This window comes from Strix uralensis, chromosome 2 (assembly GCF_047716275.1).
Source record: "Strix uralensis isolate ZFMK-TIS-50842 chromosome 2, bStrUra1, whole genome shotgun sequence".
In the NCBI taxonomy this organism is placed as follows: Eukaryota; Metazoa; Chordata; class Aves; order Strigiformes; family Strigidae; genus Strix; species Strix uralensis.
In genome coordinates, this window is record NC_133973.1 from 125,822,534 (window position 1) to 125,966,712 (window position 144,179).

Sequence of the window (144,179 nt, forward strand, 5' to 3'; positions counted from 1 at the left end):
CAGAAGCCACCCCTGTAGACCTCTGCTACCAAAACATTGCCATGCAAACCCAATGCAGTGTCAGAAACTGTTTCAAGGACTGTCAAATTTACCAGTGGAAAATAGAAAGGAATGAACAAGATTTTGTCTGACTTCATGTTTTGGTTTCACCCATGACCTATATACTAATAGGAATATTTATGCCATTACTAAAGGACAGAAAGTTCTGGAAACACAAAGTTCTGAAAAAATTTATGTCAGTTAAAAACCCACCAAGAAAGTGCAGCTTGCTCTTAGTTTCAGATCTGAGGTCACTAACATTTCCTGAAATCAGTGCTTTTGGAAGAAGAATATCTGGATATTGTCCTACTGGCAGATAGGAGGTTGGATCAGATGACAAAAATTAAAGTGAACATGACAGGTTGGTTGCAACACATAGGGTGATGAACCCAGAGGAAAGCAGAGAAGTCTTTCTACTTCCTGGAAATGTAGCAAGTGAGATAGATGCTTTGCCGTGTGTGGCATGTTGGCTGCCTTGTCCAGAGGTATCCACATTTGTAGACATCCATGAAGCAAGAAAGACATGTGTAGACATCCATGAAGAAAGCCAAGGATGTGCTGAGTTTGGCAAACATACAGTAAACTTAACTGTGGAAAAACTGAGTGAGGACTTGAGAACAAGGAAAACAGTAAAAAAACCCAAAAATCCTCATAAAATCTACGAGTACACCGACACTGTTAAAACACAGGTCAAAGCATGTCTTTCAGCTTTAGATCTGCTTTGAATGAGGAAGTTTGAGGCTGTGATCACTTCGACTTCTAATGATACATCCACTTAAATACAAAGGTTTCATCAGCAGAATTACATCTCTGAACGTGATGAGTCAGCTGAAAATTGTAATTCAACCTCTACTGCTATTTCAGAGGTAATTCAAACACAGTCTGATGATTCTTAAAAGAAGAAAAAGACATTGATGAGCTGATTATTAGATTTCTTGGGATCTCTGTGCATTCAAAAGAAGTAGACTTTCTGAAAAATTTAGGGCACAATTCATCTAACCAAATGTAGAATCAGTAATGCACTTAGATCTAACCTAGTCATCTAAATTTCTTTTATAGGCAGAAAAGAGAAATAAGTTCCTTTAAGTCACTACCACCTCAACTGAAATAGATATTTAAAGGAGATGACCAAACAGTGCCAATTTCTTCTGGAATGACTCCATCGTAAATGAATAAAATTAAGCAGCATCAGTCTTGCCCTTTCTCACCAAATACCTAAAAGGTGAGTGGTAATTGAGCTTTTGAGACTTTCCAGCCACTGAAGCTGAGGATCACCAGCCACTGTGCTCTGAAACACTATCCCTTGCCTAGACTGTGCCTGTCCATAGCTGTTTTTTCCCAGCATCACACCTCTGACATGAACAGCCCCCTGGTTCAGAGGGATCATTTCCACGGCAGGACAGTAAAGTATGTCGGTTTCACAAAAGGCATCCTCTTGAACACCATCTACAGGTACATCATTTACCAATTAACGATTTGTTTTAACACTAACACAGATAACTAACCTAAGGATATAGACCTAAGGATAAGCTGAGGACCATGTTTTTGTGCCAAGGGGCTGTAGTTTCCCTAGAAATATTTTGTCAATACCTATCGTAATCTATTGCTTCCTACAAACTGGGGCAGCTCTGGGATGGGAGTGAGGAAAAGGTTGCAGCCTTTATATATAACTGCACATAGAGACAAGGTATTAAACAACCAGGATTTTTTCCAAATCTACCCTGAGTTAAAAAAAACCCCAACACATTAATGTCAGCAGGGTTTGCAATATCATATACAAACACTGTGCAGAATAGCAGGGGACTACTAATCATTACTCACTGAGAGTGGGCAAACCTTGCCTCTCAGGCACAGAATAGTCTGACAAGCACAAATAGGGCCTATTCTTTTGATTTAACTTTATCAAAATGTAAGGAAACATCTCCCTTTTATTCTCATTTTCCTATCCTCCCTTGATCTTCCTATCACCTTGAGCACATCACCCTAAAGCCATTCAGTTTTATCTAAGGCAGCACAGTTTTTAGATGGAATTAGGATGATGGAAAAGACTTGGTAAGCATTATAGTTTTGAAAATGTCATTTGCTTTTTTTCAGGGGTGAGAAGACAGGAAATAATGGTGACTTTTTATGTCTTTCTCATATTCTCTAGATAAGCATATCCATTCTTTTTATAACATCTGCTTACATGATTTCTACATGGTTTTGCATATAATAAAATATTCTAATAGAGGTCCTTCACTTCCTTGATTAAAATAAATGAGGATGGACATGCTCCTTGAAAACTTGAGGAATAATTGAAAAAGGGTTGTTTGGAATAGTGCTTAACATCCGAAACTCCCTCATATTGCCATGCAAAAGTCAACTGATTATTTCCGAGTGATGTATGCTATACTGTTAGTCTAATTGCTAGCAGTGGCATTGCTCAGCCATAAAGAAGTTCACTGCATCAACAAAATTTAATTGGGGCATCTCAATATACTGCCATTTTCTTGCAGAGCTAGTTAAAATGAATACAGAAACTGCTATGCACAAAGATTGAAGTGTACATTCTTCACTTGAATCAGAGAAATTCACAGAAAAACTCATTTTACAACAGCACGCTGTGATTCTGCTTCCTGCTCTTTACTCCAGCAATCATTAGCTGAACAAACAAAAAAAAAAAAAGTCTCATTTACTTTTTCACATGACACTTTGGGACTATTCAACCAACCAGGTCATTGACTTTACTCTCATGAAAAAATTTTAGACAAGAAAAGAAAGAAACAAAAAACAAAATGGAAAAAAGAAATTAAAAATTGGTATAGCTATTTTTAATTGCATCACGTCCCAGAAGTAATCAGTCTCGCATTGTTGATGACATCTGTATTAACATGCTGTTGGTTTCCTAAGAAACTTTAACAAAAATGATGAAAAAATACTGATTTGATATTAAAGTATAAAACTCCAGCAATACAAAGAACTGAAAATGTTCTATTTTTATTACTCACATCATTTTGGGAGGCAGATTCATTAAGATAAGGGAGAAGCCTAAACTATCCACTGAAATTAAAGTGACCGACAGGCAAAAAAGTAAATAGCAATGTTAAAAAAGGAGAAAATTTAATTCTCTCTCTGTGAGTCTGTGGGAGAAAATGAGTGTACCACAGTTTAAACGGGTAATAGGGCATGTTTCAAAAGTGGCGTATGAAAGCATTTGTTGAAATGCTGAACTTTACCTTCTCTCATTAAGTTGATTCATTGAGTAGGTAACAAGGGAATAACTGGCAAGTGCTGACTGCTGTGCAAGCCTCCACACTGTACACATTGATCATTCAAAACTGAAGCAAGCATGCCCACCCAGCCTTGTCTTTCAGAGCTCATCTCTCTTTCCTCCCGCCATTATGCTAAAATTATTTTTTTGCCATCAGAGTTTAGGAAAGCCACTGCCTCCTGCCAGAACTATTTCAAGTAGACACTTGTACAAATAAAGCAAGATAGATTATAGAATCATGGAATGGTCTGGGTTGGAAGGAGCCTTTAAAGATCATCTAGTCCAACCCCTCTGTCATGGGCAGGGACATCTTATACTATATCAGGTTGCTCAAAGCCCTGTCCAACCTGGCCATGAATGTAATGATGAGGAATCCACAACTTCTCCAGAAAACCTGTTCCAGTGCTTCACCACCTCCATTGTAAAAAATTTCTTACTTATACCTAATCTAAATCTACCCTCTTTTAGATTAAAACTATTACCCCTTGCCCTGTCACTATATGTCCTGGCAAAAAGTCTCACTCCAGCTTTCTTACAAGCTCCCTTTAAGTACTGCGAGGCCGCTATAAGGTCTCCCTGGAGCCTTCTCTTCTCAGGCTGAACAACCCCAACTCTCTCAGCCTGTCTTCTGGATATGCTCCAGCCCCCTGATCATCTTCATGGCCCTCCTCTGGACCCACTTGAGCAGGTCCACATCTTTCTTGTACTGGGGACCCCAGAGATGGACACAGCACTCCACGTGGGGTCTCACAAGAGCAGATTAGAGGGGCAGAATCACCTCCCTCGATCTGCTGGCCACATTTCTTTTGATGCAGCCCAGGATACTGTTGTCTTTCTGGGCTGCAAGCACACATTCCAGCTCATGTCCTATTTTTCATTCACCAGTATCGCCAACCCCTTCTTCCCAGGGCTGTTCTCAATCCATTCATCACCCAGTCTGTACTGAGACTGGTGATTGCATCAACCCAGATGCAAGGTCCTGCATTGCTAATGCAAAGTTGATGCAATCACCAGTCTCAGTACAGACTGGGAGATGAATGGATTGAGAGCAGATCCTTGAAGGGACAGACCCACATATCATTGGACACAATAGAAATACTCTCCTGGGCTTCAAGACTCCCAAATACTTAAAAAGAACTTCCTTGGTTAGAAACTCTCCCAAGTGGCATGCAAATCAGGCCCTAAATCTGCTTAGTATAACTATTTCTCAGATGGACTTAATTCAGAAATGGATATTTGGCACAGATTAATCAAAAATAGAGGTGATGTCTTTTCGCTTGAGTGGGATGCGTTTAGGGCCAAGGGACTATTGATTGTTCTGATTAATACACTGAACTTCCACAGCTGGGAAATGGCAACTCACAATGAAAGGGCCTTATTCTGCCCTGCTTTCATGGACACAAGTCCCCACTGAAATCAGTATCTCAGAGAAAAAAGAGAATCAATGGTCCCAGGCATTAGTGAAGGTCAGAGTGCAAGACATACAGGGCAAATCATTGGCCATTGTAAATCATGCCACTCTCTCAACTCAGTGGATCTATTGCACTTTAGTCAGTGATTTGACCCTGAGAGCAATCAGTATTTTTCCTTCATATCTATTTCTTCCTTATACAATTTTGATTGTTCTTTGGTTTTACAGGTGGTGTTATTCAAAATGGATTACAGTCAGTGTTCTGTTAATTTCTAATATTTGCAAATACTTTGATAACAAAGTTTGATATTTTCTATGCCTTTAATCTTTTTATGCTGCATAGGTATATATTCCCTACCTTTCACTACTCAAAGAATATCTCTGATCTAGAAAGATGCTGGGAAGCTAAAATAAGGTGTGAGTACCATAATCTCACTTACTATAATTAAAATGTGGAGGATACTCAGCATCCTGTAAATATGCACTTCATTCATTTATTCCTCTTGGATTTTTATTTTTCTTCTTTTTGTATTTACTTCCCATTTTTTAAAAATTTCATATGTTTCATGTCCTAAGAAATTTAATCTTTACCTGAATTCCGCTATCCAAAATCCAGCAAGTTCTCTACAAAAAAATCATATATTTTTCTCTTTGATATCTCAGATGAAAAGTATTCTTTATTATTTGTACAAGGAGAAACACTCTCCAAGGAGAAAAACATAGTTCTTAAACAAATATATTTAAGTACTTTTCTTTTTTTAAGGTATGAACTTACAAACATACCCTAGGCCTGAACTTTAAGTATAAGGAAAAAAGAAATTGTTTGATATGTTCATCCTGAATTTGCAGAATCAGAAAACTGGAATAGTTATAAAAACTTAATTCTGATAGTCAGAGGTTCACTTCTAGAGTAAGATGGCTTTTTAAGCAATTCCAGTGCTGTCTTTTAACATGAAGACTGGAGGAAGCCTCCGTTAGATATTTCTCAGAAACAAATCTAACTTCTGTCACTGAAATTTGCAAAGGATTCTGAAAAGCCTGTTTACTCATCTCCCACTAAAAGACAATGCAAGTATGGTCACAAGTAATACTTATAGTTGCCTTTGGAAATCCCAACAAAAACTCCCCTAGCTTCATTGTCTGTTACCCCTGTATAAGGAATAAGATAGAGAATGAAATACAAATAGATGTGGATGAATGAGAGTCTAATTTAATAACTACTCAATATAACTGCCCACTGTCTGATGCATTTCTGCATAATGTGCTATTGATTTGGGGAAAAAAGATTATATGGTAGCTGGGAGCAAATGCCTGGCTCTCTTCCTCACAAGATTTATTGTTTTTGATAATGAGTAAATATATTTTATGCATGAAAAGGTAGCAAGGCCTTTTCTAACTGTCTTAATTTTGTTGGTTCCTAGGACAAGACCCCTTATAACTTCATGGACACTGCGCATAAAAAATCTGCATATACTTCAGTCAGCTAGTGAAGGCTCCCATGAAGTTCGAGTAACTCCAACATATTGGAAAGACTGACAGAGGATCCCTTCATATACTTACTTTCTCATGATACAAATTCTCTGATTTTTCTATAAGCAGCACAGAAGTTTTTGGGCTTCCCTTTGAGTCAGTATTAAATCCCGTGTTAAACAAGACACTAATTTTCTGGTTAGGCCAGGTAGCAGGTACTTCTGGGCTAGGTATTCCTCAAAGGAAAATGTGCTCTGTTTCAGGACTTGTAGCTGGTAGTTATGACTTATCATAAGTTGTCATATGTTATCATAAGTTTTTCTTATGACTTATCATAAGTATTTCATCAGTTCATACTTCTAAGGGCTGTCAGGACCAAAAAAATCTCATTTATGGCAGTGACGGGTAACTCATCAGAGTTACTCTCAGAGAGAGATTAGGCCTGCCAAAACCCTTCATCTTCACCTTCATTGTCCTATTTGAGGTTCCTCTCTATCTACACTGAAGATCATCCTGGGTAACATCCTGAGCCATAATATAGTTGAATATGACATTGCTTCCAGCTCTTTGGGCATTTCTGTAATAAGATGGCTAGTGAAAAAGCTCCTAATTCATTGTTTATCCTAAGAAAGATTCCCCTTGGGATGGCCCCATCAGATAGAAGACTTTACTGTTCTTTATTTTGTTAATCTTAAATTGCTGCCATCTCTTAGCTGATCTTCTTGTCCACGTAAGTAACACAGTTTTAGCTCCTTGGATCTGAAAGATACTGAGTTAATGATTTTGTCTGACACAGCATTTGACTGGAATCATTTAGAAGCATATGTCACTGCATTAGCAGGTTTCCATCACTGGTTCCTACATACTTTAACTGGATTAGGATGGGTGGGAAGTGGAAAAACAGCTGAGATTTAGCCTTCATTCCCATGATATTCCAGACACCCATATGGAGCAGTACAACTATAAAAGGCACAGCTTTTAAGAGTTGTGTTAAAATTATACCTACAATAATCAGGGAAGTGTGCCCACTGCTGGGAAAATGCAAAGATGCTTCAATTCTTATGCAATGCCTTTCTTTGGAAGACATCTTATCTTTTATATGAATATATATCTATGTAGATATAGATATAAATAGATGTAGATGTAGATAGATATATGTACGTATATGTTTAAGGATAAGAATAGGCTGAGCCCCAAATTTCATAAAGCTCAAAATCTTTATAAAATATCTTCACTTGTAATTCACTGAAATTGGAAAGCCTGTTGAAATTAATAAGAGGGTACTTAAAAACTGGGTAAAGCAATCTGAGAGTCACTAGCAATTATTCTGGAACACTTGTGGAGAACAAATGAAGTGGCAAAAGAAAAAGGGAAAATATGGCTCTTTAAAAAGGGAGAGTAGAAGAGGATGCGATAGCTGCAGCTCAACAGCTTAACTTGGATTCCTAGAAAAACACTGAAAAAATAAAATATCTGTAAATATCAAGAAGATAATAAAGTACTGACCAACAGCTCCACACAGATCAGTCAAGATCAACTTTATTTCCTTCTGTCATAGAACAGCAGATCCAGTGAATAGAGACTAAGAGTTGATATTCTGTTCCAATGTTGGCATGGCTTTTGCCACTGTTTCGGATTGAAGTTCTGAGGTAACCTGAGGAAATACGGACAAGCAAAAATTCTAGGGAAATTAAAAGCCGGTTGGATATGATAATCAGAGAGTAGCTCTCAATTATTTACCATCAAAATGGAAAGATACAATGGGATAATTAGGGGTCTGCAACCACTAATATTACATATTTTCATTGTGACTTGGATGACAATACCAATTTACTGAGGACCATGCAGACAAGATTAGAATTCATGGTTATCTTGAGATTTTGGAGGTATGATCTAAGTCAAATGGGGCAATTCAGTGTGAATAAGTACAAAGTTCTACACTTAACTAAAAATAATCACCTCCACAAACATGGGATGATGCTTAACCTAGATGGCAGTGCTGCAGGAAAGAATCTGGAAAGAATACAAGAAATATTTTCTGAAAGACACATGATGTAATCTTTCCAATCTATTTATCATTCACCTGCCACCTACAGTAGTATATCTATTTTGGGACATTGCTCTCTGAGAAAGGTGTGGGCAAGGAAAACAAGGAGAACACTCTGAAATCTAGAAAATATGATCGGTAGGGAAAGATTAAAACATTGGGTGCTGTTTCAGCTGAAGAACACATGACTGGAGGGATAAATGATACAGTATTCATCAACTGCATAGCAACAAAGATGAAAGAAAATGACTGAAGAGTTTATGGTTTAATAGGCTAAAACTCATCAAGAATATTTAAGGTAATTTTGGGGAAAACTTGGCTAGTGGAACAGATTGCTTAGGGTGGGAAGGTGGAAGCTGGTTTTGAAATCTCCTTTGTAGAAGGCTTTTAAGAATGAGTTAGACAAGTATCTGTCAAGTTTACCTATAGTTGGTCATTCTTTGAGGTAAGGGAGTGAATTTGAAGACTGTCTTAGCCCTACTTTCTATTATCACTCTGTCCATTCACACCAATTGTATGTTAATGTGTCTGTTTTCAGAATGGGTGAAAGTCATTTCACCTATGTTTCCTTAGTATTTCTATAACTTACTCACCATATGGTACTCAGAATAGTACTTCTCGTTAGGTTTCTGTCATTGTTGCTCATTTTCATAAGTTTTTGAGATTCTGTGGGATCCTTGAAGTTGATCCACCTCAGAATGAATGTGACTGGAATTACCCATTACCCTCAGTGACAGCTTTGTGTTGCTTTGCACGTATAAAAGATGCCGGAAAATTGCAGCTTCCACTGACTGGATTAGGATGTCCAGTGAGCCCTTGTTTTTCTTGTAGGCAAGAAGACACCAACAAGGTGCTTATTGGTATCTGTCATCTTGCAAGATGACAAGATGCAAGATACAAGATTGTCTTCAGTGTGTTCATTTCAGCTCTCTTAGTCAGAAAAGCAAAATAATGTCCATTTTTTCTAAATAGAAGACTGTTGCCCTTATGGCCCTGCCCCCCCACACCCCCCCACCCCACTCTATTTAGAAACCAAAACATACATTACTGGTACGTCTTTAAATTCAACCCAAACACTGCTTGAAACAGTTTTGCCACTATTTTTACTGCTTTTTGAGAGACAAAACATGAAGTCAATTAGTTTTTGCAGAACTCTCTTTAATACAACACTGATTATTTCAGATTTTGTGTCAAGTTTAGTTCCACGTACCAAGTGGATTCAGTTATTGTTGTTGTTTAACACATGTGCAGTTTGATCTTGTCTTCAAGTCAATAACATCCTCATGAAACCCTCCAGGAATTATTCAGTCATTTCTACTAGTCACCAGGTTATGAAGTCTAAGAATGATTATTAATGTGTGTGTAGCAAATATTTTATAAGGATGATGTTTTCCAGATGATGAATGCTTTGACAGTTCTAACTGCATAATGGTTTTAGCAAACTGAGGGAGATTTCTAATTTTGTATGGATGAAAATCAATATATATTTCTCTAGATTTAATGTGCATAATGGTTATATTTCTCACAAGCATTTTGTCAACTATTGCTATAGGTCAGTCTGAATTAATTCCTAATGTAAGACAAACACTGGAATGCTCCCTGTGGAAACTGATTTCATTTGGCATTAGATGGGATGCACCTGTCCCAGAGGGGGAAGAGGATCTTGGGGCAGGAGTTAGCTGGGCTCACTGACAGAGCTTTAAACTAGATTCAAAGCGGAAAGGGGGCAAAACACCAGCCCATCTGAAGTGCATGTATACCAATACACACAGCATGGGTAACAAACAGGAGGAGCTTGAAGCCATGATGAAACAGGAAAATTATGATGTCATGGCTATTACAGAAACATGGTGGGATGTCTCCCATGACAGGAGTGTGCCAACTGATGGCTACAGCTCTTTAGGAGGGATAGACAAGGAAGGAGAGGTGGTGGGGTGGCGCTGTATGTTAGGGACTGTTATGATTGCTTTGAGTACAAGTGTAGTGAAGACAGGGTGGAGTGTCTTTGCATTAGAATCAGGGGGAAGGCCAACAGGGCAGATGTTGTAGTAGGAGTCTACTATAGGCCACCCAACCAGGACAGAGAGGTGGATGAAATATTCTATAGGCATTTAGGAGAAATCTCACAATTGCTTGTCCTTGTTCTTGGGGGAGACATTAACTTCCCAGACACCTGCTGGAAATACAACACAGCAGAGCGGGACCAGTCCCAGAGATTCCTGGAATGTGTGGCAGAGAACTTCCTGACACAGCTGGTGAGTGAACCAACCAAAGAAGGTGCCCTGCTGGATCTCCTCTTTGTGAACAGAGAAGGACTGGTGGATGGTGTGGCAGTTGGAGGCCGACTAGTGCACAGCGATCATGAAATAATAGAGTTCTCTATTCTTAGAGAGGCCAGGAGAGGGGGCAGCAGAACTGACATCCTGGACTTCCAAAGGGCTGACTTTGTCTTGTTTTCGCACGTGCTTGACAGGGTCCCTTGGGAGATGGTCCTGAAGGGTATAGGGGTCCAGGAAGGCTGGACACTCTTTAAGAAGGAAGTGTTAATGGCTCAGGAGCAGGCGGTCTCCAGGTGCTCTAAGAGAAGCCAGCGCCAGAGAAGACCACCCTGGCTGAACAGGGAGCTTTGGCTGCAACTCAGGGAGAAAAGGAGAGTTTACAGCCTTTGGAAGAAAGGACTAGCCACTCACAGTGATTACAAAGAGGCTGTGAGGCTATGCAGGGAGGAAATCAGGAGGTCTAAAGCCCAGCTGGAAATTAATCTGGCTTCAGCAGTCAAGGACAACAAGAAATTTTTCTATAAATATGTGAGCAGCAAAAGAAAGACCAGAGAGAGCCTTCATCCCCTGCTAGACACAGGAGGAAACATGGCAACGAGTGATGAGGAAAAGGCTGAGGTGCTTAATGCCTTCTTTGCCTCAGTCTTTAATAACAAGACTGGTTGTACTGAGGGAATCCAGCCTCCTCAGCCAGAAGACAGAGACTGGGAGAATGACCCCCCCACATTCCAGGAGGAGATAGTCAGTGACCTACTGCATCACATAGACATACACAGGTCTATGGGACCACATGGGATACATCCAAGGGTGCTGAAGGAGCTGGCTGGGGTGCTCGCCAAGACGCTTTCCATCATTTACCAGCAGTCCTGGCTGACCGGGGAGGTCCCGACAGATTGGAAATCAGCCAATGTGATGCCCATATATAAGAAGGGTCGGAAGGATGATCTGGGAGATTACAGGCCTGTCAGCTTGTCTTCGGTGCCCGGGAAGCTGATGGAGCAGCTCATCCTGAGTACCATCATACAACACATGCGGGACAGTCAGCATGGGTTTATGAAAGGCAGGTCCTGCTTGACAAACCTGATCTTCTTCTACAACAGGGCGACCTGCTTCTTGGATGAGGGGAAAGGCTGTGGATGTTGTTTACCTTGACTTTAGTAAGGCCTTTGGCACCGTTTCCCACAGCATTCTCCTGGCGAAACTGGCTGCTCGTGGCTTGGATGAGCACACGCTTTGCTGGGTAAACAACTGGCTGGATGGCCGGGCCCAAAGAGTTGTGGTGAATGGAGTTAAATCCAGTTGGCGGCTGGTCACGAGTGGTGTCCCCCAGGGCTCGGTTTTGGGACCACTCCTGTTTAACATCTTTATTGATGATCTAGACAAGGAGATCGAGTGCACCCTCAGTAAGTTTGCAGATGACACCAAGTTGGGTGGGAGTGTTGATCTGCTTGAGGGTAGGGAGGCTCTGCAGAGAGATCTGGCCAGGCTGGAGCGATGGGTTCAGGCCAACTGCATGAGTTTGAATAAGGCCAAATGCCGGGTGCTGCACTTTGGCCACAACAACCCCCAGCAGCACTACAGGCTTGGGGAGGAGTGGCTGGAGAGCTGCCAGTCAGAGAGGGACCTGGGGGTGTTGATTGACAGCCGGCTGAACAGGAGCCAGCAGTGTGCCCAGGTGGCCAAGAAAGCCAATGGCATGCTGGCTTGTATCAGCAAAAGCGTGGCCAGCAGGGACAGGGAAGTGATCTTACCCCTGTACTCGGCACTGGTGAGGCCGCACCTCAATTACTGTGTTCAGTTTTGGGCCCCTCACTACAAAAAGGACATTGAATTACTCGAGCGTGTCCAGAGAAGGGCAACGAAGCTGGTGAAGGGTCTGGAGCACATGTCGTACGAGGAGCGGCTGAGGGAACTGGGGTTGTTTAGTTTTGAGAAGAGGAGGCTGAGGGGAGATCTCATCGCCCTCTACAACTACCTGAAAGGAGGTTGCAGAGAACTGGGGATGAGTCTTTTTAACCAAGTAACAAGCGATAGAACAAGAGATAATAAGCGATAGAACAAGAGATAAGAGGGAAGGTTTAAACTAGATATCAGGAAGCACTTCTTTACAGAATGGGTTGGTGTTGGAATGGGCTTCCCAGGGCAGTTGTGGAGTCCCCATCCCTGGAGGTGTTTAAGAGTCGGGTTGACATAGCGCTGAGGGATATGGTGTAGTTGGGAACTGTCAGTGTTAGGTTAATGGCTGGACTAGATGATCTTCAAGGTCTTTTCCAACCTAGACAATTCTGTGATTTTGTGATTTCATCTGCAACATTGTCCCAGGTAGAATTGTCCTTATCAATGTAATTAGGCCAGTGAAAGTTACATTTCTTTATTTTCCTTGTATATGGTATGTATCACCAGCAATAATTACTAAGTGCAGGCTACAGGTATCCTGTCCTGCGCTCTGTCAAGAGGCTCTGATGCTGAAGCATTGCATTTTGAGGAGATGGGAACTGATGTGGTTCTCAGCAGCATCAGATCTGTCACATCCAGATGCCACAGGTTCTGTAGTCATAGTACGTGTGCAGGCACAATATTCACATCTCCAGCTCTGGACCATAGTGAAAGTGTTCATGTGATAATGACAGATGACAGTAGACTTAGATAGTCTTTTAATGCCTCTTTAGATGGCAACAAGATTTGTGACTAGACCATCTCAGTGAATCATTTAAACATTCCTTTCCTAAAACCTGAGATTAAATGCTATGGTATATCTGTTGTTGCTCCAGACACAATTACCAGTTAAGCAGATTCATCAGAGTTGTAATATAATTTTAAGTGATTGACTGCTGAAAACACGATCAACCCAAGATGCTGTGTGATCCTGTTAATGTGCTGAATGTGTTCCACAAGGACGGGTAACAAAACTAAGCTTCAAAAGGGTTTTTTGTCTCTTGGGATTTCACTTGCATCTTTCTGTGGCCTCTCTCTTCACTGGTTTGAACCCCTCTGGAGTTGTCTCTCATTTGCCATAATGCTTCCACCTACTTCTGTCTTACCTCTTGGTGCAGATGAGTTATAACAACCAGGGTATAAGAAAGCTAGGATTGCAGGAACACTTGATACAACCAAAAAAGCAAAACAAATCAAAGAAAAAAAATTTAAAAAGACTAGACAAGCTCTGAATCTCAGAATCCCATTATCACTGTAAAGATGTTATCTACATTTCTCTGTATCTTAAGTATTCTGCCACACCTAGGTAACATCTGGCACATCATCAGTGATATACCTCATTCAAAACACTTTTTATTTCTTCTCTGGCTCAGCTCAGCACCCATTGCATATTTTAATACTTCTGTTTCATCAGCACTTAGACTTCTTCACTCCAACTACCTCAGAGACTGGTGGAGATGTGTTAAGCACCTTTTCATAGGTGTAGCAATACAGACACAACTACTAATTAGTATCCCATTAATTTTTAGCTATGTACTTACATCTTTTTTTTAGAAAAAAATAAAATCTGTATTTGCTTGTCTTCACTGCTGAGAAGTGGTTATCATTCTCATGTGGTAAATAAAAGCACTGTATTCTGCCAAATCACTTGAAATAACAAATAAAACACTGATGATAAATCCTCACTCCTTGAAATTACCCTGTATATGACTATTTCGCAAATAACATCACCAAATCTGGTGATGTAGCATATGCAAAGACATATACTTTGCAAGTAGATCAGGTTAACTGCGCTGCTGTCCTCATTGTCCAAAGATTAATTTTCTATTTGCGTGTATTGGGAAACAGATTTCAAAGGCCCAGGAGACAAAACTAGAATAATTTTTCTGACATATCTTTCACCTTAGTCTAAAAAGGAAGGAGAAACTGAAGCAGAGTAGATTCACCACTTCTTTAACAACAGAAGAGAGCATATTGGAGAGTGGTTATTTTTCAGAAGGGAAACCTTATGAAAATTATTTCAGGGTCAAGGAGTATTTTATGGACCTAGAGGGAATGCTGAGAACAGAAATCCTTGTCACTCTTAACAGATAACAGACTATGAAAATCACATTATGCGTCCACTGGTTATCTTTAATTGAGAATCTGTTTTACCGAAGTTAGTGACAAACAGAAGCAGAAATCAACGATATGAAGATGTGCCAATCCCTCGGGTGATACAGTTAAATCATTTAGAAAACAAAAATGTCAAGAGTAAATGGAAAACTCACTGACATCAAGGAATCATTCATGTTATATGCTGAGTTTGTATGATTTCATCTGCAACCAAGATTTTCCTCATTAGCCAGAATGACTTGGCTATTTGAATTTTCTTTTTTCTAACAGTCTTGACATGAGTTGAGAAGTGCAGCCATGCTCATTGTTGTTCTTTGTTCTATGTGAAGGCTTCCCTTGCTTACTTGCACATGTTTCATTTTATATGTATGAGGAAAAGCCAGAACATAAACACTATGCTGACAGTTATATGTCAACATTTTAATATATCTTTCTATTATACCATGAATATGTATTTTATGTAAATATATAGTATCTCTCCAAAGCTTTAGGAGGTATACAACAATTACAAGTCAGAATATAAATGCATATAAAAAAACAGAAAATAACTGCTTTTCTGGGCCATACATCCACAGTAATCACTCTGATAGATCATAAAAATAACTCCTCTCAATAAGTTTAGACTAAAACCAGTCCTGTACATTTAAATTCAAAGAGACTCAGAGTATTTCCTTCAGAATTTCTATTATGGTATTAATGTGATCAAATACCATGGTCCTGATCTGGACAACCTTCTAGACGTGCTCAGAAGGAGCTACAGGGTCATACCACATCTGCTCAGATTTTTTGACCTCTCATCAGTGGGCACCTAGTTAGGAATTATGCCAGCAGGTTAAGATTTACACAGCTTTAAAAAGAGCAAGAAACAACCCAGGAGCAGACACTGAAGAGAGATTGAATATGGGTACATTTCCTCTCTCCACATGCCCAAGTAGTGCTCTCCTTCTTGGCTCCTCTCCATGGAATAACAAAATTGCCCTTTGTCATGTGATCGGACACTCCAGGATGATCTTTATCTTCATGTTCTGATATAGACACAGTTTTCAGAAATGTATTCAGTGGTTGTGTCACAATTGGAAAATGTGTTTGAGCTATCTGCATGATTTAGGCCTTGGAGAACCAAAAGCCAAAATAACAGTGGCTGGACGCTAATCTCTGTGCCTGGTTTCCATCCTCTTGCAGCAGTCTATGGCACTTCCCCAGCACAGAGGGTCACAGAAAGGATATCAAGTTTGCAACACGCTCTGTAAGGAAGATGATAAAACTACCTTAGACTGCTAAAATATCCTCTCTTTTTTAAAAAAAATCTTGAAAAAGTTAGTGTTCCCTATATTATAATCCATGGCAATTAACCTAGACACAGGGTGTATCTCCAATTGTAAGGTAATGTAACATTCCTTCAAAGAGGTGTCAAAAACGATCATAGGCTAATAAGATTTTACAAGAACCACTCGCTGGTTGCTTTCAATCAGATAAATGCCTTTGCTGGAAGTGAGGAAACCCTTTTCATCATTTGCAAACTATTTACACAACAGTAAGTGATAACAGGAAAAGAAATGAGAAACTAATACAACAGTCTGAGCTTCCCAGCTCTACTCCCATGCCCGTAATTTCTGTCTGGGAAAAAAACCCAAACCAAACCAAAATACAAATAAAACCCCAAAACTAATGATGGCAATACCGAGTGTCCAAAGACACTGAGCAAAAACACAGAGGAAAGCTGCATGAATAACTGACCTGTCAGAAAAATGTTAAAATAAGTTGCTTTGGGTCAGATCAAACATTTTGTTCAATTCAAGGAGAAATGTTTTGTTTTGCTTTTCAGTTTGCAATTTTTTTAGAAGAAAAATAGATCGCTAAAAAAAATAAAATGTCTATTTTAAATAATACAGTTATTGTGTTTAAAATATTTTAATAATTTCATATTTCAGAATATCTCTTGGGAAGAAGGAGGTGATCAGGAAGAACACTTTGACAAAGCCTGACATAAATTTGCAAAATGTCACAGTTTAGCCAGATCTACATTTTATACATTTGTTTAGTCAAGAAACCTTGGGCCAAAACATACTCTTCTGTCCCACTGAGATTTGGACTTTCCAGTATAAGATCAGAAATCACTTTGGATAAGTCTACATTTAGGGGAAGACTGATGTAAATCAGAAGGCATAACATCCAACACAGACCCCTTTCGAATGGAGGAAGAGGAGTGTGGGGCAGAAGCATGACAGATTCCTCTTCTTGTATGTTTATTTTATAGACGTTTCATACTTGCAATTTCCAGAGAAAAAATGAGACAGCACAGAACTAAAGGGCTTATACTCTACATTTCCACCTGCCTCATATCAGGGTGTAATGGACATTAACAACAGAATTTGTGACACTAAGAGGCTATTTATATGGACATAAGACCTTCAGACTGGCAAGATACCTTCAAGTTAGATTTTTTTTTTCTCACATCATGCATAAAAGTTTCACTTGTAATATTACAGCACTGGATTTTTTGAAGCATTGTGTGGGATTTAAGGACCAGCCTATAGCACCATGGAAGATGCCTCCTGCAAACTGCTTTGGAAGCCTGTACTCTGGATGTGGATTTCCAGGGAGTTTGTGTGCTAATACACTTCTATTACCTTTGTTAACAATATGATTTTTGGATAGTTTGTCTCTTTCTTCCTACACATTCCTCCTGTCATCTAAATTCTAACCTTTATTTTGTTCCCCAGCCCATCTTTTCACTATTGAAACATATATAAAATATTTCCACTGATTCTTGTTCTACATCAATAAATGTACTTTTAATAAATAAAAAAAAAAAAAAATCAGTAGATGATTCCCAATGCTATGAAAGAAGCAGATTCCTTTCAGAAGAAGGCAGAAAACAAAAAGCAAATACCTTCCCTACTGGGTGACATTTGGGATGGGAAAGGGAAAACCAAAGTGGAAGGAAAAGCACAAATCCCATAACAATGAAAGACCTACCTTTCAGGGGGGAAAAAAAAAAAAAAAAAAAAAAAGGAGCACTTTTGCCTTCCTAGGTATTTGTGATGAAGGGTCTCTGGATCCCACCAAAAGCCAAAGAGCCTTGGGGGGGAAGAAGACTTATCCCTTTGAGATGTGGAAAACTGCTTACAAAAGGATTCTTACTTCAGTCAACTGAAAAAAGGTCAGATCCATCAGTGACTGATAGAAGCTGAATGCACTGTCACACTTCTTGAAGTTTCAACAGCTGTATACCCTGAAGATATTATTCAAAAAGATGCATTTGGAACCTGAGTCACAGGCAGAATACAATTTGAGAATCTGCTGTGGCATTAAAAAAAAAAAAATAATCTCACACTTTAGAGGTTTCATCATCCAGAACCATGGCTTTAATACAGACTGCTGTGGCAACCAGTCCTTGCCTGCAGAGTCTGACAGGGATGAGAGAGAGATAATGTATCACTTAGAGGCTGAAACACTGCACAGATTTCCAAGCTAATTCAAATAAGACAAGCAGACCACTGGGGGGAAAAAAAAAAAAAAAAAAAAAAAAAAAAGTGTTTATGCAAAAACAGGCTGAAAATCAGAGGGTGACTAAACTTGCTTTTTCATAATGTATCATGGCAAATTAATTTAAAAATTAAGGAAATGAAGCTGTGGGTGAGTTTGATTTTTCAATATTTAAAAGCAAAAAAGGATTAGTTTAAATTATAAGGCAGCAAAAGGACTTATTTATCATCATTTGTCGGTAAAGGTCAGATTATGTCTCAAAGACACAAATTTACTCAGGGTCACACCAGTCTCAGATCAATCCATAGAGAGGACCAGGGTGCATTAAAGCTCACTTCCCCTTGCTTTGTAGCATAATAATTTTCTTCTGACTCAGCTCAGAAGCATATAAACAACCTCTCCCTCCATGTCCCTTAGCTTCCCAGACTGGCAAGAAGGCTAGATCATCAGTGCTCCTTTGGCCATGATCCCCCGTTACTGCTGAGTCTTCCCTACAGCTGCAACTTTTGAAGCCTATATATATATTTTTTAAAAAGGTACCACCTTCTGCATGAGTGGTGTGGTTTGGGCAGAGACAATTATTCCAAAACAACTAAATTCACATTAGACATAAGTCATTTGTAAAACAGTTTCTTCCAGGGAGGAAGAAAACTGCAACTTCTCCCCCTTGCCCTTTTTGTCCAATCATACCCACAGTTAAAATTCAGAAAGTCAAATCAAATTTTTTTCCCACTTATACTTTTCCAGAGATGCTTAATCCAAGCTGCAGTTCAGCCCTAAAGAAGAAAGAACAGTATTTTATTTGTGACAAGGCTGACCAACGTGTCTAGCTTTTAAATCTCATATTTAAACTATTTCTACATTAAGTTTTCCTAATGAATCATATTACTGATGTGTTACCTTCCACCACTGCCTACCAGGGCATGAGCAGGTAGTGTAACCAGAGCTGCTACAGGAGACTGATTGAGAATCATTAGTGAAACAAAAGAGTAGATGACAGACATTAATGTGAGGGAAGGAAAAATTACCTCATGGCCCAAGAAGAGTTAAAATTGAGTTGTAACCAAATGGAAAATGAGAAGCCACTTGCAGAAGGGAGGCCTACTGATATCTTCATATTAGTTGCCAGGAGGACTGGAACATCATTTTGCATCCTAGCCCCTACCGTGAAATAGTGCTTCTTGCTTTGCCTCTGGAAGACCATTACTTTGTCATGACTGGTCCCCAGGGCCACCACAACATCTGCAAAGAGTCATCTCTCACCCTCTAATGTTCATTCTTGGCTACACAGACCAGCAGTGGATGGTGGCGGTCACCATGCTCCACAGGCTCTAAATGGATTTGTGCCCTCTATGACTTTGAGCATCTTGATCTGACAAGCGTACAAACCTACTGTGTCCCTAGGATCTGAATGGAAGGTCCTTACAACACACTCAAGTCACCCTCTGTGAGAGACAACAGCTACCTCAAGGAGAAACAGCTTTGGAGAGTGTGAGAGAAGAGGTTCCTTCATCTTGCCAAAGTTGCAAATACCTTGGAAAACAGGCACACTTCTGACAGGTCTGAGATCTTCTCAAACCTGTTTTGTCACCTGTGGACACACCTGCAAAAGAAAGGGGCAACACATTGGTTGCAACTGTATGCAGCAACCTCACCACTTATCCATAAAAATTCTGTGTGGACTGAAGAACAGCCACAGCACAGTCTCTGCTCCCAGATGTCCCAAGACAGGGAGAAACCAGGACTAGTATTTATGTTCTTGCTCTGCAGTCATGGCAGAACAAAGCAACCTCAGTGCTGTCATAAGAATCTGGGGAGAAAGGAAATCCTTTCATCCTGCCAGTGACTGCACCTACCATTCTGTGCTGCCTTATTGAGGACAAAGCTAGTAGACTAAAAAATTAGTCTCTGTAAGATATGGTGCTTGTCTTGTTCAGCAAAGGTTATCGTTGTTGATCAGGATTCGCATTTTTTTTTTATTTCTGTTGATCTTCTCAGATCTGTTGAATGAGAGCTTATAAAAAGGTGTGTGTCTCTATTTATGCTTTTTTTCTACATATTTCTAACCCATCAGCTGTTTATTTTACCTTGATAGATCTTGATTCTTTCATTCCTTGTATCATATATGTTGTGCTTTCATCTGCCATATTGTATCCTCAGAGCTGTCAGAAGATGCATGTCAATCCTTAAATCTAGGCCTGAGTGGTGTATATAGAGATCAAGTTGAAAGACGCCAAGCATACATACCCAAATTAATTTCCGGTTTTTTGTTTGGACAGAATCAATGATATAGGCTACCACAGTTCCCATGCAAGGATCACTTATTCATCTTGAAAACATGTTTCAAGCAGTGCATTAAGTAAAAGTGGCAAAACATTCAGTGATAAGTAAAGGAGTGAGCAAACTCACAGTGTTGGTTCAAAGGATGTAAACTTCTTGTTTGTCCTTCAGCTGCAGCAATGAGAAGCAGTAATCCTGAAAGAATATAATATTCCACTTGGATCCAAGGATGACAATTGTTTTATACAACCAGCTATAGTAATGAATTAGTTAATATCATAAATTATAACCCTGAATATTCAAATCAAGTACCTGAAAGGGCAAAAGCTAGGAAAATACATCCTTCTGGTACGTTAGTGGAAACCATTTTCTCCATGTTCAGCATAGTATGACCTTGAACAAGCCCACCAAACTCTTGCACTCTAGCTCTGATTACAAGTGTCTGTATATATTAGACCCATATTGTCAGGATCATTTCACATGTCACTAAAATGCAGACACCGCTGAAGAAAAGCAAGCACTTAAAAAAGCAATATATTAGCTGTAAACAGGCAAGTGTGAGACTCCAGGGAGCCAAAAGCAAAAGGTGAGACCATGACCCTGAAGCTGAAGCTCTGCTTAAATGGATTCACAGCAAACTGCCTCATTTCCCCCTTTCTCCATAACATGAATGCAGCAAGTTGCAGTGTTATCCATGGTGCAGTTCTCCAGTTTGAATATGCAGACAGACAGCTCACACAGCCAGGGCCAGAGCCAGCATCCCTGGTCTGGCCATGCTCCAGGGAAAAGCACATGGATTAAACACCAGGGCAGAAACATGCCACAATAAATCACTCAGTTCAAGTCGGACAGCTCTCAAGAAAAGGACTCTCCCTTTAGTTTCCTGTAAATTTGCACCTCAAATGAAGCGTTTGTGAGTACTGAATCCTCCGCACAAGCAGCTACCCTTTGCTCCACAGTCTGAGCCAGGTGGTGTTGAGCTATCCACAGTACAGTGGATCCCGTTGTGCTAGGGGATGGTCTTCCCTTCATCCTCTCCACTAAAGCTACAAATAGCAATAATCCATAGTAGCAATCAACCACTATTCAGCAGTACTGGTGCCAGTCCCAGTATATCTAGATTAGGATTATGTCATTCTTTTTTCATAATGCAATGTCTCTCTCCTAACCTCTTTTATACCTGCTGTAGAAGAGATTTCAAAGACTTACATATGTGACAATAATACACTGAGGAAAAGAAAACTAATATGAAAAGCCATACTTAGATTTTAATTATTTCAGAAACTTTCTGAAGTCTGTAATTTCAGCAACAGGGAAAGAATCTGACAGTCAAAGGTAATCACTTCTCCAATCAGCTGCCTTATTTACCAGGCTACTAGATGTGCAATTATTCCATCTGCATAAAGATTGCTTTAATCTTTAATTTACATATAAGACTGTAAAAGGTACAAGATTGACAGCACTGGAAATGGAAGGCCTCTAATTTATCCAAAAAAAGGCAAACTGTTTTTCCTGAAGGCAAGAGTGATGCAAGGCTCCTACTTCACAATTGTGATGTGCCTCAGCTTTAGTAACAGAGGGACCACGTCTAAGATGAGTACTTGCAGAATAATAAAAAATACAAGAGAACTTGAAAATTGAAGTTTTGCAAGTGTCTATGATTTTTTAAATAGATCCTTTCTGAAACCTACTGTTACTAAGATAGTCAAATTACTCTAAGAATATCTGGTTAATTTACCAGTGAGAATCACCTTTGTGAAAAGTTATTTTAATGAAAAGGATTTGGACTCCTCATCTTTGACTGTTTCTGAATACAACCACTTTCTGCAAACAAAGAGAACACACGAACAGAATGGACAGAAATGGACAAAATGGAGCAGACATTGGAAGCAAAGCAGACTAACAATGCATGTCAGATGTGAGAATGTACCTGATGGGAGTTTCCACTTTAAACAAGCAAGTTAAGAAATGCACAGAAAAGCCAAAATAGCTCAACTCTGAACTTCTTTGTGCAGCTTTCAAATCCCACCAGAACTCACACAGTATTTCATTCTGACTGGGCAGACCAACTAAGGTCACCCACCTATCATGAGAAATGCCTGATCAAAAGTCCCAGTCAGTAACATATGTATTCTGTCTGTAATACGTTCCTCAATTCCCTGTGGCATCTCCTGGGACTCCTAGTCCTCCGTACAGAGAAAGAAAAATCTGTTATTCTAAACCATATTTGTGTATTTTCAGGCTAGAGAATACTATTTTGATGCATGTATTACTTCCCCAGCTGCTTAATCTTTCCTGCACACTGTTAATTGAATTAGGATAACCCTTCAGGTTTAAAATAGGGCTAGAGAAGTATTTTTTTGCTGAACTCTGATCCTTTCCAATACATAAAATTCTCCAGCAGAATGGCACATGGGACTTCAAGCAGCTCCAAAAACGTACAGAAATGTCTTTTCAGTGTAGCACTGCAAATTGTAATAGCAAATGCATCTTTATGAAGTCACATTATCTAGCAATTTATTAATAAGGAATCATGTGCAAGGCAAAAGAACAGAGAAAAGAACCAAAAGTCTAATCTTAAGAAATAGATACCAACTGTGAGAGCCGACGGTAAATAGATAAAAAGTAATAGTGAGCAGTACGTGGATATAAGCAAAGGTAGTTTACAGCTACCAGTTTAAATCCAGAGGCTCTTTGAAGCAGAATAGCAGAGACATAACTTCTTTCCCCTTCCTTTCCTCTGAAAAGCAAAGGTAAACTTGATGATTTTGGAAATTTGTGATATTGAGACAGGCCTAGAGTTTCTCAGGCCATCTGCTGAGCAGGGAGGGGACACAGCATGTAGCAATCTACCACGTGTTGAGGAAGCTGTGGAGAAAAACATCCACTTTGCAGTGGGTGCAGATTATGAGAGACACAGTGGACACAACAGTTCATTTGCACATCAAAGTTGGTTTGTTGCCAAGAGGGAGGTCTTTTTATTTACACCTTTATTTCAAGTAAGAGGATATGGTAATGCAGGGCTGATGAGTCTTGTAAATGCTAGTGTCCAGGCTCCATGATAGCATGCTAGTTCCATACCAAGCCTCAGAAGAGATTTTCACAAACAGAATCATGAAGTTAGATTCCTAAACTTGCAGTTAGGAAACTTAATTTCCAAAATGCCAAGAACACAATTGCTTCCAGAAATGTCTGCAAATACTAAGTTAGCACAGTCATCCCATTTCTTCCCTATGAGATGTTAAGCACCTTTTATTTATTTGTGTTTTCCCTCAGCAGGACACCAGTATTCCCTTTTCTGCACCTAACCTTGAGGGATTTTGTCAAAGTTACATTTGACCAAAACCTTTGATTTAAAACTCCTCATGCAATTATCACAGCAGGTATAAATCCATCAGTATAACCCAAGAACTCTTAAAAGAATTAATATGAAGGACTATTTAGTTAGAATCGAATAAGAATCATTTCAAAGCCAAGACACAAAAGATTTCTGTAATCTTAAGGTCTTGGAGGAAGTCAATGGCAGTGACAGAATGAAAACAACAACTTTCTTGTCACTGGAGAACAAAGTTCTCCCAGATTCTTCATACAGTCCTCATTTTTAAGTTGAGATGATGTAATAAATCCTACCCTAGTAAACAGGGAAAAAAAAAATAAATCCAAGGAGCTTCTTTCTTTATAGTGAGATAAATCAGGATGAAAATGTTCAGAAGGCAAACACAGTTTTTGTAATTGGACTGCTTTTCTCAGGGTGAGTGTCTCATCCAGCTGGGCTCACCATTCTGCAGCAATCACAGAGGAATACTCTGCTTTCATTCAATATGACATTTCCTCTGTGTATGACTTATTAGTGTGAAGTTGCAGCCTACAGCAAAAATAGAAGCTCAGCCTCTACTAAGCACTCTCTTCCAGCTAAGTAGGAGAAGTAATTTACAGCCTTTTAGCTATAAGTAGATCTGATTTTGACTAAAGAATCAGAGTACAAGAGTATCCAATCTAATTGCAGTAGACTGGGTGACATTACTTGAATCCTTGTTTCCCAGTACATTTCAGTAATGTACTAAGCATTTGCACAATCCCATCAAAATTAAAACAAACAGTAGCGGAAGGAGAAACCTAAACCCATGGCTTCTATAAAAAATAAGTTTTTAAGACTTTTCAGAGTTAAGTGAGATTCCAGTTCTGCCTAAATTTTCTGCCTAAATAAATGGCATAAAATATAACCAAATAACTTCAGAACAACAAATTGTTCATATTTCAAAAAGAAAAGGACAAAACATTTCATTCAAAAATATTAGTTTCAGGGAACTGTAAAACCAACCATGTGAAAAGTACTCCAGCAAAAACTAGCTAATAAAGTTGCTGTGATATATTAACTTATAAGGGGGAATATTTTTATCTTTTTCTGAGATGCTATTGATAAATTGTACAGAAAGATAGTGAAAGAATTGTTGTCTTTGCAAAAACTACAGCAAAAAGGAAGAGTGCCAGAGATAGAAACATTTTACTTATCTGTAAAGGTTAGAAAAATTAGAGCTATTGACATTGCTGCTTATGCTCTCCAAACAAGTTAAATAAGGTGCAGATGTAAAAGGAGCTGACCTCTCATGGCTGGCCAATTTAGTGGTCATGTGCTGTAACCAGCTGGTGCTTCTTGCTGCGTGAAATAAAACCCATGGACCTGCTGGGTACAGGTGCTATGCTGCTGAGCTGTAGTGTCATCCCAGGACACATGGGATTCATTGCCCAGACACAGAACTTCTCTGCCAAGACTTACAACAGGATGGCAAAGGCAGCTGGGAGCAAAGGCAGCTGGGAGCTTGAGCCAACGCCATCAGGTCCCACCACTTTCTTACTGAAATGCAATCAATTTATTCCATGATATTTTTCTACCACTTCACAAAGTCACTGATTAATAGGGATTCCAGCACAGGGATGATCCTTGCTTGGTGCACTGTGAGCCCTTATGCTGAAATGTTACCCCACTCCACTCCTTCATACAATCTGAAGAGATGCTCTGCTTCTACACAGAGTCTATTCTTCAGTGTCTTCGTAAGAGATCCTTTGAGATCTTTATATCCCTATCCTTCCCACAAGACCTTCTCATTTGTTCATAATATAGTACCATGAGAAATAATGCCATCCCAACTCATTTTTCTCCTTTTCAGGTTTGAAAAATCATAGAATCACAGAATAGTTTGTGTTGGAAAGGTCCTTAAAGATCATCTAGATCCAACCCCCCTGCCATGGGCAGGGACACCTTCCACTAGACCAGGTTGCTCAAAGCCCTGTCCAACCTGGCCTCGAACACTTCCAGGGAGGGGGCAGCCACAACTTCTCTGGGCAACCTGTTCCAGTGCCTCATCACCCTCACAGCAAAGAATTTCTTCCTTATACCTAATTTAAATCTACCCTCTTTCAGTTTAAAACCATTACCCCTTGTCCTATCACTACACTCCCTGATAAAGAGTCCCTCCCCATCTTTCCTGTAACCCCCTTTAAGTACTGGAAGGCTGCTATAAGGTTTCCCCAGAGACTTGTCTTCTCTAGGCTGAACAAACCCAGTTCTCTCAGTCTGTCCTCCTGATCGTCTTTGTGGCCCTCCTCTGGACCCACTTGAACAGGTCCATGTCCTTGTTATGTTGGGGGCCCCAGAGCTGGACACAGCACTGCAGGTGGGGCCTCACACCTGCAGTGGAGTGAGTGGAGTGGAGTAGAGGGGTAGAATCACCTCCCTCAACCTGCTGGCCACACTTCTCTTGGTGCAGCCCAGGACGTGGTTGTCTTTCTGGGCTGTGAATGCACATTGCTGGCTTGTAGTCAGTTTTCCATCTGTCGAGGTTTAAGCCCAAAGAAAAACTGAGCACCACACAGCTGCTCTCTCACTCTTTCCCCCTCAGGGATGGGAAGGAAAAAATAAAACAAAAGGCTTGGGAACTGAGATAAGGATGGGGGGAAATGATTCACCCATTATGGTCATAGGTAAAAGACAGACTCAACTGGGGAATTAAAAGAATATCAATTTAATTTGAACAACACCACCACCAACACTAATTTACCAGTCAGAGTAGGACAGTGAGAAATACAACCACTCTTAAAAACACCTTCCCCTACCCCTCCCTTCTTCCCAGGCTCGGTTTTGCTCCCGATTTCTCTACCTCCTCTGCCCCAGTGACACAGTGGGACAGGGGGTGGGAGCTGCTTTCAGTTCATCACCCATTGTTTTTGCCTTTCCTTCCTCCTCATGAGGAGGACTTCTCACACTCTTTCCCTGCTCCAACATGGGGTCCCTTTCACAGGAGACAGTCCTCCATGAACTTCTCCAACATGAGTCCTTCCCATGGACTGCAGCCATTCTCATGCTCTTCCAGCGTGGGTCCCTTCCGCGGGCTGCAGTCCTTCAGCAACAGACTGCTCCAGAGTCAGCTTCCATCAGAGTCCCAGCCTTCTTTCGACACAGCCACCTGGTCTGGCGTGGGATCTTCCACAGGCTGCAGGTGGGCATCCGCTCCACCATGGACCTCCATGTGCTGCAGGGGCACAGCCTGCCCTCTCACCACAGGCTGCAGGGGAGTCTCTGCTCCAGTGCACCTGCCCTCTCCTCCTTTCTTCAGCTGACCTCGGTGTTTTCACAGGTATTTCCCTCAGAACTCCTACTCCTCTCAGGTTCCTCTTCTTGAATGTGTTATCACAGAGGCTCAGCCACTGTCACTAATTGTCTCCACCTTGGCCAGAGGCGGGTCTGACTTGGAGACAGGGGAGCTTTGAGAAGCTTCTCATAGGGGCCACCACTGTAGACCCCTCCCCTGCTACCAAAACCCCCACCACACACAAATCCAACACATTCCACCCTGGCCTCTGTGAATCACATATTCAAGAATTGTCATTGAAATCCACAGTCATCACACAATCTTCACAAACTTCCCTCACATCAAAAAAACAAAAACAAAAAACAAAAAACAAAACAAAACAAACAAACAAACAAACAAACAAACAAAAAAAAAAAAAAAACAAAAACAAAACAAAACAAAAAAGAACTTCCCCACAACAAAATTAGAATAACATCATCACAATACCAAACGGAAGTAGACAATCCACCCTTGTACCTCTACCACAATTACAACGACCAAAATTCCCATGATTATTTTGCTAACATTGTTCAGTCCATGTTTTGCCCGTTACATCTCCCAATTGCCATCCTTAACTCACATTCCTTGTGTCCCACGTTGGTCACAACAAACCAATACCCCCAAGTCCTTCCCTGTATGTCTTATAATGCCCTTCAGTCAATGATGAAACATTTTTTATGGCTTGCAAGCACCTTTTCACAATCTGTTTCTACAGCACATGGTACACTTCAAAATTCACCATGCTACTTATTTCATCTTTACTTTTACACTGATGTTGCCAAATTTACAGATTTTACAGAACCTAAAAAATATTGCTCTACTCTTAACTCTATGAGCTGTTAACTGACACAAGCACTCCTCATCTCTATCACAGAAATTATGGCTTCTAAACCATATATTTTTAAACTAAACCATATATTGTTTCAAGTCCGTAGTTGCAGTTTGCATCTCTAGTTTTATCACTTTGAACTCCTTCTCACTGGCCTTCAATAACCGTTAGGAGCAGCCAACCCTCCAGCCTTCTCTATCTTCTTCTTTAGGTACCTGTCTTTTCAGCAGATACATAACATCAACAGCAAAATCCAGGTGATACATCCTATGTGATATATTCCTTGCCTGCTGTATTTCCATCCTGTTACAGGCAACCAGGTTATTCATTTTCCAGTTCCATGTCTAACTCAAAAAACCAAGATGAGATAATAATTTCCTCTTTTTGCCTTCTTCTAGTAATCAGGCCTGAGTATTTGCTGCTAATGTAAAGATGATACTCCTGCTATTATTTTACATTTTAGCAAGACCATAACTTCATTGTATATTCTGAGGCACAGGCTGTGTTCTTCAAAATCAATACTTTACAGAATTGATTAAATAAGCTTCTATTAGCCTTTGATATTCCAATCACTTTGTTATAATTTCCTTTAGTATGAATTAAATGAAACCACACTGATCCACAAGACCTTTCCTACCTGCTTCTTTGATCCCTATTGATATTCCTGTTGAAACTGGTTCAACTGATATTCAAAAGAAAAGAATAGCCCTGAAGTCCTCAATTCATTGGAAATTATGCATTTAGCTTTGAACATTTTTGAGGGAGCATTTTCCAAAGGATAATACAAGTAAGTCAGGCACCACAGTGTGTTAAGTCAGACACCACAGTGTGTGCTCTCCACCTTCAGCACTTATGCACTTATGTGATCCAATCTGGAGGAGATGTCAATCCTTATTTTCATTATGGCCCTCTTTTTATTTTCAATTACCTGAAGTTATCTAAATAATCTAAGTTTACATTCCTAATAAATTTATCATTACCATCAGTTATGGTGCAGCTAACAGAAGTGAGGAGTGCAGTGACTCTTCTTTTTCATTAAGATTTTTTATCCCTATTTTTAATGCAATTTCCACAAAACATATTTCCTTTATAACTTCATGCACTTTATATGCAGCATTGCTTCTACTGGAATCCTTAAATTCTGAAGGAAGAGCTATCTTCCCTTGTAGCTGGTCTGTATCCAGTTGAGACAAAAGACATTAGAGAAAAGAAGGATGGCTGAAGAGAGAACAGTACAAGGTAGATTTCCCCTTATGGTTTGTTTAGTAATGGTTTGAATTAAATGGTTTTCTTCAAGCCCAAAATGGCCCCATCCCCTTGAAGAAGCTATCCTTCAATTTCAGTGGCACCACTAAGTTCATCTTTTTGATCTTAAATCTGTGGTTTCTAGAAGCTTGGATCATCACATGAAGTTTGACAGGTTTTAGAAAATTTTAGTTACAGTAGACAGGAGAATTGAAACCGTTTCATCTCAGGTGAAAAATGAGGAAGTTTAAATCATAGGCTTTGAAAGTACCACATGGGGAAATCTCCAGATGTACTCGATTTGACATATCAATAAAAGAGAACAAGGCATTGCAATGTAAAATGAAGCACATGAAAGAAGGTCAACACTGTTACATTTCAATTAAACTTTGCTTCAGAAAGGTTCAGGTGAAGGACCTCAAGGCCTCCCGTATCAACTTTTGATGCTGAACTGAGTGTCCATATTGAAGTTTGATCTTAGGAAATAAATAACTGGACATTGTCTTGTAACACATGACTGATACCACAGATTAAAAAATAATAAAGGGTCTGATTCACTATTGATTTTTTGCCTTTTTAGCTATATTCTGAGCTGGTGCAAATCAACTTAGCCTATTGATGTCAGTGGAGCTATGTCATCTTTGAATTGCTGAAAGGCCCATGCTGAGCAATTATTTACATTTGTGAAAAGTAGTTTAAAGAAAAATTAATAGAAATTAAAGCAAATAGAAGTACAGCACCTCTCTTTCCACCAAAAGCAGAGGGAAACATTTCTTTTTCTGGGAGATAAAAGGCTCTCTGTCTTTACTGATGGGTGGAGCAAGGATTGCCTTTTCTGTTACAGAGTAAAGCAAGCAGTCAAACACTCCACAGCTATTTTAATTCAGAAGAATTACCACAGGAGGATATAAGGACTGTAACAGCTTTTTTAGCAGTGCTCAGTACAGCAAATACTCTGTAGCAGAAGGTGCTGAACCACCAGTGGTTTTTATTCTGTACATTTTCCATGAATATCACAGCTTTACCCATCCCTGTATGTGACTATATTATATGTAAAATGCTTCAAACTCTGGCTTCATATTTCATCATACACCAGAAATCTGCACATAAAATTCCAAAGGCTACTTTGTAATTAATTCCTTGGAAAAATAAAGTGGAAAAATGCATCTATAAATAGATATTGCATATATATAAATAGATATTTTCAAAATTTGCTTACATTTATTTGATAACTGACTTTCAGAGCATGCCAGTTGGCTTTCACTCATACATACACACACATTCACACACACATGTGCACCCCACAAATACAAACAGAAATCCCACAGACTTGATTAAAACAATTTATAAATGTTTTACTGTAATTTTTTTAACAAGCACTAAGATACCAAAAATCAGAAGAGGGAATGTTTGTTTTTGTAATAAAAAACTAAGCAAGAACTAACTAACAAATTGGTGAACTGTAGGCAAGAAAAAAAATTATTTTTGACATCTTATGAGAATATGTAAGAAATAAAATAATAAATTTCAGATGGATGGTATTTCTCTACTTGAGAGGAACACATGCCTACAGAAAGGAAGATTATGGAGTACTATTATAATGAAAGTCAGATTTTTAATGAAAGGAGATAATTCCATTTATAGGTGTTAAGTTTTTTTCTATTGAATAATATTTTAATGAAAAAATGTACATTAAAATTTTCTTTAGATAATACTATATTATAATATATACATAATATTATATGTAATTACACAATATAATATTGCCTTTCTTATGGGAAACTGAAGACACCAGGCTAAAAGTTAAATTTCAGACAAAAAGCTGGCATGTGTTTGAACTACAGTGATTTTAAAAGCAAAATGTTGGTTCTGGTGTTTCAACAAGAAAGCTTGCTATTTCCTGCTGACAAGAAGACCCTGTTTTCAGCGGTTTTCCGTGGGGAAAGTCGGGTCTAGGAAAACACATCTCTGAGACTGGCATTTCATATTCTAGTTCACCGTAGATAATCATGAACATTCGTTGTAATCAGAGGTATCACCATCATAACATGACACATCATGACCTACAATGTAATATTTTATAACAGGATGTACGAGAAGCTTGATTTGATAGACATTTTTCATCTGTTAATGACAAATTAGGGGCACTTCTGAATTATTCATCTACAACCCCTGCATATGTTTAAGTCAAATCGACTTTGATGCCATGTAAGTTTCAAACTTACTACAAGTGAGCTTTTTGCTTTTGTCTGTAACTAATGTCAGAGAAATGAAGTAATAAAACTCTACTGAAATACAGAAACGTTTGAATTTCATGACTGTTTGCAACGCTTGCAAAGCAGTAAGTATACCAGATCTAGAGTAGCCAACGATTTACCAGACTTCATTAAAGAAAGTTTAAAAAAATGAAAAAAAACAAAGCAGTGTTTCTCTGTTGTTTGTTTACTCTGCTAGCTTGCATGTAATTAAATTATGTATAGATGCTCCAATGAAAATACATGACTTTCAATGAAGTTGTACAGGTTGCTATTTACTGTATTCATTCACGCTGATATATACAGAATATATAATGGATTTAAGGAGAGACAAATGCCTGTTTAATAAAACCAACTGATTGCAATGAGGGTCAATATATTTTTATATTGATGAGTTCATTAGCACTAGAACATTCTATTTAAAAACCAATAAATGTACCTTCATACTGGGATTAAAAATCAGCTTTGTTAGAGCAGCTCAGCAGTAGGAATCAATACAGCCTCTGGTTCTGTAAATCTTCCATGACAGTCAGACCTTTCCTCCTCTCATGAATGTCTGAATGGTGTAGTTTTCTGCACCAACCTGACTAAAGGGGTTTCTGAGGGCTTCAAGTCATTACCCTCTGTAGGGATGGGATTCATCTCAACCTAGCCAAAAAATTCGTCTGATGAAAATCTATATCCAGGCTAATGAAATCTAGGCTAACTCTGTTAACAATGGAGAAGAACAGAAATCCCCAGAGGGTGCCATGTTTGGCTTACTGTGGACAGCTTAGCAGAGTCTAAATTGCCATCTTAGGGCTTCCACCTTTTATGGACCTGGACTAGATGTGTAGCATCTGCCTTTTGGGTGGCAGTGGGCATATGTTCTATGTGCTGGTTACAGTATTGAGGAGATGAGTTTTGGGGACATAAATTGAAACAAGAGAAGTTCAGGCTGGATACAAGGAAACCCTTCTGATTACAAGGACAGTCAAGAAGTGGAAGAGATTGCCAAGAGATATTATGTAGTCTCCAGCCTTAGAGGCTTTCAAAGTCTGACTATATAAAGCCCAGACTAACCTTGCCTGACCTCATAGCTGATCCTGCTGTGAGAAGGAGGTTGAACTAGAGACCTCCTGGGGTCCCTTCCAACAGGAATTATCCTTTGATTCTATGGCATCTACCCAATATTAACTTTGTACCGAACTGACTCCCCTGATGGCATTTTAGGATGTTCAGAGTGAGCATGAAACTATTAACTCAGTTGGAGTTTTGCCTTTAATTTGTTTAGAAGTGCCAAGGATTTCATACTAGTGCCCGTTGAGCACCTATTGAGGAGGGACATGACCTCTTTGGGACTTTTGGGAAATCAGCAATGAAGCACAAAATTGGATTTAATTCACTTTCTTGCTCAGTCCATCTTCAGGAAGTATCTTCATCTTCAGAAGTCTGCAGATGTTCTGTGATGAACCCTGCAAGAAAATACAGAACTATGAAATCAAATTATAATTTCTCCAAATGACTGTCAATTTTTCGAAAATTCTTTACTTTGCTTATTTTATCTATCTGCTAGATTCTGCTTGACTTACAATAGCTAGGAGAGAGTAGAATACTCGTAAAATACCTCTTGTTCTTCAGTCCAGTGGTCAGAGGCAACTGCAGTCCCTATGTTGCTTTAATGAACGTGAGGTCTTGGGCACCTGGAAGGGAGAGAGCAGAATGTAGGACACAGATGCAGTGGAAAGGTAATGCAGTGGGTGTCTGCATGTGGAAATGATGCTGTACCCTCTCCAGGGATTTCAGTGTCAGCACCCACCAGCAGTGATGACTCTGAGGCCAGGTAGCATGCCTGCTCACGGCATGGCACGGCAGCTCTCTGGAAGCAGGGTGCCCAAGCCAGCTACAATGCGCTGCTGCAGCCCCTTGGAGCAGAGTCAGCAAATCTGCATACTTGAAAAGCCAGAACTTGAAAGAAGATATTAGGATCTAAGAGGCAAAATCAGTTTAGTAAGATTAAAAAACGATTAGACTTTTATATGAATAAGAATATGCCTTATAATTACGCTAACTAGTCTAAAAATTATGGGGCCAACAGCCTTTATTTCAGACGTAAGATGATTACCAGCTGGGGACAGACAGAGATTTCATCTCATGGTATAATATTACACAATCAGGTGCATTATGTGGGTATTTTACCTTCCTGTGAAACATCTGGCATGAGCCACTGTCAGAGACTAGATGGACCATTTATCTGTTCTGGTGCATAATTCTTATGCTACTTTAGCTTACAGACTTAACTGACTGCTTAAGAATATCTATGAAATTGTAAGGAAGGGAAGAGAGATGTTATTTCTTATTGAAGAACTTGCTATCTCTCACCACCTGTTGTTTGTATATAAGATGATAGGGTTCCAATCACAAGATTAATGCCCAATTTAGACTGGGAAAATATCAGCAAATCTGTCTGATTCTCTTATTTAAAACCCTTTCATGATCTTCAGAAATATTTTACAGTGCCAAGAACAATTTCAAAAATAAACCATAGGACTTCAAAAAAAAACTTCAAAAAGCTACATCTGCCATTTGCTTATGCAAAACTTTCCTTGCAGATGAATAACTTTGGTTATGTAATTGCTTTAAAATTTGTGAGGGTTCTGATTAAATGGATTTTTTATTTTTACTTTATATGACAGAAGCATTTTCAACTGATATGCTGAATAAAAGTGCATAGGTAAAAATCTGGGCCCCACCCTAACTTTCTCCAACATAATATTTTGCTTTATACTAATCGCCGCATTCCTTTTTCTTTCCTTTACTGATTCCCTGATTCCCACTCAGAATGCCCACCAGAAAATATTTACTTTCTTTTAGAGAATAACAACCTAAAAACATATTCAATTAGAATTGAAGAAATTCCATAGCTATTACCTCCTCTTCCATAAAAATGGATGTAGCTTAAAACCAATTTTTCCATCAAAAAAACATTTCTTATGAAATTTCAACTGCCTGAATGAATACTTGCTCTGCTACCATTTGACATCCATTTGTAATGCACTTTCTGGATCAGAAATAGAGCCTACGTCCTCGTTCAGTTCACCCCTCTAAGTTTGTTAAGAATAACAGGATGCTCCCAGATTCTTGACTGGTTTCAGGTTTTGCTGAGAGATCACACTTCTGGGAAACCACTTTTATTCTCTAACCAGCTTCCAGAGAGCATTACTATACCCAACTTTAGCCATTTTAAAGTTAGGTAAAGTAAGTCACCTGTGTTTCTTCATAATCAGTGGGACAAGATAGGCACTTCCAGAGCAGAAATCATGCCATCTTGGCAAGAACATCCAAAATAGTGTGATACATCCAAAAAGGAGATGCTTCACCACCCTTTCCCAATTAAGAAGCCTAGAAAACTAGTCTCGTCTGAACACTTTGTGCTTAATTCAGCTGATCACACACAGGCTTCTAAGGAACATACAGGTATAAAGACTGATCTACAGACCAATGTTTCATCTAGCTAGCTGACATTTTATAAGGCAAATCTCAGTCTGTAATATTAAAACTTCATTAGCTGTCTGGATTTTTTGCTGTAGTCATGGCTGATTATTCCTGTTAGGATATCCAGTTGTATGCCAGAACCTTTCCTCCCAAGATTTTGCAACTGTGCCTGAAGCTGAAGACACATGTAATAGGAAAGTTAATTCTTAGGAAAAATTACATTGGTGGTTTTCCGTAATCACAGCTTTTATGTTACAAGTTTGCTGTTTAGCTTTGTCAATAACATCACTGCTTTCCTCACCTCCCTTTGAAGACTGATGCCCACAACTCCTTATTTTTTCTGGCTTTACCCAGCTCATCTTAACATGAAAACAAGGATGGTGGTCTTGCAAAGCTGTCACCCCCTCAAAAAGGCTTGCTTAGGTTTTTTCCCAGACTTCTTTTGTATTTCATAAATGCAGCTTGGGCAGGGAAAGTTACTCTTGTTAAAAAGAGGCGCACTTTAGTGAAAGGCTCAATCATGATCTGTCAGGATCCTTTTAGGGGCCATCCTTTTAGCAGTCTCACCTAGAACTAATCTTTTCTCCTTGAAAAAATGAAGAAAGAAAGAAGTCCAGCAAGCTACAGTAATGTAAAGGGAACTGCTTATCATTAACCAAAGCCTTGTACCCAAAACCAACTGCTCTTAAGCCCTGAATCATTTAAGCATCCCTAATCAGAAAAATATTTAATTATGTGCTTAGAACTTCACCTTGAAGTCAATGGGACTTAAGTAGATGTTAAGACAAATCAAGTTTTTAAGTGACACCTTACACAGGTTAAAGACAGAAACACTGTTACTTGCTTTCCTGAATTAGGGCTTGGAAAATGAGAAGAAACACCTCTAATCTATGTAGCATACATTTTAGATCTTACAAAAGGAAAGGGTATGGATATCTGAAGACACTTTTGTAACCTTGTAAGTTTGGACTGATCAGGAGCAAAGGCTAGAAAAGTCCTTTGTACAGCTCCCACCTCAGAGACCAGTATTTTTTATAAGCCAGAGCCTTTTCTGGGATCGCCACAGCCCAAAATGCACACGTAATTCACTTAATCCACATGTGGGACCTTAGGAAAAGTGTTCAAGAAGGCAGCCATCTTCCGCAGTTTACAGATTCTTAGATCTCTCCATGGCTAATGACACATGGAGGGTCTTCTTACACCGTGCTGCACTAATGATACAACAAAGCATTAGGGCCATTTCAACCCAGTAAATACTGTCTTTACCCGGTGAATAGCAAAAACACATGACTGCTTGTAATTTAAAAGAAAACTTGAAAGCCTGCTGAAATAAACTCTTTGGTTCAATTGTCATCTAGTCTCTACAGTAGCAGACATTTAAGCTATTGATACATTCATTGGATAGAATTATCTATGTATCATAGATCTACTACCCAGAATAATAACATTTTTTTTCTGTCTTTCTTGCATAGAAGTAATACTGAATTTCTAAATTATTTTAATATTTTGTTGATATCTAACAGTATGTTGAATACTTAATGGCCATCATATTATAGAAAAAAAAAAACCAGCATATTTTATTAGACTTTATCTTCTGTATGAATTTTGACAAGATATGTGTTTTCCAGGTATTAAAAAGCTCCCAGTTTTACTATGATTTAATATAATTAATTTATAATTATTTACACCTCTTTTTCTCTCTTTTAATGATGGTTTCAACCTTAGGAAAGCATTTTTTTTTCCTCCAAATGTACCAAATATAATGGAGAAAAGTTTGTCTTGGGCTTACTATTTTCTTTATCAAACACGCTGAGCAAAAGGAATTTTGATATTTGGCTGAAGGAGAAGAAAGACTGCTCTTCCGAGTATTTACCAGTTTAAGAGACAACTATTGAGGGAAAATAAACACTCTGAAGACTGAACCAAGAAAACAATGAGCCACAGGTAGCTTTCTAAGCTTCTTTCAAAAATAATTTACACAACATATTTAAATAAAGATATAAATACCTACTATAATACCCTGTCCTCATATGTTAATAACACCTTCAGACAGCCAATTTGGGGAAGAGAATACTCTTTTTCTAGTTTATAAACCCCCAATCGCTGATTTTTTTTTAAGCTTAGTGAAAATCTGTTTCTAGTTCATAAAATAATAATTTAAAAAAGATTTTCTAAAGATTCAGTATGAATTATTTCAGTACTACATTTTATCTTCTTCAGTCAGTTTTCCGAGCAGATCAAAAAATCTGATAGTTCCTTCTTCAAGAAAAGGTCTCTACATTAAGCTTCGAGGGAAAATGAATAAAACACAGAGTAGATGGTCTCGCATTTTGGAGTGAGATGAGAAATATTTCAGGTCTCATGGTTGAAAAATAATTTCTGATTATGCCTAGTAAATAATTTAGGAACACAATTTTTACATTAAAAATCATATTCCTTCATTTGATTTATCAACAAGTTAAAGAAAGGCTGTGAGGTTTTGGCTACTGTTAGAAGAATGCACACGATAATGGTAAAACCCTCATGTTTAACATTCAGAAGAGGAAAAAAAGAATTACCAACCTGTAAAAAGTTGTAGAAATGCTTAACGAAATATACCCTGAAATGGCATAAAATATTGAAGCCAACAGAACTGCTGATTTCCATTAACTGAGCACAGAACTGAAGACTAATGTGTTACTCAAAATGCAGCAAAATCTTGCTAAATAGTTCTTGTTTAGAGTCTTATCAATCCAAAAGCCTGTGTAAACTCTCTGCATCAGGCGGAGTTGTATGTTATCGAGCATACATTCATTTAACAGACCTATAAAAATGCATGGATTCAAATATATTCAAACTATTAGCTTTATTCATACACATTCATGTATAAATGCATATATGTATGCACTCAAAAATAAAAAATATTAATTTTGTTGACATCCCTGCATTACTTGTATGTCGGAAACCTTTTTCCTAGCATTTGTTGCCTGACTTTTATTTATGATGTTTGCAGAGATCACTTTTCATCACATCAACTGTAATACTCTTGAAGGCTATCAGATAATGCAAAAACAAAACAGTACAATGTTCTTTAAAAACATATGCATTTAAATTCCTATTTATTTACCATTTAGCTGGAGAGTCCATCAAAAACCCATTTATAACCCTTGCTATTCCTGAGAAAGCTGAATCTTTTCTGATTTCAGTAAGTACATTATACATTCTGGAGTTGAAAGCTCTGTACATTTAGCATCAGCAAGTTTATCCAAGTGCTTAACTAAAGACTTCAGATTTTGCCTTTTACATAATGATTACAAGGTGCCCTGCTTTCTGCTGAGTTCCTGGAACCACATTCTGTGCAAACGAGGTAGCACTAAGGACAATCATTGTTGCATTTAGGGAATTAGAATATAGCCTAGACATTTTGTTCATTATCCTTTTCGTTCACAGAATCACAGAATGGTTCAGGTTAGAAGGACCTGTGGAGGTCACCTGCATCATGCTGATTTCCTCAAGTCCTGTTCCTCTTAAAAGCCCAGCACCTACCTACCTAAAAGTCCAGCTACTCTCATTTTGGAGAAAAGGCTCAGGAATCAAGGATCGCTGTCACCAAAGTCCCCTACCATCTGACAAGCTGCTGGATGGCCTGGGTTATCTTTTCTTTCTGGTGGCAAGCCAGGTTGGGAGGGTTAGCACACAGGAAATCCCACATATGATGTTGCAGGAGTAACTAGGTCATCATAGAATTATAGAATGGTTTGGGTTTGAAGGGATGTTAAAGATCACCTAGTTCCAACACCTCTGCCATGGGCACGGACACCTTCCACTAGACCAGGTTGCTCAAAGACCAGTCCAACCTGGCCCTGAACACTTCCAGGGATGGGCTATCCACAGTTTCTCTGGGCAACCTGTTCCAGTGTCTCACCACCCTCACAGAAAATTTCTTCCTCATATCTAATCTAAATCTACCCTCTTTCAGTTTAAAGTCATTACCCCTTTCCTATCACTGCACTGCCTGATAAAAAGTCCTTCTCCAGCTTTCCTGTAGGTCCCCTTGAGGTTCTAGAAGGCCGCTATAAGGTCTCCCCGGAGCCTTCTCTTCTCCAGGCTCAACAACCCCAACTCTCTCAGTCTGTCTTCATAAGAGAGATGCTCCAACCCTCTGATTATCTTTGTGGCCCTCCTGTGGACTCACTCCAACAGGTCCATGTCCTTCTTATGTTGGGGGCCCAAGAGCTGGACGCAGTACTCTAGGTGAGGTCTCACCAGAGCAGAGTACAGTGGAAGAATCACCTCCCTCAACCTGCTGACCACACTTCTCTTGATGCAGCCCAGGACACGGTTGGCTTTCTGGGCTGTGAGTGCACATTGCTGGCTCATAGTCAGTTTTCCATCCACTAATACCCCCCAGTCCTTCTCCTCAGGGCTGCTTTCAATCCATTCACTGCCCAGACTGGATTTGTGCTTGGGATTGCCTCAACCCATGTGTGCGACCTTGCACTTGGCCTTGTCACCAACAAGATGTTAAACAGCACCAGTCCCAATACTGATCCCTGAGGAATGCCACTCATCACTGCTCTGCATGTGGACATTGAGCCGTTGACCACAACTCTTTGAGTGCAACCACCCAGCCAATTCCTTATCCACCAAGTTGTCCATCCATCAAATCCATGTCTCTCCAATTTGGAGACAAAGTTGTTGTGCAGGACAGTGTCAAATGTTTGCACAATTCCAGGTAGATTATGTCAGTTGCTTTTCCCTTATCCACCAACACTATAACCCCGTTGTAGAAATATGACGGATAGTGGTTTAGGCACTTCATCTGCCAGTTCCCTCAAGACCCACAGACACATCTCATCAAGTCCCATGGACGTGTGCATCTTCAGGTTCCTTAGATGGTCTCAAACCTGATCTTCTACAGTGGATGGTCCTTCACTCTCCCAGTAGCTGCCATTGCTTTCTGCGATTCAGGTGGTGTGGCTGGAGCTCTTGCCCATGAAGACTGAGGCAAGACAGTCGTGAAGTGCTTCAGCCTTCTCCATATCCAGGTAACCAGGTCTCCTGTTTCCTTCCAGAGAGGACCCACATTTTTCCTAGTCTTCCTTATATCACCAAAGTACCTATAGAAGCTTTTCTTGTTTCCCTTGATGTTCCTGGCCAGAATTAATTCTATAAGGGCTTTGGCCTTCCTAACCTGATCCCTGGCTGCTCAGACAGTTTCTCTGTATCCCTCCCAGGCTACCTGTCCTTGCTTCCACCCAATGTAGGCTTCCTTTTTGTGTTTGAGTTGCCCTGGAGCTCCTTGTCCATCCATACAGGCCTCCCGGTATTTTTGCCTCACTCCCTCTTCGTGGGGATGCATCACTCCTGAGCTTGGAGGAGGTGATCCTTGAATATTTACCAGATTTCTTGGGCCCCTCTTCCCTTCAGGGCTTTATCCCATGCTACTCTACCAAGAAGATCCCTGAAGAGGACAAAGTCAGCTCTCCTGAAGTCCAGGGTAGGAAGCTTGCTGTGCACCCTCCTCGCTGCCCTAAGGATCTTGAACTCCACCGTTTCATGGTCACTGCAGCCAAGGCTGTCCTTGAGCTTCACATTCTCCAACAGCCCCTCCGTGTTGGTGAAAACAAGGCCCAGCATAGCACCTCTCCTCATTGGCTCCTCTATCACTTGGAGAAGGAAGTTATCATCAACACTTTCCAGGAATGTCCTGGATTGCTTATGCCCTTCTGTGTTGTCCCTTCAACAGATATTGGGGCAGTTGAAGTACCCCACGAAGACCAGGGATTGTGAACATGTCTGCTCCTATCTGTCTATAGAGGGCCTTATCTTCTTGGTCTTCCTGGTCCGGTGGCTTGTAGCAGATCCCCACTATAATGTCTCCTGCCCGTACCCTCCCTTTAATCCTGACCCATAAACTCTCGATCAGCTCCTCATCCATCCCCAGCTGGAGCTCCATGCACTCCAGCTGGTTATTGACATAGAAGGTGACACCCCCTCCTCTTATCCCCTGCCTGTCCTTCCTAAAGAGACTGTATCCTTCCATTCCAACACTCCAGTCATAGGAGCCATCCCACACATCTCCATGATGCCAATAAGATTGTAGCCCTGCAGGCACACACACATCTCTAGCTCCTTTTTTTATTCTCCATGCTACGTGCATTTGCATAAAGGCATTTAACTTAGGCCCCCAATGAAGCTGACTTACTGGCTGGAGTGTGTGAGAAACAAAAAACTAGGCCTGCAAGAAACATGGACTGAGAAAAACAGCCTGAGAAAGAGATAAAAGTTGAGGCCCTCCGAGCTAAGGAATGCCTCAAACACTCGCAAGACAAAACTATAGTCACGGGGTGGATGGTGTGGAGGTCGAAGTTGATAAGGCTGCCTGAATAACACAGGATGCAGCTGGAGGGGGTGGCCCTGTGAAGACAGGATGGCTCTGCTCTGGTGCACCTGGCCAGATTTCAAGGGCCATCTGCCCAGTGAATGACCTTTGCTTCGTTATCCACAAAATGCATATTAAAGTTAACACCCCTCAATATGCTAGCAAAGACTAACATGATCATGCTAATTACATCATCCCATGAAACACCTTACCCCTCCCCATACATGGGATACGTAGGTATGTGGGTCGACCTAGGGGACGGACCCAAGGACAGTGGGTATAAATCAAGGCAGGGGAAAGAGGGGTGGGGGGGGTGGGGGGGCGGAAAGAGTGCAGTGAAGCGAAGAAGATGGCTGCCCCCTGGAACCCTCGCTGGCAGGATCAACACAGAAACCAAGACCAGTGATCTCTATTCCCCTATTCCCTCTATCTCCCTCCTTTCCTTTTCCCCCTTTTTTCTTCACTACCATTAAGAAATGCAAGACATACTGTATTGCTTGCTACAACTCATTATATACTTAGCCAATTATCATGTGTCTAATTAGTACATTGTGGGTAGTTAATAAATGCTTGGACTTGGAGACTTGTCTCACCATTGTCCGCTCCCTTGGGGATTTACAAATCGGAGTCACTTGTCTCCCTCATCTGAGCGGAACGTGACAGAGTGGTTGGAATTCCTTGGTGCTGCTCTTCAGGTGCTCTCCTGCTGACCTGTGATCCCTCTCCAGGCTCTGGGCATCTATTGCTGGCACTGTCATCAAACTGGTAGGAGTAGAATGAATTGAGGTTTCACCCCTTCCAGCAAGTTTTCCCTCAGTATTGGCCCAATAACTTTGCTGCCTTCACAATACACAACTCCCAGCACAACACCATTCCCCAAGAAGGTTCAGCTCTTCAGCTCAAACAGGGTAGAAAACAGCTGAAACTGTCATCTAATTTAAACACAACTAATGAATAGCTATCAAACAGCAGTGACTTTCTGCCATTATCAACTTTGATTTGAACAAATGAACTAATGCAGAGAGGGTCTATTTCTCGTTGCCAGACGTTTAGGCTTAAGCAATCACTCTTTTAAGGTTGTCTGGAATAACAGTCCTAATTCTGATCTCTGACAAGTGCAAATGAGCAACGACTCCACTGAAGCCCACAGACACACTGGTGCGGAACCGGAATGGAAATGAGAGTGAGCTGGCACAGGCTGTCACTATTTGCCAGCCTGAACAGCTATCAACCAGATAATACAAATGCATGAACAGCCGGGAGCTTGCATTCTTCTAGTGGTTTAACTTGCAGAGTTTTCAAACGACCCTTATAATGCCATGTGCCCTTAGAGGCAGCTGGTGTGCTAGAGGAATTTGTGTCAGCTCAGGCAATGGCCCATTCATTACAAAAGCAGGGGAGAAAATAGTTCACTGCAAGGTGTAGCTGCTCAAACACATGTGCTGTCTGTTGTGTCTGACTTACAAGAATATTAACTAATAAATATACTTCATTTTCTTACCTGGAAAGCCAAAGACTAGCTGCAGCATAGGTGAGTGTTACCTGCATTAAAAAGGTTTCCAAATCTTTCAGCCCTCTGAAGAAGCAATTAACTTGTTTCATTGCTTTTCCCATTAGGGACTGAGGATAGCAAACACTGTACTCTTTCTTGCAACACAACAGCATGGAACCATCCACACAGTTTAAATGGCATTGGAGAAACTCTTTCTAAGTGGAAAAAAATAAGTGTTTCTGCCTCAAAAAAGCAAGCAAGCAAATATGGCAATTTCTGAACAATTCTACTTACTGAATACAGTTGGAGTCATCTGCTTACTCCAGTAACTAAAATTTTTCTTATTGCTTTTTTTCCTGTTATCCTGCTGCTCCAATACAGTTAAGAGAGATGACTCTGAATCCTGCTCCATTTTGTGCAACATAAACAGAATTTATGCTGCAATTACAAAGTCAGATTCTGCCTGCAGTTATACCTTGTAACTCCCATGAAGAAAGCAAGTTGAGTACAGCTGAACCCAGAGTGTGGCCTCTGGAATCTTTATTGCCAACAGTGAAACAAGACCCATGGAGAGCTCAGCTTGACTTCGAAGCATAAGGTTGAGTTTATCTTGGTAGCCCTGCTAGAGCCTCGTGGTGGATGCTTTATAATAAAAAACAAGGGCAGGTGTGTCAGTTGGGATGGCATTACATACAGCTTTGTAGGGTAGGAATTTACTACAGCAGAGAAGGAGGGTTCAAACTCTCTAAAGAGTGTTTTCCAAGAAGTCTGTTTCCCACTGATAAATGGGAACCTTACAGCCACTTCTATTCTCCATTCTGAAAATATAATGTATATTTCCAACTTTTTTGGTTTATGTCTGGCAGTGAGAAACGTATAATTTAGGGCTTGTCAACACAGGGAAATTGTCCTGAATATCTATTGCAGAATAAACTGTCTTAAAATATCTTTGTGAACTTGAAGAAGTTATTTGTTCTCTGACCATCACTGGATCAAGATCATGAACTACATACAGTTTCTTCTTCTCTGTCTGCTCTAGCAAATCACTTTCAGAATAATTACAACAATCCTAAAGGAGAGTAGAACTTTCATTTATTATTAGAGATTCCTATATGTCCTTACATCAGGTATCTAAGTTAGAAGGCTGGTACTGGTAGTCTTCCCAGATAGTTAACATGGAGAGAGAGAAAGCATCCCTCTTTCAGCCTACTCCTGATACAAAATGCTCTCTGGAGAACACAGTTTTTCTGTTAGCTGTAGAAAGCACTTCTAGCTTAAGTGCCTCGGTAAAGCCTAAAGGTAGATGTGATGAAACTGGGTTAGAGCATTCCTGCAAGCAGCTATTCCAGAGGGGTTTGTTTCACCATACCTGGCATCTCTCAAAGACAAAGCCATTGTCCGCAGGTGTGGTTTCAGACCTGTCCACATTTTCATGTTGGTCAATGTGCACATCATGCTCCCTTTTATTCCTGAAAGCCAACACTGGTGATCATGAGACCCTGCAACTGATGGCTCACGAGCTGATCTGAGTGAACAGTAACCCTACAGAAAAAGGAAAAAAGCTAATTTTCCTTTGGGTCAGATCCTTATACAGACTCATCACCCTGTCAAACAAGAGCTGGAGCTGGCACAAAGAAGGAGGGGGGGAGGATCACACTCTCATATGTAGAGGGCAAGACTATATTTCTGGGTGCCAGCCAGACTTGGATCAGCTCAAGCCAACAGTGAAACTTCCTCCAGAAGCTCTGGAAGAGAACCAGGCCAAAAAGCCAAGATTTTGAGAACACTCAATATGTCATTTTAAATTCTTACTAGCTCCTTCTTTACATAGAAAACCTTTCACTTCAATAACATTTTTTTGCTGATGTAAGGAGCTTTAGGAACAAAGTATTGTGCAGAGAGGTGAACAAGAACTTTAGAAGCCTGAGATCGCTCCTACGTGGAAAGCTCTAGCCTGGTGAACCATCCAAGAAGGAGTAAAAAGCAACAGAAGAAATATGTTCATAAACACTAGAACTGATGAGCAAACTGCTTTGTGTCTCTCATGCATGTGGGCTTTTTAGAGCTGACTCCATGGTGGCTGCCTTGGCTGCAGCACATAACTGCAGGGTTGTGCAACCCAGACTGCCACCTTCTCCACATCATACTACACAGGATGAATTCACTTCATGTTCCACAAATCAGTGCAGATGGATTGCAATGACTCTGTGTATCAGCAAATAACTCAAAGAAAGATAAACATCTGATTGCCTGAGCTTTCTCACTGAAGTCTACTGCTCCAAAAGGACCCTCCATGTCTACCTATGTGCTGCTTGGGCAGTCATGTGCATGTTCAAATCACTGTGTGTCCTGGTTTCTGCTGCGATAGAGTTAATTTTTCTTCTTGTTAGCTAGAATAGTGCTCTGGTTTGGATTCAGTATGGGATTTGGTATGAGAAGAATGGTGATAATACAATGATGTTTTCAGCTGTCGCTAAGAAATCAAGGACTTTCCAACTCCCCATATCCTGCTAGTGCACAGGTGTACAAGAAGCTGGGAGGGAGCAGAGACACAGCAATGGACCCAAACTGGCCAATGAAATATTCCATATCATATAATGTCAAGCTCAGTATATAGAGGAGGGTCAGCTGGGAAGAGGGGGCTCTCTCACTTCTGGGATTGTGGTTTTGGGACCTTATCTTCTCCAGGATCACTAGCCAGGAACGGGCTGGGTATCAGTCAGCAGATGGTGAGCAACCACATTGTGCATTACCTGTTTGCACTTTCTACTCTTGTTATTATTAATATATTTTATTTCAATAATTAAAATGTTTCTATCTGTCATAGTTTGAGCTCAGAGGGCAACTGAGCACCACGCAGCCGCTCAATTCCCCCTTCACCCCCAGTGCTGAGAGGGGAAAAATAAGCAAAGACGCCGTTCACTCCCTGCTTCCCCCCCAGCCCTGAGAAGGAGGGAAGCAAAAGACCCAGGAACTTCAGATAAGGACAGAGAGGGATGACCTCATCCTTAAAGGCACAGGCAAAAGAGAGACTTGTTAGGTGAAGAAAAAAAGAATGTAAATTTAATAGAGACACTAACAACAATACTTAACAGACAGAGTAGAAACATAAGAAGCATCTTGAAAACACCTTCCCCCAACCCTCCTTTCTTCATGGGCTCAGCTTTGCTCTCATTATCTCTACCTTCTCCCTCCAAGTGACTCAGGGGGCAGGGAATGGGGGGTGCAGTCAGTCCTGCTGCTTCTTCCACGTCAGGGCACGGGGGAACTTCTGGCATTCCCCACCCTGTTCCAGCGTGGTTCCCCTCTCACAGGAGACAGTCTTCTATAAACTCTCTCCACCATGAGTCACTCCCATGGGCATGTGGGTCACCCCTGCATGTTGCAATCTTCCCAGCACTGAACTACAACAGCAGAGCCTTCTTCCCATGGGGTCCCAGCCTCCTTTGGGCACAGTCACCTGGGTCGGCGTGGGCCCCCCCTCATGCTGCAAATCGGCATCTGCCCCACCAGTGACTTCCATGGGTGGCGGGGGGGTGGCCCTGCCATCTCACCACGGGGTACAGGGGAGTCTCTGCACCGGTGCTCCTCCCCTCCCTTTTCCTCCTTTCTTCCATTGACCTTGGTGTTTGCACAGATGTTCTTCTCACAACTTCTCACCACCAATCCCATAACTCCTTCCAGGTTCCCCTTCTTAAATACATTATCGTAGAGGCGTAGCTAATTGGCCTGGCCTTGGTGCAAGGGTGGGTCTGACTTGGAGCCGGGGGAGCTTGAAGAAGCTTCTCACAGGGGGCCACTGCTGTAGCCCCACCCCTGCTACCAAAAACCCCGCCACTCACTCAAACAACAATCTACAAGTCTCTCCACCTTTACGCCTCCAATTCTCTCCCCCATCCACCAGGCAGAGGAGGGTGAGTGAGCAGCTACGTGGTGTTTGTTGCTGGCCCAGTTAAAACCATGACACCGTGGAAGCAAATGGAGGAGTGGGATCAAAATTCCTGCTAATGGGGTCCATGCACATCCAGCAAAATTATCTGATCCAGAAACTTGATTTCTCTGGACCACCATCAAGTCTGACTGAGCCAGCAGTTCATCCCAATCTGCATCTGTGTCCAGAAAAGTCGACACTGGTAAGTCTGAGTTCCCCCATATGACTCCTTTAAGGACAACCATTGGGCTGGATCCATGGGGTTTTTTTGTCCATCTTTCTGAAGCAGTTTGAGGACTTTTAAAATCATAATTTAAAATAAATAATTGAGAATTAAATGCATAGTTCATATATTAATTATTAATAAAGATTTTTAGTTAAATTAAGAAGAAAAATTTGTTGGTCAAATTTCATTTCTGATTTTTTTTAAATTGTCCACTCTTCTTCAGGCCCTCTGAAGTGATTCAGCAGCACATCTCTTCTGGACTGACCCAGTGCTGACTAGATATCTCACAGCTCAGGCTGAAGGTTTGGGGAGGCTCTCATAACTTTGAAAGAATCAAGTGATTTTTTTTAGGAATGCATAAATCTCTATCAAAGTGTTTGTCTAAATGAATTTATCTGTGTTATCACCCAGAGCCTAACAGTTTGGACCATTATAGCTTCTCTCCAAAATTACTTTGGAAAAATCTTCCTCAGATTTCAGTCTTCTGCTGCTGTCAGGTTTCAAAACTCTTTAACATTTTCTCTTCTTCTCTTGTTCTCTCTCTTCCCATCTTTCTCCTACATTTTTCTTTTATTTTTTCCCCAGTCTTTCTTAGATGTCCAGCTTCAATGACCCCTTTTTCCATTCAGACTGCTGTGTGTCCCCATTTTCCCTTCATTCCACAGCACAAACCCAGGATCTCTGCATTCCTACAGCACACACTATAAAGTGCCACTAACTGCCTCACCACAGTACTTTCTGGCCTAAATCTCTGCTAGGCAAGGCCCCCTTCATTCTGCCTTCAGTATTCCACTTTCTTAAGGCTCCTCTAGTTCTCTCTTTTCCTCTTGTTCTCACTTATTTCTACAGCATTACAATTACTATGGAATTCATGCTGCTGCCAGGGCCCATCAAAAGAACAAGGTGGTCAGACACTGACAGCTCAACATTATTCTTCATTTCCCCACTCCCTGCACAAAGATATCCTCAATGGTATGTGTTAGTCCTCTGCATTTTTAATATCTCTCCCATCCTTGGGTTCTATCATATGAGCCCACCTGTGCACTGGGCATGCCACGGGGTGCCACTTAAAAAAACACAAGCATGATGTTTGCTCTTTGTGGGAAGCTTTCTATACGTAAAAGATCTGATGTCAGTGCTGCAACACAAGCTGTGCTGACAGTTTCATACCTGTGAATTAACACATGGGTCTGCTAAGGAAAAGCAGCTCTGTAATTGGTGAGGTCCCACAGTCTAACTGTTTGGCAGTGTCGAGGCACTTAGGGCACCTATTGTATTTATCATTGCTCCCCATGGATAGCACAGAAACATCACTTTAAATTGACAGAACATGACAGTGAACACAAAATCAATGTCAGATATACCCAGACATTACTAAACACTTTACACTACTTTATAAGGGTGGGGAAGAAGAAGATATTTTTTCCCTTTTTCTTTAGTTTTGTTCTTTTAAAGTGACATGCCCTTGTCAGTAACTCAAGCTGAAATTTTTTAGGTTAGTCTGTGAATGCAAAAGAAGGACACCCAAATTTTCTCAGGTCCAGATCTGGAACCATTTATATAACTCTTACATGTTTTCGTTACATGTATGGACCCATTGCTGTTGTATTAAAATAATCATCAGAAATCCCTGACAATACTCTAAAGGGGGCAAGAAACAACCATTTTCCACTTCTAGAAACAAAACATGGAGATCTGGTCCAACACAGGCAGCTATCTGCACTGACAAAAGGGACTCAGTTGAAAAAAAGTCAATTTTAAATGCCAAACTGGACATTTCCTCAAGCAGTCTGCTTTTCAAAAAAGCTCGACACTCAGTCTGTGAAAAGACAACTTTAAGGAGTCCCCACTTAGTCAACAAAGTGAGGCAACTAGAATCACTAGGCTCTAGTGAAAATCATCTCTGTCTTCCCCTGTTCGTCTAAATAAAACAGAGATGTTTTCCAATAAATAAAGCTCATATCTATTAATCTTTCTGCAGGGGAAGCAGTTTGGCCCTATATTTCTAAACACATTTTACACTGGCTTGCAAACACTTTGCATCATTCTGAAGGAAGGCAGACTATTTCTGAAATAGCTTTTTGCACATGTACTCTGATTGTATTTTGCTTTCTTTGATCATTTTGTTGCTATGCTATTGATTTTTGCATTAAAACAGAGACACAATTTCGAACAACATACATGCTTAAAAATATAAAAATCTTTCCCTTTTGTAATTAGTTCCCCCTTTTCTGCCTCCATTTAATGAAATCTCAAGGACCAATTGCTACAATTCTTATTCAGGCAAAGCCCCCATTAATCCATATATGTTACCATAATAATCTGCTATGAAAATAGCAGACATATCAGGTTATAGTTTTCTAACATCATTACATGGAAAAGGAAGGAGAAGGGGATGGACTGTACAGAAAATAAGCTTTTATCGTAAACCAAAACCATCCATAATAATTAGTCATATCTGGGAAGCATTCATGATTACCAAAAGTAAATTGATTAATTTTAATTAATGTCTCTGTTTTACCATGGTATCATTCAGATGGCAGAAGGGACATTTTCCCTATTTATTTTATTCCATGGGACTGTCTGTCTCCTCCTCCCTCCCATCCCCAACAACTCCAATTGTTTTACTTGTCAGCTTGATCAAAGTATGTCCTTCAGTGATTTCACATCCTAAGCCCATTCATCAGAAAGTCTAATAAAAGTGTTGAACTCTTTTATTGATAGACAGTGGCACAAAATATGGGGCCTGGGAAAGATCAGCCACCTCTGACTTTCCCTCCTCAGCTGTCATTTGAAGGTATTGCTTACCCAGTGACAGAGGGGCCTTGTTTTGTGCCCTCAATAAAATGAATCCTGCTGGAAAATAACACCAAAAATGGCTATTCTTCTTCTCAAAATTATTGTCCATCACAGCCTTCCAGAAATCCTCAAAAGCCAGTTCAGCTTTCAGCTGTGGGGTTGTCCATTGTTTTGTATGTCAGAATGAAGATTATCAAATAAGCAATCAGTGGCATGTCACAGGCCATCATAATATATAGCACTACAAATACATCTCAGGCTGAATCTATATCTTCTACTCCAGATTGAAGGGCTGTCTTGTTTCTGAGGAAGAAGAGGCAGCCTCAGCAAATCCAGCAGCACTGCAGAGGGAGGGCCAGAGAGTAACCAGCAAGCACCAGGGTTAGAATTGGTTAACAGATTCCACCTAACCCTATTGCTGCCTAGAAAACTGTGCTTTTGATTAAAGAGCATCTTTTATTTTTTTTCTCAAGAGTCAACTTTCTGTGTCACATGATTTATTGATTTCTTCATTTTTTATAATTGTAAGCATATTCTGTTGCTCACATGATAGTGAACTGGAACTTCTTAAATAGGAAGCCTGTGGTCCATCACAAGAGATGAAATCAAGTCAGTGACACCAATTTACCACAGAGATTGAGAGCACAAGACTGCACAGTAGTATTTTATATTAAAATTATTTTGATAGAACTGTTTTTTTCAGTATTCTGACTTTTACCAAAGAAATGAAACTTTCCATAGGAAAAAAGTCCCAAAAACTCAGATTCATATTAAATTGCAAATGAGGTGTGATCATTTCACAACACAGACTGGATCATTGAGCATCAGCTGTTCATATGAGTGTCTCATATAGTATTAACAGTAACAAGTCCAGTAGCAACACTTCAGCCTGTTTAGTGCTGTAAACATAATACTTAAAAATACTTTTTAAACATCTATTTAAGAAACAAAAACACAGCTGAAGTATTGCCTTCTAGCAAGGAAATAGTTCTAAGAGTTGGACCAGCTTTAAAGTATAATCATTCTCATTTATCTCTGAAAAAGACTGTGTAAAAGCAGAATAACATCATTATACCAGAGGGAAGAGAGAAATATAGTAAAAAAATATAGCTGCATCAGCTATGTCAGGGGACTTCTAATGACTTGAAAATCTAACAGAAATCATACACTGATAGAAACAAGGACATGACAAAGAGCAGCATAGACCCTCTTGTCTTCAATCTTCACCAAAAATGATTAAGTATGAACAGACATTTAACTAAACTAGTTTAAATGAGGTAGCAGTAGTACAAGCCAAAGGAAGAACAGGTTAATGAATACTAAGATAAATTAGGTGTATCTGAGTCAGCAGGAATTGATGAAATTCACCCTAGACTATTTAGGAATATAGCCAATGTAATCTCTGAGCCATTAATAATTATCTCTAAAAATGCAAGAAAAGTGGGGGTGGTCCTAGAGGACATTAACTATCACAGTACCTATCTGTATAAACAAGAAAGGAGGGAAAAGATCCAGGGAATTACGGCTCAGATAACCTAACATTGATTCTCAGAAAAATATTGCATTAAAATTGTGAAACCATCAATTTATAAACACTTAACACATACAAAGCAGATAAGATGTAATTATGAAGAAAAAATCAGGTACAACCAAATTAAATTCAATTGGTGGCCCAGTGGAATGGGAGAAATGGGAGCTGTGAAACCTCTAGACTGAAGTAAACTTTGGACAATGTACCATAAAATAATCCTAAAAGCAAACTAAGGAAACAAGATCTGAATAAGACAGCCACACATTTAATTGGAAATCTATATTCAGTGAGACACTATTTCACTACTGAATTGGAGAATAAGGGCTCTTGGTGAGTCCTCAGGCACATGAACCTTGTTGGTATTATTAGTAGTATTATTGGAAACTTCACTAGCAGCTTGGATGAATGTGTTTGCTAGTACTATAGAGCTATAGAGAGATGTGAGCAATAAGAAAGACAAGATTAGTCTTGAAAATATCTTGGCAAACAAAAGCTGCCCAGAAAGCATCAAGATTGAACAACGTAAGCACAAATGCAAAATTATTCAAAGCGAAATATGTAAATGTGCAAATAAATAATAGAGAATATCTGTCTGCAGAAAAACTGCAGGAATGTATCAGCATAGCAGACTCAGATAAGTGAGTCAACTTTACAATGCTGCTGCAAAAAAGGATAACCCTAATTCTGAGCATTATTAGCAGGAATTTCCAAAGTAAAAGACAGGAGACAATTACTGGTTCTGAGTGAGACACAAGATGAACTGCTGTGTTCGGTTGGGGGACTTACTCTCAAAGAAATGAAAGGAAAAATTAAAAAAAGAATGAAAAGAGATCATTATGAATTACTTTGGTTAAAAAACAGTAGCAGTGATGAAATGTTGAAGGGCCTGAACTGCAGTCCAGAAACAAGAAGGCTGACAGCAGTCTTCAAAGATTAAAAGCCCATTACAAGGATGATGGCAGTCAGTATTTAAACCTGCTGTAGAACTAGGCATAATCAGATTAATTTATATGCAGCCAATTGAGTTGAGATTTGAGGGGACAGCTAACTAGACATGTAGGGAAATAAACAGTATTTAGAATTTGGAAAAACTTGGAAAAACAAGCCAAGTAGAACATGTCCTGAAGAAGATGCCTTTTCTGACTCCACTGTAAAGAGGGGGAATTTAAGTAAATCTCATTAAAATTTGTTTAACAAGGTTTACAAAGAACTGCTATTCTTTCATGAGTCTATTATTTAAATACCAAAAAAAGCAGGTAAGGCACTCAATACCCTTCTTCCCCTTCCACTGAGCTGCAGAGAAAGCATGCCTGGAAAACTTTTTATTGCACAGTACTTTACATGCAGTAAAAGGTAGCATTTGCAGTTCTGTCTCCTGCCTTTCACTTGCAGCTCTGTGTCTTTCACCTGAGCTGCTGTAGCAGGGTTTTTCCCAGGGCAGGGTTTTTGTCTTGTTCTCATGCTGTTGTTCTCAGGCTGCTATTCTCGTAGTCCCGCATCTGTAAAACCCAATATTCTCATTATATCAGGTTTCTCATGGAAGGCAATGCATGAAACTCACCTTTTCCTTCTCTCCCTTTTCTTACCCTCTTCCTTTATAGGTTTTAGTTTATATTAGAGGATTACTCCAAATGGAAGCATAAGTAGTTCCCTGACAAAGTATATAGTGCGAGAGAAAAGGCACAGTGAAAATTCACTGTGTCATCTTCATCGTCATCACCTGCTGCACTGTAACTTTCGTTGTTAGAATTGATGTCTGTCATCAGCCATGGACACCCTAGTGAAGTTCTGTGCAGGTAAGCCTGTCTCAGCATCCTTTGTCCAAAATTTTAGATTATATAAAAATAGAAATTGCTTAAGGGTAAGCAGAAAGTGCCAGCTGAGATGCTGAAATTGTTATTAGTAGAATCCAGGCCTTTTTTCCTGCAGACAAAACAAGAAAAAAAAAAACATAATGGAAAATGGATAACCAAAGAGCCAGAAATTCTGCTCTTAGTAATGACCCTTATCTGTAACTGCCAGAGAAAAAAACAGGTACAACAGATATGTTACCAGCCCTACTGAAAGCCAGCAAAATTCTGTGAGCTTGGGCTGTTTCAGACATTGCTTGTAGCTACTTCTCTGTTTACGGCAGTACTACAGAATCTGCCACATTCCCAGCTGTGCCAAAACCTGTTTAAAAATACATAAAGAGAGAAAGAGAGTGACCAAGACAGAGAAAAGCTATTTTGAGAGTGGGAAGGAAGACACAACTGAAGGAACTGATGCTTCCATTTCCAGTGTGGTGAAGAAGATCATGATGGGTGCCTTCTTTTCCTTCACTATGATCAGGATGATAAAAACTTGATACAAGCACTGTGGCCTGATGTCTCTGAAGGCAATAAGATTAACAGTCACAAAGGTAAATATTGCTCCCTTCAGCCCAAATATCATGGTATCAGTGTTGTACCAGGAGCCCCAAAAGGGGTTGATGAGTAAAAAAGGCACTATTCTTTCACTATATTTGTTAATGACTTGGACTTCATTTCTGGCACAACTGTATTTGATTATTTGAAGTCCTATCTGCTTATTAGGCAGACATGATCTCAACACAGTCTTTTCATCAAGGAACAGACCTTTATGTCTGGACTAGTTCAATCCTCCTATCTGGTTTTTTGTCTACTTTTATAACCAACTACAAGATGGACTCTTATATTTCCACCATTTTGGAAAATTTCAAGTACAAGGTCTTTTCACAATAAGAGACTTGTCTGCAACCAGTGTAATTTACAAAAAATTACTATTTTAAGGCATATAATTATTCCATTTCTCTAAAAGGCTGATGCAAGTCACAGTAGTTGCAAATAATATTATAACAGAAATCTTTTGTACCCATTGCCTGCACTTAAGTAATTTATATCTGAAATTATTAGGAAGTTTAATATTTATATATAACTGCTTTAAAGTTTGAAGTAGAAAAGTTTACATTCATAAAGCAGTAGTCTGAGCTGCAAAATGACTAATAAAAAAATCATAATTTCTCATTGAACATGGATTTGTGAGTGTGGTAAAAGTTCTCTACTACATTTAAACTGTATACAATAAAATGATCAGTAAAACACATATCACAAAGTACTACGCAAAGATTACAGTTAATTTTAGTTAATGGATTCTTCGTTAATGGATTCTTCGTTAATGGGTTACCTTGCAGTGCTCTAGAAAATGCCACAAACATTGTTGCTTTGAAACCCTGATATATTATGCAAAACTTTTCTACAGACATAGTTGCTTTCTCTTAAATCAATATCTGTAAAATAAGTAATCTAGCAAATGTGTGTCATGTTTCTCGTTATCTATTTTAGGCCAAGCCTTTAAATCATTAATTCAGAGAATATTAAAAAAAAAAATAAAATTGTTCTCTATATGAAAAATGTTACAATAAAAAAGGCATGCAAAATGTGTGCTTTACTTTGGTTTTCAGTGAGAATAATGGGAGGAAATGGAGATGACTGTAAGCAAACAGGAATTACCCCATGGAAAAGGAATCAAGAAGCACTTTGGGAGGAAGATAATCTTCCATTTCACAATTCACAATTTGGAGAGAACTGGCTTCTGCAGCAGGACCATAATGGACCATAAACCCAGTCAGCTGACAATGACCTGCCATTGCAAAAAAGTCTCTTGATCCCAGCAGTATTCAGAAAGTACCTTAAAGAAATGTGGTTATCCCACCAAGTGCTGTTAGACTATGTTCTCTTACAGGTCTCACACTAGGAAAAATAAAGACAATCTGGAACAGTCAGAAGATTTGGTAAACATAGCCACTGGGAGAGAAATAATGCCAAAAAGTTTAGGAAATGTGACCTATAAAGAAAGGTTGAAAGAATCAGCCTTGATTTTGCCAGCAAATAGAAAGTGTAGCTGAAAAATGGTAACAGACTTCCTAGTGTGTAAAACGCTGTTGTGAGGAAGACAATGATAATTTTTCTCTCTGTCTATTGTAGGTTTGGCAAGAAATAAACCTCTGAATTTTCACATGGTGTTTCAGGTTAGATAATAGGAAAACCTTTCTACTGTCTCCTTGTCACTTGAAGCTTTAATGAACACACTACAGAGTCACTTACTAGCCTTGGGGAATGGGTATTGAATCCTGTTGAGCAGGGATGAAGGAGACCTCTTGAGATCTCTTCCTATACCTATACAACTTCTGTGATATAAGTCGGGAGTTGTATCAGAGACAAATAAACATAGTAAACACAGTCCTTTTCTCTTTCTCTTTCACTTTTGTTCCGCTCTAGGTCTTGTTCTTGCTCTTGCTCTAGCTTTACGCCTTTCTCTTGTATAGCATTTCAAATTTTAAAAAAAGGTTATAAATTCATACCAGAATGTTCAAACCATTCAGCAGAGCCCAGGGAAACCTGAAGAGTCCCTTTTATATATCTAGTGTAAGAGCATTCCATACACTTTTAAGAGGATGATTGATATTCTGAAGTTTACCACACTCATGACATGTCTGTGATTTACAGAAAATTAATAACTACATTTTCCATTTATATAAAAGAAACATGTATTTGCTATGAGTTGCTCAGATGCTGAGGAAAAGTGACCAGCTTCCAGCTAATGTGAATCGAAACCTTCTATGAAGTCAACAGTAAGTTTTTTGACAGTAATACAACAGGTTGCCTCATTTAATGTCATTTTTTTTGTTCTGCTGAAAGACTTGAACACTGGTAGAATACTGGTAGAATTTCTTACATATCAGATCATGAAGTGATAAAACTTTATGTCTTTGGCAAACCCTTATTGTCAGTAATTTTCAAGTATTTCTGTACTACAACTACTTCATATCTTGTAGTTGCTGGTAGAGTATGCAACAGTACTTGATGTTGGGAACTAAAGAAGAGTTTAGTGCCCTATTTATCTCTTTCAGAGCACCATTAGCTTTGTATTAGGGCTGTTACACCAGACAAGCAATACTCTGCTGTCAGGGAATCAATGCTTGTGTTGACAGCCTGAGGGGATACTCACCACTCTCCTTGGTAATGCTGGCTTATTAGCAAATTATATTTATATAGACTTCTGTCACTTTTTTTGGTGTTCTCCAGATGCCATTTGTAGCTAACAGTTCTTCATGTGCGTGGTACCTAAGATAATAGTTACTCAGTAATCTAATGAGGAAGACACTCACTGTGTGCACTTTCACTGTAACATCAATTCTTGATTACACAAGTGAAATACATCTATAGCAGCTTTAAACTATTTATTTCAGTCCCCTGTCCTTTGCCTGGACTATTGAAGAGGATGTGTCTGAACTGCAAGTTTAATGTCATTCACCTAAATGAATTTACGAGTGACAGAAGATAGAATACCGCAGGAATAAAGACTGAAATGTATTCTTAAGAGGAGCTCTACTTTTCAATGTTCCTGTGAGGCTGAACTGGTAGTCAGTGTAGACATAGAGCTGGACATACTGTTCAGTACTAGTAATGGATAGAGTAATGATTTATGATGTTTGACAGCTCTCCGACAGGCAGCAACATATGTGGATAGAAATTAAAGAACTTATGTCTTTAATTTCTTTAGGTAGCCAGTTTTCACAGATGTGGGCAGTGCAAAGATTTGATGGCATTAACTAAAGCTAAATTCCACTTTATACAAATAGGTCAGCTAAACCTGTCTTAAGTGACTTGAAAGGAAGAGCCATGCTAGTGACTTGTGCCAAGGAATAAGCGGGGATATCCCGCTTAGAGGTTGAATAAAAGCTGGTCTGTTTGATTGGTTTTGCTCCAAAATAAAGAATACCTTAACATTCACATGAGAGTTTTTACCAGTGGGGTAAATTGTTACAAAACTGTCAGTTATTGTTTTCCTTTTTGGCCTGAATTCTTGAGAAGCTCCGGAAAAATGTTATGAAGTAGAGCAGACTTTCATGGATTCAGTCCTTTGCTCATCTTTTGTACTAGAAGTCCTGAAAACAAGGAAGATATCTGGCAGCTTGGTTTGTTTTGATGGAGCTCTTTGTAGACTTCTTTCAACAGGATTTATTTACCAGCATGTTTGAACTCCTGGCAAGCTGCATGACTATCACATTTTAATTTACTTGCACCAGATATCTGGCATCTTGGTACACAGCACCCATAAGCAAGGAAGCAATCAGCAGCTTGACTTTTTAAGTTAATATGTTTCATGGTGTCTTAACTGTTTTATCCTGGCCAGGCTTGTAGATTTTAGGAATAAGATTTCTGTGCACTGGATCCACCCCAATTCCAGTGTCCCTAGAGTGCTTAAATTTTGGTTAGCCAAGAGGAAGTCCCATACTTTTTTAAAACATTCATTCAAAGCCCTAGGAATTGTCAGGTTCTGCTGATCTCTTCTAAACATTAAAAAGCCCATTTCAGCTAATCAGATCCTAAGGAATTTTATGATGTTTTTGTAAGTATCACAGTCTACTCACTATAGATTCTAACAAGGCTTAAGCACTGATGCCCTAACCTGATAATGTATGTAAAGATATACTGATACCACTTCCCAGTGTGTGTGTGTGTTGTTAAGCCAATTTTATCATGCAATATAATAGAAATATCAGACATTTAGCACACTCTTCAGCAATTTCTTCTTTTTATTGTTCTTGTACGATAGACTAGTTATTGGTCATCCAAAGAACGGTTCTCTCATGTGACTAATATTAGCTCCATAAATGCTGCATCCACACTTAAAGTGGCAGTGGAAGAAAAGAGTGAATGAAAGAGGTACCCAGAGTTCTGATAGTTAGGTATAATAACAAGAAAGGCTTTCAGATGGTTTTCTAAGACAAAATAATTAAGGACACAGTAGTAGAAGGAGAACAGGACACAATACGAGTTTTATCAAAAGTACACTATTCAAGACTGTTCTCTTATGTTTCTTTGATAAAATAACTGACTATCAAGACAAAGAAGTAATATAAATCCCATCTAACTGAAAGTGAGTGAAATATTTCCTATGGTGATACACGGAAAAGGATAAATTGAACTAGGAGTTAGTACAAAACACTGCAGGTAACATGAGAAAACAGCTAGAAAGGAAATAATCCCATGTTGGGTTGAAATGAGTTGCTAATGCAGTTCTTCAAGGATTAGTTTTGGAAAAATATTCTTGAATTTCTTTTCTTATTTATAATAAAGAATAGCCACAACAAACACTTACATAAAGTATTAAGTAATATTTTCATTAATAAATTTGATAGAGATATGTTTATGAAACTTGACAGTGAAGTTGGGAGTTGATGTCAAAATAGAATTATGCTACTCATGAAGTAGCACTGTGTGACCTTGCAAACTGGAATAATATTAATAAGAAGAAATCTAATAATACCAAGAGCAAGGTCATTCCCTTAGGGATTATTCACTTGAACTTTAGCTATATAACTGGTGCTCATCAGTTGTAAAAGAGCAAGGTCTAGGTATATCTGTTCATCACAAGATGTCCATACACCAATGATCTGATGAACTGGAAAATACAAATGTGTTAGCTGTATAAGTCAGGTGAAGTATTTCTAACAGCTAGTAATCTTTTATGCAGCCCCTAGAAGTACTAGAAGGATAGAATTTCCTCTCCATAGCAGTGATATATTCCCAGGGGTAGGTGAATGAAGAGTTAATGAAGAATTCTCATCTGGAAGAGTATGCAAAATCTTGAATAAAGATAAATTCAAATAGGGTCAGGCTTAGACAGGGGTTACCAGGGAACAGAGACACCATCTCTTTAGTGAATACTAGACATGCTTGACATGTTTAGCCTAATGGAATAAGGCCTGAGTACTCTTCATAAATATATCAGGGACATAAATACTAGAAAGGAACTATTTAAGTGAAGGTGCAATGTTAGCACCAAACAAAATAGTATTAATGTGCTCTGGAAGACTTGAACTAGGAGAAAAATGAGACTCTAGAACATGCCTCAAGGAGGAATAGTAGGTGGAAGCAGGCTACCTTAATCAGTTTTTAAAAGACATAATGAAATGTTTATTTGAAATAGCAGGGGACTGTGCCTAGCAGGTCTCTTTCAATTCTATGCTCCAATGTAGTTCACTTTTGTAGTGAAACAGAATAAATCTTTCCCTAATAAATAAGGATCAGAAAAGCTAATACAGATATCAAACTTTCTTTTCAAAACTGAGAGATAAAATTTTGCTATTACCCAGCGGCAGTACATTTTCTCTAATAGAGTTAATTATCCGATTACTATTGGTTATCATTAACATTAATTATTGATACCAAAGTAGCATCAAGAAGTCTCAGCCAAACTCAAGGTTGCACTATTCTGGAGGCCTGTGAGAATCAGAATAGCAGAAGACAGTCTGCTTTTAAAAGAACTGCTGTCTACCAGCTAGTGCCTCAGGCCAACTATGTCATGTGTATGTGATAACTACCCACAGTGAGGAGCCCATTTAATTTAATAGTGCTGCTCACAGTATGGCAAGTCAGGCAGGTATAAGTTCTAGGAGACTGGAGGCAGAACAGGGGAGGTAGCAAAAACTGGCGGGAAGAAAACTGGATTCCTGTCTCTGAAATTTTATTCTCAAAAAAATAACATAGGGACACAAGGACAAGACAGTGTAGGTCAGACTAGAGTGCATTTGACAACGGTCAGAAGAAGCAAAAGAAATTAAGGAGGAAGAAAACATTGAGTGATCACTTTCCTGCTCGTTATCCAGATTTTGTTAATCTGTTGTGAGAGAATGTACTAAGTCTTAAGCCATACCAACAAATCTGAGTTTAATGGGCTCTAATGAACCATGAATTTGTCCGGTCACTTCTGGAACTCATGTGAGGTTTGGCCTTCATAACATTTTGTGGCAATGGTTTCTACAGCTTAACTGAGTGCTTCCTTTTGCTTACTTTTAAATCTGCCGCCTTCTATTTGAACTTGTGATTTTCATATTACAAGAAACCTTCAATGACCATTGCATCCTCATTATCTTCGTATGCCTTAGGCTTTTGTGCTGGGTTTGTGTGGCAGGGTTTTTGGTAGCTGGGGAGGGGGCTACAGTGGTGGCCCCTGTGAGAAGCTTCTCGAAGCTCTCCTGGCTCCAAGTCGGACCCATCTCTGGCCAAGGTCGAGCCAATTAGTGATGGTGGCTGCGCCTCTGCAATAACGTATTTAGGAAGAGGAACCTGGGAGGAGGAGTTGGAGTTGTGAGGAAGAGTTACAAGAAAGACACCTGTGTGAACACCAAGCTCAGTGGAAGAAAGGAGGAGGAAGAGGGGGAGGTGCACCAGAGCAGAGATACCCCCTGTATCCCATGGTGAGATGGCAGGGCCACCCCCCCTGACACCCATGGAGGCTACTGGTGTAACAGAGATCTTCCTGCGGCCTGTGGAGGACTCCACACCAGAGCAGGCAGCTGTGCTCGAAGAAGGACAGGACTCTGTGGAAAGAAGAACCCCCAGTGTTGTAGTTCAGTGCTGGGAGGACTGCAACACACAGGGGTGACCCACACTGGAGCAGCTCAAGGAAAGCTCTAGCCCATGGGAAGGACTCATGCCAGAGAAAGTTCATGGAGGACTGTCTCCATGAAAGGGACACCACGCTGGAGCAGAGGAGAATGCAAGGAGTTCCCCTCTCTCCTAAGGAGGAAAAAGTAGTGGGACTGACTGTAACCCCCATTCCCTGCCCTCTTCACCACTGGGAGGAGGGGTAGAGAAATCAGGAACAAAACTGAGTCCTGGAAGAAGGGAGGGGTGGGGGGAGGTGTTTTTAAGATGTGGTAACACATCTTACAGTCCCACTCTGTCTGTTAAGTGGTGTTGTTGTTACTGTCTGAATTAAACTGATGATCTTTTTCTTCACCTAATTAGTCTGTGTTTTGCTCATGACCATAATGGGTGAGTCATCCTTCTCTGTCCTTACCTTGATTCCTGAGACTTTTATTTTTTCTCCTTCCAATTCCTGAGGACAGAATGGCTGCATGGTGCTCGGTTTCCCTCTGAGCTCAAACAATGACAGATTTACAGATAAACTGAGGTATAGGGAGGCAGTTTGCCCAAGGTCATTGAGAAAGTCTTTAGTAAAGTGATGGACAGGACACAGATATGCTGGGCTCCCAAAAAAATCACCCAAACTTGAGACTGTCCTTCCACACACCACATACAGATGTTCACACACATTGTCTAGAGATAATCACACTTCCTCAAGGATGTTATTAATTGACTACAAGAAACGGGCAACCTCATAGTTCTGCTAGATCAAGTATTTAATAATGTTCCTTTTTAGGATCACAGCCCAACTAAAAATCCAAGTAATTTCTTTGAAATTACTTAAAACAGCACAAAAGCCATACATGAAATTCATGGTCTGAGGTGGAGAGAACAAAATTTGTTTAAAGCAAGGCAATGAATAAAGCTACCTTGTTAGGTAATACACCAAACTCATTTCTTGTTTACACCTAAATTCAGTTAGGCCTGGATGCAACCAGCCTCTGAATTACACCCTTCAGTTCATTCTGATCAGACCTGTGTTTAAATACATATGAAGCTGCAAAGATGTCCTTATGTGCTGTGCTGAATAGGGACAGATGCTGAAAAATCAAAGCAATAAGTAGCATGTCTTGGAAGCGATCAAAAGCTGAGTTTGTCTCCAGGCTTATCAAACAGCTCTATATTTTAAGTACTTTGCCATGTAAAACTATTGAACCCAGTGAAACTTTAGTACTGATCCAGATATGTGGGACTGCCATTATGTGTTGCTAGAATGTGGGATTCTGAAAGGAGATAAAGCTTAATAAGTATGTATAAAAGGCCTCAAATATGTACTGGTGCAATGTCAAAACAACATTGTCTCCTTTGGTCTGTGGCTGGGAATTTCAGCTTTGTTGGCTCAACAACAAAGGGTCTCATTGTCAGCCTTTCACACCCAGATACAGACAAACACCCAGGCTCACATACACTGCATACTACATCACAAGTATAAGAAAACTTCTCTGAACTGCCTGACAGTTGTACTCATGTGCAATGTGGAGTAGCTCTCACTCTCATGTTCATTAAAATGATGAGATGGTTCATCAGGAGAGAACAAACTGGGCACAAAGAATAGGAATAGGCAAGAAATAGCACAAAACACGGAACATCTAACTTCTTTACTGACAACTTCCTAGTAAGCATTTTTCTAGTAATTTTAGATTTGTTTTGAGACATCTGAAAAAAATAGTAACTATTTTTTTCTTGCAGTATGCTTTCCTTTTTTATACTTGGTGAACTTTAGTGTCCAGAAAAATAGACAGAACAGCCATGGCATACTGCACATATTTTACAGGAATGTCTGACAACAGGTTTCTCCTAGCCCAGAATAAATTTCAGATGTGCCTGCCTCGAAGAAACAGGGGGACAAGCACACAGAAATTGTACTTACTGCTTTTATTGATTTAACAAAAGCAATGCTATAGAAGCAGCATTTGGAAGACTTATACAAAACAGACTGTCTGCGAATGTTGATTAATGTCCTTCTATAAAAATAAAACACCTACAGTGATTAGCTGTATCTCAGTGCATTTCACACATGTATTAAGACAAGGTCAGGACACCCTGTTATGGATGGGATAAACTTTTGGAAGTTGCTGCTGGTTGCAGTCACATTCTGTTTAACAATGTTGCTCCTCATAAATATCTTAATGAGTCTCAGGATAGTTTTCTTGGCCTGTGAGATTAGTAATATCCAGAAAGAGCAAGCTCCATGCTCAGCAGGGAAATAAGTTCAAACCTCCATCCAGTTTAATGGGCTGCTTGAAAAGCAGCTCCTTGAATGCTCTCTTGTTCCTGATGTCACCCCAAAACTGAGCTGACTCAAGAGATAAATAGGAGCTTGCAGGGAAGGATGCTCTGTGTGGCAGAGAAGACTGGAATTTCTTAAAAACTAATGCTGAAAGCAAAATTGCATTTTAGACTTGCTTTGCTGTTCAATAAAGACAGTCAGCACAGGTAAATATGCTTTATGAAAACAAACCCACTGAAATTTAAGAAAAATACCATATTTGGAAGAAGGAAATTCACATAATCAATATGTGTTGCATCTGTTAATTTTGTGTCAAGAGGCCCAACAAATTCAGGGGCAGATAATTCTGAAGACTGGTGAAATGCTATATCCCTGAACAGTCTAGCAAGTACAGAAACGCAAGCACTGTGGGAACTTTCTCCAGCTTCCTAGCTCCATTTTATAGATAGGAAACTAAAATAGCTTCTCAGAAATCACCAGCAAAAGCCTAAGGGACAAGATTTTACCCACATCTTCTTAACCCTATACTTTACCTCAACAATATCAATCTTTCTCACATACAGGTTATTCTGGTGCTTTCTTATAAAGAATTTGTACATATGAACATTTAATGCTAGCATCACTAATAGCGCTCCATGCTTTTGAAAGTCCTGACTATGAATATGTGGTAATTTTAACACAAACATTAGGAACAATTCAAGACCAAAGAGAACACATTGATGGATGTGGCTACAGCAAGACTGCTGCAAGAAAAATTATAAAATTAGAGTGCTGCTAGAATCATGATGTATTATAAAAGGATGGCAGAATAACTCCATGGACTGCTCTATTTGCCAACCAAAGCATGGAAAGTGGAAAATTACTTTCTTAATAGAGGAAAACAAAAAGAGAGCTCCTTAAAGAAGTTTCTGCTGGCCAGTATGGGAAACTTTTTACTAACAGGCAGATAGACTTAACTAATCATCATTAGTAAATTGCAAGCAGATATCAGATACAATGCTAAAACTATGATCTTAATACTTATTTAGATTTGTAGTGCTTACAAAAGTGAGTTAGCAAATGGTATTTTAAAATCTACTCTATATATTATTGTAAATCCTCAATAGATGGTGCTATTATCTAAGTTAATATCTTAGCTGATTATGCAAAAGAGCTCAGGACAAGTGTGTCTGGTATTTATCTGTGAGAAGAGTCATTCATCTTCATGATGTCCTTGTTTATGGCAGATGCTTGTGAGAGGACTTCCATTTGCTTTCCACTCCAGGGTAGTGATCACTAACATAGGCAGGTATTCCAGTTACACAACTCCACCAAACAGCAGGCAGATCTCAGGCATTTTCACTAAAAGTAGGGCTACTTGAAATAGAATCGTCTGCAGAAAATGGCATACCTCTCATCATTTTTCTTCCATAGTTTGAATGGTTGATATCTGGAGATAATTAAAAGTATGAAATTCAGTTTCACAGCACAGCAGAGCATTGCAGTCTACTCTTACATGGCTCGGTGTCATGGAGGCAGGATGCATACAACAACAGCAGCCTTCTCACTGACTTGACCTCTTGGAAAGCAACTATATGTTTCCTCCACCTACAGACTAGACTCAGCGATGAGCCCCCTCAAGGCAAATTTTCTAGTCATTCCATAATTTCTGCTTTTGATTACAGTATCCCATCTTTTCAGGGTTGGTCTTCCAAACACCTCCAGGAGAGTAACACAGAAAGGCACTGCAATCTGATCCTTGATCTGTTTTTAGGATTTAAATATCTCAAATGAAATCACCTAATTCTACCATCTAGGTTCCAGAATGGTAAACTTCAAAAAGATAAAGAAATAGCAGTATAGTTCAGGAAGTGAAGCATCAATGCGTAAAGTACCATCAGTTTCCCCATTAAAATATAGTAAATATTTGCTCATTCACTAACAGTTGAAATGTTGTCTCCTTTAATGACAACTACAGAGTATAGATTGAATTAAACCATTAGCTAATTCCTCATTTTATACCCTATTTCAATCACATTTACTACTGTTTGATTGCCTACTCTATGTTATCTGAAATACTATATATATATTGATTTGTGAACATTAATATAAGATGAAGAGTACACTAAAAAAGTAGCTAAAAGAAACCACGGAGAAATAATTAGACTATTAGGACTTCCTAATTGTCCTTTATCTCCTTTGAGTATTTAAGAGAAAAGAAATTTTAAATATATTATCAGTAAGTCACTGAATTTTAGGAAATAGTAATACACAAGTGATTGTAATTGTTAATCAATATGATAAGAAAACACAAACATGGCAACAGCTGTTGATAAGAATAGTAAGGCAAGTTCTGGTCTTGAGTTAGGTTGGGACTCTGGCATCCTGAATCACCCTGAACAACATTTTCTGGGAACAGTCCCACAGCATCATGCCCTGTATCTGTACCAGGCTGGGAAAGTGATGATGAGCATGATGTAGTTGATGTCATGCCTATGATACCTCACAAATTGTCTGTCCAAGAAAATCTGGACATTCCTGACTATCTGGGTGTTTGGGTTGGGCCCCTCACACAGGCTGGGCCTGGACTCTACAGAGTAAGTAACTTGTTTCAGGTAGAGTGATGGATTATATCCTTTATTTTTTACTCAGGTCTACTTCAGACAAATTACCACTGAATAGACATTGGTCAAAAGAAGTCTGTTTAGTATATTACTCCTCTGAAGAGGTATTGGGTACTTAGGCATTTCCAGCTGTTCCTCCCAAAGATTGGTAAGGTGATGTGTGTTTGAATCTACAAAAGCAGAGAAGGGAATTCAGATGGAATATCCCAGCTGAGACAAATAATTTCCAGCATCAAGGCCACCATCATTTGCATTTTCCAGTGATAACAGCCAACACTATTGAGTTTTCTGCTGAAGTTACTCCTGTCAGTTGTTAGGTATGCCCAGAGTTTGCCTCCATTTGCACTACTTAGCCAAAATTATGTGCAGTCCGTAGTTCTTTAATGAATTAAGATGAAAGACAAGCACTGTGATGTTCAGCCCTGACAGTGCAGATTCTGTACTGTTTAGGGAGTTTAACTTATGAAAAATGAACATTTACAATTTTCCAGGTATCTATCTAGAGGGTTAAACAAGAGTTTTGCAGATCATAGTTGCAGACCAAAGCCAAGGTTTTTGGCTGGCTTAAAGCATGCCAAGCAAGATGCAAGAAACTTAAAGCCTGGATAAAACCCTGACAGGTAGATTTTACTGAAAGATTTGGGGTGATCATGTTATGATCTGTAGCAATCCCACTATGACTGAGTGCCCTTTATAACAGATGCTCAATTAAAGAAGTTGTGCACCCATTTGTATTCCCAAACATTTTAAAGTACTGTTTTTATAAGCCTCCATGTGTAAAGTTCCTGATGAAATCAAGAGTTTTATAAGAATAATCCACTCTCAAACGACCAAACAGTGACAGAAGGACTCTTCAGACAATGAATCTGACACTGCTTTGATAGCACAGGAAAAATATTTGTTTTGCCAAAGCCTAAGAAAACACGAATGAAGCACTAAAAAATGAAACGAATGGAATGAACACCAGCTGCTTTGAATGTTCTATTAACAGACAAATCACTAAAGGAATAAAATCCAAACTGGAGAGATATGGGTGGTTTGTGAAAATCACTGCCATAATATAGAGGCTACAAAACTGTATAGGAAATGGCCATTAGGGTTTTTTATTTGGAAATTAAGCAAAGTTTTCTGATCCTCTAGTCATCAGATTTTTAACAGTCAGAACTGCATTTGAGAAGTGACCATTTTGAGCAATATGAGATGATTTTATGAAACCAAATTTAAGCAATGGATTAAGAAGTACACAATTATCTATTCATGGGCTGATGATATTCATTAGAACTGAAAGAAGGTGAGGCAGCAGGAAGCTTTCTTATGCAGACTGCAGCATTTTAAATTACTGCAGCATGCAAACAACTAATACATTAGAAAGAGACATTTCCATCAGGAGGCAAGTTGGGATCTCTCTAGCTTTCCAAGACAGTGTTCTACACCAGTCAATTCAAGGCAACAAAAATTGTTCAAGACAAGGGAAACTGCAATAAAAGTCTTAATGTTGCACTCACATCTCCTCCCTTGTTATCTCCTGTTCAGTATTGATACTAAAGTTTTATGTAAGTTCGATTGATTTTTTAATATTTTATGAAATATCCTTTCCATAGGACTTTAAAATATTATTAGGCTGAACTCTTTTTCACTTCTGACCTTTCACAGACATCGCGCCTTGCATTGATTTTTTAGCTCTTTGATACTCGCTGAGCTACAATAGTTCCAGCAAATAGGAGAGGAGGTGGAATCAAATGCCATTGTATTAAAGAACTGAAAATAAATTATCTAAGTTCGATTACCAACAATTCAACTTGCCTATCTCCTCCCCTCAGCACATGAGACCTTCAGAGATAAGTCACCAAGCAAATGCTTTTTCTCATATTCACCCCAGATACAGCAGCCTTAGGATTGCTTCCAACCCCTTTTATCAATCACTCTTAGCATTAAAAACATGTATTAAATAAATACCTGAGCTGAGTCTTCAGGCAATACTAAATATTCTCTTTCTCAACTAAATGATTTTCTGTCAGCTGCTTGTCAGGCTCCTGAGGGAACAGCAGAGGATCATTTGAAAAGAATTATGTTGCACCAGTGATAAATTAAATCCACTTGAATCAATAGCATTTAGATTTTTTAAAGGATATAGCCAAGACACTATCTATTAAAACAAATCTTGACTCAGTAGACTTAGTTTTCACATCAAGGTCTTAAGCCAGTCTCCTAGAAGATAGCGTGGGCTATTTTTATCTCCAGTTTATACATCTGATTGATGGACACCAATACCTGACCTATTAATTCCTAGCTCTTTTTATGTCAGGCATGAGGTACAGGGTTTGTTTTCACTGTCCACAAATAAAAGTCCAGTGCCACCTGAACTCTCTGAAGATATCTGGGACACCCACAAAGTAATGGGAATCTCTCAAATGACCATCAGATTTGCGGCCTGGCAGGAGACCCCAGTGCATCTCCAGGGGCACTAAGTGCTTATATGTAGGCCACTGATTCAAGTTGTTCATGCCATCCTAAAATTGAATCTCAAATAGATCCAATGAAAGGACCTCAGGGTGAGTAACTCAGACTCAGCCATCAAAATCTTTTGTACCTAAATTCAGCAAAATTCTTTCTACTGGCAAAATTCCCCACTTAAAGCTGTTTTAGCAGTACTGCAGTTTTAGTACTACTTGCATTAAAGAATTTACAGAAGAAGTCATTCAGAAAACCTTCAGTATCATCCATAGGACATGATGTGGAACATCATTGAGATGTGATTAAGGCTCTGAATCTGGTGATCCAAGTTGGTATTTCGTTTTCTTTTTTCTCATGTCTTAATAGACAAATATTAATCATGTCAATGAAGGCACTAAGGGACGATTTGTAGATACTGCAATTTGTTTCTGGGTTAATATTCAGGGGTTTGGTTTTGGTTGGAGAGACATGTTTTATACAGACTCTCAATTCCAACAGCCATATGTTAGAAAAGCCTCCAATCATAAATTCAGGCAGAAATGTTGCCCTGTTGATTTAATTATCTGATTTCATCTGTTGCTTTACAGCTAAGAAATTTTGAGAGAGTGTGAAGGTAGATTAGAATTGTATTACCTTCAGTTTAACCTCCAGAAGACCTGAAGGGTGACCAAGTCACAAGTAACACCTGCTCTGTCCTCCGCTGGTACATTTTGGGAACCCAAGTGGATGCACACCAGCAGGATTGGCATGAACTGCATATCTTGCTAGCAGTAATCCTTCTATTTATGTTTCCAGCTCCCTCATCCTATCCAGTCATGTTAACAGAGGCAAGAAAACACAGCTTTTAATCTCCTAGCTCGTATGCCACACTTGTATGAGTAAGCAAGCAGCTAAAATCTCTAAGGTTGAACTAATCATGTATTTTGAAACTCTTCATAGGCTCAGTTCAGGCTGTTTCCAGGAGCATGAGATTATTCTGACAATATTATCTCTTAAAGGATAAAGGTCAGTAGCACTTGCTTCTTTCAAGAGGAATTTTGCCCCAGGGACAAGTTCAGACTCATCATGACCATGGCAGGATGGGTACAGAACTTGAATAACATGGTGCCAACAGGGTTTTCCTTGTAACAGTATTCACCATCCTCAACCAGAGATATACTTTACAAAGCAAACCTAGTCAGTCAAGCCTACCAGCTGCTCATAAATTCTTAAACTACAAATTTTAAAATGCTTTAGTTGAAAGATGACATTGTAAAGAGATCATCTGAGAGGACCAGTTTGAATTGCATTTTAAAACTTAATTTTGAATTTCTCAATCCTTATAAGTCTTATTAGAACCATAGAAAAATTTAGCTTGGAAGGGACCTTATGAAGTCACTTGGTCCAATCCCCTGCTCAGAACAGAGACAGCATCAAAAATAGATCAGACTTATCAAGGTCAACCCTCCACAGTATTTTAATAATATTTGGGGTCAGTTTTTCAGACAGGACACGTACTTCAGTAGGTATCAATAATAGACCAGAAATGAATTCACATCTACACGCTTATTGTAAAATTTATTTGGCCTGTTTTAGTTTATGTATTTGACCAGTATACTTAATGATGAATTGGAATGTGTTCAGAAGTGTCTCTTTCTTTGCAATGACTATAAAGGCAGCCTTGTCCAGATGCAGCCATCTCCAATTAGGCGGATGAATACCACCCCAAGAACCAAATGCAACTTTTCGGTTACGTCATCATCAGTCGCATCATCTGTGTACAAAGCGAAAATCTAGATGGCAGAGTGACACCATCAGCATTTTTCTACAATGGATTCCCAACTGTTTCCCCAAGGATTTGTTTTAACATGCCAAGTCTCTGAGGATCTTTTAAAAATCAAATTTGCTTATGTGTTTCTTACACTCCTAAATACACTGTTACTCACTTAAGAACAAGGACCTGAATTATTAGTGTTTAATTTCACATTTTTTTATCAAATAGAAAAAAGGCCATAAGATACTCCTAGCGCTTATACTTCTCATTGAGCCCTGTACAGATGGACTCAATGTAGCCAAATATTTATCCAAGGGTACAAAAGCATCAACTAAATTAAACAAACAAACAAACAAACAAACAAAACAAAACAAACAAACAAAAAACCACGAACAGAATGACCATATATAGTTTGTTTCTGAGAGCAGATATCAATTCCAGAATATCCTGTGTCTTAACATACTGTAATGGCATTAATCTAAAATCCATTAGAGCTGAATTCACTCAGCATCTTACAGGATTGAACTATTTGTAAATTAGCTTACCAAACTGACTACAATTAAATCACATGCATGTAACTCCAGCTCACAGGAGGAAGGAGGACATTTTACTAAATGTTTTTGCATTTCATATAGCATACTTGCTGAAAAAAGAAAACAGTATTCCTCTCAGGAAATGTGTTTTGATGTGTTTAGGAAAAGATAAAGGCACTTCAGAATAGCTGGTATGATGAATTCATTGGGACGCAGTTTTATAACATCATACGCGCTACATGACTTCCAAAAAGATGTGTGGGTGATCAGTTTAAGTCATTGATATGTTGAAGTAGTCAGTGGAGCTAGGCTAGGTGATACCGGTTATACATCTGACCTACTGACTGTTTTCTTCGTTTCAGTTAGGAAAGTGGAGCTTGGAGATGAAGAATAATTTTGTCTACTGCCCTGGAAATACTTCTGAGGAATCCATTTTCCCATACTCCATTGCTTAGAGCAAAGACTGAGTTTCACACAAATCCATCATATCACTGAACAGGACAAAGAAGGCTTTAGGAGTTTCCATGTAGCATCCACTTTGTAAGTGATCTTTTGACTATAAGCCTATATCCTTTTGCAGGTGATATACACTCACAGAAAAATGAGAAAGGAATGATGCTGACACTTTAAAGAATGCAATAATTGCAAATAGTTTTGACTGTTGGGCACAAAGGAGGAAGGGTGTCTTGCCTTCTTATTTTGTACACCCACTCAGCAGACAGGCACCAGAAAATCTCCAGTCCCACTGAATCTCTATGTATTTCTCCTTCTGATCAGACTCCAAGAGCTGTAATTCTGATCAAATTCAGTGCAGAGTGGAACTGATTCACAGTCAACCAGACCTACTATCTATATGCTTTAGCTCCAATTGCATGAAGGAGGCAAATGAATGCCACACACTCATGCTGTCAGAATAGAGTGAAACCAATTGAATGTATTGCCTTGTACTTCCATTTAAAATCCCTCTCACACAATCAGTAAAAACCCTTAACAGGTCTGAATCCTTACATAAAGACCATTCAGAATGACCAATTTCAACACATTACAAACCAGCAAAATCGAAAGATGACCTTGACTCATGATTTTTTTCTTCTTAGAAGTTTCCAAGGTAATTATAACACTCATAATAACAAAATATAAAGTCCTTAGAGAAAAATGTGGAAAGTAAACATTCTCTGCTCTCTTTGTGTGTTTCATTCCAGGTTTTGACAGTGAAAGATAGCAAAGTGCAGTCAACTTTCTGCAGCGTTACTATGATTTAAACATTAAGCACATTCATCTAAATAAATAAACTGGGAGTGACCTCAAACAATCTGATTCATTGGTTTATATAAGATGGTCTAAATATCTTTGAATTTGGAAGCAAAAAACCATATATTTTGCTCTGCAAAATTATTTTAATGCTCCATTAACTTGCAATCTTATATTTTTTCTGTTACCACTATTACCAAAAAAAAAGAAGAAAACAGAGTGTGCAATCCATGGTTATCAGTACCACAAGGTTTCACTGTGTTTTGTGCTATATTAAGAGTTGTGCATATGGTCCTACAGGACTTGGATCCCTCTGCCCATATAATTCACTGTGATACAGTGGAAAGCATTACATGCTTACATGTTCTTATCACTGATTTAAAAAAGAGATAGGGACCTGCAAAGAAAGCTATCAGTCAGAGGCAGAACATAGACTCCTACATAGTACATAAACCTTAAAATCCCCTCTTCTCTAGGGTTTGCAAGAGGGACAATATTCCTGTTCACTTATTCTTGCACAGCCAGAATTGTCCCAGGGCTGCACGTCCCCTGCACTGCCAAGCAGATACAAGTCTTATCTATGCAGGACCTGGGATGCTCCTGTGAGATGATCAGGGTCTTCAGTGTCCAGCCAAAGGCCTATATCTGCAAGACTCACTACCTCCTAATCCTCACCAAGGTAAAAATCATAATGACTGGAAAATACTTGGCCTAAGGGGTGCTGTCATCACTCAGCAAGGGTTTGGTAAAACGTTTTGCACACAATGTTTTTCCCCACTCCTCCTAAGAAATTCTACCAAAAAAATTGTGATATTTTTATGTAGTAGAAATAAACCATCTTTGAGCTTTTGTTTGTGTAAGGCAAAGGAGATTATGGGAAGAGGTAGGAGAGAGCGTTCTTTTCTCAGTTTGTAAAAAATTGAGGCAGTTTTTTTCCTCAGTTCCCACAGAATTAATTTCATGACTATCTCAAATTGAAGTCTTCTGATATTTAAACTTATATCAGCTGAAGCTGCCAATATGTGGCATCACTGAGAAAAGAGTCCTGAGGGTACTGTTGAATAACTCAGTTTCATGCCAGCAAAAACATTTCATTTAGGGAGTACCTACCTCTCCTATAAACTACTGGAAGTATCATTAGCTTTCCAAGTGGCAATTGTGGAAATTACTGTAATCAGGATGTCTTAACCTGAAATCTTGGAATGGAAGTATGCAAACATATTCGGTGTCACTGAGGACAATCTGTTTGATTAGTCCCAAGTATTTAATGAAAATAATTTATTTCTGTCCACACATTAAACTATGTACATACCAATTGCAGTCTCTGTCATGGACTGGTGAACAAAATCAAATTTAATGATAAAGGACAGGGTATTCATTATTGTTCAAAATAGCTAATCCTCTATCAGTGCTAGATTATACCCACAGCTCATCTTCAAGGACCTTTTGAATCAAAGTTGATGCAGCATAATTTCTAACCCATCTGAGCTCCATGAGCTGCAAATAGTATGAATATAAAATACTCATTTCCCTACAATATGTTTTTTAAAAAAATACAAAGAAGACTTCTTTTGCCACAGAAAATAAAACACTAGGTCATTTTTATTGTTTCCTGCTTCAAAAATATCAGGTGGCTGATAGAAAACTACAATGAGTTCCGTTTCTGCCCATCCATCTGCAGCTCATAGTCTATTGTACAGCTCTTATTTATTGGCATTGTATGTCAATGTCAAATATGTTTGCAGGCTATTTAAGCTTTTATTATACTATGCTTCTATAGGATTAAAAAACAATCTTTGTTTTAACAATGTCTCTATGATTAGTTGATATGCCAACACTGAGCAGCTTCACTGTATGTCCCTAGGCTGTAACAGATGTTTTGTCTTCTGGTTTCTTTTAGTGTTTATCCAGGAAAAATTGAATATTACAAATATTGAAGTGTCACTGTTCATGTCTGCCTTGTAACAATAAGGGTCTCTCAGCATTTCAACTTCAGACCTTCACTCGGTCTTAAAAAAAATTGTAAATTTAAGTACTTTTTTTTCATTTAGATAAACAAAAGGGAAAGTTAGATTACAAAGATGGGCATGTTCTTTTAAGAATAGAATAGAATAGAATAGAATAGAATAGAATAGAATAGAATAGAATAGAATAGAATAGAATAGAATAGAATAGAATAGAATAGAATAGAATAGAATAGAATAGAATAGAATAGAATAGAATAGAATATTTCTGTTGGAAAGGACCTACAACTATCATCTAGTCCAACTGCCTGACCAATTGAGGGCTGAGCAAATGTTAAAGCATGTTATTAAGGGCACTGTCCAAATGTCTCTTAACCACTGACAGGCTTGGGGCATTGACCACCTCTCTAGGAAGCCTGTTCCAGGGTCTGACCACCCTCTCGGTAAAGAAATGCTTCCTAACGTCCAGTCTCTAATGTTTCCATTGTATGAACACACAATTAGTACTGTAAGAACTTTTAACTCTATACAATATATAATTAGTGGCTAAAAGCTTTTTGAGAAAGAAAGGTTCAGCTTTGTCCCTCCATTTCATTTAAAGGAAGAGTCAGTTAAGCTCCTGTTTCCATCCAAATCAATAGCAAAAGGAAAGTTTCTAAGGAATTTGAAAACTGTGTTTAGTAATGTTTGGGGTACACAAGAGAGAAAATCAAAGTTACATCCCACATTGTTTCTCACTCGCATTTTCTGTAGGTCAGATCTGTTTCATAAGTCACAGCTTAAGTCCTTCAAGTCAAAAAACCACACATTCACATGCCTGTGAATAAATAGCACAAATAAGAGCATGATAATCTGCCTTAGGTTTAAAGACAAAAATACATATTTCAGCATCTAAAAGCATTCTGAAAAACAGTAGCAGTTATTATTCAAGGTATTGATTTTAATGAGAGCCGAAAGTCTCAGCATCTCCGAAAATCAGGACACTTATTTAGGTCATATGGATATTAGCCAACATTTTCAAAAATGGCTGTCTAAATTTAGGAACAGAAATTCATATTTAGGCATCAGCCTCAGCAGTTCATTTTTTTCAGAGGTATTAGCCACTTGCAAGTGCTAGTAACTTTATTTCTCTGAATCTATAGGCCAAACTTTTTCAGAAGTGTCAGATTTGATTTTGGATGTCCAACTTCTGTGACATGTTCAAGGGCCAGATTTCCCAAGAACAAGTCTTAGCCATTTCTTATCAGGCATACCTAAGTGGTATGGGACTGGGCATCCAAAATCTCTATTTTCTTAAAATCTTGGGGGTTTGAAGTAAAGCTTAGGATTTTTTAAATATTTTGGCCTTACAGTTGTGGTTCTTTTCCTTACTTTCTATGAACGCTGATTTTACATCGCACCCACTTATGAATGTGTTTTGGAAACCTAAGATAGGTGTACAGGAGCAACTGTGGGGCAAAGGCAGTCAAGCCAGGGGCCAAGGGTGATGGCCTTTCCCAACACAGCATCATCCCACAGCACTCAGCCAGAAGAGCAAGAGGGAGCAGGGATGGTGAACAGGGCCAGCCACAGCCCAGGGATGGCCAGACAAGCCTGCAGCTATGGGCAGGTCCGAGGCGATGCCATGGAGGGCCAGGGTGGGGATGGAACATGGCCAGACACTGGAATTGCTGCAACATGGTGTGGGCAGAGACAGCAGCCGGATGCCAGGTTTTGCTGCACCATGTCAGGGCTTGCCTTGAGCACAGCCACCAACCCTTGAGTAGAGAGAAGAGGTTGTGGAACCTGTCAATGCCCTCAGGGACCTGTTTGTATCTCCATCTCACACCACTTCAGAAGTCTACGTGTTAGATATCTAAAATGGAGCTAGATGCCCCAGATATTGCATAGTCAGGCAATGGCAAAAAACACCTCCATGAGGCGATACTGGTCTATTTTAAATGTTTATCTTTAGATTAGATGAGTCATGAAGACACTGATTTCTCTACCCAGACAAATGAAGAGTCTTGTATAAATCTAACTTCTAGGTATCTAAATCATGAGATATTAATCCCTTCCCCTATTTGCTTTCAGTGGAAGAAGAGATCAAACTGATAATATTTTGTGCTGAAATTTTCTTGCTGTCACCCATATGTGACAGCAGCTACACCTTCTTTTAAATCTTTTAAGAAAAAGTTATTTCTCCATCAAAACTGACTTAGATTATCCTCTTGACCATTATCAAGAAGAAGGTGTGCCTTGCCTCCAAAGTTGGACTACTAATCCATAAGTTTTTCTTTTAGAAAAACATATGAATATGCAGTAAAATTTGGTGCTATGTGAATGTAGGCAGAAATGACAGGCTATAATTCAGATCATATAGTTACTAAAACCGGTATGAAAAAAAAGGCTATAATTCAGCACATACTTGTAACTTGACTTTTTTTTGCAATGTCAGAATTTGAAAAGAGAAGAAGAAAATTACTGTTTTATTTTGATTGTGTAAACCTTCTCAGATATGAAATTTGAAAGGTTCATTCTCATACTATTATGCATGCTTGCTATCTCAGCACCAGAGAGATACCAAGCCAATAAAAGAAGCTTTTAAAAAGACTATTAGGATGCATGGTAAAAACTACCTGTTCCAGCTGCTTTTTTAATATCAGAACAGCTACATTGTTTGGGAGATAGTGAACAGGTAGCTCAAGAAAGAAGAAGCAATTTATTGTAACACTTGTCTAACCCATGTTCTAAACAATCTGATTTCCCTTTGAGTAGCAATGTGCGGGGCTGATAACTAAACGAACTGCAATGCAAGGTGTCAAAATTGTCCCTGGGAAACTTTAGGGTTAAGCTAAAGGTGGATTTGACCTGTGGGACTTTTCCAGCACCTGAGATTACAATGATCAGCACTTCTATTAGATGATTGTGTCAGCACTGGAAGTGCTATGGGTAATGTAGCCACAGGCTGAAACAGACAATAAGGAAGAAAACCTCACAATTAATGAAGAACTAATTTAATGAAGGATGTGAAAAGAAAGAGTGATGCATGTTTAAAGGGCAGGGAGAAGAAGAGACTGCAAAGGGTCACTGCAGTCCTCTGCTCTTTGTATTTATCTCCTTGATGACTTATTTAATATATTCATCAACACAGATTATCTACTGAACTGCCTAGATTAATATTTAATAGTAATATTTAATGCAAACTGATTCTGCATCTCTTGTCTTGTTTCATGACACCAAGTCTAAAGTCTACCTATATATCTATACATATATATGTCCTGTCAGAAGATGCACATGTTTCAAAGACAAGAACCGAGTGTCAAGATGTTAGGCAATAATTCTGAATCAAAGATGTTCACAACAGCCTGAGATTAAGGGTGTTGAGCATCCATGAACACAAGGTAAATAAATGAAGGCTTATACTGCTGATGACCAGAAAGCTTTTGTTTTCTAGGATACATGAAAAATTTGAACGTAAGTGCTGGGATCCATACAACGAGTACCATAGCCCCAACCCTGAGCAGGTGTCACACATGTAGTAACAGAACAGATGATTAAGCACAGAAAATAGAGGAGAGTGATTAGGAAGCTCTGGAGAGCAGTTTTTCTTGGGAAAGGCAGGAGGAGGAAGAGCAGTTGGGGACAGGGGACTGAGAAGCAAGAAGCTTAGGGAGCTTTGGGTTGTATGATTAGGGCTGTTCTTCAAGTGGTACCCCAGAACTTTGGACACATTTGCGAGTGCAGCCTGGCACAGCTGAGGATGTTTTGAGGATTTGCTGTGTGTCTGTTATACAAAGGAAGGTTAGCAGAGTGCAAATGGGAGTGGCATGACACCCTTTTTGATCCTGAGGAGGAGGCAACCTTTGCCCAGACCCAGGCAAAGTTAATAGGTAGTGGCTGAGTGACCAAAGGAATGCAGTGAACAGCAGTTTGCTCTTAGGACCCGTACTGTAGTGAGCACAAGAAACATATCACCTTGCCACTTATTTTGTGGGGTTTTAGTTGTTTTCTTTCTTGTTCTTGGGTATTTCTAACATACTGCTAACTAGCTTCACTAAAATAAGAGGAAGAGCAATATTAATCACTCCTTCAAAGGAGAAGCTAAACTAATACATGCTTCCAAAAAAAACCCCATTCCCCCTTCCTAGCATAGACAAACAGGGATTATCTGCCCAAGTTTTGTTCACACAGTGTGAGCAAGTAATTTGTCCTGACAAGTCTGTTATCTTGAGGTGAGGAGGGTTGAGGTGGAGCAAGATGCAGAACAAAGGCTTCTGTGTGAAGCCTGTGGAGTGGTCATACCATTCCCACCTTGGCTGTGTCACCCCTTGTGCTGACATGTTCGCATGGGAGTGCAACTTTAGCAGATCCCATGAGATTTCCACATGTACTTGGGGTGCACAAAATGAACTGTCATGATCCATGTTGTTAACATTAATGCAGGGGGGGGGTTGACGGAGGTGTTCTGACAGCTTAATCTGGGGTGTCATGTAAGTCCAGGACCTTACTGAAAGAGTTCTCTGAAATACTGCCAAACATCCACCATCTCTGTGAGTGAATGAATGAATGAATGAGATGATAGTATAGCAGTGAGACACTTATTTAGGCATTTTAGGAACTGGGGAAACCCATACAAGAAGTATTAGATGTACCTTAATCATAATAGAGCCAGGCTGCAGGTGCTAAAATTCAATACATCAGTGAGGAGTGTTACAGGGGAAGCAGAGGAAAAGCTGACAGCATAAGAGCACCTGTTTCAGACTTAAGTGATCTACATGGTGTTGTGGCTAATTCTCAGTGTACCTCTGTGAAAAACGGTAGAATAATTGCAGCACAAACACAATAAATAAGGAATGTGAATTAGACCACTTACAATACCATTTCGCTGGTGCATGCCAGTTTCAGGAGTCAGGGTGAGGGTAGAACTTGCAAATGTTTTTACACCAATGCTATAAGCCTAAAAACAAAAAAAGGGAAGAACTAAAATTCTCAGATCAAACAACAAGCCTAATATAGCGAGCATCTCAGACACATGGTGGAGGAGGAAACCTAGAGGGGTACCGTGTTATCAAGTAACCAACCTTATGGGAAGAATATGGTAGGAGTTAAAGGCAGGGGAGTGGCCTGTGTGGGATGACTAATACTAAGTGTAACAGTATAAAAATATTATGACAAAAAAAGTCCTATGGACTTCTCTCAGGTGCAAATCCCTGATAGCAGCATGTACTCCCTGGACTGCACAAGAACACCCCAAACACAATGATGGCAGTGATCAGGAAGTGTTACATGAGATTAAAGAAACTATAAGTTTAGGAGCGGCAGTAATAGCAGGAGATTTCAGCTACCCACCTATGAACTGCAGCCGTACCTCACTGTGATGCAGAGATAACTCTTTTGGATGCCACAAAAGACTCTTTCTAGAGTCTGGTAGAACAGCTGGTCTTAAAAAACACAAGATTAACTTCTTCTGGACTCGATCTTGAGTTGTGCACAGGACCTAACTGAAAGGTTTCCCATGGAGAGGTCACAATGTAGCTGGTTTAACATGGTAGCCAAAGAGAGCAGAAAAACAATATGCTGCACATGGATATTCAGCTTGAAGAGATGGAACTATATGAAAATGAGTCAAGCCAGACAAGGGTATGAGATGGGCAAAGAGCAGTCCAAAAAAGCAGAAAGACTATGAGAAGCCTGAAGGATATCAAAAAGTAGTGCATTAGAAATTGAGGTAACATATAATTCAAAAAGAAAAGGCAGTTTAAGAAAATAACTTGCATAACTCAATAGGACAGGTAAGAAGACTGGCAAATTGGTTGGTATTTAAGAAATAGGAAATCAGTTCAGATAAGGAGAATGGCAAAGCCCATAAAGCACTGCGGGATGAATGTAAAGAGGAAATACTGATAATTAAAAAATAACTCAAATAGTTCTTTGCTCTCCTTAACTACCGTACTCCTTCAAGTACATTAAAAGTCAGAATCAGACCAGGGAACTGCTACAGCTGATTGATGGTAAAGGCGTAAAAGGAGCATGTGGGGACAATAAGGGAACAACAGGGAAGCTCTGTAATTTCCTTGTATTGTTTTTTACTGTTGAAGATGATGTGGAACTTTTGAGACCTGACACCTTTGCAGCAGATTGGTCAGAAGAGTGAGATGAATTTGAAGTAAATATACAGAAGTCTCAGACCTAGCAGACAGATTAGATTTCAGTAAATCATTGGGACCAGATGGCGTAAACCCAAGAGTCTTGAAGGAGCTCAAACGTGAAATTGCAGAAGTGCTGGCCAAAGTGTGTAATGTGCCATTGCAAACAGCCACGTGCCAGAGGCCTGGCAGTGCACCAGCTGCCACTGTGTCTCCCGGCTGGAGAGCAGCTCCAGAGGGAACGGGAACTGCCGACCAGTGATCACCTCCACACCATGCAACGTGGCAGAGCCTGTGATAAGGAATAAGATCACTGAGCACATGAGCAAGAGCTATTTTGGGGAAAAGAGCATGGGCTATGAATAATGAAAGCCTGGTGCAAAAATCTGCAGGCATAACATCTCCTGACACTGCTGCTGGAGACAGACACACAAGGGCACTTCTCATGTCCACTTTGGCAGTGCCTGAAGAACTCACAGCTTCAGCTACTCTGTCTGCAGTGTCCTATATTTTACACACTACTCATTCCATGATAACCATGCTTTGCCTTTGCTTTTACATCACAAATGATTGCAAGGCTTATCCATACAGAGCATCTCTGCTAAGGGTTATCCCATGCTCAGACAAAACCTTAGTTCTGACTGCATTTACTTTAATATGTCATTTCTAGATGTGCCCTTTAATTTGCTTTGGCTTATAAAAGGCTTCTGCAGAGTAGCCTATCCATAAATATAACTTAAAGCTATGAGGCCTATAGCATTTAGCTGTATAGGTTGTCACTCTTCCCCTTGTTAGATGCAACTTAGTTCTGTGCAAGGTCCTCTGAGACCTCACGCTTTCCATTTGAGCTTGAAGGAATTAGAGAAAGCCTGCCTCTGTAGGTACACAGAAAATTCTCCCTTGCCCAAACCACTTACAGGCAAGATCCATCCTCCCGAGTGCCAGTCCTTCCGTGTTTTACCTTGAACTTCGCAGGAACTCATTAAACTCTGAAAAAATCCATTATGCTACCATGTCTCTTGGCTCCAGATGTGAAATGTACATCGACAGGCAATGTCCTATCACATCATTTCTTAGTGATTGTTATGCACAGCTATGAATGTGCAAAAATACACTTAATATCACTATAATATATTAAGGAAGTAGTAAGAATATATTACATAAAGTAATTGCATAGCACATATATAATGCTGACAAATGTATTTAAGCAAATTAAGAATACTGTAGAGGAGCTATTTTGCAACTATCTTGGATCGAAATGTTCACTGTTGGAAGTCTAATTTAAATTTTTATGATTAGATTATGATAACCATTGTGAAGTCAGTACTAAAAGTATATAGCCCTAAAAGTCCATACAAGCACCAATTAATCTATCCTGAGATTCTCTGAGCAAGAAAATGTGTTTACTGTGGAATATTTTATAGTGCTTCATTTAAAAAAGGTACTTCCCCCACAGGGCAGAGTTTTCCTCAGACTGGACTCTGAAGAATGCTGATGGTGCCACAGTCTCCTTACTGATTGGATTCATGAGCTACAAAGAAACGAATCTTGGTTATTATCTGTCACTTGGTTATGGAGACCCACAAGTCCCAGCCTGAAGAAGCTGTGGTCATAGATTTCCCACCCCTGATTCCATCCAAATGACTAATTACCAGTCACTTCCCATTGAGAAGGGAAAAAATGCTGTTCTACTTTTATTTGCTAGCAATGCACCATATATTTAAGTAAATATTGATTTTCTAATCTCTAAGATAAAGTACCACAGAATGGCAATTTTGCAACTGTGGTAGTGCATATAGCACCACATGCTCCATTAACCTGTTCCTCCTCCCATGCCAAGGCTTGTTGTCACTTTGAGTAGCCCAGTTCCTGAATATCTGACTTTTTATTTTTATCTAATTGAACTCCAAACCCCAGATACTTCTTCACATCATGTCCACCTATCCTCTGTCATTCTTTGACATTGAGACAGCCTTTTCCCCCTTCTTCATTTCACCTTTTATGAAATAAAATAGTAAATATGTTGTGGAGAAACAGCATCTTGTTCTCATCCATATCCTGCCTAGGTGTGTCAGTATAAACACATTCATGTTTTTTATTACTTGGCTCAGTTCATTTACAGGTACACATACAACCTGTTACGCAAGTTGTGATGACATCAAATAAAGCCTTGTTCAAATGTTGATAAATTTCTTTGAGGGTTAGCAAAAATGTTGTAGTTTGAACATCCACCCAGAAATCATAGAATATCAAACATTTCCCCAAACACGGATTTTAGAGCAACAACTTCATATGTCTTGGTCTACATAAGAAACAAAAATTGTTTCATGAAGAGGAAATGGAACACAAAATTAAATTTGGAAAGTCAATAATTAGACAACAGAAAATGTTTTCAAGCCAGCCACCTCACCTGTCTCAGGCCCTATAAAGTACTTTTTTACTGTATTTTCTCATCCTTGTTAAGAGGCAGCTTCACAGACCCATTCCTCACAACTGAAGGAATTTTTTACCAAAACAAGTGCAACATTCTCATTGCACTGTCATAACCTAAGCGAGGGTTGTTCACTTGGCCTTAACCTTCAGTTTTTCAACAGATGATGTCACAGAAATTCTTTCCACAACAACCTTCAGACAGGGCTATCTGACCATATTTGTATGTTTACTCACACACAAACACAAAATTTTTTTTTACCACAATCATAGATGGAAAAGGTGTTACAAACTTCATTGCTCTCCACTTTGGCAACATTTTCTTCTATTTTGCACTTACAAATCATTTCACATTTTACCAAATTCACCATTAAGGCACTGCCCTGAGCAGAATCTGGTGCTGAAGTGGGTTCATCACTGGATGAGTTCAAAACAAACCAAGGCCCCACTAAAGTCTACCATATGAGGGCTGCGCACAGCCTCGTGCTCAGCTATGAAAAAGTTGTCTGAGCCAGGATCCTCTTCAGGAACTGTGAGCTAAGGCATCTCCACTCTGCTTCTTTGCAGAGAGGTGGAAAGAGAGACATCTGAATCTGCATTTGTAGAGTTTATTTTTAACACCTCCCAGCCCTGACATAGGTCTTGCTGGAAGTAGAAAGATGAAAGTAAAGCTAACATTGGCAGATCAAAACCTGTTCTGTTTGATGGACAAACGTAAATAAGTTAAAGCAGCATTAGCAGAAAAACATTAGAACCTAATGATAACATTAGTCATTGAAAAAAAAAAATCTTGATAGAGAGTGATCTTAACTAACTCAGCACTGACAGTATTGGCATTACACTTGGGCTAAGTGTGTATTATCCTCAGAGAGATTAGGGACCACAGATTTTTAGGGAAGCCCAGAAATATGTAGACTCATGGTCCATTTGAAATTCAATTTATTTCCTTTCAGCTGACCAAAGTTACAAATAAAATCCCCTAACTTTGCTAGAAATTGTTCATGCCAAATCCTTCCCTTTCAGAACTTTTTACTTCTTTTTCTTCTCTTTTTGTTTTTGTCTGACAGACTCTATGAAATGGTATAGCAGAATAAGTTCCACAAAGAGAAAGCGATGTCCTTTAACAAAGAGTGCTTCAGCAACCATGAATTTCACTAATGCACATACAGACAATAGTCTCAATATCTTTCAGCATGAATTATTTGTTCATCTAATAGAATATCTAATTCATCTAATTCTTCCTTTCCAGATGTATCCAGACCACACACTTTATGTTTACTTTACTTAAATCCTGTAGAGCAGGAATAAATTCACAGACATGAGATAGGCCTTCTTGGCCTGTGTATGGAACATTTAGAGTAGAAAACTGTAACTACCAAGACCTGACAGTAAAAAATGAAATATCTCTGAAGGCTATCAATGAAAAAACAAATTACACAGTTCAAGAAGTGACCAGTGAACTCCAGGCTTTGGGAGTCAGGCCGCTTATTTAAGGGCACCCCTTTCAGCTTAGCTGCCTACTTATCACCAGTTCATGTTACAAAATGTTGAGAACAGGTTACACATAGCAGTTAGCTTTGTATATGGACCTGTCAGTCAGTAGGATAGAAAACATCTGTGACTGGATAACATGGAAAGGAAGATACATGAGATGACTATTACCTCCTTTGGGACAGAAGAAGCTATGCAGATATAATGAAATGCAATTCCAATCACCAGGTAAGTGAAGAAAATGTGGGCATCCAAAGCCTGAAATGAATCTGAAAGAGTATGCAATTTCTTCTTTCTAAAATCTGTAGCCATAATGCAATAAAAAGAGCAACTGAATAAGCACATTCAATAAATGCTTCTGCTCTGATGATTAGCTGCCTGTTGCCAACAATATCTATTTAGTCAACAGTGCTGTTATTTGATGTAGCTTGTTATGCTTCAGAATTTAAAATCTGATAAGGCAAAGAAGGTAGTTCAACTTCATACGCTAGTAGATAACTCTGATAACCCATTCTGATTTCCAAACAAGAGCAGACTCACTTCACCAGGGAAATTCATAAAAGCAGTTGAGAATCAAGGTCCATATTATCATTCAACCCGCACTAACAAGGACATGTGAGTATGATATTACTATGGCTTAATGTAGCAATGTATCAGCTGGGTATCAGCTGCACTAAAACACACAGAAGGTTTATTTTCTAATGATGCCATTGATTTTTTTTGGTAGTAGTACCAGTAGCAGTAGTTGTAAAGGACAGAAGGTCTCAGTTTTGACCAGGGTCAGGCTACACCAGACATAAAACAACATAGGGAAGTCAAATCCTTGCCTGAAAGAGTTTTTAGCTTAATTAAAGGAGGGAAAGACAGAGGAATGAAACATGAATGTAAGTGAGTTAACAACTGAACCAGTGCAAGTTCACTTTGCAGCAAGGCAGAAGCAGGAGGTAACAAGGACCAGCCAAAGCTTGCTGGCATGATGGGTGTTCCACAGCTGGTGAATGCTACCAGCTGCCTGCCATTGCCCACATGTGAATCCAGCTCAATTCTGCTGCGATAGGTACAGGCACAAAGATGCTGCTTGCTGTCGGCAAGTTAGGGAAATGACATGGACTCTACAAAGTCTCAACTAAAGATTTATCTAAGCAAAACAGAGCACCCTCAGCTTCCGTGGTCAGAAATCTCAGCTGAATGGAAGAAAAAATACTATTGCACTGGTTTGCACAGGAAAGTAAAGGATTGTAATTTTTATAACTTTAATGACTTTTAGACTAAAAATTAAATTATACAAGAAGTAGAAAATATTAAAAATCTATGTGGAGACCACCTGTTTGGAGAGCAGGTAGATATCTGAACTCCATGGAGTTTCAGTGATAAAGTTTATATCCTACAGGTACCATTGATCTTGCTGTCATTATGTTATTAAAGAGTCGTAATGCAGTAATCATGTTACAGCAGCTAGGAGGCAAAATGGCATCTCATGTGTGTAAGGATTTTCTGAATATCCTTGATCACATAGTCGGCTCATAATGTATTATATTCTCTGTGCCTCAGACTTGGTCTTATTAAATTCAGCGGGAAAAATGTGGAGATGCTTGGTCAGGTGTGAGTGAGTAAAGACCAATCTGGTAACCTTCACCACGTATCTGGGAGAGACATAGCTTAACCAATGTGAAAAGAAAGAAAGTCACAGCATCTACTAGAGGATTCTAACTTAGGTATTCATATAGGTATGTGAAATGAAATGTCATTTCTCCTTTAGCTTGACAGCATGGGGCCCAGGGATTCATCTTCATTCTCTGCAAGAGGTCTCACACCTCTTCTGTCTTTCATGCCAAGGACTCCTAGTTGCAAAATGTTGACAAGTGGGCAATTGCAAACTATCCTGATCAGACAGTGTCCCCTGAAAAGCATCTTCTGGATATTAGAACACACCCAAGAATGTGCTTGATACCTCCCAGACTATCAAGGTCACAGGAGTTAAACCACTGTTAGTCCTTCCCATAGTGAGTTTCAGATACCTGCTGTAGGTTGCTCAACTCAAACTGCTATATATTGACTCCAGTGAGTCCTGCTCCCTTCTGCTCCTTCTCCCCATCCTGAGAAGAATGTCACCTCTGTAGTGTGCTCCCCATCACTGCTAGCTTTTTCTGCCCATATCAGCAGCACCCATATTCAGCCTTGGATCTCCTTCTCCATCTCACAGAAGCTCTCCAAAATCATGAAGGAAGTAAGGAAAAGTATTAGAAGGGTAGCACAGTACACCATGGTTTGTTACCCTAGTTTGTAATGAAAGGACAATCCATATTTATCTGGAGCCTAAGACAAGGGCTTCTCATTACTAGGACATGGTTACTTCTAAATAGTGTAGAAGACATGAAGCTACTTGGGCCAGTTGGTCAATCACAGAGAAATGTGGGTGTCTACACATTCATCAATACATACATATCACACAGCTCACACATATATGACTTGGCAAAGGACAGTTATTATATGGAAGTAGCTTCTATATTTTAGTCTTATCCTTTCAATACTCCAGTTACCACCACCATCTTAGTAAGTCAAAACCCTCTAGTAATCACACTGTTGAAATTAAGGTATGTTCTTACATCAAATTCTCTTATACAGATCAGTCTAAAAGGTGCTAGCGCCTCATCTGGGCTTTCTGATTAGGGATTTTTACTGCTGTAGACTGAGTGATAAATTATGTTTAAAGTGTCATTAAGTACTTCTTCCAACAATGATAGATGACATTTAATAGCTACAGGAAAAACAAAACAAAACAAAACAAAACACAAACACCTGCTTTGGTCCCAAGTAATTCAAATATAGGAGTTTGCTTTTTCATCACAGCACATTTCTGGGAGGATTCAGAGTTGTGCTGTGGACATATGCGCTGCAGAGCTTCTACAGCCAGCTTTGTCTCAAAGTTATATGGTATCCCAAATACATTAAAATTATTTTTCCATCCACCTTCCAGTTACTATATATATAATTACACTACCGGCTCATAGTGACACAAGCCTTTTCACAAATGTTTCTTGATATCCCTTAGTGTTTCATGCATTGAAGATGCTACCAAAATGCCTTGCTTTTATTATTTTGTTCTTAAATTTGTGCATTCATTCATTTTTCATCGGTTCATCTGTACTATGTTGTGTGTGCATTTCTCCTTCTGAGGCCAAATTGTTCTTGTCGTCCATACTAAAGTAATTGGTTTCTCTATGGCAGAAGTCAGGGAACAACTTGAAGTATGCAAAGTGAAGACAGAGATTACTATTTAAAATAATTAATTATTATTATATTTTCATTATTTCATATAATACACAATACATATATAGCATATAATGAACAATATAAAAGGATACATTAGGAAAGTGTGGGGAGAATGCAAGAAGGTCAAACCCCAAAACCCACCCAAGAGATTGCTCAGCAGGGACAGTGGCCCATCCAGTTTTCCAAGCTCCTTCATTTTATGGTAACTTATCCCCAAACTCTGCTCATGTCCCAAAATGTGAATACAATGATACTGAAAGTAACAGAAAAATAAATTAAAATGTAAGAATAATATTCTATGTCTCTTTACAGTGGAGTTGCTGAAGGACTATTTCATTTTCAGTAGACCAGGCTTTTTCAGATTAGAGAAATAATCTATACAGTTTTACCTGGCATTGAGAGACAGAACTTTATTCCACTGAGACAGAGTTAAGTGTCAATAACTGAAGAGAGGTTCTTAGCACCATTCATTCCCTTCTAGGGGCTATCAGCTGAACTTAGAGTTTGTATGAGTACATCTACAATAAATGTGTCCCTGAAGAATGCAGAATAATTACAAGCAAAACACAAACCATAGGCAGAAGGCTGAACATCTATATTTAAATAGAATTCTGATACCCACCAAGCAAAAAAAAGTTCTTGCAAGGTCATATGGGAGCCCTGGGGAAAAAGGAAAATTACTTGCCAGCTCTTAGTTAGGCAATAGTTAGCAGGGAACATGTGTTTTGTTGTCCTGCTAAAAAGCAATGCCAATAGGTGATTTTTATCAAATTAAGTTAAAAAAACATAAAACACCTTGTTCAGTAATTAGCTCACAGCAAGCATTAACTTGACCCTTTAGCAAGAAAAAAACCCTAATACATAATATATCCCTTCCTGATACTGAAAGTCAATGAGAATTTTGCCATTAACTTCAAACAGGAAGACAGCTCAGCTTTGTCCACTACTTTGCTTAAATTAACTTTCCCTTGACTTCCCTCACTAGGCCTTGTTTTAGGCAAGCCAGGCTCCTGCCTGTCCACTTTTGCTGCCACTCTGTTCATAAGCCCCACAGTCTGGTGCTCTGCAGTATCTTCTTTTGCAACTCTCTTTGTCTGCTGCCTGCCTGATTCCCATAAGCGATGCCCATCATCATGTTTCACCGGTCCTTTCTGCACTCTGAGCTGCCAGCATGATGCTTCACAGAGGAAAGCAGCAAATTCATGTGACAGTGTGGAATGACTCAGCTAGCACTTTTCCTTCCACTACCTACAACATCTGGATGCTAACAGGGACCCAAACAAATATGCTGAAAATGCAGACCTGTAAGTCACATTAGATGTGGGATGTAATGGAGCATGGTGGCTTAGGGGCTCATAAATAACCCCTACGCCACCTTCACCACTGCATTTTGGTTCCACAACCCAGAAACCTATTAAAGATAAGTAATTATCACCACACCTCCCCAGGAAGCATTCTCCACAAAATGGCCCTCAGACAGACTAATGCTTCCTTTTTCTGCAATAAAGTCTTGATTTTAAATTTTTGGTACAATTAAGGAGCATTGTAAAACATTTTTATTATCTTTTTGTTCAGACTGAGAGACAATTATTGGACTGTTTGTATATGCAGCAACCTATTCGAGTATAAGGCATTTTCCTTGTTATTAGCTTCTGCTTTAAGTTGCATGATAAAGAATTATGGCCACATTTGTAATCCCACAGTGTTTGTTTTCATTTTTTATGGCATGGCAACACAAATGAAAAGAGACAGCTAATGGCCTGGGGAGGAGGACGTGTGGTCTCAACAGGAAGGCTGCAATGACAGGTATGAACACTCGTTAAAGAGGTAGGGTGAGAGGACATTGATTTTCCAAAGAAAAATACGTTTTTATCCTTCCAAAGCTATCTTCCTGTAATTATCTGGTGCCATGTTCATTCTATATGTGTTAATTGGAACAAGTTTTCATTTGCACAGGTGGCAGCTCAGAATATCCTCTTGCACTGTAACAGCACCAAGTTACACAAAGAAGAGAATATGCAACACAGTGTCTGCCTTTCACAGGAGTGCAACTTTGTGTACCAACAGTCAGAGGTGACCGAGCAGCAGATGAGACTATCACTGGGGTCCCAAATTGCTAAGGACAGTTTGTGAACACAACAACCAGGACTATGTCTATTCTAGTAAATTAAACGGACCAGGGACCATTCTCCAGCCTGGAGGCCAACTGGCATAGCACAACTTTCATCCTTTTGGCTAAACTCTCTTATCTTCAAAAACAGAGCGGCTGAATTCAGGCTGGGCTCTGTCCCCGGCTTGTGCTGTCTCCCCAGCCTTGCCTGAACATTTTCTTGGAAATCGCTAGTTGGAACAAGCCAAAGCTCTGCTAGGACTGGGCTAACAACGTAACAGTGAAGCTGAGCACACACCCCTGCACGTGCCCATGACCTGTCACTGTTTAGTTTACAGGTATAGGCATAACCATGGAAACTACTCTGAATATTTGTGCAGAAGAGACTCAGGGATGAAAAATAAATTCAGCGCTGTAGACCTGCGATGTGAAGTGCACTTACAGAGCTTTGTAAGAATTTGAAGGATCGTAGCTGTAAAGTGCTGCTTAACTGTGAAAATGAGTTATTTCTGTGCTATCCTATCATGAACAGTTTTTAGAAATTATATGTCCTTTCATATACTGGGTAAGGCAACATAATTGCTTAATGGTGACTTTAAGAAATTAAGATGCCTCTCAGGAAATAGTAAACAGCAGTAGCCTTGCTTTTACCCCCTCCCTCAGTGATGAGGACTGAAGAGCCTCATAATCAGGAAGTCAACATGTTGTAGCAGCCATATTTCCACTCAGGCAGCATAAGCTTTTCCAAAACACTGTGCCCATAGCCTCCTCACAGACACATCAGTTATGCCCTCCCTTGCCTGCACTGGCCCTGCCAGCATGGCCAGAGGGTTTATAGTGACAGACTAACCTGAATTTCTGTATGCCAGGAGTCATAGGACTTCCCTGCTTCAAGTCCTGCAGTCAGAGCTCAACTAGAGCAAATCCTTGCATAACTGGCAACCTTCACTGCAGATTTCTAGTGATGGAGGGTAGCTACGCACTCAGGTGCCAGCCTTGATACGCTGCGTCTGATCACTAATCACAAATTGCTTAGATACTTTCTGCAACTAGTCATTAGTTTGACATGTTGTACCCAAGCATTCAATCTTTCTTAACAATGCAAATCTAACCAGATCAATTAAACTACGGGTTTATTTGCTTATTTCTGTTCGTCTTTCTTTCTAACCAATATTATCTTTGTCGGCATCCTCAGTACTTAATTAACTTCACACACAAGATTTATGTAATTTGATGCACAATTTTCCTTTTTGATTTTAAGGGTACATATTAATTGGTATGGTCATTCACAAATAGTTAAATAGGCTCAATATTCTTGTTATAGTGTGAAGAGCCTACTATATTTACCAAGTTTGATCATGCTTACATGCATGAGCTAACTGATGAACCATCAGTCACACTTCACAGTGAGGAATGTTTTTTTGGGGGGGTTCATTAATCTCCACATTTGGATCTTTGAACCTCCATACAGTTATACATGTTTTGTTTGAATAGTAACACCAGAAGTACATTAATTCTAGAAGCAAGGATTGGCAGCCAACATCACAGTGCCACAGAATATTTCAGAGGAGGCTCTAGACTAATCTAAAAGTAGGGTCTACACTGAATTCAGATCAGGCTGTTCAGGGATTTATCCTGATGGGTCTTGAAAACCTCCAAGAACATCCTACAATCTCTGGACTGTTACCATGTGTCATGGTCCACTTGGTGGACTCATGATGGTTCGTTTGCTACGATCTCAAAAGTGTAAAATTAAGGTGACCAACACCAAAGGGGATAGCAGTAAGCAAACAGTAAAACTTTATTGTGTTGCCCATGAAGCGGCACGCGATAGTTAAAGATGGGTGAAAGAAAGGAGAAAAGTAAAGTTAAGTTTAGAGGGAGGAGGGAGAGAGGTTATAGCTACCACCGCTGATCTCATGATGTCCTAACGGTCCCGGGTCCAGCTGATGCTGCGTCGTCGATCGTCATGGTCCTTGGTGGGGAAGCTTCCAATTTGAAGTCATCTTTTATGCTTAGTAACACACCTTGCTCCTCCTCTGCCTCAGGGGTCTTCGCCCTTCTCAGAATTCAATTATCATATCTCCACCCTTCTCGAGCGAGGCCATCACACATGTACAGGGGGGAGTGTCCGAGGTGTGGTCAGTCTTGGAGGCGGGTAGCCTTCGACCAGGAGGTGTGTTTTGGTATTATAATGAAGCAAAGTTCATCTAAGGTTCATGATTTCTTCATTGATGTTATGGCAACAGTTGCGATCCATCTTTTTAACAGTGGCTATGCAATTATCTCTAACAGCTCCGGCTAGGCCCAGGTACTGAACAATAGCACAGCACTCTTTGTGCTACACGGCTCAGGCACCGAAGAACAGCACTGCACTCCCTGCACCACACGGTTCAGTACTCAGGAGAACAGCACAGCACTGGCTGTGCTACACAGTTCTGCATTCAGGAGCCTTTGCACCACATTCCACTCCAGGGATCGGCAACTGTGCTCCAAACAGGCCGTTGTCAGGTACCTCACTGTCCATGTCCCCAGTGACAATGTTGAGACAATGCTGATCTTCTGACCGACTCTTACACCATGGTAAAAAAATTTCCTTCTGTCAGTATTTTCGCATTCCAAATTTTGCCCATTCTGTATCATCCCACCACCTGCACTACTGCAAGAAGGGAAGGGAAGGGAAGGGAAGGGAAGGGAAGGGAAGGGAAGGGAAGGGAAGGGAAGGGAAGGGAAGGGAAGGGAAGGGAAGGGAAGGGAAGGGAAGGGAAGGGAAGGGAAGGGAAGGGAAGGGAAGGGAAGGGAAGGGAAGGGAAGGGAAGGGAAGGGAAGGGAAGGGAAGGGAAGGGAAGGGAAGGGAAGGGAAGGGAAGGGAAGGGAAGGGAAGGGAAGGGAAGGGAAGGGAAGGGAAGGGAAGGGAAGGGAAGGGAAGGGAAGGGAAGGGAAGGGAAGGGAAGGGAAGGGAAGGGAAGGGAAGGGAAGGGAAGGGAAGGGAAGGGAAGGGAAGGGAAGGGAAGGGAAGGGAGGAGAGGAGAGGAGAGGAGAGGAGAGGAGAGGAGAGGAGAGGAGAGGAGAGGAGAGGAGAGGAGAGGAGAGGAGAGGAGAGGAGAGGAGAGGAGAGGAGAGGAGAGGAGAGGAGAGGAGAGGAGAGGAGAGGAGAGGAGAGGAGAGGAGAGGAGAGGAGAGGAGAGGAGAGGAGAGGAGAGGAGAGGAGAGGAGAGGAGAGGAGAGGAGAGGAGAGGAGAGGAGAGGAGAGGAGAGGAGAGGAGAGGAGAGGAGAGGAGAGGAGAGGAGAGGAGAGGAGAGGAGAGGAGAGGAGAGGGGAGGAGGAGATCAGTTGGAAGGGACCTACAAGGATCATCTAGTCCAACTGACTGACCAGTTCAGGGCTGACCAAATGTTAAAGTACGTTATGGGCATTGTCCAAATGTCTCTTATACACTGACAACAGGCATTGGGCATCAACTACCTCTCTAGGAATCCTGTTCCAGTGTTTGACCACCCTTGTGGTAAAGAAATGTTTCCTGATGTCCAGTCTAAACTTACCCTGACACAGCTTTGAACCATTCCCACGTGTCCTGTCACTGGATACCAGGGAGAAGAGATCAGCAGCTAAAGAGCCAAATGTCATCTCCTCAACAACCTCACCGAAAGCTGCTGCTAGGTCTCTCTGAAGCCCTCTCTGATCCAGGCTGAATAATCCTAGCTCCCCAGACTCTTCTCACAGGTCAAGTACTCCATCCACCACCATACTTGTGGCCACCCTTAACTTACTCCTCTTGTCTTTCTGCATCAAAGGAGGCAAAACTGGATGCATATTCCAGATGCGATCTAACAAATGCCAAGTAATGGGAAATAAACCCTTCCCTGGGTGTCCTGGGTCTGCCCCTCTTCCAACAGCCCAGGGTGCTATTGACCTCTATGCTACTAGTGTCCCTGCGGTCCCATGCTCAGCTTTGTCCCGAGCAGAAACCCCAGGGACTTTCTCACAGAGCTTCTCCCCAGGCACGCAGTGCCCAGCTTGTGCTGCTGCAGGGGCTTGTCCTTCCCAGGGGCAGGAGTTGGTGTTTCTTCTTGTAGAATTTCAGGAGGTTCTTGTCAGCCCATATTTCTAGCGTAAGTCCTCCGAGTAGTGATCCTGCCTGCAAACATTGCTGTTTCCCCAAATTTTTTTATCATCCATAAAGCTGACGCAGATACCATCTGCCTTCTCTTCCAGATCACTGACACACATATGTATTGGGTTTGTGTGGCAAGGTTTTGGTAGCAGGGGGGTACAGGGGTGGCTGTCACATCCCAGCTTCTCAGGACAGTGACTCAGATTCACCCATTCCCAGGTCAGGATTAAGGTGAAACAACACCAGGGATTCTTTAATTCACAAAACTCTACTTTTATTTCTTCAGAACAGATATTAGCATGAAACTCTGTCAGTAAGCCTTGCAACCTCTGCAAAAAGCAGTAAACTTCATAACATACACTGACAAACCACAGGTCTGACAAAATACACTGACTAGCAGCAGATCTTATACCCCAGCAAGCAGCAGACAGGCCCCGACAAGCCTCAAACATGCCTCAACAGGCCTTGCCTTATATGCAGGGATACAGGGGTAGAGAATGAGAGAGAAAAGGAAAGAAAGAGAGAATAGGAGGGCGAGAGAGGAATAAAGAAAGATTTCACTAGTCCTGGTTCCAGTGTTGGTCCTGCCAGCCTAGGGATCCAGTTCCAGAGGGGCACCACTGCCCAGGGCTTTGACTCGTGTCCCTTTGTAATTCCTTGCCCCTCCTCCAGGGGGGTACTTGGACTCCTTAGGCTAATTAGGCATCATGCGCAGTCTATGCTTCTAGAATTCTTCTTGCTTTAGTGCATGCATAGTTAGAACCTTCAGATTCTTCTGGAAATGGATTGGTGGGCTTAGGGGGTGTTTGGGAGTTACTCCCCCCCTCCCTGCAGGCATGATCATTGTCTGACCTTTCTTCTTGGGGCATGCGTCATGAAAACAGCTTCTCTATTAGCTCTTTACGGAGTCACTCAAGATAGGGAAGTTCAGCCTCAGAAAAGTGTGGTCCCAAATCTGCGGGACGCCCTTCTCTCACCACATGTTCCTGTTGTTGTTTGCACAACACCAGCATTTCCATAGAGACCATCTCCTTTACTAAAATACTTTATCAGATGTTTGGGACATTAACTATGTGTTCATTGGACCATCACAGTGGCTTTTATGAGAAGCTGCTAGAAGCTTCCCCTGTGTCCAAAAGATCCAATGCCAGGCAGGTCCAAGACAGACCCACCACTGGCCAAGGCCAAGCCCACCAGCGATGGCGGTAGCACCTTGGGGATAACATATTTAAGAATGGGGAAAAAAACATCTGCAGAACAGCAGCCAGAAGAGAGGAGTAGGAATATGTGAGAGAAACAATTCTGCAGGTACCAAAGTCAGTGAAGAAGTAGGGGGAGGAGGTGCTCCAGGCACCAGAGCAGATTCCCCTGCAGCCCGTGGTGCAGCCCATGGTGAGGCAGCTGTGCCCTGCACCCATGGAGGTCCACGGTAGAGCAGAGACCCACCTGCATCCTGTGGAGAACCCCACAACGGAGCAGGTGGATGCCCGAATGAGGCTGTGACCCCGTGGGAATCCCACGCTGGAGCAGGCTCCTGGCAGGACCTGTGGCCCAGTGGAGAGAGGAGCCCACACTGGAGCAGGTTTGCTGGCAGGACTTGTGACTCCATGGGGGACCCACATTGAAGCAGTTTGTTTCTGAAGGGCTGCACCCCGTGGAAGGGACCCACGTTGGAGAAGTTTGTGAAGAACTGCAGCTTGTGGGAAGGACCCACATTGGAGAAGTTCATGGAGGACTGTCTCCTGTGGGAGGGACCTCATGGTGGAGCAGAGGAAGAGTGTGAGGAAGAAGGAGCAGCAGAGACAATGTGTGATGAACTGACTGCAACCCACATTCCCCATCCCACCGTGCCACTCGGAGGGAGGAGGCAGAGAAAATCAGGAGTGAAGTTGAGCCCTGGAAGAAGGTGGGGGGGGAAGATGTTTTAAGATTCGGTTTTATTTCTTACTACCCTACTCTGATTTATCTGTAATAAATTAAGCTAATTTCCCTGAGTTGAGTCTGTTTTGCCCGTGATGGTACTTGTTGAGCGATCTCTCCCTGTTATCTCAAGCCTTTCAGTCTATTTTCTCTCCCCTGTCCAGTTGAGGAGGGGGAGTGATAAAGCAGCTTTGGTAAGAACCTGGCATCCAGCCAGGTCAACCCACCACAACATAATAAACAGGATAGACCACAGTACAGATCCCCAAGGAAGTTCACATGTTACTGGCCTCCACATTCAGTACAACCAATTAATTACTGAGCTTGATGACACAGACAGTTACTTTCACCAGTCTCATAGCCCACCCAGCTAGCCCATAATCCCAACTCAGATACAAGGAAGTTGTCAGAGACAATGTCAAAAGTCTTGCTAAACTCAAGGTAGATATCATCATATCTCTCTCTCATCAGCAATTCTGGGCTTTTATCCTTTTAAGAATCAAAATATTCCCTTCAGCCACAGCATGTTAACATCCCATATTCTCTTCAGAGTTCTCGCTCTGAGACTAAATTTCCTCCTCAGCCTGCAGCCGTGTCATTATTTGATCCTCCGTATAACCTTAATAACATAATCTTTATCTTTGGCCATGTTTAAAATGTGCATTGCTCACTGGAACCCAGCTCACTGAAATATCAAGACCGCTGTGTTTCCCTGACCTACTCTCATATTCTTTCTGGCATGTTATGTAGTATTTATTATGGAGCTGCCAATCAGATGAAGAAATGGACGTGCTTGCTTTTTTGTTATTGCTATCATCTGCTCTGGATAATGCAGCCTTTACAAGAATCACCAGGAGCTACATTTTAATGAGGTTCTGCTTTAGTTTATCCAGAGGCACATCAGTAGCACCACTAAACCTGAAGACAACACAGACTGGGGATGTTCTACTAAATGTGTAGTTAATTCTTTCTGCTAACAGCCTCTCTGCCGGCAGTAGTACCTATTCCTATCTTTTTTACCCTGTGCTCTACCTAAATGTTATGATCTGTGTGAGCCTACTTCTCTCCTGCTCTTACAGTTTTGTCTAGTTTGCTCTGTTCAGTGTGAAACCAGAAGAGGAGACACTTATCTTGTCTGCAAAAGCAGCTGAGAGATATTCTGCTTTAAAGAAATGTTTATAGGCAGGATGCTAAAGAAGACTCCTCTCTTGGGTTCCTTGCTTCATTTCTAAGTCAACTATGATTTTTATTTTTTTAATATTGTTGACACTGGGTAATGATAGCAGTAACTTTTTCATCCCAAACAAAATTCCCAGTGAAACACGTGAGCTGCTAAGACAGAATTCATCACCCATGAGAAAGTCAGGAATATGCCTTAAGAAAAAGTGTAATTTAAAGAGCAGAACCTGTACTTGTTCATCTGAATAACATTTATAATGCACAAAAAAAATCATCCCATAAATGTCTTTATCTTTGGCTTTCTGAGATTTCTTTTTGTACTGGTTTTAGCTGGGTGTCATAAGTTAACCTTGGCTGAACACCAGGTGCCCACCAAGCCACTCTATCACTCCCCCTTCTCAGCTGGACCGGGGTAGAGAAAATATAACAAAAGGCTCATGGATCAAGATAAAGAGAGGGAGATCACTCAGCAATTACAATCATGGGTAAAACAGGCTCAACTCAGGGAAATTAGTTTAATTTATTAGCAATCAAGCCAGAGTAGGGTAATGACAAATAAAACCAAATCTTAAAACACCTTCCTCCACTAAATGTGGATTGCGGTCAGTTCATCACACATTGTCTCTGCTGCTCCTTCCTTCTCACACTCTTCCCCTGCTCCAGTGTGGGATCCCTCCTACAGGCTACAGTTCTTCCAGAACTGCTCCAGCATGGGTCCCTCCCACGGGGTGCAGTCCTTCAGGAACAGGCTGCTCCAGCGTGGGTCCCCCACGGGGTCACAAGTCCTGCCAGCAAACCTGCTCCAGAGTGGGCTGCTCTCTCCACTGGGCCACAGGTCCTGCCAGGAGCCTGCTCCAGCGTGGGATTCCCACGGGGTCACAGTCTCATTCGGGCATCCACCTGCTCTGTTGTGGGGTTCTCCACAGGCTGCAGGTGCGTCTCTGCTCCACTGCAGACCTCCATGGGTGCAGGGCACAGCTGCCTCACCATGGTCTTCATCACAGACTACAGGTAAATCTACTCCGGTGCCTGGAGCACCTCCTCCCCCTACTTCTTCACTGACTTTGGTACCTGCAGAATTGTTTCTCTCACATATTCCTACTCCTCTCTTCTGGCTGCTGTTCTGCAGCTGGGTTTTTCCCCACTCTTAAATATGTTATCCCTGAGGTGCTGCCAACATCGCTGATGGGCTTGGCCTTGGTCAGCAGCCGATCGGTCTTGGACCTGCCTGGCATTGGCTCTATCAAACACAGGGGAAGCTTCTAGCAGCCTCTTATAGAAGCCAATCCTGTAGCCCCACTGACCACCAAAACCTTGCCATGAAACCAAATACATTGGGATAGAGTTAATTTTTTCATAGCACTTGTATGGTGTTACATTTTGGATTTGTGACCAAAATGATGTTGATACACAGGGATGTTTTAGTTATTGCTGAGCAGTGCTTACAGAGAGTCAAAGTCTTTTCTGCGTTTCACACTGCCCCACCAGCGAGTAGGCTGGGGGTGCACAAGTAGTTGGGAGGGAACACAGCTGGGACAGCTGACCCCAACTGACCAAAGGGATATCCCACACCACACTCTGTCATGCTCAGCAATAATACTAGGGGGAAGAAGGAGGAAGGGGGAGGAAGTCGGAGTGATGGCATTTTGTCTTCCCAAGTAACCGTTACACGTGATGGAGCCCTGCTCTCCTGGAGATGGCTGAACACCTGCCTGCCGATGAGAAGTAGTGAATGAATTCCTTATTTTTCTTTGCTTGTGCATGTGGCTTTTGCTTTACCCATTAAACTGTCTTTATTTTAGCCCACAAGTTTTCACTCTTTTACCCTCCCAATTCACTCCCCCATTCCACCAGTGGGGAGCGAGTGAGTGGCTGGGTGAGGGTTAGCTGCCTACTGGAGTTAAACCATGACACTTTTCAGTGATTTCAATTCTACATTCCAGTCTAGTGTCTTCTCAAAATCCTACTAAGAACGTTTGTGTCTGGTACAAGATAATAAATTTTTACTTTCCCACTATGGCACCACTGAGGCAGAGGAAATCCTCCTTTGCCTCTCACCAAAATAAAATAAAATAAAACCCAAAAAAAGATGAGCACAGAACTGTTTCCAGTACAAAGATATGTCTGAACTTTCCCCATTTTTACATAAAATGACTGAGTGAAAGGCTTCACTAATTTAATTCCCATTTGCTTTGCTGTAATATACCCTTTGTAAAGGTTAGAAGTCCATCTGCTTATTCTTCCATCAGGCACTCAGCACACTCCCAGCTACAGATGTGGCAGTTCCAGTGCAAAATGAGCACCAGCTTAAACAGTCTCATTTTCAGCCCAAATGTAAAAGCTTTTTCTCTTAAAGGAAAAAACAAAATACTGATTTGGGATATATATTAACAGGTCCATAAATAAGAACACTAAACAGGGCAAGACTGTCAGAAATGGGCCAAAAATGTGATTCTGGGAGCCTTGATAGACAGATATCCTGCTCTCAGTAACTCCCAGAAGCACATTTCTTCACCTCTTATTCCAGAGAAATTTTGAAGAACACAAAACCAAGACTAAACTTCAGATGGGAAATGTGACCCCAGAAACATGTGTCAGTAGGAGATAGTTTTAGTCATATTTTTCAGCATGAAAGAGCAACCTTCACAATTCCCATTCCCATTCTGGGGAGGGGTAAAATCCCATTTTACTGAAATCAGATCATTAATGGATTGTTTCAGTGAATGATGATGTCATTCTCAGGACTGTAATGTGTGTACATGCTTAAACTCCTTGTGCAATCAAGTGATTTGAATTTTGTTTGTAGCTGTGCTTTGGAAATCACTGATGCTAGAGGGAGGAAGGAACCATGCTGTGCAAGGTACTGAGCACATCTCTGATCTCCCCCCAAGCTTTGTTCTCATTTCAGTGAAACTCCACCACCATAACGCCTCTTCTCTCGGCTACCTGGGTTGCCATGAAGATACAGCTGACATCTCATGTCTGAGCTGCATACCTCAGGTGCTGATCTCCTTTAAGATGATGTGAATCAGGAAATAACTCTTGCCATCAGTAGAGCTTCACTGATATAAAACCTAAGTCTCTAGGACCCCAGAGGACATAGACAAGACTCTTTTCAGACATAATCACATCCATAAAAGCCCACTGGCCCCATTGCGATCACCCTCTATCACAAGACAAGAATATGCTTGTACTTCCATTCTCTCCCATCTCTGCCAGGCAAACAGCACAAATGAAAAAGCCTTTTCAGGTGAATGCAGAGTCCTGTGTAGTGCTGTATCTGTAAAAACCATGGTGCATGTCAGCAGAACAGGAACGAAATAAATTGCATGGGGAGAACTAGAAAGCAGTTTCATCCAGGCAATCTGGCATCCCTGTGATGTCCTGTTGCAACAGACTCTCCTGGAGGGTAACACTAATAGAGCAGCACTCACCTGCACGAGAGGCAGCATAGTATTCACACCTCCAGTACACTGGGCAGGATCAAAACACCTTCACTTACGTGAGAGAAAGCTGGAAAGTGGCATGCACCCCAAAATGGTGTACAAATCTAGAGCACTGAATAAAGCAGTCTAGGAAATATTTAAGGAATATTAAGGAAAGTAATTTTACCTGGATTTAGACCTTTCCCTCCAGGCAGTATTCACAATCCTCACTTTCTCTGTTTGTGTTATGTGTGTTGGTTTCTGGTCTCCAGCTGTAAGTCCTCTTTGTGAAAGGCTGTTTTCCTCCAAAGCTCCACTTACAGCTCTTTTTCAGACTAGCAACTAAAGCAGGCTCTTGGTCTGTACCTTAGAAGAGAAAATGATTACTAAAATATTTCCCAGGATTGTCTTTAAAATCATTTGGGTCTTCCACATCTATTTCTTCCCTCTTCATCTCTCATTCGTCTGGAAAGCATCAACCCCATTGCTAACTGTCTAGAGGTTTGGCTGTGTTCCTAAGGCTAGTCCCAGAGAACCATCCTTCATACACAACTTTCTCAGAAACTCCCACCTGCCCTTTTCTATTCAGTCTAGGCTACTTAAAAGTAAAAGCCCTGTTCTTCTTCTCATGAACAGTAACCCTTTCTGTATGGAAAACACCCAGCTCCTCCACAGCAGGGACTGACCCAAAGGTGCCCTTTGCAGAGGCTATCAGAGGCTTCAGTTCCATGAACTGGCTTTATTGGCCACTGAGGGTTTTATATACCTTCAATACAGTATATTTTTTATCCTTTTATAGCCTGTTATAAATAAGACAATGGTCACTTTCTATTGTTTCTAGAATGGCTTCCTATCTTGTTAAAGGTCAGGGAACAAATCAGCTTGCACAACTTGTAGCTTCTCAAGAAGTATTGGTAAGGCAGGGCAGAAATGCCTGAGCAGAGACTGCTTGACCTCTACCTTGAATAGAAAAAGGTCTTCAATTCTGGCAGCGTACACAAGCGACACTTTTCAAATATAAAAATCCTCCCACTAGATATTGAAAATTGGGCAAGGGCCAGCAGTGTTAAACAGAAGGCAGAACTTTTTCTGGTCTCATAGAAGGACTGATTTGGAAGAAGTGTAGCACAGTCTTGATAAATCTCCCTTAGTTCTGGAGGTGCAATATGTCAGCAGCATGAGAGGGAGTGAGCAGGAGAAACAGAAGCTAAAAAAGCTACTAGGATATTGCAATCAGGATCATGCAACTGAAGATCAGACATTCAATCTGGAAATGGTAATAGGGAAGAAAAGCAAGGGAGCACAGCAAGAGGCTATGGGCTATTAGGGATAATAGAAAAAAGTCTTTTGACAGAGCAGGGGAACTTCTACAAACTGTAGATTAAAGCCCACCTTGCTGCACTGGAGAGATGGAGCTGGTTCCTGCTGTAACAAGAACGAGCACAACAGACAGATGTCTGGAAGGTATCTAGATGTCAGGAAGAGTTTGACTGGGCAGCAACATTAAATTTCTTCAATTTTCTTGCTGAAAGAATCCTGGAAAATTATATTATAAATATATCCATGCAGGAAAAAAAAATAAATAAAAAAAAGTGATGTTTTTTCTTGAAGAAAATCCTTACCTACAAAGAAATAACCAGTTAACAACAGTGCAAGGAAAAAGGTATGCTTCTGGTTACATATTTGACACATGCTAAAATTACAAGACAGTAGAGGAGAGAGGTGAGGTGAAAGAGAAAGTCAAATGTGTTCTGAGCATTTCTGGGGGTCCAAAGTGAAGAGGAATAGAATCTAACACAGAAAATAAATGGGCTTTTTCAGAAATAAAGGTGGAAGGCAGGAAGTAACCTGGTGGAGAAGTTTGAGACCAGCTTTGCTGCTGAAGTTTTCCTGTAGAAAAGACCAGACAGATACAGAGGTCTAGATGAACCCAATGGATGTCAAAGCAAGAATAGTATCCTCTGAAGTAACAAAGCAGATATGTGGCATCCACCTCTACAGTGTGAAGAAACAATCTCCAGGCACACACTCCTCTCACATCAGGCTTTCTTAAGGACTATGTTCCATTTTCCCCAAAACATGCAGTGTCACCAAAGGAGAAGATGAAGGAAGATAGAAGCAGAAGGACCCAAGGGGTCCTGGGTTTCCAGACATGCAGGTCTCCCCAAAGAGTCCTAGGTAAGACTGCATCTTCTTTCCTTTGACTCTCATTTCACTATTTCATAATCACTTTCCCTCCATCTTCTCTTACTCACACTGCTATTTTGAAGAAGACACAACCAGGAAACATACCATTTTTGTGGGTATTTTTATCATGTTTCCATATGTGTCAATACAATTGTATTGTTTCCTTCCGTACCTTCTTCATCCCTTCAGAGGTTTCCAGGACAGCCCAGAGAGACACTGTTTGGCTGCCCTGTGCAATGATCTTTGTTTCCAGACTGCTGAAGGGACACAAATGTCATCTTTAGTGTGTTTTCTGTGATTTCAGAATACACTGTAAACCAGAAAAGTTTGATAAGCCCCATTTAGTAAAGTAGGAAATGTAGAGCACCACCCTCTCCCTAAGTCTACAACAGCCCTCAGGATTTTATGACCCCCTGACAATGAAAACTAACCCTGTTTTTGTATATAGGATTGCTGGTCTTTCCCTGCTTACCTCAGGAGAAGTTTGTGTCAGAATACAAATTTAAACCCATCTGTCTCTGAGACCCGTCTCTCCCTAGACCACTCCCCTTTAGTGACATCCTGCTCAGCACAAGGAAGAGGTTTGCATCTACATGGCTGTTCATCCCCCTGCCTTACCTGTGTTCTGCCAAACAAAAATGAAACATTTAGCAGCAGACGTGATATTAATTTAGACATGGCTGGGATTTATTCTAAAACAGAACTACCTCTTTGTTAAACATCACTTTGAAATCCTCTGCCTTTATTTTGCTATAAGTTTTACCAATCATATGTGGTTTTAACAACTAAAAATCGCTGTCTTTTTTAGCCTATATGACTTAGGCAACATGAAATCACTTTGTTTTAACCAAAGACCCCACCCAGATTATTACATGATACACCAGGTTTCAGATAAATCCAATTTAAACTTGTCAAACTTAAAAAAATATCCTAACACAAACTGTCAGATGTGTTAACAGTAATTTTTCCCTGTATTATTCAGGATATAATTCAATAAAAACAGCATAAAGGAAAAATATGATAGCTAGGGTAATACAACAGTTTTGTATCACCTAAGCATACACTATACTTAAATGCAAACAATTTTCTGTAGGAAAACTTCATTTTTTAGGGCAGTTATAAGTCTCTAGGCTTTCATTCACAATGAGTGTTAGGGACCATATCACAGTAAATACCTGAATAAATAAGCACAACTAGCACTGAAATATGAATATTATTCAGTCTAATTTCCTTTGATTTTGACATAACAAATTTTGAAAGTCACAAAGTAGATCACAGTGGTGTGTCACCTGATTGCATCTAATATAAATCTGGATAAAAGGTTGTATCATTTTTAATATATCAGCTTACTTAGAATGCTTTTTGGCTGCTGACACATCAGCTAGATTGCAGTGATCAATAAAAGCAAAGAAAATGCTGAGATATTTGAATCTTTGTAATTCCCCTAGTCAATTTTTCACATAGTACTTAGTACCCAAGTTTTATGTCTAAACTTGCCAAGCTAAAAATGTAATTCATATGGTAATGAAATGTCAAATAAGTCTTGAGCTAGAGAGCTAGATATTTAAAGTATCTGATTTCATTAGGAAGCCACTTCCTAAAGATATAAGGAATGATCAGATGCTCTACTCATCTTCTGTCAGCATTCAAACAGAAGTGTATTTGTTTTACTAGAATTTAGCTTCATCATAATAAATCACACTCCAAGAGCACTAACATCTAATTACCGATTTACACTTATACAGTATATTATCCCATAATGAAGATGAAGCCTATTAGAACAGACAGTTCACTGTGAGTTCAGATGCTGAAGAACAACAGTGATGGGATGCCTGGAAGGAGGAAAAAATCCTGGTTTGCAGATGTTGAGTTTGTTGATTTGGTGACCTGCAAGAACTGGCCAATTTGTGTCAGATAATTTCTCTAATACACCTCTGGTTTTAGCCTGGAACCTGCCTGGAATGTGAACTCTCTTGTAACTGTCACATATTTCCAGAGGGAAAATTGTGTCCTGTGTACATCAGGGTGGTAAATCAAATAAAAAAGACACATCTTTACCCCACTAGATACAGGGAACACCTTATCAAATTTTATTTGAATTTAAGCAATTTAATTACTATAGACAATGGAGCAAAAAAGGGATGGGGTAGTTTTGTTCAAAATAAAAAAGGTGTTGGTACAGCATGCAACACCACGATGCTTTAGTTTCTAGTACAAAATGCATAAAACATTTCACAGCACCTATGCAGCAACTGTAAGAATTTAGCATTGTGACAAACACTGCAACAAAAATGTAAGTTCAGTGACAGCTACAGCAATGGAAAGAACCACTGGCTCATCCAGGGAACTGTAACCAGAGACTTGCAGCTTACAGGAGTCCCTTCAGCTATTAATAGTGAGAATGACAACATAAACTGAGACACAGTTTCAATCTAAAGAAGTGAAACTATAAGAAAAGGAGTCTTATACATAAGTATGCCAGTGTGAGAACCTGCTTAGACTTCCACCTTATCACTGGAAGTTATAGGAATTACTGAGCTGAGTTTGCATTGCTTTGCATTGACACCTGAGGCCACAGCCAGGGCGGAACTGATGGGTCCTAAATAGAAACATATACAGAATATTCCTGGCAATTAAACGGAGGTTTTCTAGCATCACATCCAGTAGTTTCACTGGATGTTCTCCAATACACATTTCTTTGAATTCCTGCAAGCTGTCATCATTCTTATAATCACAGAGTCCTTTTAATGCCAAAGTCCCTAAACATTTCAGAGAAACAGCTGATAAGCAATTATGATGTCTGAGCTCAGGGGCTCTGCTGCAGTGCTTTGTGCTGGTGTCATAATCTGTGATACTGTACATCTTCTTTTTTCTTTCTTTTATAGACACATCCAAGCAATCACATGAGGTCATTTGATTCTTTACCTACATTAGTCCAACAAGAGGACTATTCAGAGTGGAGGCCCAAATTTTAGCCAGTCACCTTCTGTTATGTTAGTTAGACTCTGATGCCTTCATGGGATGGTGCACTTGCATGTCCTACACAATGCTTGAGAAAACACATATCCTCTTACAAATAACTGAAAAACACATAAACTTTCCTGCGTCCAAAAGCTAACTGAATTATGCATAGCATAATGCCTTTTATTAGGCTAAAATATTTTCATTGCAAACATAGATTATGATAGCAATGCTGAACACATAAAATATCATCTAATTTTAGCACCAACAAACCAATGTGGATGTTTTAAAATGAACTGGTCGCTCTTCTGCTTAATTTATTAACTGGTTTTGCTAACGGTCATGGCAGAGAAAGAAGGTTTTTGCTTTTCATATCAAAATAGAGTTTGCATTGCTGTTAGTGAGAAAAGTTATTCTTTCACCTGGAAGGTAGTTTGACTGGATAACCACTAAAACACAAGAAGCAGAAAGATCTGAACAGCTTAAAACTTCTAGGGAAATTAGGATTCTTTCATTTAGAGAACTCTTTGTTTACCCCTAGCAAACACAAGGAATTATTGATTCTTCATTCACTTTTCCCCTAATTAGATATCATCACTCAGCTTCTTACTAATATGATGCTCTTTCTTCTGCATTCATATTATGTCCACTGTAATTAGTACTGGCAGAGAAAAGCATAGAAATAATCGACACTCCCACTAAGAAATTTTCAGCACAACTTGGTGGGAGATAGGCATCTCCCTGGCACATCCTGTAAGATTTCCAGATCTTGTTGCTGCAAAGTGTTTGACATTACAGAAATTGGCTCATGGTCCATGTCCTATCATCCACTCTGTTCAGGGTCGATACCACAGAGACAGGAAAGAAAAAGAAAAAAAAAAAGAAAAAAAAAAAAAAAAAGGCAAGTCTTGATTACTGCACCTTGTTCCAATTGTGTGTGGATCAAAGGGGATAAACATGCAGACTGTAACACCATTTGTTCACAAGCAGTATAAACACTACTGATATGGCACTGTCTGATCTGCAGTGTTCCATCTGCCAGCTGCAAGAACGAAAAAGGGAGAGCAATTAAGAATATTAATCAGGGCTTCAAGTGCTGCATGACTCATGATTCACGTGAAGAAAGACCAAGATATATCAAAAGATAATGTGTTTACTTAAAATAAAATAGAAACATGATTTCCTTAGTCCTGCATATTTAATGCAGTACTTTTTTTTCCTTGATGGCACTGAACTTTCCACCAAATCTCTTGCACTCACTTTGAATAGTCAAGCACTTAGCTCTATCTATCTCAGTCTAATTCAAGCTTCTGATTACCGATTATTTAGAAGCACTGAGTTAACATTAGAGTATCAGCAGTTAGATTATTTCCCTGGTGATCTTCATTCTGGTTTTTAATAATGTCATTTCATCCCTTCCAATTAGACTTTTCTGCTAACAAAAAAAAAAAAAAAAAAAAAAAAAGGAAAAGTTTCTTTTAGATTTCTGGGTAAATGTACAGAGTATAACAGAATTTGATTCTTGCTGTGAAAATATTTGGGAATATTAGCTAAACTCTATAAATTTTATGGAGAAAGATATCTTTTCTGTACAAGGGAGGTATTTCTATACAGAATTTTAGCTTCTGCTGAGGAGGTATCTCACCACAAATTACTGAAGGACAACACTGTAAAGATATTTAAAGTCCCTAAAGATGCAGATCAGTGCCTACTGGGATTTCATATCTCCATAAGAGACCTATAGGTAAGCAGAAATCACAGTTTAAAATCTAAGGAAATAAAACATCTATTCGGAAATCCACCTGAGAAAACCAGTCTTTTGTGTGTACAAAAGCCACAGAAGCATCTAATACTGTGCAGACAATCTTTTTTACTGACACTTGCCAAGTTATGTGGTCTTCTTACTGTGACAGGCACTTGGGATACAACAGGCACTGCCAAAGCACAGATCTTTCGTACATGTAGACCACATCTCTAAGCTGAGGAAAAGAAAGATTCAGCACAACCTGTTCCAGCTGGCAGTCTGTCTGCGGGTCAGCACAATTCGTCATGCATGTCAGGAAATCAGAGAAGACTCCACTGTGGAGATCAATCCCAGGACACTCATGGAGGTTATTTACTGCACCTCAGAAAGTTGTCCTACGTAAAAAGTTGCCATATCCAAAGCTGTGGAAGTGAAAGGTAGCCCAAACTCACTGGGGTACTTATTACAGCTATTCCAGTATTGCAAACACTTCAAAATTAAGATCAGATTCCTGAGCTGAAGATCTACAGTATTTTGATTCAGTCTCTTCTCCAGAAATAAGCAAGACTCAAGAGTTTAAAGCATCAGGTATTTAAGGATGTCTCAGTCTGGAGTGTAAAAATTACAAAAATTATTTTATGCATTTATAAGGTAGGGTTTTTGTTGGGTTTTTTTCCCTGGATTTTAGGTCACACAACAGCTTGCACCTGTCAAGACAAATTAAGGCAACGTTGTATGCAATTTTTGCATTAAAAAAATTATTTACTAGCTTTGAAGTAGGCAAAAAGGAGCATTTATGAAGTTAAAGAACCTCAGAGAGAGGCCTTTTAAAAACATTAACCTGTTAGAAGAGGATGATATGCTATCAAGCTCTTCAGTAGAAGCTTGATAACCTCAGGCTGCTTTTGAAACCATTCAAACAGAGGCTTTAGATGATTTGCAACCATTTAAAGAAGGTCTGCGTGCCATCTATTGCAATAAAGTAAGGATCTTGGCACTTGATGTCCTCTGTCATTAAAGGCCGAAATATAATGTTAAGCAGGTTGAAAACACATGGCACACTAAAATTAAATGTGTAGATGAAAAAAATGGTAGGGATATCTGGAGAAAAAGACCTAGAAATACAACTTTTTGTGTGAAGACAATATGCCAGGGGGAAAATGATACAGAGGGCACAGCATACACCTATATGTGCCATCTTCACAAATGATCAAACCTTTCTGCAAGAATTGATGAAGTTTAATCCTACAAAACGCAAGTGACAGGCTGGGTATGCTGACTGTCTTATTCAAGTTTTCTTCTTAGGAAGGGTTGTTCTTTGCTCAAAGAAAGGAAACCTATGTCAAAGAAATGTGTTTCTCTTTTTACTGAAATACACATAGAAGGAAAACCGTTTGGGAAAGTTCAATAAAGTAGCAAAGCTGATGTTAAAATTCCTCTCTTCTGGGGTTCTCTGAAAACAAATCATTTTTAAATTCTCTGGTCACATTTTGTTTGCTGTACTTCCCACCATTGCCTTTCTCATAGCCTCCAACATACTTCTTCATTAACCCTGTCTTCAAGCACAGTAAAAGATCTCAAAAGTTAAATCATTGCATGAGCTCAACAAGAAGCTGTGTCCAGCTTAATGTTGCTCATTTTTTGCCCTTCAACAGACAGAAACTTTCCTCCCCAACATCAGTAGCATTCAGGGGACTAATTTAAAACTTTAGGGCTGACCATACCAAAGTAAAAATCCTGAGAGAGTAATTATTTAGAACAAACTTCTGTTCTGAAATACTTTGGAGCCACCTCAAAGAAACTTCACTCCCTGTCACACAAAGTGGTCATGTGGGGTTGAAGGCATGGAACTGAGGCTCAGGAGACAGTTTCTGTTTATGCCACATGGTCTAGAGCAGGTAATCAAGAACAACTTGTACTATTCAAAATCATGAGGAGGTGGTCTGCCATGTAAATTTAGACAGCAAGTTCTCCAGTTCAGAAAGTCACCCATAATATACAGTACATCCAACAGTGAAATCTCCATTTCTATACACATATATGTATATGCACACAGAGTAACTCTGGGATAATGTAGTAACTGAAAGTAAAATCCACCTTAAATGAACAATAGCAACAAACTCCCCTTTAGGAATTTCATCTCAGTAGGTCTTTATATTTTGTAGACCTTTATTTTTTTTTATTTTCCCTACAACTCTTTTGGGTTTTCCTCTTAAACAGGTCGCAGAAGTACAAGAGGATACAGATCTAACAAGCTTCAATTAGAGGAGAATGTTCTGACTTTCCAGCTGCAGACAGGTGCCTTAATGGTAGTTGGAGATAGAAAGGATTTCTTATGCCATTATCAAGATCTTTTCTGGCAGCAGCTTTCATAGCGCTGTCAGATTAGAGTCCCCCTCATTAACTGTCAGCCACTATCTGTTTTTCAGTGGGAGAGAGAAGAAGGAGGGAATAATAATCCCCATATATACTGGATGGCCTCTAGGAGAGAAATGTCACTTAATGACATTTGTACAGCAGATAATACCAGGTAAAATAAAGGGCAGGCACGATTTTTTTTTTTTTTTCCTCCAGAACTCCTAGAAGAAATGTTTGTTACCGTTCTCTCTCAAATTGGCTTTGCAAGTGACTCGGAGGTTTTATGTCAGAAATTACTCATAGATCACTGGAGGGATAACGGAGCCCCTTTTGCAGTCCTGAGCACACTAGAATACCTTCCTTTTGTACTTTGTGACTGACAGCAGCTTTCTTTCATCCTCAGGCAATGGACAAATTAAAAGACAGTCCTGGTCCCTCTGTTTTCCCTCTGATTACTGTGCACAGGCTGGCTCTCAGCTGTGTCAGACTGTGCTATTACTGCACCTCAGCTAATTTTCTCTAGATGAAGAGGGTAGAAAGAGAATTGCCTAAAGGGTTTTTTTTTAGGACACTTTTTTCTTTCCTCTAAGAAAGTTATTTGGAACCCAGATGGCAAACCTTTGAACTTAGTGTATCTTTTATACCCCAGCAGAAGCACAAGCTACCCCCAATCATCCAGGAACAGAGTTAATTCGGTGTGTCCTCCTTCCAGGTTTTATTTCCACCATAGAATTCTTGTGTTCCTCTGCCTCAGAAAATACCTAGAAATGCCAAATTAAAATTTAAAGATAATTAGAAAAGATCAGGAGTAAATTTAATAGTCACAACTTCTTTAAAACAGCACACAGACAGCATTTATCCTTATTTCAATGATCTTATCTCCTAGGATAGCTGAAAAGGCTTAGAGATTTCCACCTCCCCTCCCCACTCAGTGCATGGACAGCCCAATTATTCATGTAAGAGGTATGCAAAGGCTACAGCCAACATCATGGCTTTCCAAAATCACCTTCACTGATTTTACCCAGCCATGCAGCAGAGACAGAGCGGACAGCTGGGGACGATAACAGCAGCAATCAAAGTCTCAAGAGTAGTCACTGCTTTCCTAAATCAGAACTTAAAGAGGTTCTAGCAAAAGATTCAAAGAATAAAGTTAGACAAATGATCATCTTCAGTGGAAAATTCTGTGCTGCATCTTTTTTCATAGTTCTTGGCAGTAAAGTAACTGGCAATATGCCTCATATGGTCTGAAAAAGCCTTATTATTTTGTACATGAAGTCCAGTTGTTATACAGGTAGGAGCTTTTTGCTTTGTCTATATTCAAAGGCTTGCAGCATGCTTTGCAAAAACAGATGTTGCTATATTTCTTGACAAGGCAGGCCTTAAATGTAAGCTCTTTTAGTCAATAGTTGCAAGATGATAGGAAATATATTTTTCTCCTTTTTCTTTTCTTATGTTGGACAACATTTGTTCTTTTTCCTCAGCAGTGCTGTCTGAAGCATCTTGTTCAGTCCTTGTTTTGATCTCCATATGAAATCTGCCCAAGACAGACATGGTCCCAGATCACAGCAGAAATCATCTGTGTCCTTGCAAGAGCAGAGAGAACATCAGCCACGTTGTTGGCATTTCTTATAATCAACTTCACACAATTCCTTGGCTCCCCTCACAGATGCATGTGAGTCTAGGCTACGCCACAGGAAGCCTAACCATGGCTACCTGAATTGGGACATAAAAGCCTGTCACAACAATTTGAAAGTTTGAAGAAAATTTCTTAAATTACTAATACTTGTAGTAAGGGAAGGAAGAAAAATTTAAAAAACCACAACAGTCTTAGATTACATGGGAAAATAGCCTGATGGACCTCAAACTAAAAGAACAAAAAGGAAATGAAAATACAGATCAAGTCACATGAGATGTTCACCTTGTAGCTCACTACCTTGCAAATTACCCATTATATTGCAGTGTGCTCAAAGAAAGAGAAACAATGGGAAGTCCAGCAGACAATCAAGAACCTTGGCTATGACAGCCAAAAACAATACTGGATGTGCCTGGGCAAATTTCCAAAACTGTTGGTTATCATATCACACTCCTGGTGTTGGACCAACCTAAGGACCTTGAGGAGATGGCTGTGAACACAGGGATTAAAGACAGCCATGGAAGGTGGTTTATCCACAAAGGGCCAAGCAAGCCCACCATGGTGGCTGGTCCCGGACAGTAAAGGTAATAGCTGACCTGAGGATCTTGCCAAAAGACTGATGCCACACACCGAGTCCATGTGAGCAGTATGGAAGCTTGTCAGCTGAAACAAAGACCTGACCTTGGAGTTAACCCAATATAGAAATAGCTATCATCATGGTTTTCAGTTGGTTCTGTGTATCTGTTTCTAAACCTAATAACCCCATTGTTAATACTGTTGTAATACATTCCTGCCATGCTTGTACTTCCATATTTCTCTATTGTTGAAAGCAATTGCCCATTAACTGGCAAACAACAAAGCATTACATTCCTCCTCCTAGCAGTCTTTGAAAACAATCTTGTGCCTTTCTCTAAAACTTTATACGTAAGTTTCATGGGTACCACAAGGGAAGGGAACTTCTTTCTGCCTGAGCACCATGAACCAGAGTAGGTAACACCAAGTGTCAGTTAGAAAGATATGTTTTCCAGTGACAAGTATTAGCCAGCAATGGGCAAAAGGAAAACAGAAGCATTGTGGAACCTGAAGGGCCTCATGTGAGTTTGGAACAGTTATCTGAATCATCATTTTTCTTCCCTTCAGCTAGAGGGAGAATGTGATCTATTAATATATTACCCTTGATGGTGGCAAGACCAACCCCCGGTAATGCATACAGGCAGGAAGAGGCTCTCACTTGGACAGCATTTATACACTACAGCGTGGGAAATGATGCTCTGGACCATAAATAGACTCTTAATTGCCATAAATGTACAGCCTGAAGGGATGTGAGGGAAAATTCCTTGAACTCCCTCCAATCAAGATACTATACTGGGTTCATTATAGAAACAACAAATTCAGTCTTCATGCCTTGAGAAAATAGAAACGTAGCACCTTTGACCACTGACCATCTTCCGGAAAAACCTAGAGACCCTGAGGAGTCTGAAATACATCAAATTTAGGAGCAATTCTGAGCATACTAGAAGACAGATTTATTTGTCAGAGTAAGTTTTAGAACCTTTAAAATTTAAACTGCATTTTTTCAACAGTAGTTGTAAGATGAAAAACAAAGGCATCAGGGGCTCAAGAAGAAACAGTATCTTGGAAAAGAAAGTCTATTCTTAATAAGAGTCAGCAATTGTGACTATTAAGTTATCCAGATTTAAACATACAATTGTAAAGATATGTTACTTTAGACTCCAAGAAGCTAAAGAAAAAGGAAGAGGGTTATTGTAGAAATGTTAACGGATAACAGCATCCACGAAAAAAAGGAGTGCTGTAAATCAAGTGGCATATCATAAATCTAAGCAGACAATTTATGAAAGCCTTGTTGAAAATAACTATGTCATTCCCTTCATTCCTATGTTACCATTACCCTGCAAATATAGAATGGTTAAAGTTAATTTTTCTAGCAAGGAAAAAAAATGTGGTCTCAGAACATTACTAAGAAAATATGACAGATTGGATACAATTTGGTTAAGGGGAAAAATAAACTCTGGAGGGCAAAGCCTATGAAAGCTTGTAATAAAAACATGTAAATCTCAAAAATTGCACTGGGGCTGGACCCTCTCTTCAGAACGTCAGAGCTGTTGCAACTGAATGCCATGCTTTTTCATTAGCTCAAAGAAGAGGTTTCTCTAATTTTACGCTATAATTTGGCTCCAGTAAAAAGAAAATAGCACAGCCCTTGTCTGAACCCACTTTGGGAGTGTGAATTTCAGAGAAACCCAGACTCCGTGTTCCTCATTGTGTGCTTCCCACCACACTGGCCCCTCCATGCTCATAGTCCCTTTTAGATCTAAACTACCATATCGATTTTCTTATGTTGAAAGAGCTGCAGTTCTCTGATTGTTCAATCCTTCTGAACAAATGTATAATGAGCAATTTTTTTCACTAAACTTGCTACAACTCCTATGACCATCTGAAAACTGATTTACAATATCACAGATTGGACAACATAATCATGGTAGCTAAAGATAATAAATAATTATTGTTGCCATCTGGACGTTTTAAGAAGTGTCCTTCTGAAGTTTGTGCTTCAGTTTCTACTGGAATAGAGCTGGTACAAAAGTAAAGAACAACAAGTTAAATTTACATTAACAGAAGAATAGCTGCTAATTTGGAATCTACAAGGGGAAGCACTGACATTAATTTAAATGCAATTTACACAGAAATATTCATGAAATTTTGTAGCTATTTTTTAGCTTGTCAAGTATATTGATGTAGGAGAATAGTTTCCTGATTATCAGTACTTCTACTTGCAACAGCATACATCACATCATCTCAGAGTCAAGGGTTTGTTTTGATACCTTTTCTCTACCTCTATGAATCTGGTTATCCTTAAAGCCGACAGTTGCAACGTTTATTTAGTGCATCTCCCCGCATTGTTACCTTCACTGTGATTTGCAGGATAGCATATCATATGAAATGTTTAGAGCACCTTTAGCACTGCTGCTCACAGGCATGGTAGGGGAGAGTTCAACCCTGCCCTGCTGCACAGCGTTGAGCAGCAGCCCACCGCTATTAGTCACACACTGCAGCACCGGTGAGCAGCGACAGTGCTAATGAATGACAGCTTTGGAAGCAGGGAGAGGTGGCCTTTCCTTTTGCTGTTCTGTGGCTACCCCTGCAGGCAAGGAAGATGCAACCTTCGGCTCCCAAAATAGAGGTGCTAGGGGAATACATTGCATTTGGAGTTGTGAGTGGAGATTCACCCAGTGCTCCTCAGAGCCATAGCGGATGTCTCTGGGGCATCAAGCAGGAAAAAGAGTGAATGTGCTCATGTGGGAAGCTGGAGGTCAAGAGATGAGCCACAGCCATGGGAAGGGACTGCATTACAGTCCCAATTTGAGGGAAACATTGGAGGCGAATATGATTTTTCTCAGCCCTGTCAATGGGTTTAAAAAATGTCATGGGAGAGAGAAAAAATGTGCATGGCACCCATAGGGCATGCTCTTGTTCCACTAAAACAGCAACCCAATTTCTGTCACTGCACGTTTATTTTATGACCATCGGTGCAGTGTCAATTTGCCATAGGAGAGCTGATCAAAGACCATAACTTCAGAAAATCTTTTTGTGAAACAGGCTAATTCCCTGCTATGGCTGTTTATTCTGTGGGGGTTCACCAAAACAGTGAGTCATCATTAGCTCTCTAATTTATTTCAATTACTTGGTCAAATGCAGCATAAATAATCCAATTAGTATATTCTGATTCAAGCAGGCCTTCATAATGTTCTTAAAAAAAAAAACGGAGAGAATTCTGCCTGGAAGTAGCACACTTTGAGTGAAGTGCTATTTGGCTCTGATTTTGCAAGGATGACATTTGGATTGTTGTGAGCTTTCACAAGTAGGGCACTGCAAAGTTTAACTTCTGTTAAAACAAAGAAATGCCCTGATACTCTATCTGCTAACAACATGCTTCCTCCTGGGCCCCCTATAGCAGATTCCTCTGTCTTGTACACCATGATAATTTTACAATCAGTACTTGAAGTGGAAGCTTCTGTCACTGGAATAAGTGGAGAGTGGGCAGTGTAATAGTTTGATCATGATGGACATAATCTGTTTCTTCTGTAAAAAGAAACAGGTTCTCACTCCAGTTCTTATTTCATTTCTATACTGTTCATGGCAAAACACTAGCTGCAAACTATGTCTAGGCAGCAGCTTTCAAATTTGAATTGCAGAGCAAGGAAATGCATCTCAGGAAAATCCAACACTGGTTGTGAGGTCCACTATTTTCCCCTCCCTGGGATGAACCAAAGTCAGTAAGCACCAGGGCCATGGAACGGGGAATAAACTGCCTTGTACTGCTTCAGGCTCAACCACTGGGAACCAGAGACTTAGTTTTGGATGCGGAACAAGTACAGAGGCTCCTGCATCAGCTGGGAGAGGCTGGCACCCTGCAGATCCTTCACTTCTGGCCACCTCTCCAGATCCTCAAGGTCCCCAGGCCACCTCCCCGTGGCCTCTGGAAAATCTAAGAAGGAAGGGAGAAGAAACCTTCACCAGGGCAAGGAGCAGATGTAGTGAGCCAAGCAAAGGCTAGCTGTTGCACCTGATGGAGTGACGAATGATGAGGGTCTCCTGCAACTGCAGCTCCTGAGACAGGGTTGTCAGCACTCCCTGGGAGGTGCCATGTGGTATGCCATACAGTGTTTATTATACGCATGCTATATGGAGGCTGTCTTTAAAGAATAATTACAGTGTTCACTATGGCAAAACAGGAAGGCTATTACAGAACAGAAATTGAGACCCAACCTAAAACACCCAAGAAGCCCTGTTCAGCTGAAAGTGGGAGCTGTCTCCCCAGTCACAGAATCTCAGAATCATCAAGGTTGGAAAAGGCCTTGAAGATCATCTAGTCCAACCATTAACCTAACACTGACCATTCTCAACTACACTATATCCCTAAGTGCTATGTCAACCCAAATCTTAAACACCTCCAGGGATGGGGACTCCACAACTGCCCTGGGAAGCCCATTCCAATGCCTAACAACCTGTTCTGTAAAGAAATGCTTCCTAATAACCAGTCTAAACCTTCCCTGGTGCAACTTGAGGCCATTACCTCTTGTTCTATCGCTCATTACTTGGTTAAAGAGACTCATCCCCAGCACTCTGCAACCTCCTTTCAGGTAGTTGTAGAGGGTGATGAGGTCTCCCCTCAGCCTCCTCTTCTCCAGATTAAACAACCCCAGCTGCTCCTCGTACGACATGTGCTCCAGACCCTTCACCAGCTTCGTTGCCCTTCTCTGGACATGCTCGAGTCATTCAACGTCCTTTTTGTAGTGAGGGGCCCAAAACTGAACACAGTAATCGAGGTGCAGCCTCACCAGTGCCGAGTACAGGGGTAAGATCACTTCCCTGTCCCTGCTGGCCACGCTATTGCTGATACAAGCCAGCATGTCATTGGCCTTCTTGGCCACCTGGGCACACTGCTGGCTCATGTTCAGCCGGCTGTCAATCAACACCCCCAGGTCCCTCTCTGACTGGCAGCTCTCCAGCCACTCCTCCCCAAGCCTGTAGTGCTGCTGGGGGTTGTTGTGGTCCAAGTGCAGCACCCGGCATTTGGCCTTATTGAAACTCCTACAGCTGGCCTTAGCCCATCGCTCCAGCCTGTCCAGATCCCTCTGCAGAGCCTCCCTACCCTCGAGCTGATCAACACTCCCACTCAACTTGGTGTCATCTGCAAACTTACTGAGGGTGCACTCGATCTCCTTGTCTAGATCATCAGTAAAGATGTTAAACAGGAGTGGCCCCAAAACCGAGCCCTGGGGGACACCACTCATGACCGGCTGTCAACCAGACTTAACTCCGTTCACCACCACTCTTTGGGCCCGGCCATCCAGTCAGCTTTTTACCCAGCAAAGCGTGTGCACATCCAAGCCATGAGCAGCCAGTTTTGCCAGGAGAATGCTGTGGGAAACAGTGTCAAAGGCCTTACTAAAGTCAAGGTAAACAACATCCACAGCCTTTCCCCTCATCCAAGAAGCAGGTCACCCTGTCGTAGTAGGAGATCAGGTTTGTCAAGCAGGACCTGTCTTTTGTAAACCCATGCTGAATGGGCCTGATCATCTGGTTGTCCCACATGTGTTGTGTGATGGTACTCAGGATGATCTGATCCATCAGCTTCCCGGGCACCGAAGTCAAGCTGACAGGCCTGTAACTTCCCAGATCATCCTTCCAACCCTTCTTATATATGGGTGTCACGTTGGCCAATTTCCAATCTGTCAGGACCTCCCCGGTCAGCCAGGACTGCTGGTAAATGATGGAAAGCAGCTTGGCGAGCACCCCAGCCAGCTCCTTCAGCACCCTTGGGTGTATCCCATCCGGTCCCATAGACTTGTGTGTGTCTATATGATGCAGTAGGTCACTGACTATCTCCTCCTGGATTGTGGAGGGGGGTCGTTCTCCCAGTCTCTGTCTTCTGACTGAGGAGGCTGGATTCCCTCAGTACAACTAGTCTTGTTATTAAAGACTGAGGCAAAGAAGACATTAAGCACCTCAGCCTTTTCCTCATCACTTGTTGCCATGTTTCCTCCTGCATCTAGCAGGGGATGGAGGCTCTCTCTGGTCTTTCTTTTGCTGTTGACGTACTTACAGAAACATTTCTTGTTGTCCTTGATTGCTGAAGCCAGATTAATTTCCAGCTGGGCTTTAGACCTCCTGATTTCCTCCCTGCATAGCCTCACAGCATCTTTGTAGTCACTGTGAGTAGCTAGCCCCTTCTTCCAAAGGCCATAAACTCTCCTTTTCTCCCTGAGTTGCAGCCAAAGCTCCCTGTTCAGCCAGGGTGGTCTTCTCTGGCGCCGGCTTCTCTTAGAGCACCTGGAGACCGCCTGCTCCTGAGCCATTAAGACTTCCTTCTTAAAGAGCGCCCAGCCTTCCTGGACCCCTATACCCTTTAGGATCGTCTCCCAAGGGATCTTGTCAAGCAGGTACCTAAACAAGACAAAGTCAGCCCTTTGGAAGTCCAGGATGTCAATTCTGCTGCCCCCTCTCCTGGCCTCTCTAAGAATAGAGAACTCTATTATTTCATGATCGTTGTGCACTAGTTGGCCTCCAACCGCCACATCATCCACCAGTCCTTCTCTGTTCACAAAGAGGAGATCCAACAGGGCACCTTCTCTGGTCAGTTCACTCACCAGCTGTGTCAGGAAGTTGTCTCCCACACATTCCAGGAATCTCCGGGACTGGTCCCACTCTGCTGTGTTGTATTTCCAGCAGGTGTCTGGGAAATTAAAGTCTCCCCCAAGAACAAGGGCAAGAGATCGTGAGATTTCTCCTAAGTGCCTATAGAATATTTCATCCACCTCTCTGTCCTGAGTGGGTGGCCTATAATAGACTCCCACTACGACATCTGCCCTGTTGGCCTTCCCCCTGATTCTAACACAAAGTCACTCCACCCTGTCTTCACTATACTTGTGCACACCCCTCAGTGTACACTGAGAAGATTTTATATCTTTGCTCCTAATATTTTTATGTGCAAATCAGTTCTTTGGCCTTCCCAAGGGCTCCCTGGGGCAGCCACTTACTCCCCTACCTTCCCCTACCCATGCTAGTGTGTCCAGCAAGGCTGTCCCAAGGGTGCAAAGTGACAGGCATAGTTCACCAATATCCCGCACTGGGCCTGGGATTTCCACATGTTCTAAGTGCAGGTTTCCACAGCTGCAAGGCACAGCAGGGTACTGATTGCACAGCAATGGTAAAACAAGCTCCTTACCCTTGCCAGCAAAGCTACCTTACCTCTGGTGGCTAGTTGCAAAAACATATAACACCCAACAGGCTAGTAGCCAACTCTCACTTTAGGTAGTTGTTTAATTTACAGCTTTTCAGACAAGTTTGTCTACTCCATACTGTTCACTTGGAGTCAGGATTTCATCCTATTTGAGTAAATGAGAGTATTTCTACTCATATCAGAGGGCAGCGTTTCAGTCAGACAGTAGGTCTGTCTCTTAGGAGCATCACTTAGATAATTTATGACAAAAAACTGCTCTGCATTTACTGGAGGAAGAGAGAGCTGGAAGCCTACAGAGCTATTGGACAGGATTCCCTCTTAATGTCCTTGTTGCTGAGGGTAGGTCTACCAGTGCAATGCAATACCACGTGGCGCTGCCCGAAATAACTGCGCATCAGAACAAATATACTCACCACCACGGAGATCTCTGCTTCGCCTAATTAGCACTGCTGAGAAGCAGGGTTGATTAACCTGGGCAGAGCGCCACAAAAACACGGCTATCCTGCTTCCAGCACTTCAGCGAAATCATTAGTGCTGTCTTGGGCATCGTTGCACAGAAGTGAATTTGTGAATGAAGCCCTGAAGAAGGGAAGCCATCTGATAAATGCTGCAGCTCTCTGTGGCCCTGATTAGAAGTCGTTCAAAAACTGGGAGGTGGAGGAGCACAACCGTCATGAATCTGAGTCATACGCTGCATGTAAGTTTTGCAAAATGGAGGGCTTGTTCGCCCTGTCTCCCCTTGCACAGGCTGCCAGCAGGATACTCATTTGCCGCAACATGTAGATCCTGGTGCATGCTATTTGTGCTTTCACATGAAGGCACAAAAAAATCATCCAAGGTTTCCTGTATCACCAGAAGAAAAAGCCTCCCTCTAATAGACCCCTTTGCCTTCCTAATGATCAGCATTATCTAATAGCGATAGCTGACCTAAAAACAGAAACAAAGAAATATCATGTGTGCTCTCATTATAGCCACTGAAGTAGTTATTGTCCCATTTCATAGAAGGAATATGTAGGTGATAATAACCTTACCAAAATGAAATGGAATGGTGCTGTCACTAATTCCATTTAATGCTCTAACAACATCCGAATTAGATGTGCTTATTAGTTCATAACATTGTTGGTTATAATTTTTAATCTCAGGTAAATCTCTCCACAATGAGGAACTAATATAACAAGCTAGCAAGTAAACAACACACTTTGTAAATAAATATTCTTAAAGACATAATGTATGTGCCACAGGAGAAAACTGCCCAATACTCTTGCCATCTGTGACTTCCTCCTAGTTATCTGTGGCGTGCTTTCATATTTCCCTATACGTACTATGCCGTATCACTATTGCTCTATTTTAAAGGAATTTTAGGGGATCTTAGGTTTTTTGACATATTGCACCATCTCTTAAAGATTGTTGAGATGTTCTGAAATTTCAGCATGCTGTTATTACAGAGTAGCTCATCTGGACATCATTCAGAGATGAATAAGAAGGTGAAAAAAGTCAGTCATATATGAAGATTAATCTTTGCAGTAAAGCAATGTTGTCAACAAAATTAACAGCTTTCTGTCCCCCTTTCATTTGTATGAGTTCACTTTGAATTTGGGGATGGGGAAAGCAAATCATGATTCCACAGAAAAGATATTTTGTTTTTCCCCATGTTTTTGTGTGAAATAAATGGGTGTATTTAGAAAGAGAAAGTCACCCTCCTACAGGAATAGTCCATTGTGCATAAAAAAAATAAATTAATAGGAAGGGTAATGCTATTGACAAATACCGATAGTAATACATCAAAATAACTTTATCAAGAGCCCTTTAGTAGTCCCAACACCAACGAAAATATACAGAAAACACTACACAACCTTTGACAACAATGCTAAAAAACCTAAAATTTTTCAAGGTCATAAAAGGATAGAAAAACTTAAAATCACAAAATAATTAAGAGATCATTTCCAAGGAACAACATCTCAAACTCTTCAATTTCACTGCTCAAAACAATATCTCTAGGTGATCAAAGTGTAAAAGATATGTTATTCTTTTGATTTTCAGCAAGCTCAACTTCCCACAATATATCAACAACAATCAACTATTTTTCTCATTTTCAGTGGAGGCAGACAGTTCACTAAGTAACATGTCAGAAAGCCACCAAGAGATCAGGTCTTCAAAAAATTGCTGTTGACTGTAGCTAACTTCAGCACAACTGAAAAATGAGGTTCTTCTCTAAAACTGTGTTGGAAAGGAACAGAACAGAGCACAATCATCTAGGTTGGAAAGGACCTTGAAGATCATCTAGTCCATCCGTTAACCTAGCACTGACAGTTCCCAACTACACCAAATCCCTAAGCGCTATGTCAACCCAAATCTTAAACACCTCCAGGGATGGGGACTCCACAACTGCCGTGGGAAGCCCATCCCAATGCCTAACAACCCGTTCTGTAAAGAAATACTTCCTAATATCTAGTCTAAATCTTCCCTGGCGCAACTTGAGGCCATTACCTCTTGTCCTATCGCTTGTTACTTGGATAAAGAGACTCGTCCCCATCTCTCTGCAACCTCCTTTCAGGTAGTTGTAGAGGGTGATGAGGTCTCCCCTCAGCCTCCTCTTCTCCAGACTAAACAACCCCAGTTCCCTCAGCCGCTCCTCGTACGACATGTGCTCCAGACCCTTCACCAGCTTCGTTGCCCTTCTCTGGACACGCTCGAGTAATTCAACGTCCTTTTTGTAGTGAGGGGCCCAAAACTGAACACAGTAATCGAGGTGCAGCCTCACCAGTGCCGAGTACAGGGGTAAGATCACTTCCCTGTCCCTGCTGGCCACGCTATTGCTGATACAAGCCAGGATGCCATTGGCCTTCTTGGCCATCTGGGCATACTGCTGGCTCATGTTCAGCCGGCTGTCAATCAACACCCCCAGGTCCCTCTCTGACTGGCAGCTCTCCAGCCACTCCTCCCCAAAGGGTTCATTCATAGCTCAGAGAGACAAACCAAGAGGCTTGTGTTGTAACATCCTGTGGCTAGATTCCATCATTATCATAGAATCATAGAATGCTTTGGGTTGGAAGGGACCTTAAAGATCATCTGGTTCCAACCTCCCTGCCATGGGCAGAGACACCTTCCACTAGACCAGGTTGCTCAAAGCCCCGTCCAACCTGGCCTTGAAGAGTTCCAGGGAGGGGGCAGCCACAGCTTCTCTGGGCAACCTGTTCCAGTGTCTCACCATCCTCACAGTAAATAATTTCTTCCTTACATCTAATATAAATCTACCCTCTTTCAGTTTAAAACCATTATCCCTTGTCTTATCCCTGCATGCCCTTGTAAAAAGTCCCTCTCCAGCTTTCCTGTAGGTCCCCTTTAGGTACTGGAAGGACTCCATAAGGTGTCCCCAGAGCCCTCTCTTCTCTAGGCTGAACAACACCAACTCTCTCAGCCTGTCTTCATAAGAGAGATGCTCCAACCCTCTGATCATCTTCGTGGCCTCCTCTGGATTCGCTCCAACAGGTCCATGTCCTTTTTATGTTGGGGCCCCAGAGCTGTATGCAGTACTCCAGGTGGGATCTCACCAGAGCAGAGTAGAGGGGAAGAATTACCTCCCTCAAATTGCTGCTCATGCCTCTCTTGATGCAGCCCAGGATATGGTTGGCTTTCTGGGCTGCAAATGCACATTAAGAGGTCATGTTGAGCTTCTCATCACCCAACACTCTGAAGTCCTTCTCCCTGCTGCTCTCAATCCACTCATCACCCAGCCTGTATTTGTGCTTGGGATTGCCCCAGCTCATGTGCAGAACCTTGCACTTGGCCTTGTTGAACTTCATGAGGTTCACATGGGCCCACCTCTCAAGCCTGTCCAGGTCCCTTGGGATGGCACATCCCTGCCCTCCAGCGTGACGACTGCACCACACAGTTTGGTGTCATCAGCAAACTTGCTGAGGGTGCACTCAGTCCCACTGTCCATGTCACCAACACAGATGTAGAACAGTGCTGGTCCCTGAGGAACGCCACTCTGAAAATGACTTATTCAGATGACTGATAGCATTGCATCTGTAATGATCTAGATAAGTGAGTTAAGATTTGTCAAAAGACGTTGTATCTCTTAGTAGACCTAAGAGACTGAAAACAACAGTGAAAGCTTTCAGTCACACATGCTTGTCTCAGGTCAGTTGTTTCATGCTTCTGAGCCTGCATTTAGCTTTATAACCTTACATTTTGGACTAAGAAAAGACTTGTGTCATTTTTTCAGACTTCATCTGTTGGCATCTCCACAGCTATTGATTTCTTTAACTCTAAAATCTAAGAAACTTTGTCCTTTCCCCTAACCATGTTTCTGAGCATAATGACCACTTGGTCCATCATGTCCAAATTGGATTACTGTATTTGAATCTGATGACAAGTCACATATCCCAGCCCTGCAGGAAACACCTGCCATCTTTCTTGATAGATGATGTCATGACAATGACTCTCATCATTTCAGTGTTCTTTATATCAATAGCAGATCAGTAAGGGCAAATGCAGACCTATGAATCACCAGATTTATGTCCACCTCCAGGAAGTACAGATCACAGAGCACAAAAAAAAAAAAAAAAAAAAAAAAAAAAAAGTGCAAAACTGCTGGGAACAGAGTATTTCTCATTGTGGGGAATAAAAGACAAGATGTCCTGGATCCTAACAATATACAAGGGTTCCAAAAGGCAATAGATGAGATAATGGAAGAAAAATTCACCAAAGACTATTAAAGATACTTATGTCACTTAGGTTTCTGAACCACAGGTGGTTCTATGACTGCAGGCTTCTTATCCTCTTCTATCACTGCTATTGACCATTGCCAAATACAGGATGAGCAGCCAGGTTCACCTCTGATCTGACACAGCACTGCCACCTGTATGTCTTAAACTGAAGGAGAAGATGATACAGATCCAGACTGTGACTACTTGATGAAAAGCTGCAAAGCCTCTTTCCTCCTTGCAGCCTTTCCAGGTAAGACTGACATGAACAACTCCATCCACCACAGCAGCCCTTTCCATCCTGTGTGGCTGTGTAACCCTGCTGATTCCTTTCACCACAGAGGCTTTCAAGCAACCTGCATGAACTGCAAAGCAAATCAACTACAAACTAGTTTTTAACGATACCATAATTTAAAATAAAAACAAAACAAAAACCCTGTCAGTAATATTACCTAAAAAGGGAGAAAAACTATAAAGTCTCTGTGAAATGCACCAGCATCTCCAGTTCAGCTCAGACTCTGTGTTGATGTGCAGAAGGATAATATCTTTGAGTAGGTTTTGAATTGCTCACGACAGAGGGACATTTCTGCCAGTTGGTACTGTTACTCTTGACACTTATCCTGTCTTCCTGTTCTCTCTATGCAATAAATGATGCCAGTCACTTGTCTGCCTCTTTCACAACAGTTTCTGTATCTTTTTTCAGGCCATGCAAAGAGATTCCTAAACAACTTTCTGAACATTTTTTTGTATAATTTTCTGCAGTTTGGGGACAAGACTTTAGGAACCAAGGCACTTTTATACTCCCTATGTACCAGTTTATCAGGACATAGATATTCTTCTGTCAGGCTTTATAGTAAGGCTCAGACAGTGGTAGAGAATAAAAAAAGGGAAAGAATAAAGATATATAATTTGCATTAACAGTATGGTTTTGTTCTTTGTATGTCAACCTTTTGTCTGTTTTTTTTTTTCTGTCTCTATAGGTCATAAGCAATCCAATGAAAACGGAACTGTCCCTGTCTACCTGAATAGCACCTAATATAGGGAGCCATCACCTCTGACTGTAGTTTCTGTGGTTTCATAGCACATTTTTCTACTGAAGACCTGATTATATAAAAAGATACAATTTTGTCAACATCTATATCAATCCTAAACTCAAAATATTCCCACTCTGTGCTATCCACCTAATTTACTGAAAAAAAAACCCCTCTGTATTTTAGTCCATTTTTCCTATGGAAATGAAGCTAGGTGTTTAGTCTATGTGTTTGTCTATGTTTTGTCAACATCTCTGGAATCTATGGGTTGATTTTAATGTAATTTGACATCAGTCTGAAACATAATTAGTTTTCTACAAATTTTTTGAAAATAAATGGATGGCCAGAAGCAGAGAAAGGATTCCATTCATGCCCCAACCAAAGGGAAGCCCGGGAGCTTGAATAGAGCCCAGAATACCTTGAATAGAGCCCAGAGAAAAAAGGTTCAGATTAAGTTCTTCTTTTCTCACTTCTCACATCTCCCTTCCCTTGATCAGTCAAAAGATACAAATCCAAAGCACACCAGGCCTCAGTATTTCCAATGCTTGTAAAAATACTTTTCTGCCTTCTACTTCAGTCAGCATTGCAGAGCTCAGCACTTAGTACCCAGCAACAGGAGAAAGTGCTGGAATATATTTGGGCTCATGCTTCTCTATATATATAACATTAAAGCCTAAGGATGATCTATGAGTGAAAGTTAACATAGATAGTCCAGTGCAGTTACTTACATTATTTAGTTGTCTGCTGTTTATGGAAGTGGATCTCAGTTTCTCCCAACCTTCTAGCTGCCCATGAGCAGTAAATTGATGGTTATTACAATTATGTATGAAGTTTCAACATGCTGTTTATAGACTAAGCTGCTGGTATTGACAAATCGCCTTTCTTCTTGTAAGGAGGTGAATGCAATATGAGTTCAGACAAGCAAACTCCAACTGAAGATTCCCGGTTTGACTTACTTTGGTATTAAACATCACTCATATGAATATATGAATATCACTTATTTTTCTTGTTTCATTATTTGAATGACTCGCAGACAATTAGTAATTTCTATATCACAGAATCACAGAATCGCCTTGGTTGGAAAAGACCTTGAAGATCATCCAGTCCAATCATTAACCTAACATTGACAGATCCCAACTACGCCATATCCCTAAGTGCTATGTCAACCCAAATCTTAAACACCTCCAGGGATGGGGACTCCACCACCTCCTTGGGCAGCCCATTCCAATGCCTAACAACCCGTTCTGTAAAGAAATGCTTCCTAATATCCAGGCTAAACCTTCCTTGGCGCAACTTGAGGCCATTACCTCTTGTCCTATCACTTGTTACTTGGTTAAAGAGGCTCATCCCCAGCTCTCTGCAACCTCCTTTCAGGTAGTTGTAGAGGGTGATGAGGTCTCCCCTCAGCCTCCTCTTCTCCAGACTAAACAACTCCAGTTCCCTCAGCCGCTCCTCGTACGACATGTGCTCCAGACCCTTCACCAGCTTCGCTGCCCTTCTCTGGACATGCTCGAGTCATTCAATGTCCTTTTTGTAGTGAGGGGCTCAAAACTGAACACAGTAATCGAGGTGCGGCCTCACCAGTGCCGAGTACAGGGGCAAGATCCCTTCCCTGTCCCTGCTGGCCACGCTATTGCTGATACAAGCCAGGATACCATTGGCCTTCTTGGCCACCTGGGCACACTGCTGGCTCATGTTCAGCCGGCTGTCAATCAACACCCCCAGGTCCCTCTCTGACTGGCAGCTCTCCAGCCACTCCTCCCCAAGCCTGTAGTGCTGCTGGGGGTTGTTGTGGCCAAAGTGCAGAACTCGGCATTTGGCCTTATTGAAACTCATATAGTTGGCCTTAGCCCATTGCTCCAGCCTGTCCAGGTCAATATGGCCAGACTGTGCTTTATTGATTTATGCAGAGTACCATTTACCCACGTAACTAGTCATGCTGATTTCAGAAGGACTACTCACATGAGTAAAAGCTATTCTGATTATGGAGTTCTAAATTCCTATCCCAGGAGTATCATGTTTCTGGAAGAAGCCGTTAGTCTTCATTTTTTTCCTTGCTTTAGGCAGAAAACTGAACTGAGAGTGTAAGCTATCTTAATTAAATCTGATCTGAAGCTTTTCTTTTCTAGTTAGCTCATGCATTCTGATGTGTAAGTTATACCCTAATCACTCCCCAACATAGTCTTCTGGGTGATGATATCTAAATATAACAATTAGTGCGGAAGGGAAAAAAAAATTAGTTCAGACTAGGCAATATAAGAGAAAGATAAACTCCAGGTGGCACAATTATTTTTTTAAAGACAAAACCCAAATTCCTCACTGGGAAGCAGTGCTCAAAATTAGAATTCTATTTATAATGTGTCAGTGACATTTTCATATCTATTTATTTTAATGCCTACCAGCATTTAAAAATTAGTTAGGGTTGTGTTACTATTACAAAGGTTAAATGAAGAGGTTATGAGTTGCACAGATGTTTATGGTTTGGGTTGATAGCTCTGGGACATCCCATTCTGGAGGCATTGTGTTCCAGTTCATTTTAACAGTAATTAGAAGTACCCCCGTAACGAGGTGCTTGCTGCTGAAAACAACTTCATTAGTTTGGGTGATTTTATTGGTTTCCTTTAGGGTGAGGAACAAGTGTTAATAGTTGTAATTTAATAGGAAAATTACTGAAGCAAGGAAGATTCCACTGAATCTTAAATGAGGCATTAGACAGACGTTCCTTTTCCAAATAATGAAATATAAGGGAAGAGCAGCAACCTTAAGGATTATTATATGAATTTATTTACCCTAGAACAGATGAGCTACTTTGTTTAAATATTTCAAATATCACTTGAATTTGTTAGGACCTATAGAGAAAAAAATCTATTAGCTTAACAAATTTTGAGGACATTTGGCTGCATGCTTGAACATTTGCACACACTGCGACTCTGAACTGAAAGCCTGCCAGTCAGAAAGGTTGTGTTCTCCTTCAGAGACTGAGAAGCATTTTCTTCCCCTGGCAACGTGATATTGCTCAGCACAGAGCAATCTTCCTTCAGGTAGCACCAGTTCCCACCAGACAGATCTGCCCCAGTTATGCTGTAGCCTATTCCTTTAGGGGGATGATGGATTAGTGGCAAACTTGCTAGGCTGCCTGAGCTGAGCTGTGTAAAGTCACATCCGTGCTAGAGATTTCCTTTCTCTGGAGTAGGAGGTGTTACCCACTCTTGCCCTAGGGAACATCTTCTTCCCTGTGTGGACATGTATTATAAATCACAGCTAACCTAATCTCTGCCCTACAGCTCCTTCTGAAAATCAGTATGTTCTCCAACAGTTTGTCTGAAGGCATTCTCAGACTCTCCGTTCTGCCTTCCCTCCCTCCTCTCAGGTCTCCCTTCTTCTGCAACTCCTCAGCAATCTCTGAAGGCCTCTCTGACAGGATGATGATCTCCTTAAGAAGAGGCAGATAGCATGAGGATGCTCTGTGAAGATGCTATCATGCCTCTGTGACCTGCTGAGTAGAAATTCTGGCTTCTAGCCAGAGAAAAACATATTCCTCTATAAAGTAATCAGAAGTCACAAAAGCAAACACTCCCTTTGAAGAGATTATCCACTAGATCACAGCCAAGGTCAGAGCAAAAGATAGGCACATGCCCAGTAGGCTGCCACAGGGCAATGGAAGCCACAAACTCTTGGCTTAGACAAGAGAGAGTAACTGCTTGGGTTTCACAACAGCTCTGCCTCTCTTCCTGCCTTCCTGCACTAGGTCCCTGTCAGAGCAGCTCCCCTTGCCTAAAGGGAATCTACTTTTCCTTTAGTAGAAATGGCAGCTCCATATCTACTAGATGAAGCCACCTCTGTCAGTCTTTCTGACCTTGAGAAATGAAACAGCATGTGGTTCTGGAAGGAGGATGAGAAACGTCATTGGAAGACAGGTGCTATTAAAATCTCCATCAGAGTGTAAAGCACTTGGAGAAAGTTTAAAGACAAGTTACTTCTACATCTGTACAATAAACTGTATGAGGAGAGAGGGGAGACAGGGGAGACAGGGGAGACAGGGGAGACAGGGGAGAGACTTTTATTTCTGACAATAAATGTTTGTGAAGCACTTGACGCTTTCAAGAGCTTTCCAGTAACAGCAAATGTGGCTAACTGAAATTGTGTTAAAGAAGTGTACTCCATATAAAATGACATATTAAAAAAAAATACTTTTAAGGTGTAAATAGAGAAGGAACTCAGGTGGAAAATAATCCCTGAGAAGGGAATATGAAAACAAATTCAGATAAAACATTTACAGACACATGTAAGAACTACCATATGATGCAGTAGGAATTTGAAAAGTGCCAATACATACAGGGACACACAAAGGGAAAAGAGCGTGCTGAGACTACAGACATTAGGAGGAATTCAAAATACAATTCAAAAAGATAGCTGACTTAAAAAGTCATAGAGTTCAACTCAGACCTTGCCCAGCAAAACAGCCAAAGGCCAGCCCTGGAAAAGGGGGATGTATCACAGTGGTTGCAACATTCTTCAAGAGTTGCATGATCAAAGAGGATGGCAACCAGTAAAACTGTATTAATTACACATATGTTTTTTCTGATAAATTGGTTAAAAGCATGAAGGAAAAGACAAAGCCAAGAACTATCACATCTTTGTCACAGACCAGCTAAACAGGGGAGAAAAAGCAGTTATCTTGATGGATACGATTCAAAGAGTTGCTTGAGAAGATAGCTGAACTATATTGGCAAAATTTCCACACACAGCTAATATTTGCTAATATTTCTTCTCTGTAACAGATAAAAAGCAAGTAGCATAAAACTAGAAAACAAATGAATAATAAAATATTTATACTGTTAACATTTAACATTCTTCAAAGATCATAACAAAGCCATGTTCAACTGTACTCATCAACTACTCTGTTTATTGCAAAGAAAAGCTATCTAGTAAATACCTTTATGATCCAGGAGTGATCCAGCCATATGTAATCATGTTTGAAATGAAAGTCTCTTATTATGAGGATTGTACTCCAATGGTGCTGCATATTCTGACAATATTATTAAACACTGGTATAGTTAATATCTCCTGACTCCTAATTCACTAAACAAAGAGCTTCAGAGCCCTTTTTCTGTGAAAGCAGGAAGAAAAAAATCAACTCAATTTTCAACACTGGGAAATTACTTAATGAAAGAAACCCAAGGTGTGGTGTCAAAATAAGCTTAATTAAAGATTCCATAAAGAAGGTTTTTGCCACCTACGAATATCACAGCTAGGAAGGATGAAGTATGTGAATGTTATCTTTGATCTTTGCTGAAGTCAAGAAAGTCAAACCAAATGTGTGCATTACTCTCCTGAGAAAATCCTTCTAGCCTAGGCAGGTACAAGATAAATTCAGTAATTCATGTCTAGCATCAGAAAGGGGAAAAAAATTAGGCTTCTAATATTGAAATGCACACCATCTTGATAACCAGAGAACAAGAATATACTTCATGTACTCCTATCCACAATTGACCTTTGGAAGTCCTAAAGGGCCTAAAGAGACCAGGAAAGGAGCATTCAGCTGAAGGTAAAGCTCTAAGAACAAAACACCTGGCAAAGCTGCCAGGTGTGTGAAAATAAGAGCTTTCACTGTCATGTTCCTCCTCGGTGGGAAGGAAAATATCTGTTACAATCTTTTATTTCCTTCCTCCCCACGACTGAAGGATCTGGGCTGGGCTGGGCTGGGCTGCAGAGTTGGAGTTACACGGAACTAACACAAACTGGGCTCAGAAGAAGGGGGGTGTCATGTGGTACCCTCAGCACTGAGCAACCACAAAACCCTGTGAGCTCACCTTACACTGTGCATGCTTTGCACACAGGGAGCAAGCTCCTAATCTCTGTTTTAGGGATTTACTGAAGGCAAAAAATAGGGTCCCACCTAATCCCCAGCACAGCCCAGAAAAAACTTAGTGACTGTGTGACTTCTTCGTTTGCTACAACCAGCCACTTCAGTGTTCTCTTGTATATTTCCACACCAAAAACTACAGAAATATTCTTCTTCCCAGCTGCTGATTTCTGAAACAATGTAGCTGAAAATTTCCCATCTTCAGTAGTTTATAGTTTTCCAAAAGCCACCCAGAAACCTGCCTTCTACAAATTCTTGGAATCTATTATGTAAAGTGGAGGAGGTTGCAGATAGCTTACTTTTAAGTGATAAAATCTAGCACAGAGGACAACAATAATTTTCTCTCATTTGTTGTTAGAGATAAAAGAGACAAAAGACACAGAAACTAAGTTGTAAAGGTAGAAGTTGCAGGCTTCTATCTATCAGATATAGTGGAGGTTTTATGCTAGGAAATAGGAGATGGCTCCATTAGACATGCACAGTTTGAAAGCGCCATCTGAGGTAGCCACCCTATTATCCCGCTGTAGTCAATGAAAAGCAATAGGCATTTTCAGCATATGACTCATCTGATCTCTTTTAGAGACTTACTTCAGGCTGAGATAAATTGAGGCTTAAAATCAACTATTTCTCTCTGCTGACCATAAGAGAAGAGGAGACAAGTTCATATGTAGGTATTTACATTTGACCAGGTGGCTCCTCCTCCAGGTTTCCAAAACACAAAGTGGCTTCATTGAAGGAGACTTTCTGCAGGCACATCACTGTTTGTGCCAGCTCACAGGCCATGTGCAAATAAACTGATATTCTGATGTCTCTTCCAAACTCCACAATCTCCCATGACCTGACATCCTCTATCCACATTTCATGGAGAAACAGGCAACTGGGTTTTCAGACACTCTACAGACATTCTCCTTGTTCTTTTCAACCAAATATGGGTTAGTACAGAACTGCATACTTTATTAATACTGTATTTTCCTGCATGAAGTATCTTCAATGGACTTCTAAATAGAAACCAAAAACTTTCTTCTCCAAGGGAGGTGCTGATAATTTCCATGAGGTACTGACTCTGCTCTTTCTTATTAGCCTTGACCAAACAGGTACTAGACTTTTTACCCAGCAAGTTTACTTAACTTCTTACATGTAAACATCCAGGTGGGTACAAAAAAATAGTTGCCCAGAAAGGATGTGCAGTTTCCATCCTTGGAGGCTGTGAAGACACAACTGGATAAAGACCTGAGCAACCTGGTCTGATCTCATCGCTGACCTAGCTGTGAGCAGGAGGTCAGACTAGAGACCTCCTGAAGTCTCCTATAAACTAAATTATGCTATGATCCCATTCTGTTTTATTACACAAGTCCAAAAAGTTTCAAAGCCAAGAAAAAAGAAAAAAAATATATTAAAGGCCTTTGAATTAAAGATTTTACTCCCCAAGTTCCAAAATTATGAACGTTTGGGTTTATACCAGTATTTATATAATCGTGCCCTGTTCTAACACTTTTCCCTAGTCATTTGTCATGTGCCATGGTTAGAGACAAGATACTGGACAGATAGACCTTTGTTCTGACATAGTAGGGCTTTTCTGATGACTGACATAAAGGAAAATGAGGTATTGTGTATCTGTCATGTGTTGACAGAGGTTTCCATGGAAGCAGCACGGCATAGTTCAGTGTCAAGAGTGCTGCATAAATAATGCTTTTGGAATGCTCAAGCTGCAGATTATTAGAAAGACAGAAGGAAGTTCACATCACAAATCATACTGTATGGCAGGGAGGTAACCAAAAGACAAACTGCTGCATCACGCCAACAAACCACAAGGATTTCAAGTTTACAGCTACAACTAAATTCATGTCCTGAGTGCAGGAGTACAAGAATAGAAACTATCCTCAAAAAAGAGTATTCTAATTTAACAGTCTCAGAGGCTGCATCTATCTAGTGTTTTAGTCTGGGTTAGAAGTTCGTGTTGGAAGCAATCACCTTCACCTCCAGGCTTCAGCTCCCACAGCAGAGCAGCCTCAGAGAGCAGCTGGATTCCTTGACAATGAAGTCAAGCAGGGACCTGCACGCTAACCACAAATGAGCATTGGGTCCCCAGGGTGGTCCAATGTAAAACCCGCAAAATGCATACAGCGTGGATACCAGGATCTCTGCAACAGCTCCACAGTTCCACCCCTATTGCTCCATGCTATTGCTCCACACTATTGTTGATATAAATATAGCCAGAGGTGCTGAACAGCTAAAATCAAAGCTCGAAAGGAAAGAGGTCCCCAAACTTAGATGCAGGGATTAGTCCTTCTGGAGTAAATAGCTGAAACTGAAAAATATGGGGCACTTGGAGAATACTCTTTCAGGCTGCTTGCTGCTTACGAGTAGTTTGGGAGTTACTCCACTGATGCACATGCCTTTAACATGCTGCAAATCTCTATGTGGCGACCAGTGACATCAGTCCCCACAAGCAGGAGCTATCTCTGCCGCTAGCCTCCAGCCACCTCCTCTTTGCAAGGAGGGTGTTCATGATTCAGAGCACGTCCCAGAAGTCACCCTATAATTGTCCTTTGTTAGCTTCCTCATACATATCTCTAAATACACTGAGGGAATGAAGTGAAGTAAGAGGAAGTTGTGATTAATATTAATACAATCACTGTGAGTTTCAGTCAAATCAGTAAATTGCAGATGCTGAATGTTTGGGAAATTCCTCACCTTTGAATCCCCAATCACTTCTTCAGCTGACTGTATTTATCAAACTCCACAAAATAAAGTACAACACATCTTGTAAACTCTGACACCACTGGGGGTCTGAAGGAGGGAAGAAGGAAGGGATGAAAAGAGACAGAGAAGTCAAACCCATTTACATATTTCTGGGAGCACTCAGATGTGGTGGGGCAGGGCACCCAGAAGAAGCCCAAAGCAGAGCCCAGGCCAGCTGACCCAGCAGACCCACAGAAAGTCTCTTTCACCTCTGCCCACATCTGCCAGCAAAAATGGAGCAAGACTAATCAACAGAGGATTAGATGAACTGTTTAAGTCAACTGAATTTATCATTTACGATCAACTCAAAGGTCCTCCTTCAACGTGTATCAAGTCAGCAGTAGTTGGGGATGTTTACCACATCTGACATTTCAGCAACATTCTTCATAAATGAAGGTTTAATTTGTGAAATGTTAATCTTCAAATGTTTCAAGCGAATACTTAGTCAACTGTTTCATTCCATCCAGATTTTACCCTTCAGATTATTGTTCACTTGTAATAACATCACGTGAAAAGTTAACCTGCTTAGTGTGGAGCAAAATAATAGCTATAAAATGTGATTTAACATATAAACTTCCTTTTATTATTTTTACAGGAGAAAAGGTAAATGCAAAAAATAATCAATTTCAGTAGACTGCAATTAATTTATTTCTCTTTCATAATATCTGCTATAGGACTATGCCCACAAGCCTCATATAAAATACAATAGAAAAATATCCTGGAAAAATACTAGCCAAAGCTGGATCTAGGCTGTTTTATACTTATAGCAGCAATATAAACTACTATAATATGTTACTGCAAGTACCAGTATTAATGGTGACATTTGTTGTCACAGACCTCAGTATGTCTGAACAAAAGATTGTTGGAAAATAAAATCTATTGCTAGAATGCTCATTATTGACAAAAATATAATGGCTATGGTTTCAGATCAAGAATGCATAATCACATCAGAAAAGTTAATGCTTCTTCCTGAAATGCAAAAGAAGGAAGTGCAAATCCCTGAACCAAACCAAAACAGGGACTTGAGCCTGAATCTGTTCATCCGTGACTGAGTTCTCAAATGATCAGTCTAACAAGTACCCTCAGCTGATCTTCTCTAATGTGCTTGGGTTTTCAGGGATAATTGCAAAGCATCTTCATTTCATTCTGCAATGGAAGAACTGCTCCAAAATCCTTATTATTTCTAAAGAACTGGAAATGTTGTCTAACAGTCGGTTTCCTTTTTCCCAAATAAATATTGTTGAAAGCTTGCTTTTAAGAGAGCTCTGCAGCATTAGGGATTCAGCTGGAGAAGTTTAAGAGAAATATCATTGGTAGTGCAGAACTTTTTTTATGCTGTCATAAAGCCAGAAGAAGTCAATTAGGTCTAGTACTTCATTAATGATGTTCACAAATCACATTTATGGCAAGTCTCATATCTATTGCTCTGTTAGAATATGCCATTTGGAAAGACTAGTTTTGACACCCTTATATGATGGCACTGCAGCTACTGCTGGGGTAATTAATTTTTACTTGTGCTCTGGAGAAACCAAGCAAAACTTCCTAAGACATTTGGCCAATTACACACTCTTTAGGGCAATGAAGCCTCTGTAGAAAGCTTGGCTTTATATTACCGCTATGATCAAAGCTTTAATGAAATTGCTTCATGACAGAATCCACTGGACTATTGAGAAAAAGCTACAAAAATAAATTAATGCACAATTGCGAATCTGCAAAAAGACATATCTTTCAGGTTTCTGACTTTTTATTAATGTGCTCCACCAAGCAGTCTCCCCCGTGTGCAGTTCTAACAGATATTACAAGAACACCTTTTCCTTTTGATAAATTATAAAGGCCATCCATGGGATCTTCAAAATGGGAGTGTTGTATTCCCTTTGTTTTACTATGGTATTTCCAGAGGAAAGGTGTTACCCTGTTCTCGTGGGGCAAACTTGGAAGGACTGGAGTTCCTTTATGGATGCACCGGCATAAAAAACTACAGAGGAACCTGGGGAATTGCAGGCTGTTTTTCAGCTCTGATACAGCACATCCCTACTAATATATGTGTCAGAGTATTGTAAAAAAAATAGCAGTGAAGTTTAAACCGAGCAATAAAAACTGTAGTTTAGGAAGAGACAAAACTTTGAAGATCCTTCCTGACTACGGCTCTGCTGTACACACAGCCCTGCACCAGCGTGATATCCTCACACACGTGCATGGCTCAGGTGCACGTCATAGGGTGCTGATCTTGCACAATTTATTGGCTGTAGACTCATCTACAAAGTGTTTCTGAGTCACAGAGGATGTTAATGACTTTTTTGAAATGCAAGTAGAGGGAATAATGCACCTGCAGCACACAGACACACTGCAGCTCAGCTGAGGTCCCTAAATTCCTCAGAGATCAGTGAGCGAGCCTCATGTGCCTCCCACGTTAAAGATTGCCCCAGCACAGTACTAGGTTACCGAGTAACTTCCACATCCCTGATCAAGCCAGTACATGAGTCCAGCTGGTGAGCTACCCTGAACTATGCACTGCAGGTCAGCTCCTCCAGCAGTGCAAACCGGCAGTGTCAGAGGCCAATGGACCCTGTAACAGCCCTGGGAAAAGGGCGAGTGGGAGGATGGAGGCAGGCTGGGGGGACAGAACCAACAGGGAGGAGAAGGAAATTCTCTAATAGAAAGTACAGCTTTGATGTTGTTTTTAACTCTGCTTTTTCTAAACTCACCCTTGACATTTTTGTTTTAGAACCTCAAAGACAAAACACAAGTGCAAAAAATTTGTGAAAACATTTCCTCGGCAGCGCAGAGAACAACCAGGCTCCAGTGCAAAGCTTTCACCCAGATCTTGTCTCCTGAATCTGTACTGTGCAGTATAGTTTCTGTGAAGACATTCAGGTGAAGGCATTCAGACCGGTGCCCCTTGTCTGACTTTCCTGAGGTACACTCCCAGCAACACAAGATGGGAACACTGGATAGGCAAGGAACTGCTCTGGATCTTGATGCAGATCTGCACTTTGGTGATAACAAAAGCCACCCGGCCTGACCATCAGCACAGATAAAAAGTGGAGGAATTAGTCATCTTACTGGCTGTGACCCCATGATAATTACATACAAATGCAAAAATAAATCACAGCTCTTGGTCAGTGCTCTCTAATACAGAATAGAAACTTCACTTTTTTTGGTGTTTCACATGGGATCCAAAATATCCATATTGTCTTTCAGGGTTGTGTTTTTCCCATATTTGATTGGTTTGCCTTTATCAAGCAGGCTAAGAAAGGTCTATATGAAAATTCTGAAATACAAATGCATTTCCTAATTTATGTTTCCTGTACTGTAACTTACTTAAAGAATGAATAACACGTAAGTTCATATTTACTTACTCTGGTTATGCTTTTCATTTTCAGGCCAGAAGAGCGGCTCAGGCAGCAAGGGGAACACAGGATGGTGCAGAAGTAGCAGGGGCAGCTGCTGGGTACCTAGCAAGAGCATCTCATCAGGATACCAAGGCTTGTTACAGGGGGAAATAAGTAATTAGAAATACAGTCCTCATGAAGATGTTAAAAGCTAAAGGGGCTGATTCCTGTGCAGCTCAGAGACACAGTGACCCAGGGATCACAGAAGAGCTTTTGAAGTCTAGACAGGAGCTCTCAGCCCTGCTCCATCACTCTGGGGTGACCCCAGTGAAGTGTCTGTTTGCTAATCTTCAGCTGGGCGAGTCTACTGCAGTATTTACTGTTAAAAACATGCAGGCAAGCTACAGCTGAAGAACACAACATAGCAATAAATGGAAAATCAAACCCTGCAGGGTTCACAGGGTTCATCCTTCAGCTTTGCACTGATTTTCAGAGATGAGTCCATCCCACACCAGAGGAGAGGTGGAACATGGAGCAACACCCAGCAACACAGAGCACAGCCTGAGTTATGCTCATCCTATTAGCCAAGAGCTTTAGGCAAATGAGAGCTATTTTCACAAGGCACATCTGCTGGAAGAGCACAAGATGCTACAATAACTGAGTAGGCTCACACTTTGTGTTGCAGGGAAGCTACTGCAGTATCTGAGCTTCCTGGAAGACTCATAAAATGCACCAGCCAGATACAGAAAATAATAATGTTTAATGTAGCAAAAGGTTATTAGTGGTCCTCAGTGAGAAGTTGGTAGGGAGTGTGGCTTGTTGCAGACCAGAGAGATGCCCCTGAGAGTAGACCTCCGAGGCCTGGTGCAGAAGGGCTGCTCCACTCCCCTTTTCAGTAATTCCCCATCACGGAGGTCACTTCAGGCTTTCTGGCTCCACAGCACCCGCAGCCACTGGGAGAGTAAGAAATTCCTTTCCTTTCTGCAGCTGAATCGTCTCCTGATAGTAATGAGGTACTCAGAAAGAAAGCATTTACTTAGACAAACATCATCATCTGTCAAAGCCATGGCAATAATAAAACCCCTGTTGCCAGAATTCACTTACACTGAGTGATGGGTGGGTGGATTCAACAGCCATGAACTCTTAACTAAATGCATTTTTCCTATAAATTCCCCTGGTACATTAACTTTTACTGATAGCAAATAGCTGCCCCATCTCTAAGGAAATCCACATTAATCTCACAAACCTGCAGGACAGAAGAAAAGAGGCAACTACTGCTGACTCACACACATACCATGGCCCTGTTTCTTCAGACCTTTGCAGCTCTTGTAGACATTGCCACAAAATGCCCCCAGAGCAGACAGCCACCCACTTTGCATAGGTGCAGACACTCATCTAGACAAAACCCCTGAGTCTGGAAGGCAAACAAGCCAAGGCACTAACTCCAAGATGTGTGAAGCAGGCTGTCGATTAAAGAGCTGTTGAAATGAGCTTACTGATGGCAGTTTAAATGACAGGCTCCTCAATTATTTTCAATGAGGACTGTAAAAAAATGAAGAAAAAAAAAAAAAGGAAATCTGGCCAATTTATTATTCTTTTCATGAGACCAGGGCTGATGCAAGACATGGGGAAACAAGCCACAACATGCATTCTAGATGGTCAGGGTGGCTGGGATGACCGAGTGGTAAAAGAAGGAGCTATCTCTGGCCCCTGGGGTCACAGACTGTGCTGTGGCTGCAGGTCTGCAAAGAAGGGACCTGGTCACCAGCTCCTCTTCAGTGTGCTTGAACTGATGAGTAGGCACCGAGGAGCAGCATAATTATCCTCCTAACCCAAATCCCCATTATTCCCACTAAGTACAAGTCTGTGAGGAACCATCAAGAGGCAAGGAAGCCCTGGAGACAAAAATATGTTATAAAAGACCCTCTATGAGGTGTAGTAAAAGGTCTGGACACTTTACCTTTACTTGGAAATTCATATTTTACCACATTTCTAAGACATTTCCTGGGAATAAAAACCAGTATTTTTTGCAGCCAGCCCTATAGAACTAACGAAAACCTTCAACTTTCTGGGACCCTGGGGTCCCCTGGTGGCAATCGTCCCAATTAACATTTTCTTGATTGCTTGTCATTAGGGTTTCAGAGTGTGAAAAAGTGTTGCAGAGAAATCACAGTTCAGACATGCAGCTAATCCAGTGGAACATTTTTATTGTTGCATCTGAGTGAGGAAGCTGTAAAACTGAGAGAGAGAAACTGTGCTGAATCTTTCCAGCTCTTTGAGCAAGTACCCCCCAAAGACTTTGCATGATTTTCCCTCTCCCAGCTGTAATTTAAATAGCCCAAAACCTATGGCTTGTGTAGGAGTTTGTTAGATGCTTTATTTTCTCATAACTTACACTTGAGGCCTGGTGGTGCAGAAAGTGATGGCAAATTTAAGGCTCAAGGCACATCAGGGAAGCTCTTCCAATAATCCCAGGGTGAATCAAGATCTGAACAAAACTATTAATGGAGATAATAATTGTGAAGATGAGGCATCATCTCTCTGCCTTTATCTCCTCGGCCTACAGAGCCTACACACACAGACCTTTGTCTCTGCCCAAGGTCTGCCTTGAACATTCATTAACACGGATGTCATCAACAAATGGGCTCACAGGAATTTGCAGCACAAAATCCCCATTAAAAATCAGAGGAACCTGTACTCTTAAAACACAAAGCCTTTTCAAAGCTCCTATTATGCGAGCACTGTCCCAATCTCAGCTGTGACTAGCTCTCTCAGCTGAGGTAGATATCTGTAGAAGACAAAATAGGAGTCACTGGAGGAACGGAGCTGCAGAGGGTGAACGGGTACATTACAGGTTACTGGGGAGCCCAAAACCAGACACAGTGCTCCAGGTGCCACTCATAAATCCCAAATACGGGGAAAGAATGATTGCCCTCCACCTGCTGCCTACTTTATCACTAATGCAGGCCAGGATGTGGTTCTGCACCTTTCTTCACTGCAAGGGTATGTTGGTGACTCTTGTCGAACTTGTCCATCAGGACTCCCCAGTCATTGTAGAAACAGAGCTGTACACACCATCCCGTCCACACCCAGTCTGCATTGCTCTGTAGGGTTATACTGGCCTAGGTTCAGGATTTAATGCTCCCCATTACCTTATTAGATAACCCTCTAAAAGCAGCACTGTTTCATATATGCTAGTATCCACTGAAACAATAAGGGCAGAGTGGGAAGAGTGCTCCAAGAGTGAGGCTAACCAGGCTGCTTGAGGATACACACTGGACAAAACTCCAGTGGCTGGATGGACAGGGGACTTTTAACATGCTATTCCAGCTGCAAGTCCCTCCTGCCATTCCCAATGGTCAGAACTGGTCAGGAAAAAAAAAGTCTTTTGGATGTCACTAGGGCACTGTGAGAGGACTGTATGGAAACAGTTATTTACTCCAGAAGGACTAATCCTGAAGCACTGTGAGGGTGGCCACAACATGTTCCTATTGCTTGTATCTTACAAGGCCCACTCTATTGACTGGATGAAAGCCAGCAAAAGAGTCAGAGGATTAATTATTTCTGTTCCTCTCTCAGTAATTACTAAACATCCATATTGCATAACGTCTGTCCCTAATATTTCTAAAAATGAATAACTTTACTTGCAGTTGTCTTATAAGGCAAAGTTATAACTGACAAATATCCTGACTCTTTCACATGGATACCTCAGTGGGGGAATAGACTCCAGACAAGAATGTCTGTATTTCCTTTCCAGTCACTGGGGTTAACAGGGATGAAATAGAAGCAACCAACAACCCCAGACATGCTCCACGTTACACCTACCATACTGAGCACAGCCAGGATCACTGTGTCCAGCACCTGCCCACAGGGACCAATATATCTAAAATGCAGTAGCCCCAGCTGTCCAACGACCCACCAGCCCCATACAGAAAGATGACAAATTCTCTGCGCAGCATGGAGCAAGGACAAAGCCTGCTCTTGTTTCTCCTTTCTTGAGCTCCTAAACGTCAGCAGATGAAGGGCAACAAAGGCAACAATTTCTGCTGCTTGCCTATTTTCAACTAGTTTATCTAAGCTAGGCAAAGACCATGGCTAGAAAGATCCTAAATGCTCCTAAACAGAGTTAAGCAGTCCTAACTGTTTCTTTGAGCTTTGCTTCCACTTTTCCTCGGTATTTATTAAACATGACTCCCCACAATCCCCAGTGACCCATAATTACTCACTTGAACACAAAAAACACACTTTTTCCCACAATTAAACCTCAGAGTGCCACGAAGACATTAATATGTGTCTTCAAATATGTCCCCAATATGTCATCATGAGTACTACATTCAGCTCTGGGGCCCCCAACATAAGAAGGACATGGACCTGATTGAACGGGTCCAGAGGAGCACCAGGAAGATGCTCAGAGGGCTGAAGCACCTTCCTTATGAGGACAGGCTGAGAGAATTTGGGTTGCTCAGCCTGGAGAAGAGAAGGCTCCAGGGAGACCTTATAATTAAAGGGGGCCTACAAGAAAGCCAGAGAGGGACTTCTTACAAGACATGTGGTGTTAATGGCTTTAAACTGAAAGAGGGTAGATTTAGACTAGATGTAAGGAAGAAGTTCTTCACTGTGAGGGTGGTGAGACACTGGCGCAGGTTACCCAGAGAATCTGTGGCTGCCCCCTCCCTGGCAGTGTTCAAGGCCAGGTTGGACGGTGCTTTGAGCAACTTGGTCTAGTGGAAGGTGTGTCTGCCCATGGCAGGGGGGTCCGAACCAGATGATCTTTAAGGTCCCTTCCAACCCAAAACATTCTATGATTCTATGATACATTTAGGAGTGTTCAGTTACGAAGTGACCATTAACACTCAGCTAGGGCTATCAAAGCAGACGTCATATAACTATTCAACAGGCAGCCCAAAACTCTACCAGATTGTGCACTAAGCTCATTAGGCACACAATTCATCCACCAGCAGGTGAAGAAGCCTCCTCCCAAAACTAGAATGGACTCTTAAGTCTATTTAAACTAATAAACAATATGAACCAAGGAGCAGTGTCTCTACTGAGGTAGAGACCAGGTACTCACCAGGTGAGGTACCAACCAGGTGCATACAAATCAATTCTCAAATTTCTGATACAAGCTGGACACTGGGAATGGATGCTGATCTATGACAAACATCAGACCATGCCCAAGCATTATCATGCTAATACACAAGGCAGAATCATGCCACTGGTTACGCTAACAATTTAACAGTGTGCACAACCAGATTTCAATATTTAGGCCTGTGGCAAGGTTGATTTTATTTTACTAGTGTAAACACAGCCTCCGAGCTCCTTGACATGGCATTTCAAATCTAGCATCTGCCTTTAAAATTGCACCTGGGACACAACAATTCTACACAATAGTGCAGGCGTAGTGAGGATTGGTTGGAAAGTAGCTTTGCAGAAAAGTACTTGGGGGTCCTGGTGGGCAACAAGATGAGTCAGCAATGTGTCCCTGCAGCAAAAAAGGCCAACAGCCTCCTGGGCAGATTGAAAGGGATTATCCTTCCCCTCTACTCAGCACTCATGAAATGATCATATCTGGAGTATTATGACCAGATTTGTACAGGGAATAATAAACTAGAGCAAGTCCAGTGAAGGGCTGGAGTTCTTGCCCTGTGAGGGAAGTGGGTTCATTCAGGCTGGAGAAGAGAAGGCTCAGAGAGGATCTTGTTGCCTCAAAAAGAAATACCTAACGGGAGGGTTTGGAGAAGACAAAGGCAAACACTTATCAGAAGCTGAGGCTGGCAGCAAAAGGGACAAGGGTAACAGTCATGAGCTTTAACATAGGAAATTCCAATTAGACATCAGGAAAACATTTTGATTATGGAGGTGGTCAATTATCAGAGCAGGCTGCCCAGAGAAGTTGTGGAATATCTGTGTTTGGAGATATTCACAGCTTGACTGGACGAGGTCCTGGACCTGCTGTGAGCAGGGGCTTGGACTAGAGCAGGTACCTCCCAGTCTGTATCGTTCCACTACTCTATGATTCTGTGACCAAATGTTCCTAAAAGTACCATAAAGGAAACTGCTTTTAATATAAATATATCTGCTTTTAATCTAAATATGGCTAAATCATCTTTGATTAAGAATTTACCAAGTTGGAAGTACCAGATTTTTTCATCCTTTCAGATTTCTTACGCCATTTCATCTAGGAAGATATCTAAATTACGCACTCTCTTCCTTTCTGTGCATCTGAAAAAGTCTTCACTTTACAATTGGCTTCCAAATAGTAGATTGCAGAATGAAGCTCTCAGTTAGGGCTGCAGGAAATTTTTATTCATTTTGGCTCTGTTGCCTTGCTTCCCACAGGCAGTATGCAATTACTTTAAGGAAAATAAAAGATATCATGCAGCAACAGTGCATGACACTTCCTAGTCACTTCTATTGGGAAGCACAGCACTGCAGTAAAGCACCCATTAGTAGGTAGAAAGGCACATGGATGAGGCATCAGTGCTTTACTACATTTTAATTTCTGCAGAGGTAACTTGAAGAGACTCAACTTGGTGAAACAGAACTATGCAGTGAGCTGTTAGGATTCAGACTTCCAAGGTACCTCCCAAATCCCTGACCCTCTCAGGACTCCTGCATGTGTCTTTCCCCATCCTGTGAAGGTCCCAACTATAAGGTTTTAAAAGGCTCTTCTGAACATGATGGCTAACAAGATGCAAAATCATCAACTTTTATGAAAGACTTTACTCATTATGTATTACATTATCTACCTATGTGACAGTACTATGGGAAAAGGAGGAATTTTAAGGGTTCATCAGCTCCTCCAGCTTTCAGACAAGCTCAGCCAGCCTTAGACCATCTATGACAGACTAGATCTTTCTTAAAAACTGACAGTGCTTAGGACCACACAGACTCCCAAGGCAATCTGTTCCAGTGCTTAACTATCTTTATAGTTAGAAAGTTTCTCCTAATATCTAACCTAAATCTCCCTTGCTACAAATTAAGCTGATTACTTCTCATCCTACCCTCCATGGACATGGAGAACCATTGATCACCAGCCTCCTTAAACCTTCAATATGGTTGAAGACTCCAGTTCTGTTCCCCACTTTTCCTTCTCTCTTGTAGGCAAGACGATTCCTCTATTTTTTTCTCATAGGTCACATTTCTCTCTATTGAGCACCTTCCAGGTTAGTCTGCATTTTTTCTAAAATGTGACATCCAAAATAGTACTCCAACAGAGATTTTGTAAATATGAAGTAAAACAAATTACTTAACATCATGTCTCACCTGTCCATGGACATGGCTGTCCATGCATTCAGGAAAGACATCAGTACTTTTTATGCCAGCATTATATTGTTGACCCATCTTCAGCCTATGATCCAACACCACCAACAGATTTTTTTGCATACCACTGCAGAGTAACCACTTTCCTCCACTCTGTACTGGATTTTCCTTTCCTAAAATAGTCTTCAGATTGGTCTTTATTAAATTCCACTTGTGATTTTAAACCATCTATATATGATTTTAACAAGATTAATTTCAGTTTTAAGCTGACTATCCAAAATGCTTGAAGTCCCTGTCAGATTGTTGTTGTAATAGAGATATAGAATTTTTTCTTATATTCCTTGCTATCTGTACTGTATTTCATGCTGTTCTCTTATTTTGGCCATAAGCCTTGCAACATTTATCATCAGAAATATTTGTTGCAAATATTTGTTGCAAATTTCTGTATCATTCTTTGACTCTTGGATCTTTAGGAAGTTCTAATGCAGTCACAAGTTTCTTGTTACACACCCTCTTTTATCCACATCTGCAAAGTTGATAGGTGAGCTGCTTCTTTCTCTTATTTCCCTCAAGATTATGAATCATAACTTTTGGGGATAGCATTCCCCTAGATCCCTTCTGATTTTGATTCCTGCTATGTTCTGTACACTTCAAACAAAGCAAATACATGAAAAATTGTTCCCAGCAGGTTTCCAGACCCATAATTAGGTAGCGTGTGTCCAGTCAGGCTACTTTTTCCAGGGGACTTTTATTCTCTGGTTCTCACCATTACCAGTCTTGCTCTTTGAGTGTTTCTCACACTTTAAACACACTTCACATACTTCCCCACCTGATCAAATCATTTCTTGTAAAGCTCTTCATGAGTCACTCTTATGCTTTCATTATTATTCTCTTCATCCAGATGTTCTCAAAAATCCTGTCATCACCTCCTGAACATTCAAGTAAGCACAGACATGCCTCCTTTTCTCTTGCTGGTATAACTATGATATAAAGCACAGTTTTTACAGACTGCATTTCATGCATGTATTTATGTAAAAAAACATACACATATGGATAGGTGTGTAATTCTACCTCACTTAGCAGAACCAGCTATCAAAATCACCAGCAGATGCTGAATCAATTCTTAAAAAGCATTTCCAGCA